This window comes from Haliotis rufescens, unplaced genomic scaffold (assembly GCF_023055435.1).
Source record: "Haliotis rufescens isolate VD_foot unplaced genomic scaffold, xgHalRufe1.0.p SCAF_37, whole genome shotgun sequence".
Lineage (NCBI taxonomy): Eukaryota > Metazoa > Mollusca > Gastropoda > Lepetellida > Haliotidae > Haliotis > Haliotis rufescens.
Genome location: NW_025964079.1, coordinates 3,225,401 through 3,357,662, shown reverse-complemented (window position 1 = coordinate 3,357,662; position 132,262 = coordinate 3,225,401). Strand labels below are relative to the sequence as shown.

Here is a 132,262-nt window from a genome sequence, read left to right as displayed (position 1 = left end):
TCTTTTGATTACACAATGACAAACATTGGTGTGAATCTGTTTTATTTACATCATATTGTAACAAACCAGCCATTACAAGCTTCAAGGACATAACATAAAATTACAAGCTGCAAGGACATAACGGCCATTACAAGCTTCAAGGAAATAACGATCAATCTATCAACGACTGATGGACAAAACGGTGACATGGCTACATTAGCTCGAATGCGACAGACATTTGCATAATCAACAAGTGAAATTGCTTCTTTCGAGAGAAATATTGCCATATGCAAGCAGTATCATACCATTGTGATTCACATCTCACCCCGCTGATTAAAATTGGACGACAATTCTCAAATCTTACGCTTTACCTGTCCACTGATCATGGCCAATAAATGCAGTGAGAACATATTAAGGACATTTCAAAAATTAATTTCAACACCTGATTGATCTGATGATTATAATTTTTTAAAAGCTATAAAAACCTAAAAAACAGAAAACAAACATTAAATATAAACCAAATAAAAATATGGCTTGAAATTCAAGTCAGACACTCCCATGAAAATGCCTACATCTATCAAGCATTTTTGTAACAAAGTTCAGTAACAACAAATTATAGCTGGACCATTCTGCTGCTAATGGGATAATATACTTTAAACAAAGGCAAGCAATTTGTTTAAAATGAATATGTATAAAACTATGACCGACCCTAAAAAATGATTAGAAAAAATCTGTAAAGCTAAAAGGTAAAAAGTGTCCACAGTGTACTATCGTTGTAGTTGGTTTTGGTTTGTTGGTTTGTTGTTTAACGCCGCACTCAGCAATATTCCAGCTATATGACGGCGGTCTGTAAATAATCGAGTCTGGACCAGGCAATCCAGTGATTAATATCATGAGCATCGATCCACGCAATTGGGATTGATGACATGCATCAACCAAGTCAGCGAGCCTGACCACCCGATCCCGTTAGTCGCCTTTTACAACAAGCATAGTCACCTTTTACGGCAAGCATGGGTTGCTGAAGACCTATTCTACCCCGGAATCTTCATGAATCACAAAATTTGGTAACGGTATCGTGTATTCCTCTGTGCGTGTTCCTGCTGACAATTTACTCCTACTAATCTTGATTCAGGGTTGCGATGCATCAACGAATACTACATGTCAGGGGTCCTCGGGCAACCTCCAGTGAAAAATGGGCATTCAACAAGATACCCTAAACATTAGCGCTACGACTATCGTAAGTCTATCCTAAGTGCAGGCGTTACGACAGTTGTGGTGCTATGGTCTCTTTGTGAACCTGGGTCCATGGCTTCCTGTTCAACAAAGCAATCGTGCTGTAATGATTGTTACTCCAACACTTTATCGTAAGACTAACAACAGTCGTGGCCGTACAATTGCTTTGTGAAATGGTGTCCATGTTCTTTCCCTGCTTCGCCGACATTTAAGTATTCCATCTCACCAGGCTCTTAATTTTCAACAAGTGAGTGAGTGAGTGAGTGAGGTTTAACGCCACTTTTAACAGTATTCCAGTTATATCACAGCGTGTCAGCTTAATGTAGGAGGAAAGCCCGAAGTGATGCAGGTCTCGGACGTTTACCACTTCGGTGAAACCAATGAGCACGGGTATGGTGCTAACAAACCTAGAAACATAATTGGGGCGAACTGGGATTCGAACCCACAATCATAGGTTTCTGGCATGCCCAAGGGACGCAACCCTGCACAGGGAATCGCGGCGCCTTAGACGACTGGGCCACCCGTGCCCCCCTAATTTTCATCCAGAATTTCTCACATAATACAAGCTCGATTCAACCTCTTTCAATGCTCCTTCCCCCAAATTTAAGGCCATGAAGTAAACTTTCTCCAAGCCGATTTCTTAATATTGTATGTCTTGATGAAACTACCAACACCTTTGCATTAGCATATATGATGACATGACAAACTTGGGGCCCCTCGGTTCACACTGTTAAGGCATATTTGTCTCTGTCAGTATTTTTTTCAACTAGGAACATACTACTATACATATATATATGGTGAGGTGAAATTTGGTTTAACGTCACGTCCAAGATTATTGCACTTACATAGCGACGTGTATGTAGATGTATGTGTTTGTGTGGCTGCTTGTACTAGTCCGGACTGATGCCGATTTATAGTGCTAGCTCACTGACATACCAGTCCTTGTTTTAGCCCCTTAATGCCGAGCGCCAGACAGGGTAACAACAAGTACCATCTTTTAAAGTCTTTTGGTATGACACGGCCAATTTTTTTTTCCAATGCAGAATCTAATTTCAAGCACTTTCCAAGAGAGACCGCAAAATTAAAGGGCCTCTTAAACCTGTTTGAACCTTGTTATTTACTGAGGTGCTACTCTACCCCGGAATCATCACAGGGTTTACACGCAGGAAGAAAATAGTCTGGAAAAAAACATAAAACATTAGATGATCAGGTCCTGTCAACCTTCATCACGTGAGTGAGAAAAGGGTCATGGTCAAGTCTTTCTGTCAGTGTGAATAAATGCGACAAAAATCTCTTTGAAAATCATAAGAATCTCTGGTCAAAGTAGAGTCCATTGTATTATTCCGACTTTATCATCAGCATGTGTTTATGAATCACTACCGAATAATGATACCAGGTGTTTGTGAAAAGGTTAGGGTATCTGACCCACCGATGGTATCCATCACAAACACATGCAAAGGCAAGTCAATTGTTCACCTGATAAAACACTAGAATATATGGTCAAAATAGACAATTGTAACGGACATCCTTTTTATCCTTTGATGCGTCAAGTTTGGAAATGCCCTCTACTTGTCTACTCTACATCTTACATAAAGAAGAACAGTCACCTAAAGCACACTCAACACAACGACCAACTGGGGCCACAAGAAGCTTATAGGGACAAGGGGAAGTTGAGGTTGGTTTGGTTTTCAGGTTGATGGGTCACGAGTTATCATGCCAACCTCCATGTTTATTTCTGATAGGATTGAGAGTGAGCAAGCTAGGATATTCCACTTTTAGAAACAGTCCAGCCATATCATAAATGGGGCTTCACATAATATACCCATATGGAAATCAAGCCCTTGTCTTCATCATGATGAGGATACCCTACCTCCTCTGTTGAAGACCAGAGGAAGCGCCACATTCTGGTTGAGTGAGCGAGTGAGTGAGTGAGCGGTTGGTTGGTTGGTTGGTTTGTTGTTTTACGCCTCACTCAGCAATATTCCAGCTATATGACGGCGGTCTGTAAATGATCGAGTTTGGACCAGACAATCCAGTGATTGATATCATGAGCATCGATCGTGAGTGAACAGTTTGTAAGCCCTAAGTGACCAGCTTGTCGACTGTTACCATTTCAGCATGGTATGAGGATACCAAAATCTGAATTAGGTCAAATCATGGCACAATAGCCACATCTCAGTGTTTAGGAAAGTTCTAATGGTAAGTTTTTTAACAAAGGACACATTCAAATACTATGAGTGGTTAGTATGGAATGGCATGGAAGAACATTGACACCAAAAGAAAAGAAAACTGCAAAACTCTGTAGCTCACCTTAAGTTTTTCGAATTCTTAACTGTGAATTATAGGCCTTGATCATAATGAAAGAGGGAACAAAAATACGCAATAACCCACATATGTTTTGATATTCAATGTAACAAAAAAGAAAAAAAAAGACGTTTTCAATACGACTGCCATGTTGGCCTGTGTGACATCTGACTGGCTTCTGTGAGCACATTTTAAAGATGCTGGAATTGTCTGAACCTGACATTCAGATGTCAGAAATGTAACAAATACAGCAATTAGATGATTGGGGTATGTGAAGATGAAGTCATAGGGTGGAAAATAATGTAGGAACCATGTTACTCTGCATACCATACTTTTAAAAAAAATGTATAAAATATTTTCATAGTTCTTGTGAAAATGGCTCAGGAGGAGTGTGTGTGTGAGTGAGTATGACTTTACGCCGCTTTTAGCAATATTCCAGCAATATCACAGTGGGGGACACCAGAAATGGGCTTCACACATTGTACCCATGTCGAGAATCGAACCCGGGTCTTCGGCGTGACGAGCGAACGCTTTAACCACTAGGCTACCCGACCGCCCCAGCTCAGGAGGAAGCTCAAATAACACCTTATCATGACTGTCATTTCAGACATGTATAGAACATCCCAGCTCTGTGTGCAGTTATAAGAGACATCCTTGCTTGGATCATCTATAACAACTATCATAGGCTAATGGTTTCAGATATGAAAAAGGGTCGGGTACAGAAGGTAACGGTAATTTTCCTAGTCCTATACAACATGTGAGGTCCATCAAAGTCTCTTTGAAGGACTAAAACAGCAAAACAATCTAGACACCTAGTCTTATGTTCATCAATTCATGTTAGTTTATGGAATGTCTGCTGTGTGGATACATCTTCTTGACTTACTGACATCCCAGTGACTTGCAACCATTCCCTTAGTGTCATCCTTTCTCTAAATTTCAGTGTGTGTGTTTGTTGTTTTATGCCATACTCAGCAATATTCCAGCTATATGACAGCGGTCTGTAAATAATTGAGTCTGAACCAGACAATCCAGTGATTGACAGCATGAGCATCGATCCACGCAACTGGGATCGATGACATCAACAAAGTCAGCAAGCCTGACCACCCGATCCCGTTAGTTGCCTCTTACGACAAGCACAGTCACCTTTCACAGCAAGCATGGGTTGGTGAAGACCTATTCTACCCCGGATCTTCATGTATTTCAGTACACAGTAACACATATTAATTGCATGCAATGTGAGTGAATCATTAACTTGCATTTACTGTCAAAGGGCTCCTCACAGAGGTGATAGGTGAACCAAATTTCACTATTTCATAAACCTCGGATTGATCCATGGCTGATAGATGACATCTGATTCTTGAGAAGGGGGACTGACTGAACAAGAGTTTGATTCTACACCACTTTGGACAGTATTTCAGTTATATCACAGCTTCATGGAAGGAAAGCCTAAAGTTGAAACAGGTCTTGGATGTCACTTTGATGAATCTGTATTTTTAATAACCGATCATCAAATCCTGGTATGACCAAGGGACACAACTTTGGACAACAAGCTCAGGTACCTCAGTGTAACAGAAACAGAGAAATGTTTCTCAGAACATCCCCTTAAATCCTGTGCATCAGTCAATTTTTTTGCCAATAATAATTGTAAAAAAATCAAATTTTCCAAGTCACATGAAACAGACACTTATTTGCTTAATCAACAATTGACACTGTATTAAAGACCCAAGTTCAGTGTGTGACCAGGTGTGTTTGTTTGGCTCTTGGGGTGTGGGGTGGGTTGGGGGGGGGAAGAATATTAAACGTGTTCCTCCCTCATCACTTTTATTTTCGATGAATTTAAAAAAAAAAAATCCTACCTCCCTCCTCACTTTGAGAAAAATGTGCATAGAAACCTTTCTTTTTGTTAATGCAGACTTATACTGCTACACCCCAGGCCTGAGCTGGAGATAGCTACAATTCCATGTGGTTCAGCTTTAGCAACTAAAATAGTTTACAACTTAAGGGCCTTCTTCTTGAACAAACCATATCCAACAATGGATGACACAGTTTACTTTTATCCTCCATGGGTGTGGACAAACCAAGGATAATCATTTGAGAGAATCTGAACAGCAATGACCCCAACTTAGAAGGGCACCCAAGACTGCTGGAACATCCATTTTGTTGTGGACCAAGGAGTGATTGAACCCAAAAAAATTATTCAGATACAATTTAGACTTAGCCTGCTACATTAATACACTGCAAACAGGATCACGTTTGTTTTGATTGTTTAACACCGCACTCAGCTATATTCCAGCTATATGATGGCGGTCTGTAAATTATCTAGTCTGGACCAGACAATCCAGTGATTAATGTCATGAGCATCGATCCACGCAATTGGGATCGATGACATGCATCAACCAAGTCAGCGAGCCTGACCACCCGATCCCGTTAGTCGCCTCTTACGACAAGCACAGTCACCTTTTACAGCAAGCATGGGTTGGTGAAGACCTATTCTACCCCGGATCTTCATGGGTCGAATCTGAAGTGTGATAACTATACCAACCATGATACAAATTGTTTATATTTTGAGAGAGGGATGTCTTATAATGGAATCGACAATTTCGTTTTCCAGTACCAATACTTAAAATTCCTGTTTTCAAATAAAATAGAAAATAAAGAAATCAAAATATATTTGTTTATTTTATTCACTTAATCAACTTAGGCATAATGAACAAGAGATCTCAAAGCAATGGTTCTTGGAATAATCGGCAATTTTAATTTTAAAAACTAATCGAACACAGGCGTACATGACAATGTAATCTGAACTCATGCTTACAAATGCTGTAAATGAGATAGGGCAAATGATTTATCACTGAAAATATATTCATATATATATACTTACATATATATATCTTTAATTTCAACATTATAAACATCAACAATTATACATTATACACATATAACAACTCGTAATAAAACACCCCTGTACACTATAATGCAAACATGTCCCTAAAATATTTCCATGAAACACTGAAATGGTGACTGTTTACCCAACAAACATCCCTACACCACCTGCTCAAGCACATGGTGGATGATGAAAGTCAATCTTCAACTATTAGCCACAATGCATTCATAAGAAGTCACGCTGCTTTGGGCTGCTTCGCAAATAATGAAGACAACAGAACACTAACAGTTCACCCAACATACATCCCTACACCACCTGCTCAAGCACATGGTGGATGATGAAAGTCTTCTACTTCGGACAATTGTCATGCCGTTCTAACACAAAGCAGTAAGTCTGTTAATGTGTGCGGCTTGGTAATCAAACAACTGTCTAACTATATACAAAATTGTCACACAGGGTTAACTGCATTCGAGGCGAGGGAAAAGCTAAATTATGAGAAGCTAATTAATTAAGAGGTGTGATGGGTCTTCTGTCCAAATTGGAATCATTTCATAAATGAGGGGCTAGATATTTAACTATTCCAAGTTGCAAGTTGGATATTCTATGTTACTCTGTCTTTTTTCTGATAAAATGAAGAAAACTGTGTTTCCCAATCATTTGATGAAAAACAAGCTCAGTCAAATCATTCTTGGCACGATGTCCAAGACTCCATCAGTGACGTCATGAACAATGAAGGTAATCTTTAACTATTAGCCACAATGCATTCATAACATTGGTTGGTTGGTTTGTTGTTTAACGCCGCACTCAGCAATATTTCAGCTATATGACGGCTGTCTATAAATAATCGAGTCTAGACCAGACAATCCAGTGATTAATGTCATGAGCATCGATCCACGCAATTGGGATCGATGACATGAATCAACCAAGTCAGCGAGCCTGACCACCCGATCCTGTTAGTCGCCTTTTACGACAAGCATAGTCACCTTTTACGGCAATCATGGGTTGCTGAAGACCTATTCTAACCCGGCATTCATAAGAAGTCACGTTGCTTTGGGCTGCTTCGCAAATAATGAAGACAACAGAACACTAACAGTGATCCGACCAATCAGCATGGAGTCATAATAATAACACCCCTGACTATAATTTCACGGATATTCGACCTCCTAATGGCATATCACTTCATAAAATTGCATGTTAAATTTCTCATTCTAGCATAGGATGATGGCCTGCCAACTGAAGATGCTGCTGTTGGCCGTTAGTCCTGAAATGCATATGCCGAGCATCATACTCTAGATGTTGACATATTCAGTGCCCATACTGCCTGCAAAAGTGTCTTGTTTGGTTCCTAGGGTGTACAGGGGCAGTCAGGTAGCCTAGCGGTTAAAGCGTTGGCTCGTCACGCTGAAGACCCAGGTTCGATTCCCGACATGGGTACAATGTGTGAAGCCCATTTCTGGAGTCCCCCGCCGTGATATTGCTGGAATATTGCTAAAAGCGGCGTAAAACCATACTCACTCACTCACTCACTCCTAGGGTGTACATTACTAAACTGTGCAATGCAGATTTCCTACACCCTTTTTGCTCAGTTGTAGAGCAATGTCAGATTTAATGACCTTGCTGATTTCCAGTCTGAAAATTTATATAAACACTTGGAACATAATGATATAACTATATATTTCCATAAAAAATAACAAGTGTCCTGTATTTATTTCATGATAAAACACATTTAATTTTGTTCACAAAGTGACATCCTCTTATTGAGATATGAAAACCAAAATTGATTACCTTATGACACACAGTCAAATCCCATTGTCTTGGACCCCTTGGAACAAGAGAAATAGTTTGACTTGTCCGGGGGTCAACACGTCTGACCATCAATAAGGTTCAACACCTTATTACCAATCACCTGACCAATCAACATTTTCCTGTTATTGGCATTTCACACCCCATTGTGTTCAGGCCATTAGACTTGATACAAATTCTCACTTGTGAGAAGTTTTTTGGTGTAAATGTTTTTTAAGGGGTAATCATGGGTTAGTTTTAACACATTTTTATATCTTAATACCATAAGTTGAGTTCGATACAACAGGGAATTCAACACATTCAGGTGAAAAAATGTGCTAAATATAGTAAAAGTTTGACACCAAGGATTCGACACATCCGAGTTCAAGACGAGGTTTGACTGTATTCTGTCCCTGTTCCTTGGCAATGATTGAACTATTGGACTGTGGAGAATAGTCCTCTAGAATCTCAGCCATTTCAAATACTGTAGATATTATTTACAGTCTCTTATCTTACTACTTAACCTTCAGTCAGTCCTAACCATTTTTGGCATATTGGTTAAGAAAATCTGCAAAATAAGCAATAAAATATAATTGTCCTGAGTTAATATTCAAAATACATGCTCAAATTGTTACAATGCTTCCAGTCTTGACACTGGGCTGAAGGAACACACTGTTTATCAATGGAAATACAGGGAAAGAGATGAACTTAGCATAACTTAAACTCCGTTCAACTTAAATCACTTTCAAAACAGATATATCATTCAAAGAAATATATCTTATGGCAAAAGCCAAGAAGATAAGTTCAGTACCAAGCGGATGTTTTACAACAAGATCTGTGTACCGGTACTTCTGGAGCTCAGTCATCTTGATTTAATATGTACGCTGTCTTGAAATTATCATATGAATCCTTTTGTGTTTCAGAACAGAATGTTGGTTGGTTGGTTAGTATGTTGGTTGGTTTCATTAGATTCCGTCATCTTTCTTTTCACTTGACATATTTGCAGCAAAACATGAGATAGGTTTTGGTTGGTTTGTTGTTTAAAGACGCACTCAACAATATTCCAGCTATATGACGGCGGTCTGTAAATAATCGAGTCTGGACCAGACAATACAGTAATTGACATCATGAGCATCGATCAACGCAATTGGGATCGATGACATGCATCAACCAAGTCAGCGAGCCTGACCACCCGATCCCGTTAGTCGCCTCTTACGACAAGCATAGTCGCCTTTTACGACAAGCATGGGTTGCTGAGGATGTGTGTGTGTGAATGAGTGTCTATATCAATGTACAATTTGAATAATAAATAATCAAGTCCATAATATTCATACCTCTAAAATCAATCTTACTTTTAATACAACCATTTATTACAACAGCTTCATTTAAAAACTTTGCTTTTGTCTCTAAAAACTGTTTATAAATCTCTTCCTAGTTTGGCGGGACACTACCCTGGCTCCCTTGTCCTATCTGTAACAGGGACTTAGAAATAAAATATCAAATAAACATTTATCTTATGTTGCAGTAGCAATATTTTATTCTTATAAAAATTAATGATTATAAATGATAATACATATTACATATATCTTAATCAGGAAACAGTAAATGCATTCTCATTGTATCTTTGTTTCGAAATCATACTTTTCTTGAAATATACGGTTTCATTCCCAAACATGTCATCTTGCAGGGTACTGAAAAGTGCACAGATGCCTGTCATTTCTTGTAAAATCAGTAGAAGCAGGGATTTTGAAAGAGTCTCTCAGGAAAAACATTTCAATTTGTGAGTGTGAGTGAGTTGGGTTTAACACCGCTTTTAACAGTATTCCAGTTATATCGCGGCGTCAGCTTAATGTGGGAGGAAAGCCCGAAGTGATTCAGGTCTCAGACGTTTACCACTTCGATGAAACCCACGAGCACGGGTATGGTGCTGACAAACCTAGAAACATAATCAGGGCGAACAGGGATTCGAACCCACAATCATAGGTTTCTGGTGTGCCCAAGGGACACAATTCTGCACAGCACCTTAGACGACTGGGCCACCCGTGCCCCCCATTTCAATTTGGTTTTGGTCAATAGGAACTGTATTCCATGCTCACTATTACTGTACAAACCCTGTTTACTGGTAATTCTATAATTTATTTCTGACATGGTTTCAAAATCCCTGGAACTATAAAATATTTTAGAGACAGTTGTTTGTTACATAAGCTCAAGGATGCTCACCAGTGCTCAATTACACGTCCAATCAAACTCCAGCGAATTAGAAGATACGACAATTCAATACTCGTGTCCTATGAGCAAAACAATGTGTTTATATTCAGAATTGTAAGCAGATAAGGCTAAGGGCATCAAGAACTGCCCACGCCTTTGTCATCCATAGAACAAGAACTTATATGAAAATAGGACAACTTACAACACATCTTTTGAGCTTTCTCACATTTGTAAACCATGAAAATATAAAACATCTGTGACTATGTATAAAAGAATCAATGATTGGTGAAGCATTATACGTGTTACATGTACAAGGTGATACCAGGGCGGATTCAACATTAAAAGGATCCGCCTATGGTGATATATGTAAAAAAACAGCATGTCCTTGCATGCCTCTAGTGAAATCAACCACATGATAATGAAATACATTAAAACAGGCCATGAGCAACCGGAATCAATCAATTCAAATTTTAGCAGTATATGTTAAACCTAATGCTGAAGTCTGATATTAACCGCAATCAATCAATTCAAATTTAAGCAGTATATGTTAAACCTAATGCTGAAGTCTGATATTAACCTCAATCAATCAATTCAAATTTTAGCAGTATATGTTAAACCTAATGCTGAAGTCTGATATTAACCGCAATCAATCAATTCAAATTTTAGAAGTATATGTTAAACCTAATGCTGAAGTCTGATATTAACCGCAATCAATCAATTCAAATTTTAGCAGTATATGTTAAACCTAATGCTGAAATCTGATATTAATCAAATTTCTATTGGACATTGGATAATTTTATCTGAACAGTTCATTTCCGAATCAATAATGATAACTTACCAATTTATACAACTCTGAAAAAGTTAACGACCACCTGATTCTTTCATATTACTATAGTTAATCTGTCATGGCACAACAGAATAATTATTGAAATACGAAAGAATCGGGTGAGAAGTAAAGAAGACTAAAGGCAGCTTAACCTTCAAATATTTATTGGAGTTCGCATAATATATGATTGTGATAAACAGTATTATCTAATGAATGGGGTTCCCTGGTTTGGTGTGAACCTGATCAGGATTTTGTTCCACACCTAGAGTACTGTTTCAGTGTGCTGATGTTGTCATTACGAAGTGACCTACAAACTGGGAGATGAGCAACTCTACTGCAAAGTAACCGGAACTCAAATACAAGAATAAAGCTCCATGAGAGCTGAGAATCCCCTGAAATTCACACATACCAAGAATAACATTTCTACATTTTTACCTGGAGCCAGAATATTTTGTTGGTCTATCCTGACATGACCATATGCTGAAAAGGTTCAATGGTACTGACCAGAAATAAATATTCAATCTGTTCAAATATTCATCTTGAGTGAGTGGTTGAATGGGGTTTAATGCCGCTTTGAACAGTATTCCAGTTATATCCCGATGTGTCAGCTTTATGTGGGAGGAAAGCCCAGAGTGATGCAGGTCTGAGACGTTTACCTCTTTGGTGACATCCATGAACGTTGCTGACAAAACCTAGAAACATTATCAGGATGGATGGGAATCGAACCCACGATCATAGGTCTCTGGTGTGCCCAAGGGACGCAACTCTGCACAGCCAATTGCATTGTCTTAGTCTACTGTGCCCCCCGTGCCCCCCGTGCCCCCAATATTCACACTGACAACTTAAGAAAACATGTCTTATTAAATATCAACGGTAATGTCAAAGAGGAACGAGCTCTTGTTCACAAATATCAATCTTAATGTTCAGGGAATATTACCTCAGTACCTGCCTGGTTAGCAGTGGGGTAAGCAGGTAACACCCAACTAAACAACTACCACACTTGATGGTAAACTGTACCCCTGTGTGATGAGTTTTTGGGCGCTTAAGAAACATTTGTAGTTTTCTCTCTAATCACATGAACAACTATAAAACATCTTATTCACTTTTAAAAGACAACTTCCTCTCAAAAACAAGCCATCATTTGAGTATTAACAATGTCTGTGTGTTTCTACTCCCCCAGTTACAGCGCCAGTGATTGCGATAAACATTGCCGTCCAAAAATGTATGACGGACGAAAACCTATGATCCAACGATACATACATGACAGTGAGCAGTCCCCTATTGTATTTACACATATGGATGGTACTTGAAAGATGGTTTGTGACATTAGGTGTACAATAGTGGACACTATTCTGGTTGTATGTGAAACTTGAAGCAGACATGAACCAGCTCCAAAGTGAACAAGGGCTGAAATCTTTAACAAGAGTGAATTGGTTCTGATGTCACTCGGAACATGATTTCATGGCCACTAGTCAGCTATGTGTTGGAGGGAAATGGAGCAGGTTGTCAGAGAAACCCTGGACTGACAGAACAATGATCACAAATGGGGAAGTTGTGTGATTATAACCCATGGTCAGCAGATCCTGGCATGGCCATGAGACACAACTGTGCCTGCGTCTTTGGAACTGGACATGGGACCCATTCCACAAAGCGATCTTAGCGCAAAGGTGATCATAACTTCCATGCTTCAACATTGGCTTATGAAAGTCGTAGTACTGAGATTGCTTTGTGGAACATGGGCCATGACCTATGGTGACAATGCTCAGAATAGCTCTTGAACAAGAATCTCTGGGTGTTCTACAAACAACTTTCATTATCTCAGCTTACATTAAAATACCAGCTTCTGATTGGTTAAAATCGGGCAATTGTTTTCCATGTAGCCCGCTTAGTAATCAATCGGAACACACCTTAGGTAACTTGTTTATCTCACATAAGTATCGTTGAGCTCACATGAACCAGTGTTTGACTGAATGCATAGGGTAAAGGGAAGTAACTGAGTTCGTTTTCGTCATAATGGCTGAATTAAAGCTTTTATTCGTGAAACTTGAGTGAGTGAGTTGGGTTTTACGCCGCTTTTAACAGTATTCCAGTTATATCGCCGCGTGACAGCTTAATGTGGGAGGAAAGCCCGAAGTGATGCAGGTCTCAGACGTTTACCACTTAGGTATGGTGCTGACAAACCTAGAAACATAATCGTGAAACTTGAGACATATATTCCGAGTCTGTAGGAATGAATGTTGGTGAATGTCGTTGCCTACCGATCCCTTGGGTCATATGGTGAGATGTATCCTGTGTGTGTACATCACTGGCTGATGGGTACAGTAACACACAGCCTTCCACTGTGGGTGTTCTTTAATTCGTACCATACATATTAATTACCTCTATTTCAATAACAGTTGTCTGTTGACTCCTATTGTGTATGAAGTCAAGGAAAAGCACTCTCTACAAACAAACATCCCAAGTTTCCTGTTTCCAATCAGAGATCCTCTAACATCACCAGATTGGGCAGTCCACCTGAGTCTTGTTCTGGTGTTGCCTTTCTTTTCTTACATTAGCGAACAGCAAGGGCATCGCATTATTTTTTGGATCAGGAAATTAAGTCATACCTTCTCTGTACATGCAATGTCCACCATCTAATCACATTTGGATTTTGAGTGCACTTCTCAAACAAAAAAGATTTTAAACGATGTGATTTTATATTTCAATGCTTAATGTATACATGTAATGGTATCACTTACAGTAGATTAATCATAGGTAAGAGTGAACAAACACTCCAATAATCTGTATCAATGAGAAAAATATACATGTACAAAAATATATGGTATAATCTTGCAAGGTAACGACAAATTAAACACACCATTGACTGGTTAAAAGAGCAATACACTACCAAGCAATTCTGGTGGGATTTGCATAGACACTTACACCTACAATATTCCAACATGTATCAGAGAAATGCGTAGACGGGCCATTCTTGTTCAGGTGAATACACACTAAGCGACAATGTTTTCCCTGGGCAATCCTTACTTTAAAAAAAGGCTTACAAACACTTAAATAATGAAACTTGGAAAAACAGAAAAGCACTTGAAAAAAATATACCCCCAAATGCAAAGATCTAATTTATCCCCCAAATTGTAAGACTAAAACGAGATTAAAAAACACACAGCACACATGGCAACTTAATCATGTAACTCCTTGAGAGAAGACAAGAGGAATCTGAAATGGTGTTTATTTTTTACCCTTAATTTCATCAACTATCAGTGTCACTACTGTATCGGGATACGACAGGAGTCGTGACAACAAAGGGTGAGGCAATGCATCTTCCCGAGGCAAGAGAGTTAACTGACTTTAAAAGTCCAGTTTCCACCCTTGCCGAACTAGGCTGGAATTCCTGGGCTCAATCATAGCACCACCAGTGGCTGTTACGAGTCATGTCCCTTCTATGCCTCTCCTATGGACCAATCACATTCCACCTCTCGTTTTGCTTGCATTTGCTTCAAACAAAATGGCGGCGCCCAGTAAAGACGATCTGATCGACAATCAAGATCTATATTGAGAGAAAACTGGTCTTACATCGTGAAGTGCATCAAATCACGTGAGCACCTTGATTAAAAACTTGAAAAGATTTGGAAAATATCTGTTGACGAGTTGGCAGTGCACATGCTGTGCAAATCCTGCAATCGACCGAACTCTGCATGAAAGTTTAAGAACCTTATTTCGAATTCGGTGCGCGATTTTGATTGGACCATTCATAGACTTGTTAGTCCAGCGAAAATGTAACTCCTTAATACCAGCCTAGTTCGGTAAGGGTGGAAACTGGACTTTTATAGCAAGTTAACTCTCTTGCCTAGGGAAGATGGAGGCAGTGCTGAATACAATTGTTCTCACAACTGTTCCCTTTTATCCCCATAAAGAACTGCCCTGAGTCCTCTGTAGGTCCTACAGCACGGCCAAATACACGAGTTTCACAACTGCATATCTGTGTATATTGTGAACAGTCCGTGCAAATGGAACTTTTCAATTTCACCCAAACCAATGGCGTCTGTGTATATATCTAAGTACCTGTAGCAAATGTGGCACTGTTGTATAACATGCATTTGTAGGAGTACATTATTGGGTTATAATTGTACTACATGACCCAAATGACAAACACGCCAATCAGATCCTTCAACTGCGCTGTCGTGATACTGACTGCTGCCCACATTCCAATTGTATTGACACACTTAATTAATACTCCTCTTCTTGATAAGTTGAGTTTGCAGGTAAGAAAGACTACTAGAAGGAATACCAATGTGACTGCAGGCGTTTGGTCCATTTCATGGCTGTTTCAGAATTTTGCTGATGTCAGTTTGGGAGCTCCGTCTGAGACGGGTGTCAGACAAGAGATGAGAAAATCAAACAAAGCTGATTCAAACCATGTTCATTTGTGAAGGTGGCTTGAATCATGTACCACCATTAGAACTGACAAATACTGGCAGACTGATGGCAAAACTTCTCTGATGTCACTGTACAGAGCCCATTCCACAAAGTGATCTTAGTGCTAAGATGATCATAGCCCCATTCTTTAACATAGGCTTACAATTGTCGTAGTGCTTAGATGATAATACCTCCTATACTTTAAAATAGGCTTACAGTAGTAGTAGTGCTAAGATGATCATAGCCCCATACTTTAACATAGGCTTACAATAGTTGTAGTGCTTAGATGATCATAACTCCCATACTTTAAAATAGGCTTACAATAGTCGTAGTGCTAAGATGATCATAGCCGCCATACTTTAAAATAGGCTTACAATAGTCGTAGTGCTAAGATGATCATAGCCCATACTTTAACATAGGCTTACAATAGTTGTAGTGCTAAGATTGCTTTGTGGAGTCTGGGCCTTGTTCCACAACACAATCTTAACGCTAAGGTGATCGTAGCTCCTATACTTTAACATAGGCTTACGATGGTCGTAGTGCAAAGATCGCTTCATGTAACGGGGCCCAGTGCTAAGATGGCTTTGTGGAATCGGGACCTTGTTCCACATCGTTATCTTAACGCTGAGGTGATCGTAGCTCCTATACTTTAACATAGGCTTACGATGGTCGTAGTGCTAAGATCGCTTCGTGTAACGGGGCCCTGGGAATCAATCTCACTGTGATACCCTTGACAAAGTAAAGCTTTCAAATGAACTGGAATTTATATATCTAAGTCAAAGACAATGTAAATGCTGCAGATAATATCTCACGTTTTGACTAATAAAGATTGAATATTAAAGCATTGTAGATCAATTTAATGACATACATATTATTTGTGCCTGTTTCAACAAGCATACATCAGCAAGTCCTGCGTCATTAACACACTAGTTTCTCAACCCTACAGTCAGCCCAACTCAAACAGACCACTCTGCATCGACTTTATAAGCGATGAGGCGGTCGCTCAGCGGCCATTCCTTGCAACAAACAGGCTAACTGTTTTACTGCAAATTCATATTCAAATCTATCAGAAAATATTTAAGAAAGAAATACATTCTCCAGTTACGGGTTGACAGTGGAGATAATTGTGCACCATTTACATAAAGATACTCATATATACACAGCGGAGTCTAAAAAACCCAGCTGACTTACCCCTAATGTACATCGTGTCAAGCTAAAATAGGTGTTTCTGATCGATCAAAGGGTACGGGTAAGACGGAATATTTACATGCAATAGCAGGACAATTTACATAATGGACCCTTAATAGTCAGCATCTTGTTGATGAACAACAATCACTTGGTTCTCTCCTTTAAGTCTCATCAGGAACAGAATGCATACACAGAAAATACGAATTTATCTTCAATAGTAACATTTGCACTATGAGAAAATTTAATATCATGAAATGATTTCACAAAAGTGTTAATTTAAATAAAATTTATCAATATTTTGGGAGATTATCAATACTTTATTATTTTAATCTCAAACCCAACTGCCATGTGTTTATTTTCTCGAGTACGAAACTAAATGAGTCGTGACATAAAATCTGAAAATTCCTATCGCAATCAAAACATCATTAAATACATACTTCATAGGGAAGTTAGGAAATACACTGGTGCCTATAGTTGGTTCATACTTAAGGCCGAACAAGCACTCTTAATATAAAACAATACCAAAGTCCTGCTTCATAACTGATAAGGCAAGATTGGAGCTGAGGGTTCTCATATGATAGCAAATGAAATCTCCTGAAAAAACCGAGATGCTTCTAGCTGCCTGTTTGCAAACCATCATTTGAGTTGGCACAGTTGATTGCCGGCTAAAATCTCAGCTCTTCATGTCAAACTTAAACAGTATGCATTATTCTTATAAAGTAAAAATCGGAAAGGGTAAGAGTAATTTGATTTGTTTTGTTTTTCAGCTGGCCATTTATATCAGTGACTCTTATTATTTTCACAGATGAATGAAACAGTACAAAATCACTTGGGCTGCAAAATGTGACAAATCAACTAACAACTACTGATATGAATCAAGGTCTATATTCAACATGAAACAATTAGGAATTGGTTTTGAGGTTTCAATGAATGACTGGTCTTCGACCACATTAAAGCCATATACATGTGGAATAGAATAGCTTATTGTTTCTAAATGTACAGGTTTTGGTTATGAATGACAACATATATCCTGAATGAAGACTTTATACACAAAGCCATGACCCTGTGGAAACGTGGTGTCCCCTGTAAAAAAGCCCTATCTTCTGCAGCTGATGCATGTGTTGTCAAATGATTCTTGTACTCTTTAAAATCACAGACATACAAGACCCAGATACAAGTATCCTAGTGCCTACACTATCCTAGCTTCCAAACAAAACATGTACATACATTCATCGCACTGCCAAAATTGCTCTGCAGAATTGATGCAGGACCTCACAGAAACGAGCAGCTCCTCTCCTCGATAACATGGTCAAAACAAAATGTATTGGTCCGACCAACAGACTATTCATTATCAGTTTTCAATGCTTTTATTTTTTGTGGGTACCTCATATAGAATTTTGCATTTACCGTTTTCACTGTAATAAGCGCTCTGGGTACTTAGAGGGTACTTAGAAAGTTGACAAAGGGGGCACTTGTTAAAACCACAAGTCAAATTTGTTTTGAGAAATTGGGCAGTAGTGACCAAACTTAGTTAAAATGTCAGTGAAACAAATCATGTTAAAAACATAATAGTTACCCATGGGTTTTGTTATGGATTTTAATCGTGAAAAATTACATCAGTAGGTGATTAAAAAACCCATAATCTGGTGTGTCCTTATCAATATTGTAAATTTAAAATCTGACAGTGGCATTTCTCTTTCATTGTTATAGTAAAAATCTTAGATTTGCCGCATAAAATGCCTTGTCATTCTGATATTTTTCTTCGTCTGAATTTTTAATTTTTACGGTTGGTGGTTCTGTAAAGCAAACAAAGTGAAAGTCCTTAACTTTAAAGGGCAAGTAGAGTGAAGAAAATGAATGCAATTATTTTGCGAATATCAATTGTCCTGTATACATTAAGTCAATTTCAAAGGGAATAAAAATTCATAACATTAGTAGAAAGTACTTAAGTGTCCAACTGAAAGTTCTGAAATCACACACTCCGCGATCAGCTTCTTGAAGAACCATATTTGGGGGCGTGGCCTAAAGGTACCCGTGCAGCAGTGTGTGACAAAGGCTTTCCTTGACTGATCTGTGATTCTTAGCAGCTATACAAATACTGTTTCTGCTATTTCAGTTAATCCTACAAAAATAACAACATTGTTTACATTGAACTGTTGAGTGTGGGAAACATCACCTCTGACCTTGATATTGTGAATCAATCAAATAACAATCAACAATCTGTAACCAGCGTTTTATTACTTCTCACTTGTCCAGCAGCTGGCCAGTGGATAATCCCCATCGTGTTCGCTGATGCTAGGGGAGGGGTGTTCGGGGGTGGCGTTATATCAAACACTGTACTGGACTGGCAGATGCTAAATAACGATTTGCGAAGCAAAAATACACAATAGATACGTTTCTCCTTCACATCTCAAATTTACATAATATTCACAGTCCAGCGAACAGCATTGTGTGATCGTTAACTGGTTTCTGGTTGGCGAGAAGTTGTCTCTTCTCCACCTGAAGTCTCGAAACGTCTTTTTGGCGGCATCAAACCAACTGGATTGTGTTCGCAGTACTAGTGAGTGAGTGAGTGAGTGAGTGAGTGAGTATGGTTTTACGCTGCTTTTAGCAATATTCCAGCAATATCACGGTGGGAGCCACCAGAAATGGGCTTCACACATTGTACCCATGTCGGGAATCGAAGCCGGGTCTTTGGCGTGACGAGTGAACGCTTTAACCATCAGGCTACCCGACCGCCCGTTCGCAGTATTAACCTGCTCAACCTGCAGTATCTCAATTACTTGCACATTTGCCACAGTGGGATCCTGTTTCTTATCTGTAATTTCTTTTATAGAATTTTCACTCAGTACAGTGTATGTAGTTCACCAATTAGTTGTTTCCTTATGTTTTGTGAGATATTCACCAATTCATTGTGTCAAATGTGAGATGCCCCCCTCAGTGCCCTCCTGTCTTACCAATTACGGATGAATTTGTACTTATAACAATAGGTGCTGGACAAGCAGGAAGACTCCCATCAACCATGCAGATTGGGCACTGGTCCGACACTGCACAGCGCTTCAAACACCGCTGTTTAACCTCCACCAAGAGGAATCCCCGCAGAGGCAGAATTTTTCATTTTGGAGACGATTTCGCCTGTCGTTTTTTATCATCTGTTTTACTCTATATTTCCATTTTTCAAAATAAATTTTGGTCAAGAATGAGTAATTTAAGTATGCGTAACGTATTAAACGTTAAGTAACTTATTAAAATCTGAAAAGTTGGTATGTCGACTGTACTTGCCCTTTAACTGTGAACACTATCTAGCATACAAAATACTGGTGAAGTGGACACGTATATTTTGACAGTCCTCTAGGGACCATTGTTTGCCAAACCTCTGGATCTTCCAGTTACAGGAATGGGTCGTCAGTGTAGCACAAGTAACTACTGAATCATACTGAATCATACTGAATCATACTGAATAATAAATAGTCTCCACCAATCAGTATCTGCCAATCAAAGAGACGAAAAGCAACCTCCCACAGTGTCTCATTTTGACCAGTGGACACTGAGCACAACACCGGTCCTTATCATGCAAACATGGTTTGGTATTTTATTCAAGCGCTACTTTACTTCTTCAGCAAAATATATTGGAGATAAATAAGTAAAAAGCAACATCCTTTGGATGTAGATGAGACAAAATGACTAATCAAATTATTGTATATTGCTGATGTTGAATAAGCAATGTAGAAGATGACGATGTTGAAGTAGTTCATCTTGATGATGTTGGAGATGTTGGAGATGGTGCTGAAGGTTGATGATGACTAGGCGGGGCATAATGTCAACGTTTCCGCCGACAGACACGTTTGTGTTCTTTGTGCCAATGTTCTTGCTGACACTTCACGCTACAGTAAGATGTGTTCCAGCAGCAATGATACATAGCCTCTTCTTCACAGTTAAAACACTGAAATACAATCATCAAGTACATCAAACAGTCGTAGGAAGAGCTGACAAACGTTCAAATTAATATTTACAACTTACAGTCATGTTTCCACACCATAAATTCTTATAATTCATTGACAAACATGAGCGAGTGTGTGAATATGGTCTTACGCAGATTTTAGCAAAAATACATCAAAATCACGGCTTCACACATTGAACCCACGTGGTTGGCAAACATGAAGTGTCATCTCCAAGTTCAAGAAAATTTCAATAAGAAGTACAAAAGTGCCAACATAATTCAATAGTTTACATTTTTTTATGAACAAGGTTATATTGATAAAGTTTTCTCAAAACAATTTCCAGAATTCTATGGCATCACGCTACTAGTGGCTTCTGTCCAGCTCTACTAGTGGTTACTGCCCCACTACCAAACAAGTGAAGATCCAGGGTAAAATAGGTTTTCCTCAACCCATGCTTGTTGTAAAAGGTGACTATGCTTGTCGTAAGAGGCAACTAGTGAGGTGGTTAGGCCTGTTGACTTGGTTGATGCATGTCATTGTATGATCGATGCTCATGATGTCAATCACTGGGTTGTCTGGTCCAGACTCGATTATTTACAGACTGCCGTCATATAGCTGGAATATTGCCGAGTGCAGCATTAAACAACAAACAAATTTAAGTGTCTACTGCCAAGCTCTATTAGTGCTAGCTGTCCTACCACTAAAGTGCAAATAACCCACTAAAAACACTTCCTAAGTTCTTAAAGAACCAGGGATTTTAGGGATTTGTCAGCACCTACAGGGCCACTCCAACAGTGCCTGCATGTCTTTCTAAATGCCTACAGAACAGCCACTCCAACAGTGCCTGCATGTCTTTCCAAATGCCTACAGAAGAGCCACTCCAACAGTGCCTACAGAACAGCCACTCCAACAGTGCCTGCATGTCTTTCTAAATGCCTGCAGGACAGCCGCTCCCACAGCACATGCATGTCTTTCTAAGTGCCTACAGAACAGCCACTCCAACAGTGCCTGCATGTCTTTCTAAATGCCTACAGAACAGCCACTCCCACAGCACATGCATGTCTTTCTAAATGCCTACAGAACAGCCACTCCAACAGTGCCTGCATGTCTTTCCAAATGCCTACAGAACAGCCACTCCAACAGTGCCTACAGAACAGCCACTCCAACAGTGCCTGCATGTCTTTCTAAATGCCTGCAGGACAGCCGCTCCCACAGCACATGCATGTCTTTCTAAGTGCCTACAGAACAGCCACTCCAACAGTGCCTGCATGTCTTTCTAAATGCCTACAGAACAGCCACTCCCACAGCACATGCATGTCTTTCTAAATGCCTACAGAACAGCCACTCCAACAGTGCCTGCATGTCTTTCTAAATGCCTACAGAACAGCCGCTCCCACAGCACATGCATGTCTTCTAAATGCCTACAGAACAGCCACTCCAACAGTGCCTGCATGTCTTTCTAAATGCCTACAGAACAGCCACTCCAACAGTGCCTACAGAACAGCCACTCCAACAGTGCCTACAGAACAGCCACTCCAACAGTGCCTACAGAACAGCCACTCCCACAGTGCCTGCATGTCTTTCTAAATGCCTACAGAACAGCCACTCCAACAGTGCCTGCATGTCTTTCCAAATGCCTACAGAACAGCCACTCCAACAGTGCCTGCATGTCTTTCCAAATGCCTACAGAACAGCCACTCCAACAGTGCCTGCATGTCTTTCCAAATGCCTACAGAACAGCCACTCCAACAGTGCCTGCATGTCTTTCCAAATGCCTACAGAACAGCCACTCCAACAGTGCCTGCATGTCTTTCTAAATGCCTACAGAACAGCCACTCCCACAGCACATGCATGTCTTTCAAAATGCCTACAGAACAGCCACTCCAACAATGCCTACAGAACCACTCCATTAGTGCCTACAGAACCAATCCATTAGTGCCTGCATGTCTTTCTAAATGCCTACAGAACACCCGCTCCAACAGTGCCTACAGAACCACTCCATTAGTGCATGCAGCCCCACTACTGCCTTCAGACCTATTCCACCAGTGCCTTCAGACCTATTCCACCAGTGCCTTCAGACCTATTCCACCAGTGCCTTCAGACCTATTCCACCAGTGCCTTCAGACCTATTCAACCAGTGCCTTCAGACCTATTCAACCAGTGCCTTCAGACCTGTTCCACCAGTGCCTTCAGACCTATTCAACCAGTGCCTTCAGACCTATTCCACCAGTGCCTTCAGACCTATTCAACCAGTGCCTTCAGACCTATTCAACCAGTGCCTTCAGACCTGTTCCACCAGTGCCTTCAGACCTATTCAACCAGTGCCTTCAGACCTGTTCCACCAGTGCCTTCAGACCTATTCCACCAGTGCCTTCAGACCTGTTCCACCAGTGCCTTCAGACCTATTCCACCAGTGCCTTCAGACCTGTTCCACCAGTGCCTTCAGACCTATTCCACCAGTGCCTTCGGACCACTGCCAGGTGCCTATTGCTCAGTGCCAACTCACCCACTGCTTCTTCTTGGTCTGTGATATGTCCTGCTTGTGTTTCTGGGCCAGCTTCTTCATCTCTTCCATGTACTGCTCTTTACACTTCTCCTCTGCCTGCCGCTTGGCCCGATCAATCTCACGCTGCGTATTGGTCAGAGCTCGCGACACTGCTTGCTGCTTGTCCTCCTCAAAGTCCTTCTTTAACTGAAATAGAACATGCCATCAGGTTGTAAAAATGTTTTACTTCAAACACTTCATACACAAAGTCACAGAATGGTTTGTCAAAACTTTGTCAACATTACCTATGCGACCCAGTGAAGATGCCCAAGTTTTGTTTTTTATTCCAGCTATATGATGGCGGTCTGTAAATAATTAAGTCTGGAGCAGACAATCCAGTGATTGACATTATGAGCATCAATACACGTAATTGGGATACGATGACATGGATCAACCAAGTCAGTGAGCCTGACCACCCGATCCCATTAGTCACCTCTTACGACAAGCAAAGCCACCTTTTACGGCAAGCATGAGTTGCGGAAGACCTATTCTATCGCAGACCTTCCCGGGTCGCCTACATTTTGTAAATTATTCCAAGACAGTGTATTTCATTTTTCTTGATCAGTGTTACCATTTCTTTTTACTAGCCTCTGCATGGGGTGAAACAAACATCTTAAATAGAGGCCATGCTATATCATGTTTATAACACTGGGTGCGCACCATCTGATATAAAAACATTTTTAAAATCGAAGCCAGCCCATCCTCAAGGTTTGAGCTTAGTGATCATGTAAATAATATGGAAATAAAAACCTCCAAAACTTTTTTCTAATATACCTCATAACATTCTTTGGATGTAAAACATGCTGCCATTGTACTACAGAAAAAAACCCAACTAAACTTGCATGGAGTGAGTTATTGAACATGGTCTTATGCTTTTAGAATCACCTAAGCATCATCAAGGCAGGGGACACCAAGAATTGCCAATTTTTGTGTTTTCCTACCGACGAGCATTGACAAATAGGCTTTGTCACCAACACATTTATCAGACTGGCTGATAAAGGGCATGAACTTGAAATATGCCACAATTCAAACAGATTCTGCAAAGCAGTACGGAATGTTTTTTTGGAAACAATCTGCTGAAGAATATGCCATCAGAAATTTTCACAGGAAAAAGCAGATATTATGCATCATTTGACAAAGATGGAAGCTGGCTTACCCTTTCCTCCAGCTTCGAGAGAGCTTGATCCTTCTGTTCTTTGAGCTCTTTCTTCAAAGTCTCAAACTCAATGTTATTTTTGGATGTCTTCTCCTCATTGACACCTCCACTACTTGGGTGAACTGGTGACTTCTTCACTTCATCTGTCTGTATAGAGACGGCATGCACTTTCTGAAATACAAGGCATGAACAGCTGCATATCATGCTGACCTCACCTTATAACCTACAACAGTATCACCGCCGTCATATAGCTGGAATATTGCTGAGTGCGGTGTTAAACAACAATCAACAGTATCTTGAAGGGTGCTTTTGTCAAAGAGTATCTGTTCCTGTCATGAAAATCTTCCTTTATAAATTTTCTCTGGGGGAATTTCTCCTATGGATAAATTTTACTTGGAATTTTTTTCCATGAGCAAGAATTTTGTTCCCCCATATTTCTGTACCGGTAAGTGTTTTAGGTCCAGCATAAATTTCATAGTGAAAATGTTTCCTAACCCTGGTATATAAATGTAATCATCTGGACTTCAAATATGAAAGTCGATTTCTTCGAATCACTGAAAATTTGTTCCACATGCATGTCCTCAATTTGATTTTGTGAGATACATTTATTCTGGCAATACTTGTTCTGGATGGAACTACATGTAATTCAATGTGGAGTGAGTGAGTGAGTATGGTTTTACGTCGCTTTTAGCAATATTCCAGCAATATCACTGCGGGGAACACCAGAAATGGGCTTCACACATTGTACCCATGTCGGGAATCAAACCTGGGTCTTTGGTGTGACGAGCGAACGCTTTAACCACTAGGCTACCCGAACACCCCAATTCCATGTGGAACTGATCATTGTTGAGACCTGCATTGTATCAAATGTACCGAAACTGAGTCCCATGTGACTTGACTGGACTAGGTCTAAATGAAAAAGCTTAGGTCCATTCAAGTTCAAGTCATTCATAACCCACAAGGCATATCAGTTTTGCCATCAATAATACCCTAAATTGTTTCTGCACTAATGAAAATGTTGTGTGTTTGTTTTTTGTAAAAAGCAGCACTCAGCAATATTTCAGTTATATGATGGTGGCAAATAAATAATCGTGTCTGGACCAGAAAATCTGGTAATCTGATAACTGTGAGCAACAATCCATGCAGCTGGAGAATGATGATACCCAACCAAGTGAGTGAGTGAGTTGGGTTTAACGCCGCTTTTAGAGTATTACAGTTATATCACAGCGGGTCAGCTTAATGTAGGAGGAAAGCCCAAAGTGATGCAGGTCTCAGACGTTTATCATTTAGGTGAAACCCACGAGCACAGGTATGGTGCTGACAAACCTAGAAACATAGTCAGGGCGAACCGGGATTCGAACTCACAATCATAGGTTTCTGGCGTGCCCAAGGGACGCTACTCTGCACAGCAAATCGCAGCGCCTGAGACAACTGTGCCACCCATGTCCCCCCATACCCAACCAAGTCAAGAGTTAGTGGATCCAATTCCCTGTTTAAACATGTTTTTAAATGACCAGACATCTGTTACCTAAATCTGAGAACCCAAAGAACATCAGTTCACATCCTGTTTATCATCCATATAGACCCAAAGATGGATATCTAAAATACATCATGACTTTTTCAACAAACAAAGTAAACGTATGTTTGACCTGACAAGCTTAAAACTTGTAAAGCTTACTGGTTTGATTGTTTGCGTCGATGAAGTTGTGGTATATATTATTGGTGGTGGAGGAGGTGTTGACATCTTGGATGGTGATCGTGCTCGGTTGTCTTCACTGGACGTGACTACCAAGGAATCTTCTGGAGATGAGGCCTGGAAGAGAAGGTGTGTATGACGGCAGGTCTAATAGCACTACAAACAACCAGAGTTACAAATTCATGTTTTTCACTAGAATGAAAAGATTACGTAAGTTGCAGTCAACCTGATAGTAAAGGTGTCAGTCCACAAGGAAATGTCACGAGTACTTCCTAAATTTACCAGTGTCTTATGTTAATTTCCAACCCTAATAACAACATGTTTATCAAGATTGTTTGTTTGTTGTTTAACGCCGCACTCAGCAATATTCCAGCCATAAGACAGCAGTCTGTAAATAATCGAGTCTGGACCAGACAATCCAGTGATTGACATTATGAGCATCGATCCACGCAAATGGGATACGATGACATGCATCAACCAAGTCAGCGAGCCTGACCACCCGATCCCTTTAGTCGCTTCTTAACATAAGCATAGTCACCTCTCACGGCAAGCATAGGTTGCTGAAGACCTATTCGACCCCGGATCTAATCAAGCCACAATAGTTTAAGTAGTAGTTCAGGATCTTTCTATCAAACATTTTTCTTACGGTGACAAATGTTCAAAGGAAGAGTAAGTAGTGAGTAGTGGTTTTAGCAATATATATTCCAACAATATCATGTCAGAAGGGCCCCCAGCTTGATAACGGTGTAGGAATCTACATCGAAATATCGCTAAAAGCCAGACATTGCTATCCATAAAGTTGTATGATTTCTTATTGTCCAGTTTATGTGTGCAAAAATGAACATTCATTGCTGGCTTCATACAATAAACATCATTCCAAGGTGTTTTTATCATAAGTTAAAGAAACCAATTTCAAGCATTCCAATATGATTTTAGAAGTGTACTCTACATCAGCAAATTTTGAACCCTGACATGTTGGTACGATGTTTTTTGTAACCTCCATCCCTTTTAATATATTTGGCTTGCATTTCTTTTCAACACATTGAGTCTTTTCAGAAAACACGAAAATCCAACGTTCACCCAATGCTAAAAACAGGCAAATGATATTTCGAATACACTTGAAATTACTCATGAACATTTTCATGAAGGTAGAGCTTTCATAATGTTATTACTGAGAAAAAGATAAGTCACTTATGTCTGATATTGATATGTATCGAGTGAGTGAGTGAGTGAGTGAGTGAGTGAGTGAGTGAGTGAGTGAGTGAGTTGTGTTTTAATGCCACTTTAATCAGTATTCCAGTTATATCATGGCGTGTCAGCTTAATGTGGAAGGAAAGCCCAAAGTGATGCAAGTCTCATGAGCATTGGTGTGGTGCTGACAAACCCAGAAAAATAATTGAGGCGAATGGGGATCTGAACCCACAATAACAGGTTTCCTTTGTGCCTCTGCACAGCAAATTGTAGCACCATAAACGACTGGGCCACCAAGCTCCTGGTATTCATCTAGACATGTTTAGTTCCAGTTCCAGTGTTGAAGTACTTGACATTGTTTTACCAGTGGTCTAACACAACATATCACTTACCGTATTCGACGTAATAAGCGCCCAGGGTGCTCTCAAAATTAAAAATAGGTGGCTCTTATTAGAATATAAGTTTGGTGAGCAAAGAAAAGAGAGTTGAAAAGATCGTAAATTTTGTGGTTTATGCTGACAGCCTGAAATTATACAGAAGAAAAGTCTGTGTGTATTATACACGACAGATATATTTTCCAGAATTAAATTGCCCATAATTAAGGGTGCACATAACACACGAGTGCGTATTATACATGAATAAATACGTCTTGTGTACAATGATCAATTGGAAAGGATGTTCATTGAGATTGTTCACTAGCCAATATATTAGCAAATATCGCCGTGGGTGCTTATTAGGACGGGGCGCTTATTACGTCGAATACGGTAAGTAACTATCTAGTTAACATTCAACAACTTTATCACAAAGTAACTTCACTTCTGTTCAAGTACCAGCAAATTATCAATAATAAATATACTTATCAACATGGCCATAATAAATATACTGATCAATAATAAATATACTCATCATGTGAAAGACTATCTAATTCAACATAAGCAGTACAACATTCATTATGACAAAATCTAACATAAAAGTAACTAAATCGAAATAATCGTAATCTAGCTTAATAAAATCTCAATAATCTACAAATTCTCAAGCATGCATATATTAATGCTAAGGTTAATGCTATTCAGCCACATAGACTACCGGTACTGTAAAGCTAATGCCAATCTCATTAAAATAAGATCTTAGATCTCGCTACCGCTAAACAAAGATCTCAGGACATACCATTACGGGTCACGTCAGACCGACCTTGCGTGAACTTTGACCGACCAATGGAATGACCAATCAGAAGGCAGCTTTCTCGTGCTTTACGGCACAAATTTCAAATTGGCGACTACGCTTCGAAACATATTTTAACAAATTCTCGATTACAAATTTAAAACCTGAAAAAAAAAATATTCTTGAATGGCTAATAGATGGTCTAGATTGTAAGGATTCAGTCGTTAAACCCGTAACTATTGTTCGGTAAACCCCATGTTAAAGTTTTCGAGATTGCATGATTAAAAAACACATTCCGACTGTCCCTTTCATAATCTGGTAAGCGACGCACTGATTGGTCGGATGAAAGGTGGTTCTGACGTGACCCCTAATGGGATGTCTTTAGATCTTTGTTTAGCGGTAGCGAGAACTAAGGTCTGATTTTAATGAGATTGAGCTAATGCAGAATCAAGACTAAATCCAAGTTATTGAAAATTCTTGAACAGCAAAAAGTGCCATATACACCAAACATCTATGTGCTTGATTTTCAGTTTTACAAACTGAGGCAGCAGTTCAAAAGTTCAAAGGTGGATCAAAAACTCCTTAAGCGTGATATGTTTTGATGCATCCTCTCACCAAAAAAACAAAACTTTTTTGAGGAGAGATTCTTTCGCCAACGAGTTCAAGTGCTTGCTACCAGAAGGGCAGGGCATGCTAACCCTTTTAACAAACATCTGATGTTGTCAATGATTTTCAGTGATCCATTTATATCATTTTCACCTCTGTTTGGCCCATATGCCCAATGATATCTGTTTTGGCAGATATTCAAGACTGGATATTCTCTGGCATTGACATTTACTTTCACAATATAAGCTGGTAATGGCACAGAATTCTTGAGTATGCTTTAGTACTCAACTTTTACTTACCGTATTCGACGTAATAAGCGCCCCGCTCTAATAAGCGCCCACTGCGATATTTGCTAATATATTGGCTTGTGAACAATCCCATTTAGCACCCCTTCCGTGATCAGTGTACACAAGACTTATTTATTCGCGTATAATACGCACTCGTGTGTTATATGCATTCTTAATTATGGGCAATTAAATTCTGGAAAAATATATCTGTCGCATATAAACATTTTAGTCTGTCAGCATAAACCACGAAATTTATCTTTCAACTCTGTTTTTCCACCAATATAATAGTCTAATAGGAGCCCCCTATTTCTAATTTTGAGAGCGACCTGGGCGCTTATTACGTCGAATACGGTAGTTCTTTAAGCTGTTTATGTTTAGGGTGAAAATATGAAGATAAGCATGACCAGAGATTTTACTTAACAGGTATACACTGCAAATCTACAGAACAGATATCTAGGATGGAAACTTACAGATCTGTTTACCACTCAAGGTCCAAACTCAAGGAGGTAAAATATAGACATAACATCACACTTTTGAATTGCTTCCGTACTATTTAACAAAAATATGCTTTTGTTTAAAATTAACAGAAACCCCCAAATCCTCACTTTTCCTACATGTCAGTAGGAAGGTATCTTCTTATATGTATTATCTAGTCAATAAATCTAGTGGATACTTATCTTTACCAAAGTGTATTGTTTATCTGACTTATTTGTATTTGTTTGTTGTTTAACTCCACTCAGCAATATTCCAGCTATATGACTGTGGCCTGTAAATAACTGACTCTGGACCAGACCATCCAGTTATTGACATCAAGAACATCAGTCCACACATTTGGCAGACGATGACATGCACCAACAAGTCACCACGCCTGACAATCTGATTCATGTAGTTGCAGCTTACGACAAGCACGGGTTGCTGGGGGACCTTTGATCTTACCCGGTATCCTCACGGGTCATTGTTTATCTGAAGAACTATAGTTGTTTAATTAACTTACTGATCCTTTTGTGATTTGAAGATGAGAAGTTTGCTTAGAGTCATCTACTCCAGTAATTTCAAATCTATAAATCAGTTTTTGCCACCCTAGTCCCATCTTAATGACCATTTATAACAAGCACGAAGCACTAGGCACAAGATGGATGTAGTTCACACAGAGTCCTAGGACTACTAGATCATATAAGTGACGAGAAATTAGGTGAGGTGAAATTGGGTTTAACGTCGCGTCCAAGATTATTGCACTTATATAGCGACGTGCATGCACGTGTATGTGTGTGTGTGGCTGCTTGTACTAGTCCGGACTGATGCCGATTTATAGTGCTAGCTCACTGAGATATCATGCCGCAGTTTAACATGAATACCCCACTCAGACACAGTATACTGACTCCGAGCCGACCAGTCCTTGTTTTAGCCCGTTAATGCCGAGCGCCAGACAGGGTAATAACAAGTACAATATTTTAACGTCTTTTTGTATGACGCGGCTGGGGATTAAACCCCGGACCTTCCGCTTTCCGGGCGGACGCTCTACCACTAGACCACGGAGGCGGTCGACGAGAAATTAGATGGCATTACGTGAAGTTATCAGTCCAAGAATTAAAGAGCACAATGAGACCTCACTTATCTGGACTTCTGACTATCGGAAAGCTTTGGCCCTTCATTCGGAAACCAGGTTTCCACATCCTGCTGTCATATCTACTGACCAATGTGACTAAGCCTACATAAAACTGGTTCACACAAAAAGCCAACAAACTGATATGAAACTTTAGCCACAAGTCCAAAGCCCAAGTCAAGTCAAATTCTGTTTGGTTCAGTAACTCAGCTAATAACAGTCCTCATACTAACACTTAATTCTACTGAAAATGATGCTCAAGCTAGTAGTCTCAAAAGTTATTGGCACAGAATAATACAATGCTTGTCTATGTCAGATCTTGGGATGCAAAAAAGAATTCATCTCGTTAAGGGAAGCTAGTTTTAGGTAAACGCTTAGTATGTGACATTTAGGGCATCTACAGCGACTACTGAAAGTGAAGTTAATTAAAAGATCAAAGTTGATCAGCTACCAAGACATAAATGTTAGGCGTCATGACTTACAGATTCATAGATACATTGCAAAACACACGATGATACGATACATGCCTACCCATGTACCAATTTATGTTTTGGTTCTGTATTCATTCTATAAAAAGTAATATTTACAAAATTTTGCAATAAACTAGCCTGAGTATCTTACAGCTTTAAGTCTCGTTACCAATCTGTAGAGGTATAACCAAACTACACATCATGTTATAATACACAATTGGTCTACCCATATACTGAATCATATGATAATTTTGTAACAATTTCCAAAAAGTAATACCGTAATCAACGTAATAAGCGCCCAGAGTGCTCTCAAAATTAGAAACAGGATGCTCTTATTAGAATATAATTTTGGTGAAAGAGTTGAAAGATCGTAAATTTCGTTGTTTATGCTGACAACCTGAAATGATACCAAAGAAAAGTCTGTGCGTATTATACACGACAGATATATTTTTCCAGAATTTAATTGCCCGTAATTAAGGGTGCATTTTACCCACGATTGCGTATTATACACGAATAAATAAGTCTTGTGTACATTGATCTATCGGAAGGGTGCTAATTAGGATTGTTCACTAGCCAATATATTAGGAAATATCACCGTGGGCGCTTATTAGAGCGGGGCGATTATTACGACGAATATGGTATTTACAGAGTTCTGCAATAATCCAGTCTGATAACAACTACTCAGCTAGATTAACCTCACTACCTATTATGAAACAAAATGCATAAATCGCATTGCATTACACAATTAGAACAAGTCGAATAAATCAGTCATGCAAAATAAACATAGTTTACAGTCTTGTTAGTCGGGGCTGATTTTGCTCATGCTATATATTGTGATTCGCCACATCTATCAAAACATGAAGTAGGCGTAACATGCAAACCTAATAATAAGTGTTCAGATAAACAGGGTTCCACTGTATGTGTTAATAGGATGCAGTGACTATGTGCACAAGGGCTACTGAGTGTGACTAGAGTACAACACTAGGAAGTTAATATTGTTATTGTGCTCTACAGGAAGTCAGTTTGTACATCATACGGTACATTCCTAGCTCAGATGATACAAGCATCAACTCTGTCTTAGGGACCAACCACTTCACGGTCTGGGTGGAACCTGACATGTTTATTTCCTGTGAAAGGTGAGTGAGTGAGTTGGGTTTAACGCCACTTTTAACAGTATTCCAGTTTTATCACGGTGTGTCAGCTTAATGTGGGAGGAAAGCCCGAAGTGATGCAGGTCTCAGACGTTTACCACTTCGGTGAAACCCACAAGCACGGGTATGGTGCTGACAAACCAAGAAACATAATCGGGGTAAACCGGGATTCGAACCCACAATCATAGGTTTCTGGTGTGCCCAAGGGATGCAACTCTGCACAGCTTATGGCTGCGCCTTAGACAACTGGGCCACCCATGCCCCCTCCTCTGAAAGGACTGAGTGAGTGAGTTGGTGTTTATGCCACTTTGGGAAAATTTCAGAAATATCACAGTGGGGGACACCAGTAATTGTACCCATGTTGCTATCAAACCCAGGCCTTCGGCTTGACAAGTGAACACCTTAACCACTAGACTAGCCTACCGCACCACAGAAAGGAGGAACTGAACAAACTCATTTCTTTTTGTTCACAACATGAGCATTTGGGGATAAATGCAATGTTTTTATACTTACCTGACCCTGCACAGCACTGTGTAGTATCAGGTAAGGTAAACACATTTTTTTCAGGACATCCAACATGTCTAATAAACAAACATTCGTGAGTCAAAATTATTTTTTTCCAAGTATTTTCTGAAACAAAGAATTTTTTTCAAAAGATCCTATCCCTCCTCAGAATGTGAAACGACTGGTCCCTCACATGAAAACAAAATTGAAATGAGAGTGTTAGTTTATCCATGTGCTGAAAGGTTAGGTCCTGTATCTCACTGGATACTGGAGACAGATGATTAATTATATACCTTACAAGACATGTGTCGCAGAACATTCTTGTAGGTAATTATATAGAAATTAAACTGCAAAGAAGAATATGCTGTCATAAATAGTGCTGGTTATCATTCTGAACAGTCATATTAATCACTGTTAATAATCAATTGATTTTCAAATAATACTACATGTACTAGATCAATGTGATGAACATAAAGTTAATGGTATTTTACTGATCAAAAGTCTTGGCATATTGATAATCATCTTGAATGCCCTACCCAAAGGGTTAACAGATTATTTGATCTTAATTTAAACAATCCAGCACTACTTAGTAAGTTGTATACACAGCTTGAGATGAAGCGAAATTGAAGCCTATGGATGGAAAACAGAAGACGTTATTCAGCAGAAAACTTACAGATCTCTTTTTGGACTTCTTTGACTGAAATCAAACAGTAGCTTATCATACTTCTATGTGCGATGGGATCCAAACTGAAATTAAAAACCTGACCAGGGCCCCGTTCCACAAAGCGATCTTAGTGCTACGTTGATCGTAAGTCTATGATAAAATTACGACCAACTTTGCATTAAGATCGCTTTGTGGAACGGCTTCCAGGGCCCCGTTCCACAAAGCGATCTTAGCACTACGACTATCATAAGCTTATGTTAAAGTATGGGAGCTACGATCATCTAAGCGCTAAGATCGTTTTGTGTAACAGGGCCCTGGAAGCCGTTCCACAAAGTGATCTTAGTGCTACGTTGATCGTAAGTCTATGATAAAGTATGGCAGTTACGACCAACTTTGCACTAAGATCGCTTTGTGGAACGGCTTCCAGGGCCCTGTTACACAAAACGATCTTAGCGCTTAGATGATCGTAGCTCCCATACTTTAACATAAGCTTATGATAGTCGTAGTGCTAAGGTCGCTTTGTGGAACGGGATTCTGGTAGCATAACAAAGTGATACTGCTGTACCAATACCAGAAGTAAACACTACCACATGCCAGACTGTACATTACTAACAAACAACAAACAAGAACAACAATGCAAACCTTCACATGCTGGTCTGAAATACGTTTCAAAACAACTTTAGCGGCATGTACTTTTGATGGCAGGAGACTTGTTGACGTCACTTGTCGTGTGTCCGTGTCATCCTCCCAGTCCACGTCATCACTGTCGCTGTCCATGCTGGACTCGGTGACTTTCTCCCGTAACAGCTTCTGGTGGAGTTCAAGCTCTGAACATGCTTTTACAAACCCTACAAGAGAAGTCAAGATAATCAGGTGTCATTGTGAGTGAGGTGATGTGAAATTGGGTTTTACGTTGTGTCCAAGATTATTGCACTTATATGGTGACGTGCATGCACGTGTGTGTTTGTGGCTGCTTGTACTAGTCCCGACTGATGCCAATTTATAGTGCTAGCTCACTGAGATACCATGCCGCAGTTTAACATGAATACCCCACTCAGACACAGAATACTGACTCCGAGCGGACCAGTTTTAGCTCCTTAATGCCGAGCGCCAAACAGGGTAACAACAAGTACCATCTTTTAACGACTTTTGGTATGACGCGGACGGGGATCGAAACCCGGACCTTCCACTCTCTGGGCGGACGCTCTACCACTAGACCACGGATGCGTCATCATTGTGAGTGAATGGAGTTTACATTACGAGTTGTGGTATAATGCTTCCTGTGTAAAGCCAGAGACAAGTGGTATAAAACCTAATGAGGGACATACATAACCCCATGTACCCCGAGTGATCCTCCTACAACGAATTTATTTTACTGTTATGTTTTAATATGACACTGTAAAAGAATTAAAACAAAATCAGAATTGATAGAAAACAGCTGTTCGATTAAGCTGAGGTTAACTTGTTCTATGCCATGTGATTTCATTGATATGAAATTCGTGCTGCTTTTTGCTTTGAAACGGGGCATAAGGCATTTATTCTGCCTCTCAGAAATCCATGTGTAGCTTGACTTGCTCGTGGCAGGTATAAGGGATTTATTCACCTACAGAAAAATTTATTTCCTTCCATCGCAGGATACATAATAATTTATCAAGATCACGTGGACCAATCAGATCTGATCATTCAGACATGGAGGTATGACAAAGAAGATAGCTGGCAGTGTAAGCTATGATACAAGCAAACCATCTGAAAATATGTCTTCAAAAAGAATCAGATATGATGTTTGTGTCAGATCTTGGGACCCAACATAAAGAATCTCATTAAGGGAAGCTACAGTATTGACCCCCCAGTCTTACTATAGTTGGGCGATTTATTGCCACCCACCAAGATCAATGTTGAACAGAATAGTGATATTAAAACACTTCAATAATAATTGATCACATAATGCTTTTGTTGAATGGTGGTTTAACAATCAAATTTGATTCATAAACACGAGTACTCAGCTACCATGACATATCCAAGGGTGTCATTATTCACTGACCTATAGATGCAAATTTTTTTAGTCTTTTATTTTAATTCTGGGAAATATTCAGCTTTAGAATTCCCATGGAGTTGATATCATAAATAAACCGTCCAGTTGGAGTTATTTCAGTTGTAGAGCACCATACCTGCAGTCCGCTTCACTGTGAGACTTCTGACATTGGTTGAGATAGGCTTGATCTTTCCTTCAGGGATCACAGCTCTGAAAAGCATCACATCCGAACCAAGTTCAACACAAATACTATCTGTCACTTTATACATTTGCAAGCACTTATGCCCCCCTTTCACTACGACCACGAATATCCCGAATCACCCCGAATCGTAAACTTTCGAAAATCATGATGATTTGGCCAATAATGCAAACTTTCGTGGCTAATCGGGTTGAAAAATATGAAGAATGCCAGGAATGGGTTAAGAAACATGTACGAATTACAAGATTCATGTACGGATCATGTACGATTGTAAGAATCACCTACGACTAAGTTACGAAAATATGCCAAATGTTAATCTTACTTAATTCTTACATGATTCGTAGTTGACTCGGGACATTTGTGGCTGTTTCAGGATGTTTTTGGGTTGAGGACAAGACATTTTAGGAGCCACGAATCGCTAAGAATAGCCAAGAATGCAAAAGAATGGATTTTGAAGCTGTTTTGGAACATAAGAATTAATTACGAATGGATTACGATACAGCCACGAAATTGCAATTCGGGGACCCTTCCACGAAAGTTTTTGACAAACAAATTCTATGAACTCCCGCGAACTGTACTAATGTTTGGGAATCAAATAAGATTCACTTAAGAACTCCAAGAAATGATTGAGATTTATCTATGAACATGAAAATTTACTATTCGGGGTGATTCGGGGTATTTGTGGTCGTAGTATAATGGGGGCTTAACATAGGGTACAAGTTGGCTAAAAGGTAATAAAGGCTTTAAGTTATGTAGCATGTCAACTTCTAACATGTTCTTTTGACATAAAACAATTGTGTTAGTTTTGGATCTATTATAATGACTAAGATATAAAGATTGTATTTACATAATTCAAGGATTTGGTAACCAAAAACTTCCAATTACATTCAGTGAGTGAGTGAGTGAGTGAGTATGGTTTTACGCCGCTTTTAGCAATATTCCAGCAATATCACGGCGGGGGACACCACAAATGGGCTTCACACAATGTACCCATGTCGGGAATCGAACCCGGGTCTTCGGCGTGACGAGCGAACGCCAGTGAGTGAGTGAGTTGGGTGGGTGAGTTGGGTGAGTTGGGTGAGTTGGGTGAGTTGGGTGAGTGAGTTTACGCCGCTTTTAACAGTATTACAGTTATATCACGGCGTGTCAGCTTAATGTGGGAGGAAAGCCCGAAGTGATGCAGTTCTCAGACGTTTACCACTTCGGTGAAACCCACGAGCACGGGTATGGTGCTGACAAACCTAGAAACATAATCGGGGCAAACTGGGATTCGAACCCACAATCATAGGTTTCTGGCGTGCCCAAGGGACGCAACTCTGCACAGCGAATCGCGACGCCTTAGACGACTGGGCCACCTGTGCCCCACATATACAAAGAAATAAATCCTGATTGACAAAGTATTTTGTTGATATCTTTAGATTCTCTGGGTTAATATGTTCTCTATTTCAGCTTCAGAATATATACATGAAGATCCAGGTTAGAAATGGTCGTCACCAGCCCATGCCGGTTGTAAGAAGTGACTATCAGGGTTGGACGGTCAGGCTCGCTGACTTAGTTCATACAGGTCATCGTATCCCAATTGTGTAGATCCATGCTCATGATGTCAGCCACTGGATTCTCAGGTCCAGACTTGATAATCTACAGACCGTCGTCATATAGCTGTACTATTGCTAAGCGCCAAACAACAAACAATTAATCAGAATATATTCCAACCTATTTGATAGTCATCATTACGTCACTTCAACCAGGTATACTATCAATTTTTCTATTGGACATTGTTCTTGTTTTGGATTAAAGATCAACATTATTCCAGCTTTATGACAGAGTCCTGCAAATAATCACGTCTGGACCAGGCTAACCAATGATTGATGTCATGAGCAATGTCCTATGCCGTCTTGTTACGATGACACACATTCAACCAAGTCACCTGATCCATTTTGTCGCTTTGTGCAAGAGATGACAAATCCTCCCGGCGCCAACAATAGCAAAAGGCACCACTTCAGGCCCTGGGTGTCATTGTACAAAACAACCTTAGCACTACGACAGTTGTAAGTCTATGTTAAGGTATGGGAGTTACGATCACCTTAGCGCTAAGATCGCTTTGTACAACGGCATCCAGGTTAAAAAAAGTACCAAGTTTGGATGAAAAATCTTTCACGGTTTTCAAGTTATGCAGGCGGACATATGGATGGACCAGGGGATGACCATATCCCAACCCCACCGCATTATATCCCGGGGGATAAGAAGCATGGTTGCTGGGGACCTTTTCTAACCTGGACTCCCTATGGTGAGTAGCTCTACCATACCTTTGGTGGTATCCTCCAAAGAATCGAACATCATATTTTCCAGCTACAACCTTTATTACTTTTGCTGGCCAGAAGCTGAAACCTTTCTGCTTAGCATACACAAGTTCATGGGCAGGATTCTGAAACATTCATTTGAAAAACTATTCATGCATTCAACCAGGGAACATATTCTATTGTCAGTTCTATCTAGTGAGTGAGTTGGGTTTAACGCCGCTTTTAACAGTATTCCAGTTACATCACGGCGTGTCAGCTTAATGTGGGAGGAAAGCCCAAAGTGATGCAAGTCTAAGACGTTTACCACTTCCGTGAAACCCACAAGCACGGGTATGGTGCTGACAAACCTAGAAACATAATCGGGGTGAACCGGGATTCGAACCCACAATCATAGGTTTCTGGCGTGCCTAAGGGACGCAACTCTGCACAGCGAATTGCGGCGCCTTAGACGACTGGGCCACCCGTGCCCCCTCAGTTCTATCTAGCAAATAATACATTTCTGTAAATAAACTTCCACAAAAAAAATCTGCATTATCTAGAAAACTACATGAGTCGACAACAGGCTTTAGTATACTTATGTAGCATATTGAGATATGAATCTTGGAAATAGTCTGTAAAATTGTATGAAGAGAGGGTATAGCATTTAGCACTTGTATTATATTATATATGTCGGGTCCTGGTACAAACAGTGACCTACATATTTTCACCTTCTCCCCATTCTTAGAAGTGAGTTTAAAGCCACTTTGAATATTTTAGTTCTATCATGGCATATCAGCATCATGTGGCGGGAAAGCCTGAAGTTTGCAGGCCTTAGAGTGAGTGAGTATGGTGTTACGCCGCTTTTAGCAATATTCCAGCAATATCACGGCGAGGAACACCTGAAATGGGCTTCACACATTGTACCCATGTTTGGAATCGAACCCGGGTCTTCGGCGTGACAAGCGAACGCCTTAACCACTAGGCTACCCGACCACCCCTTAGATGTTTACCACTAAGGTGAATCCTATGAGCAAGGGAATGGTGCTGACAAACCTAGAAACGTGATCAAGGTAATTCTGGGAATTGAACCCCCCAACATTTCTGGGATACCTAAGAGATAACTTGAAGAGCTTGAGTTAGTGAGTATGGTTTTACGCCGTTTTTAGCAATATTCCAGCAATATCACGGCGGGGGACACCAGAAATGGGCTTCACACATTGTACCCAAGTAGGAAATCGAACCCATTTTTTTTGGCGTGACAAGCAAACCCTTTAACCACAAGGCTACCCGACCGCACCGGTCAGTCTTGGAAGGTTAGACAGGCACAGTTTACAGAAATCTATATGCGACCAATACTTACACATGGCTGACAAAACCAGTTTGGAGGTTTGGCATTTGATAAATAATAACAATTAGGACATTGCTGAATTTCATCCAACTGAAAAATAAGCAAAACATAATTATAGCAACAACCTTTTTTGTCTAGTTTATCAGCGTAAAATACTAAAGAAATTTTCTAAAAGAAAATGATGAATAAGAGAGGGATATATACAACATAGCTTGAGTGAGTATGGTTTTACGCCGCTTTTAGCACTGTTCCAGCATTATCACGGCGGGGTACACCAGAAATGGGCTTCACACATTGTACCCATGTCGGGAATCGAACCCGGGTCTTCTGCATGACGAGCGAACGCTTTAACCACTAGGCTACCCGACCGCCCCACAAAGCATGATCGCACATGGCCCCATGTACAGAGCACAGGTCAAAAAGGAGATGGTGGAAGGGTACCATGTTTGGCAGCTTGATTCCTGAGTGAGTGAGTGAGTATGGTTTTACGTCTCTTTCAGCAATATTTCAGCGATATAACAGCAGGGGAGACCAGAAATGGGCTTCACACATTGTACCCATGTGGGAATCGAACCCGGGTTTTTCGGCTTGACAAGCAAATGCTTTAACCACAAGGCTACCCCACTGCCCCTTGATTCCAGAGAGTTTCTAAAGCCTTGGTCCTGCCCAATACTGAAGAACATATTATATGTGGCAAGTGACTTTGTTGAACTATGCCTCTGTTCACCTAGCAGTGAATGAGTACCCAGTAGGACAAGATGGTAAAACATTTTACAGGCATCTTGGGTTGTATACTTCTCATGGAACTGAGAATGAAAATTGCGTGCAATATCACCAGTACTCATCACGACTTTTGTGTGATATGGCAAACACAATCAGGAGGTCTTATAGCACAACTTCACTCCCCCCTCTTTTCCAGGTAAAAATCATTCATAACCATGACAACAGTCTTGTGATTCAAGGGCTCACTCAGAGGAAGTCACGATTTTGAAAGGAGACTTGCTATATTTATGCCGAACTTTATTTCATAAGCATGATAAGATGAATCTTGATTAAATGGATTAAAGAGTCTTTATCCTAAGTCAAACTAGTCACAGGGTTTGTAAAGTCTTGAACAAGACAACCTATGCAAATGTTTAGTCACTGATAGCATAGAATCAGTGCAGTATAACCATGAACAACACCGCTTTGAAAATGTTGAACAGTATTTCACATTCATGAGGGAGGAAAGCCCAAAGTGATGCAGGCCTTGGACGTTTACCACTTTTGTGAAACCCACACGTACGGATTTTTGAACTGACAATGCAGGAAACCTAATCAGAGCAAATCTGGCACAGCAACACGGTCATGGGATACCTAAGGGACACAACACTGCACAACAACTGTGATGCTCCAGATGACAGGGCCACCTGTGCCCCTGATAACATAGACATGGTAGAGGTGAAATGGGGTTTAACGTGTCCAAGATTATTGCACTTATATAGCGACATGCATGCACGTGTGTGTCTGCTTGTACTAGTCCAGACTTATGCCGATTTATAGTGCAAGCACACTGAGATACCATGATGCAGTTTAACATGAATACCCCACTCAGACACAGTATACTGACTCCGAGCCGACCAGTCCTTGTTTTAACCCCTTAATGCCGAGCGCCAGACAGGGTAACAACAAGTACCATCTTTTAACGTCTTTTGGTATGCCGGTCCCGGGCATCAAACCCCGGACCTTCCGCTCTCTGCGGGGACGCTCTACCACTAGACCACAGAGGCAGTCTAGACATGGTAGAAGAGTCATATGACCTGAAAATGGTGATGGGCTACTTACATCATATTTACAATCTCTTATCATTATTCTGGCCAGCTCAGCCATTCCACCTTTCTCATCTGTAACAAACAGGAACATTCATACACTGCCTATGCCAATCTGATGCAAAAAGCATTTACACATAGCTTAAAATATCTCTGACATGTTTGGCTAAATTGAAGAAAGAAGAAAAAGGATGCTATCTTTCAAAATAGTTCTTCAAAATGACCAGGCAATTCTTGAAGCCATCTTGCATCGTGTCCAAGGGCTATTGTCCTGGTTAAGTGAGTCATTGACCTTTAAGTGGACAATGGGGATGAACATTTTAGAATATAAATGTATGATCTTGCATAAACATGATAAAAGCTGAAAAAGTATTTTGCTGTTGTAACATTGGTTGGTTGTTTAACGCCGCACTCAGCAATATTCCAGCTATATGACAGCGGTCTGTAAATAATCGAATCTGGACCAGACAATCCAGTGATTGACAGCATGAGCATCGACCCACGCAATCTGGATCGATGACATGTATCAACCTAGTCAGCGAGCCTGACCACCCGATCCCGTGAGTTGCCTTTTAGACAAGCATAGTCTTCTTTTATGGCAAGTATGGGTTGCTGAAGACTCGGAATATTGGTAACCATGGTAACCATAATACAATAATGTCATCGATCCATTGTAGTCTCTGTGCCCTTTTGAATCATCTCTTACAGGGATGTGATTCTGGACATTTCCCACCTCAGAATCTCCATTAGTGAGGGAGCAGGTTGCAGCATTAGAAAATGGAACTAGTCCTATAGTCCTTGCCAAACTAGTAGAAATTTACCCTTAAGTGATTTTGCTACATGTTATCATTATAAGGAGTAGTTGACTAAAACTGTCAGTTTCTATCGCTGTGGTTGTGCTTTAACACAGATTTGAACATCATTTCATTAATATTGTGCCAGCATAATGTGGCAAGAAGCCCGCAATAACCCTTTTTGGATTGGTTGGTTAGTTGGTTGGTTGTTTAATGCCGCACTCAGCAATATTCCAGCTATATGACGGCGGTCTGTAAATATTCGAGTCTGGACCAGACATTCCAGTGATTAATATCATGAGCATCGATCCACGCAATTGGGATCGATGACATGCATCAACCAAGTCAGCGAGCCTGACCACTTTTTGGAAGCTCAGATTGAGTGACTATGGGCTTACACTGCTCTTAGTGATATTCAAGCAATATCATGGCAGAGGAAGATAGATGTGGTCTTCACCACATTGTATCCATGTGGACATTCAAACCCAGGCCTTTGGCATGATGAGTGAACACCTGAACAACAAGGCTATCCATCAGCCCGAGATGTTGTGATTGACCAAGGGTCATATTTGGGTTGAATCTGGGTTCACTGCCAACGGTGGCATCCTAGGCTACAAGGCCTTTCATGCTATCTGCAACACAATGATGGCTTGATCTGTGACTTTTATCCCGTAAACAGACATGTTTTAACTCACCTCCATATAACAGAAAGACATTATGAAGCACATTTTGGGCATCTGCTAGGAACTCCTCAAGGCACTTGTATTTCTTGGCCTGAACCTTTGTTTCCATGGTGTTCAGATCCATGGGCATGTAGAGGAAACGATTAAACTCCTCGGTGTGGCCGATTCGATGTAGTTCTCTGGTCTGAAACAGTCATGTGTACAGTGAACAGTGGACAAAAGCCACACATGCCCAAGGACATTATTGATAGTCACATATAAATTGTTTGATAGGCATTACTTGACGGGTGACAAGGTAGACAAAATTTTATGGATAACAACTTCTTAAATACTGTAAAAAGCGGCGTTTCGGTATAGATCCTTATACCGTTGTCTTGCTAAGGATCTATACCGAAATGTAGCTTTTCAAAGAAATAAAGAAGTTGTTATCCATAAAATTGTGTCCACCTTGTAGTCACATATAGCAGTGTATATTTATCATCCAAAACTGGCTCCCACAGGAGATATCGTTTGGATGCAATCAAGCGATATCTACACTGTATATATCGGCTGCAATGAAATTACATCACACTGCTTTTCAGACCATTGTGACGCCACTGGTTACCATGACGTCACAATCAAATGACATCACTAATGGCTCTGCTACTGAAGTTGTTAGCAGTACTTTTTTACACTGAAGACACTGCTAATTACTGTCAACAAATTGAAAAAGCTGGAAGAATGATGTTGGATGATAAATAAAATCTCACCCTTGTGTCCTTTTGACAAGACAAGCCTCGGAATTTTTCCACTTTTATCAACTCGTGTTGATATACTTGATATCAAGAGACACTTGGGTGAGATTCTCTATATACACACTTAGATGCAGCTGATGTCACAAATTGGATCAAAATGAAGCCTAAAGATTGTTGCACTAAACATGCCAAAATTCACATGACTGTAACTGATCCCAGTGTAAGAGAACATTCCACAGCTGATTTGGTCAAAGACGCTTAAGTCACAATTGAGGATTTTCCAACAATTTGATGTATTTACAAAGTCTGCAGTAGGTTTTCTAGAAAGCCAGTGCATGCAAAATCTTTTGATTAAAGTTTAGACAACATATCTAGGTACAATGTTGTCTTTTCATTGTGAGTTAATGGGGTATCGAGTACAGTGCACACCTATTTCCAACAATAACAACTGTGTAGATTGGTGTGCGCCATGATACCTAACACCAGAATACCATGTCAACCAATCAATAATGAAGTACGCATTTCAATCCTGTTATTACATTAACATTTTATATCTGGACTGTGGGATGGTATCATACATGACGGGGGAACTGATTTGATTTGACACGTGACTGGCCAGAGATATGTTCACGAAATTTTGCATCCTGTCATTGTTCCATTCTCTAGTTATCAGCAGAAATTTTCAACTGCATGGTGACAATGACAGACAACATCGAGCTGATGTGAGGCTTGATAAAGAATTTCCGCTTACCTTCTCTTTGAGACGTAGCACAGTGTAACTCAGTAAAGTGTTGAGCAGTTTCTTTTTGATTTTGTTTCTCTTTTTACCTGCCTGGAAACACAATGACAACATGAACATCTCGCAGACCTCCAATGTGGTCAAGACATAGCAAAACATCTCCTAACAAAGTACCTTACAAACTACTACATAAACACAATGAGTGAGTGAGTGAGTGAGTTGGGTTTATCGCCACTTTTAACATTATTCCAGTTATATCACGGCGTAAACACAATGAGCATTGTCTTATACAATACTTCTCAGCAATCACATATCCCAATATCACTGATAAGGATACCGATCGTGTATTCTTATGTTAACCACACTTTAAACATGTTAAACTTTACATCTTTTGACATTATAGAAATATATAGCCTATTCTAAGCAGGATCTCATTTACCATGCTAAAATATTTACCACCTATGATAATCTTTTTAAAATGATGTTTTTCTGATCTTAAGGATTTGGGTCTGAAAAGATACAGGTATCACCTATGCTTATTTACATAGTTTAATTCCATCTAAGTTCAAATGGCAAACTTTAAACTTGTTAAACCTGATGCAGAATGTGTCGTCATCTGTGAGATATAATAATGCAGTCCCAATGTAAGCGCAAGCAAATCACCAAATATTACCACTTTTACGATAAGCTTGCTAAAGGTCATACCCGGACCTCCCATCATGCATTCATAGTATCATTCAGAACAGATATGTGTAAACATCCACTGCCTACTATAATGTCACCACTGTAAAGTCAAAACATGAAACAGACAAATACAAATAGCTATCTACAACTGGAAGTTCATATACAGATATCATGGCCTTAGATGTTTTTTGCTTGGTTTACATATTCAGAAGAAATAAAAGCAGAATGACAAGGATTTATTTTTACCACCTACAGTTAAGATCACTTTGACCAAAAATAATGACAATGAATTGCCGCTGTCAGATATTAGATTCATAATATAAACAAGTCCCAGAGCTCCAGATAACTTTTTGAGCAATTGAGCTTTTTACTCAAAGGTTTCTATTTTAATTGGGTTATTAGATTTTTCATTGGGCAACCAATATTTTTTCTTTCATCTATTTATCACTCTATTGGGTTTTTCACAAAATGAGGAAGTATTTTGAGATTTTAAAAAAATGAAATAATGTTTTAGATGTATAAAACGGTTCTAAATATAGGCTTGACTCGGAAAGTAAATTAGCTCGTAATTGTGTTTTTGAAATTAGCTCAGCTGTACGCATGCTGAAAAGCTTCATTGGGTGTTTACTAGGGCTGTTTCCAAACAACTGAGTTTTCATTTAATGCATGCGTCTCTGAACGCAAGTGAATTGAAAGTAATTGGGTTTTGAATAGTTTTGGGGGTATTTTACGAAAAAACGCAGCTTTTCTGTAGCTCTGAGACCATGATAAAATTCAACTATCTCCTACAATCCAAATCAACTTTTAAGATGATTAACAAATTCTGTATAATCATTTTTCTAAAAACTTTTTTTAAAAAAAATGATCCAATTTTTCACTATCAAAATATGTAAACAAAAACAAAAAATGTCAGGCCCAATGATAACAAACTACATATGCAAACAGAGGCTCCCAATCCTAGAGACAGAACAATTTCAATACCTATTATCAAGAGGTATATTGCTTACAATACACAGCAAGATCCAGCGAGTACACACCTTCTAACATGTATGCATCTTCCCTAGGCAAGTGAGTTAACGGACTATAAAAGTCCAGTTTCCACCCTTGCCGAACTAGGCTGGCATTATGGAGTTACATTTTAGCTCGACTAACGAGTCTATGCATAGTCCAATCAAAATTGCGCTCCGAAAAGCGAAATCCGGTTCGTAAACTGTCATGCAGATTTCGGTTGATTGCAGGATTTGCAAAGCATGTGCACCACTAACTCGTTGTCAACAGATATTTTCTAAATCTTTTCATGTTTTTAATCAAGGTGCTCACGTAATTTGATGCACTTCGCGATGTAAGACTTGTTTTATCACAATATATAGATCTTGATTATCGATCAGATCGTCTTGACAGGGCGCGGCAGTTTGTTTGAAGCAAATGCAAGTGATATGTGAGGTGGAATCTGATTGGTCCATAGGAGAGATATAGAAGGGGCATAACTCGTAATAGCCACTGGTGGTGCTACGATTGAGCTCTGGAATTCCTGCATAGTTCGGCAAGGGTGGAAACAGGACTTTTAAAGTCAGTTAACTCTCCTGCCTCGGGAATATGACATGCCTGAGGCAGCGAACATTACTCCCATGTTACGAACTACCTCTCCACTATCAATGCAAGTGCAAAAGTGCAGCTATTGGTGATGGTTAGTAAACAGTCAAAATGTAAATAGTATGTTTGTCTTGAAATTTCTCGAAGGACATAAACCAACAATTAATGCAGTGATGTCTCTGAAGAAATACATGGCAACACCATAAAGAGTGTGAATATTGAAAAGTAGTTTCCTTGCAATGAGTGCAATGAGTTGTATAACACCGCACTCAGCAATATTCCAGCTATGTAACGACAGTCTGTAAATAATCGAGCCTGGACCAGACAATCCAGTGACTGACATCATGAGCATTGAGCCACACAATTGGGATACGATGACATGCATCAACCAAATCAGTGAACCTGACCACCCGACCCCGTCAGTCGCCTCTTACGACAAGCATAGTCGCATTTTACGTCAAGCATTGGTTGCTGAAATCCTATTCTAACCAGGATCTTCACGGTCGAAATTCATTGAAACAAATAATATTAAAGTGGTTCTTTCACCACTCAGCCTGTGTGAGCTGTGAGCTGTGAGCTGTTATATCAGCGCCTTCATAGACTTAAAGTTAAAAGTTTGTATCCCAGGAGGGGTTGCTAAAAACCAATTCGAACACTGCAAAATATAATCATGATAATGTGTGTATGTGTATTCAAGAGAGTTTATACATAAAAAGTTAGTACTAAACTTGACAATAATAAATATGTGCAGACCCCAAAACACAACCAGCTGAAACTTCACATGACCAGAATGACAGACAGACAGTGATAGACAAGACTATAGCAAATGGAAACAAGGCATTGCAAATATGTCACATTACCTCGGTCTCCTGTTGCAAGAAAACAAGAGGTGAATAGTTTAGATATAACAAAAACATGCAAAATAATAAGAGTTACATCACAGGTTTGTGGAACATGAGTTCACCTGGACTTTCAAAATAACATTTGAGAGGAGTAAGCATGGTAAGAAACAGGTTAGCTTTTAATGTGGACTTGCTTTTGAATATGATACAATGCAATACATGTATATAGATATATAGAATATTTATACTGGAAATGTAAGTGCCAATGTCCATATCTGGCATACATTAACTTCCAGCTTGACCTTTTATAATTTCATCATAATTTCCAAGGGGCAAGCGAGTATGTTATTTTGTGGTTCTTAGCATGTTTAGCAGTATTCCAACGATTTCAAGGCCAGGGTCACCAAGAACAGGCTTTCCATATTGTAGGGGGACCAAAAATTTCTTTAGCCCAACATGTGAGTGAGTGAGTGAGTGAGTTGGGTTTAACGCCGCTTTTAACAGTATTCCAGTTATATCACGGCGTGTCAGCTTAATGTGGGAGGAAAGCCCCAAGTGATGCAGGTCACAGACGTTTACCACTTCGGTGAAACCCACGAGCACGGGTATGGTGCTGACAAACCTAGAAACATAATCAGGGCGAACCGGGATTCGAACCCACAATCAAGGGACGCAACTCTGCACAGCAAATCGCGGCGCCTTAGACGACTGGGCCACCCGTGGCCCCCTAGCCCAACATGTCCTGCAGGCAGATAGATATTATTTTTGTACATGTTCAGCAATAATTTCACTTACCCTTTTAAAGTTTTAAAAAGTTCTCAATTTTCCCTATTTTGTCTGGCTGCTTGGTTATCTAATATGTACTTTTTAGAGTAAAAATATCATTTATACTTAACCTTACAAATAGTATTGTTTATCTCAACTCATTTCCGAAAGGTAGTGGAAACTTCCTGACTGTGTTACCTGAGAACAGGTAGGGGATGACTGAGTGGGCGCTCATAGCGCAATCTAGGGCGATGTCTGTGACGGAGCTGTTTGTGTGCAGTACCATCGTGGACGCCAACGGCCAAATTTCATGGGGATTGGAAGCTCTAGGTGGATCCAGACCAGCATTGGCGTAAGCCTGAAGAAAGATGGAACGTAACCAAAACGACAGGGTATTCTTTGAGGGCCGTCAATGTGTTTTGCAAATGGACCACATGCTTGGATCCCACGACTCTGGGCATTGGTGTGGTTGAGTAGTGTGTGCATTTCTGAGCAGGCTGAGAAACACTGATTTTCACGGCTGGCTCTCCGGTGAGTCAGAACAGACGTGGGAACCACCAACGTGGATGTCGTCTTTGAGACAACAAGCATTTGTCACAGAGTGACGAAATATCCCCCGCCATATACACCATAGTACCAAATATGAAGACAATCCAGCGATTAGTTCTTGAGATATTGTGGCAACACCGTTTTCCAACTCCAAAAACAGATTTGCCTGCTGTGACCTTGAAAATGGGGTCAAGGTCACCAAATCTGACAGGTGTATGCGGTGTCTGTATATACACTATAGTTCCAAATATGAAGACAATCCAGCGATTAGTTCTTGAGATATCGCGGCAACACCGTTTTCTAACTCCAAAAGCAGATTTGCCTGCTGTGACCTTGAAAATGGGGTCAAGGTCACCAAAACCGACTGGTGTCTGCGGTGTCTGTATATACACCATAGTTCCAAATATGAAGACAATCGAGAGGTTTAGTTCTTGAGATATCGCGGCAACACCGTTTTCCAACTCTAAAAGCAGATTTGTCTGCTGTGACCTTGAAAATGGGGTCAAGGTCACCAAAACCGACTGGTGTCTGCGGTGTCTGTATATACACCATAGTTCCAAATATGAAGACAATCCAGTGTTTAGTTCTTGAGATATCGCGGCAACACCGTTTTCCAACTCTAAAAGCAGATTTGTCTGCTGTGACCTTGAAAATGGGATCAAGGTCACCAAAACCGACTGGTGTCTGCGGAGTCTGTATATACACCATAGTTCCAAATATGAAGACAATCCAGTGTTTAGTTCTTGAGATATCGCGGCAACACCGTTTTCCAACTCTAAAAGCAGATTTGTCTGCTGTGACCTTGAAAATGGGATCAAGGTCACCAAAACCGACTGGTGTCTGCGGAGTCTGTATATACACCATAGTTCCAAATATGAAGACAATCCAGTGTTTAGTTCTTGAGATATCGCGGCAACACTGTTTTCCAACTCCAAAAGCAGATATGCCTGCTGTGACCTTGAAAATGGGATCAAGGTCACCAAAACCGACTGGTGTCTGCGGAGTCTGTATATACACCATAGTTCCAAATATGAAGACAATCCAGTGTTTAGTTCTTGAGATATCGCGGCAACAAACAGGTGGGACGTACGGACGGACGGACGGACGGACGGACGGACGGACGGACGTACGGACGGTCGTGAATACTATATCCCCCGCTTCGCGCTTTCGCGCGGCGGGGGATAACAAAATGTGAACGTGAGTTCAAAGGACTCTGTGAGTGAGTGGATCCCAGCCGGTTGATGTACATAGCGACCAAGACTTTGTCCGTTGCTATCAGGGGGCGAGTTCCCCGCAAGATTGTTCGCTACGTCTGAATGGCCAATAGAACTCCAAACAGTTGATGTGCCAATGGAGAAATGGGGTGGCCACAGTCTCAAACTGAGTTCCCCAAGATGGGGCCCCCTATCCTTCGTTCGATGCATCCACAAATAAGGGATGAGTTGGAAAGAAGTCGGTCAAAGAGACCCTATGATCAGATGCCTGCACCACATGAGGTGTGGAATAAGGAGGTGGCACCTGGAGAGGAGACGGAAGGGTAGGCAGCGCCTGGCGAAATGCTTGAAGATATGCCTGAGGACACACCTGTGTTTGAAAAGTTTGAAAAGTTCAAGAGCAAACAGAAAACAGATATAAGGGGGGAAGATCATCGTAGTACCCGCTGGAAAAGTTCAAGAGCAAACAGATATAAGGGGAGAAGACTGAGGTGGAAGGCGCTCCGCACACATCGTGGGTGTAAGAGGCGACGAACCAGAAGGGGTAACCCCTGAGGATGGACCTACCCAAGGACGTGCCTGTAGGAGGAACTGAGGTGGGAGAGATGCGAGTCACAGGCTTATGAGGGAGTGTGAAGTCGGGCACTGTAGTTGTTGGTGAGACCTTTTGCATTATTTAGCTAGACAAATGTTGAAAAGGTCGGAGGATAGGTGAGCACAATCAGAGCATCGCTGGTCCAAGGAGCAGGGGACCCGGCAATCATGAGCCGATTTCTTCCCATGGCAGTCCACCCAATCTTGAAGAGGGCGTAGAAGGTCATCGAAAAAACAAACACTTCCATTCACCACGGGTGATGAAGGAAAAAGTGATGAGTAGTACAGGAGCCAGATGGGAGCAAGGTGATCGGAGGGTATGTTCCGCTGATTATTGTTTTCACAATGTTCTACACTGTTATATATATAATCAAAGCAAGAAGGAATAGTGCATACTGTTGTGGAGGGATAAGTTAAAACATGTACTTTTGCTATAATTACTGAGAATGTGCGAGAAAACATCTTTTAGGTTCAAAAATATTTTATTGGTGAACTGAGACGATTGAAATATGTACTTGCCCGGTTTGTTAAGTTTGTTAACTTCCTTATTGCCCTGCACATGCTGCCACTCGTCAATATTTATTAGTTACAGATGTGGGCAGACAAAGTGGACACAAATAATTCAGCACTCGCATGCACGATAACAGAGATAACTACGTCTGCCAAGTATGTGTCTGATAATAATAAATGGATCGGAAATACAAGTGAATGCATATTTATTATGGATCGGAAATACATGTGAATGCATATTTATTATGGATCGGAAATACATGTGAATGCATATTTATTATGGATCGGAAATACATGTGAATGCATATTTATTATAAATCGGAAATACATGTGAATGCATATTTATTATGGATCGGAAATACATGTAAATGCATATTTATTATGGATCGGAAATACATGTGAATGCATATTTATTATGGATCGGAAATACAAGTGAATGCATATTTATTATGGATCGGAAATACAAGTGAAAGCTTAAACAACCATTGGAATAAAACAACATGACAGCAGCAGTATTGTTTCAGGTAATTGGCTAAGCAAATTCCAGTGATTGTTCATTGACAAAGGTAATTGTTCAATTACTTGTCTTCATGATCTTAACTGCAGTAAGTTTTCAAAGTTTGTTCTAAAGACACTTCACAACCACGGGTTTTATCATCATTTAATTTCTAAAATATTAATATGTAAGCCTACATCTGTGGCTCCTAAAATTTATAAGAGGCTACTTAAAGTTTGAAATGGCACCAAGAAAAATCTAAGTTGAAAAATCCAGAACAAATGGGTAAGTTATAGTAGCCATATCAACAGATAATCTGGAATGATAAATGGTAACACGCAAGTCACATTTATGGGTTATGAATGATGAATTGCCCCATATTTTAACTTGAGTGATATAGTCTTAAGCAAACTGATCTGATTTGAAATTTTATACACACCGTAAATTGTTTTACATTTCCTATATAACTCTCAACATATAAGATGCTGCAGGGCACGCTGATAGGACATTGACACTTAATCAAATAATCAAGTTGTTCATACATTTAGAGATTTGTTATTGGTACTGAAACCATGGTAACAAATGAGGAACTGTACCAAATAAAAGGTAAAGTTACATAACTGATATACAGTCCAGTATCTATGAGCAAAGTTCAACTTACATTAAAAATTAGTGAAATCTAAATATTTTTTACATTTGTATACTTATCCTGCATTACTCCTTAATGCAACTACTGCTCACCTTACGACAAAGAAGACAGCGCTTCGCGATGGTCCTGGGTGAGAAAAAAGAGTTGTTTCCATCTCACATCTACTTTGTGCAGGACCAATCCCGCTGTCATGTGACAGATCATGACGTCACAACCAATTCACATTCCTGCTTGTCACCCAAACTAACAAAAGAATTTTTCTGAAGCAATAGTGGGGAGGCAAGTCTGCAACGGGTGGGTCCTAAGGCGTTGTAATGCAGGATAAGTATACAAATGTAAAAAAATAACTAGATTTTACAAATATCTTTTACTTATCCTGCATTACTCCTTAATGCATCTGTATCAGACGGTATGGTGGTGGTTATACCTTCAGATGTCAAAAACCTCAATAATTATAAACCCTTCAAACAACAACTTGTCAAGGAAACCGAATGGCGCAAACATAGCACCTGACCGTAGGGCTGGTTCAATCTTATTTACAGAAAGAACATGAGAATTGAGGATAAGTCCAAGTAAACCAATAGTTAGATGGAAGATTAGCGTAAGCTAAACTCTTTACGTACTGTGTTACCAAGCCAAAGGTGAAAAGCTTGGAAAGTCCCCCCATCGGGCATGTCACAGTCGGGACAGGTAAGACTGGCTCCAGACAGGAAGAGTTCATAATCTGCGTCGGGGGTTGGTTACCTGCCAGGCTACTACTAGAGTGCAAAAACTATGAACGCCTTCAACGTCTTCGAGTGTCACATCGCGTAGATAATGGCTGGCGAAAACCATGTTGGTTCTCCAAAAACGTCCTTCTGTGATTGCTGTAATAGAACAGTTGCTATGTAGAGCCATGGTTCAGGCTACCGCTCTGATCTCGTGAGGATTGTTCTTTCCAGGTGGATCAAGGTTGGCGAACTTGAAGCCTGCAAGATGACTGCGTAACCATACAGATATGGTGTTGCAACTCACTTTGACCGGATGAAAACTCAGGGCACAAGAGGAACTCACCCTCATCTTCGACCCCGACAATCGTAGAGATTGGTGGAATGGTGAAGGACCAGTTGGGTTGGCCTGATAGTTTTTTCGCTATGAAATCCCAGCACAACCCGAGGTATACCGCTCCCAGCATACCATGCTCAAAACAGACACGGGTGATGTCAAGTGCATGTAACTCGCTTACCCATGCTGCAGTGGCTAAAGCCAAGAGAAATAGTTTTCTTGGTGATGTCATAAAATGAGGATGCGTTGAGGGACTCAAAGTGGGGCCTGCGCAAAGCTTGAAGTAACAAATTCCAATCCCACGCAGGGGGATGAAATTTGGCCTTCTGATCAAGCCTGAAGGAGCATAGTAGGTGGATGCTCCAGGTAGCGCTCGTTGAACAGGGAGTGATTTATGAATCATCCGCATCTTGTCCGAGTCCTTTTTGGCCACCAGAAAAATGGGAGAGTAAAAGCCTAGTGTTAACGCTGGGGATGTACAATCTCTACAGCTCTTTTTTCTTCAAAAACATGTCAATGTTGGACTTTAGTAGAAGATGTGGCTTCCTTGGAAAAAATCCAAGGTGGAGGAGCTGTGGTCAACGGTGGATCTTCCACTATGTTCATATGGTAGCCATAGTGTAGAATGTTGAGTACGAAAGCGTCCTTCAGTTCAGTTTGGCAAGGACTACAGGACTAGAGCCAATTTCTAACGCTGACTGGGAGTGGGCGCTAGCAGGCTAGCTTGGGTTGTCCAAGACTTAAGCATCGTTGCTGACGCTGGAGGTTGACTGCTGCCACATGGATTGCATGATGTTCTGCATCCAAGTATTTTCCAGGTATGGCACCATAGGCTGCACGTACATAGGTTGCGCTAACGGGTAGGTAGTTGGTTCAGCGTTAAGCGATGACCTGTGACCTGTCTATAAATGGAGAAACTTGGCGGAGAAAGAGGTGAGAAAAAACTACATTTAAAATTTGGAGTGCATACTTGAGTGCAGTCCAAGCAACATGGTTGGGGATCTTTAGAAGATTTCTTGCCATGACAATTAGTGCACCGTGTAAGCATAAGTTACGCAAAACTTGAAGTTGTAGTTGAAGTAGACTTGTACATACTGATGGTGTAATAATCGTTGTGGAGCGCACATCTAGCGTAGCTGGCATCTGGTGTACGGCAGGCGTAAACACGATATGGCAAGCGATGATAAACACAAAGTTTCCAATCGATAAAAATTTACAAGCTTTTAAAGTGTATCAAAATACAAGCGTGAAACGCTATGACGCCAAAGGCTAAAGGTATATAAATATACATGAAATGCTAATACCTAGCTGAGAATTGCAAACAATAATGACTACCTTGCACAGAGGTAAACAATGTAACGCAAATTCAAAATGGTGGAAACGAGCTAGCTGACGGGGAAAGAGACAAGGTTTTTTTTACGTGGAAAATAGCTGCATATTAACACACGTTAAAGTGAACATAATATGAAAAGGAATACATCACTCATCGCAGACGAAACTTTGTGTGGTAGCAGAAAGCTAACCACCAAATTTAGCCAAAGTTTGAGGAGCAAAACGAAGCAGAACTTCCCTGTAGGATGACGAGCAGGAATGTAAATTGGTTGTGACATCACGATCTGTCACATGACAGTGGCGATGGGTCCTGCAAAAAGCATACTTGAGATGGAAACAACACTTTTTTCTCACCCAGGACCATCGCTAAGCAGTCTTTTTTGTCGTAAGGTAGGTAGTAGGTGCATTAAGGAGTAATGCAGGATAAGTAAAACACATACAAACCATGAAGTATCTTATCAAAGATAAGAACATCAATTCAGTTCGACTCAAATTACAATTTTGCAATCAAGAAATACAAAAACTTTGATCACGTTGATACCAGAAATATATAATGATCATTATTATCAACTTGATCAATAAAGCTAAGGAACACTGGGTTATTGTGGAAGACCAATCTACTCCTGTGTGGTTATGGACTGTGAAAAGCAATAAATAACACTTGGTGTGGTCTACAAGACCCTTAATAAAGCCTCCCGTGACATTGCTACACTCACCTTGCAGACTGAGCAGCAGAATTTGGAGCCTGATGCATCCTCCCTTGTACAGATGGGATGGAACACCCTCCAGCAGTCTGTACACATCACCACCTCTCCTGGCTGGTGACACTCAAAGCAGTACCAATCATGATCATTTTCCTGAAACAGTCAATGCAGCTCTCTTTAAGATTTAAAAAGACTTGTCTTCAATAAAAATTTGATAATGAGGCAAAATAAAAAACAAAGCCTTTGTTCTTGACATGTCGTGTAAAATGCCTGACCTTGCAAAATAGTTCAGATTTGAAAAGGTTTTTTCACCATATTGACAGCATGAACTTTTTAAACATGTGAATAAGTTTACATCATGAACATATGGCCCCTAAATCAGCACATCTGTCTGCCCGTCAGTAATCGCTTAATGGTGGGATGAAAAATAACAAAATTAAACATAATAAAATCCCTACTACCAAACTTCATGTGCCTGTATTGCATTGTGCGAAACAAAGGTATTTCTAATGATGGCCTGATTTAAACAGGATAAAAGAATTCATCATATAATGGGTAGGTTTCTCTGCAGGATAAAGCCAAAGGATAAAAACGACATCTGATGGGGTCATATGCAGATAGAGATGCAAATATCAAAGGTCAAGTAGGGACTATTTTCACTGTTTACAAACATGTCATTGCCCTTGTCATTTGGCGATCGAGTCAGAATTAACCATTGCAATCTGGAGAAACTACTGGGATAATTGCAGATAAAAGAACAGACTAATGATACTGAAAATCAGTGTCTATCTGTGACGTAGCTAAGGCATTTTACAAGTTTGGGCAACTTTGGACACATAAATTGTGAAACAATTTTGCTAGGGCACTAGTCCTAGCCACGCGGGATCTGTAGCCATGTCTGTGCTTGTAGACCTCTGCGGCTTGGAACCTTTTCCACAAATCAAAAACGTTGGATTTGGCCAAGGCTTGCTAAATACAATGTTTATTCCTAATACGGGATATTTACCATCCCCAAACACACTCACGTGATAACCTCTATATCCATGAACAACTGTAAAACATCTCATTCACTTATAAACATGATAAAATACAACTTTCTCTCAAAAACAAGACATCATCTGAGTATTCAAAATGTCTGTGTGATGCTTCACTCCCTGTTACAGCGAGTAATCGAGATAAACATGGCTGTTCGAAAACATATGTCTGAAAACCTATGATCCGACGATATATTTCTGGAGAGAACAACCCTGGCTCTAGGGCAATATGTAGCAACACAATATTTGTAAGTGTCAACAGTAACATTAAAACGTTATTTCTTATCTTCAAAATGTTATAAGAAATGAACAAAAACAACTTTTAACCTCTTCTTGGTCATCATCTGTTGGAATTCTAAACCCTTCTTGTTCCAGCCCTGTTTTGGATCCTTTACAACCAACTGCTGTATACGACAGCAAGAGGCCATCTTTGACCACATAGCTGAGTTGCTGAACGGTCTCCCCATACTGCATGTCATTTTCCCTCTGCATGTAGCGAGTTAGACGGTCTATGTTGGGGATCTGTTTCTGTTGGCGAATATATGCCACAGCCGTCAGCAGCTGCTGGGAACATCGCACTGTTGATTGCCGTCTCTTCACCGTGCGGACCATGCTGAATTCGTCATTTAATGAACACAACTGCAAAATTGATATGTAATATATGTGTCAGGAAAGATTCATCTTATTATTACCATGATAACACATAAAAGTTTGTTACATAGTTTTGTTTGTTTGTTTGCCGCTTTATGCCGCACCCAGCAATATTCCAGCTAAATAATTGAGTCTGGATCAGACAATCCAGTGACTGAGATCATGAGCATTGATCATGCTGATCCACGCAATTGGAATACCATGATATGCCCCAACCAAGTCAGTGAACCTGACTACCCGATCCCGTTAGTGGCCTCTGACGACAAGCATAGTCGCCTCTTACGGCAAGCATGGCAAGCGTCTAAACCTGATCTTCTTGGGTCACTTCTATGGTAATATTTCTGAGAAAGTCACACGACCAGTTATCAATGGTTATCTGGGAGGAACAATTATCGCCAACCCCTCCCCCGCCACCCCCACCCCATTATAGAGTGCATGTGATTGCATATCTTTTTACCTTTTTTCGTTTATTTAAGAAGAGAGAAATAATTATCTGAAAATTAAGAACAAAACTGACTCTTGTTTGGAAATATTTAAAAAACGATCATATAAGCACATCGCTCAAATACAATTTTAGCTAAAGATGCGGGTGGTTTCATGTGACTAATTCACATTGATCAAAATTCTAGCACCATGATCATGCACACACAGTTCTGTCATTGGCTTCAATCTGGCTGTCACATCTTCCCAAAAATAAAATTCCAAAACATAAATTAGCAATTTTAAAAAAAATGCATAGCCGGGATATATCGTGTAATCCATAGTAAATAGTGTTATGGATCAGCATGTGCAGTTCATATTTTGGGAATATTGGCTTACATCAGTTGGCAGATGACAAATTGACAAAAGCATTTCTTATTATTAACATAATTGAGTGTGATACCAGAGATAGTAAAAAAGAAACGTAATTTGTAAAACTGAAACGGTGCATGTGATCACATGGCATGTGCTATGGCGATAATTGGTACAGTTAGTCAATGTCGTGTTATAACAGAAATCTACTCAATCGTTTTCCACGGACAGATGTAAGCGTATTTGCTTACAATTTTACAAAAATGAAAGTTATAGGCACAGTCGAACTTTATACACAGAATATAACATGATAAAAATGGTGATAACTGGATGATGGCCAGAATACTTGTGAATAATAAATTGAAAAGGAGAAGATATGTTGGGCTGTATCTGAAAGATCTCTATCTAGGCTCAGTGGCTACACTCTCTCATATTTGCCAGATTTGTAACAAGCCAAGCTACAAAATATTAAATATTTGACTGTTTCTTGAAGTTGAAGTAGTCTGCAGCGGTCTTCTTTTACCCAATCGATCAAATAGTAATACTCAAAGAGTGTTTTAACAATATAATGATTAAACGATAAAATACTGTAAAGTATCATGATATTGACAGATGTGTAACATAAATATAATGAAAAATAGTAAAAATTATGATCAGCGTTCTTCCACAAGTTTGAACTATTTATTTGGCAATTTATTCAAATCTGTGCACTTTACAGACCATAAGATGCAATGACAGTGTACAGCCTCCTTACACACAAAACGACAAAACACAAATCTAATGTCTGTGCAGATGTTTTTCAAAAAAGAACTTAACAAGCGCGCATAATAACGCCCGAACGCTTAATTATACAGATATGCATTTCCAAACAAGCACCTGCGAGCAACAGGCAAGCATTTTGACAGGTGTGTACATGCACAACAGGAGCTTAATTCAAGAACATAATAACCGCATTAATTCGTAATAAAATCGCGATTAAACAATGCTGCATCTTGCACGAAAATAACGGCCTGATTGACATACTTTTAGATTATTATTCCTGTTTTCGGAGTCCCATCCGGCATGAAAACAAGCAACATGGCCGATAACAACTACGTCAAGCACATAAACTGCAACGTCACAAATCGCCCAGTTACAAGCGCAAAGCGTGATGACGAGTTACGCATATCGTCTACATGGGAAGTCGGCCACAGAACTTATATCTGCAGTCAAAATTATTTTCAACATTGGATCGCAGAGGTAGCTGAGGTGAACAACTGGTGCAGGGAATACACAATGCCTAGAATTATCGAGTGTGTGCCGAATTTCTCGGAAGGGAGAAGCAAAGAGGTAGGAAATTCTTTTTTGATGACTAAGTCGTCAATAATCCACCCATCAAAACAAACCAAATTTAACTTTTCTATTTTCACTCCCCCATCCTGCACAAATACCTTAGGCATGCCTGCCTTGTAGTCCTATCTAAAATACATGTGATACTAGTGATAGACTTATGACTCGTTTGATTACCCAAAAATGACATTGTTAGAGGCCCCTACCGCACTGTCAACAAAATATCACTATGGTCACCGATTAGGCTATTGATCTATTCGAATTTGATCGATAAACATAATTTTGTGTTACATCACTCTTATAATTTACAGTTACCCTTTTTTTCTTGTTTTAGTTAAAAATGTCGAAACTGATTGCAACTTGGCAGTTCATGATACAACTTGTTTGCAGTTTCTAAGTTTGTCAGACTGACATATCTAATTCAGAGCTATATCTAGATAAGAAATGATAAGGTGTTGTGAATGCGGTGCATTCTACGGATATTCCAACATGCTTAATATATTCAGAGTGCACTTCCAAGAAACTGTTGCAAATATATTACTCCCTCCAAAACATACATTTTATGGTAATAAATTTACTTTTGAAAACAATAAAAACTTCCTTTTTTTCGAATAATTTATACGTATCCGGAGAAAACAGGTTTCAAACTATTAAATGATTTGTCTGCATTGTTCTTGATTTTCCATTTGCATTAACTATGTATTGTTCTTCAATTTCCAGTATCCACGGTAACCAAATTTCACTTAAGTTCATAACATGCATAATGTCTGCTAATGCTGCCAATTCACATTGGATGTGTAGTTCTGCTTGATGATGGAATTAGCTTACCATTTTCCTACTCAGATATGAGCTTAGTTGTTAATTAGCCTGAAGGCTACTAGTCATGCTAGTAGCTGCTGCTCTAATTGGACCATGTTAATTAATGGATTGTATAGACATGTGTAAGGAAACAATCCGTCTGTATAAACATACCTTTATTGTTGATTTGTGCCATCACACATTTACCATTGTGACTTTGAGGTGTCTGTGAAGTGACCTCATTATCCTGTTTTGTCACTATGCAGTGTTCCTTTTTACCGGTAATTACCATTTTTTTACTGGTAAAATTTGGCTTCGACTGGTAATTCATGGGACTGCCAGTCCCTGTGGCCCTGCAAATAAAGTCCCATTGTCTATTTTCAGTGCTTTTCTTTGAGGTTGAATATCCATTTATTTGTAGCGACTTAGTCTCAAATGAAAGTGAAATATTCCAGGGAAATAAGAGAAAATTGTGACTGAACTTTGTGTGAATGACGTGTAGATCTAACTAAGTTACTTCAGAGATGACATCATTGCATGTTAGCCATGAACATACAGTGCACTGAACATGATGTTGAAAGAATTAAAACCAGGTAATTTTCATGTTATTTTATTTTGTTCAAAGTTGGGACTTACAAAAATTGAGGGGTGACTGTTAATTTTTAGAAGCCAGCAGGAACACTTCTATGGCAGGGATGATCTGTTAAAATTTTTATCAAAGTCATGAGACATCTTAAATATCAATCAGTTGGTTTGGAGTCATCTGGTTTTGACAATGCATATTAGGCGACATTTTTTTCATTACTAGGTTTATGGATGCGCCACTCTTTCAAAGTCCAAATGTTGAAAAAAAATAATAAATAAATCACTCCTTTTTTTATTACCGCTCATCTTTACTTAAAGGGGGCAAGGGTGGCCCAGTCGTCTAAGGCACCGCGATTCACTGTGCAGAGTTGCGTCCCTTGGGCATGCCAGAAACCTATGATTGTGGGTTCGAATCCCGGTTCGTCCCGATTATGTTTCTAGGTTTGTCAGCACCATACCTGTGCTCATGGGTTTCACCGAAGTGGTAAACGTCTGAGACCTGCATCACTTCGGGCTTTCCTCCCACATTAAGCTGACACGCCGTGATATAACTGGAATACTGTTAAAAGCGGCGTTAAACCCAACCCAACTCACTCACTCAGTCTATACTTTAAAAAATGCATAAATAGTTCCCCCAAAAAAGAAAAGATTTCATTTGCTTCGAGAGTGTAAACGAAAGGGAAGTCACTCTGATATTTCTGATACTTCTCGCTGGAATCCATCAAAGCTTGTCAATGCAGTGGTGACCAGTTTAAAACACTGTTGGCCGGTACACCAGCCAAGAAGCCATGAGTAACCAGACACCGCAGCCAGGTAGACCGACCAAGTCACTTCAAAATAGTATATAATTTTATTAACCTACCTGTCGTATCATTCATTTATTAAATCTATCACATTTCGCAATGTCTGGATTCCATTTCAATTTATCATTTTTTATCAATAGATTAAAAGGTTATTCACTATTTCCCCGCAATGTTATTGAAAAACAATTTCTCTGACACACACTTCGACAACAGGTCCTCATCGAACATGTCAAACAGCAAAATAAAGACGTTTCAAGCAAATCTTTTAATATATTATACAAAGTAATAAATAAAACCACCAAAAACATATTTAAAAGTTGCCAAACTGACATCTAAGTTATTATTTCCATCTTTACGTGCGATCGCGTGTCAAATGACATCTCGGCTTTCGTCTCCTCTATTTCTTGGCTCGTACACGATGTTTAATGCCAAAATATATGCATAAGAAATCTTTCTCACAGCTCGTAACCTATCACTTTAGATCCACAAAGTTCCATATTTTTAATATAGATCGCGATTTCCTGCTTAAAAAATTCAGAATAACATGATTTAACCAAAACCTTTCATCAAAATCTTAAAATTATCATACACAAGGACCGTGCCGTACTGTTTGATTGGCTGCCTTAGGTCACATGCTTAAATTTTACCAATCACGAACCTTGTAGCAGATTTCGGCAAGAAAGCATCACTAGAAACCAAGTTTTACATGGAGGGTTACTTCCATATTATCATTATGTCGGTGAAACCATGTAAGTTATTTTATGGAGACTGACATGGCAGCCTTCGACGTACGTATTATTCATAGGAAGCTTCGAAAACGGAGGTATTTCCTCATGTTAGTGAGCAGAAAGCCACTATTATCGGGAAATGGGTGATGACAGATATTATTTGTAATTCTTTTTAAAATAATTTTCCAATCACTTAAAGCTCTGCACGCTAACGTCGAACCCATTCGACAGAGGTGTCCATCCCCGTGCATCTGATGTCGAACCCATTCGACAGGCGAATAGCATAACAACACCCCAAAATAAAACTCGCCATATCTATTTACCAAGAAGGCTTTGCGTAACATTTAAATTACGTATGACATGCATAAATCCTCAGCTTGCTCAATATCAAAACGTTCAGTCATTTATTTACCTCAAAAAGAAAATATTGCGAGTTAAAAATGTTTCGGCCAAACTTCTCGGCACACAACTACCAGAAACGGCCATTGTTGACTTTTGGCACTTCACGTTGAGCGGCATGCAGTCCGATATTTTCTTTATAATTTCATCATTTTTCCTATTCGATCATAATTTTTTGTTGCTGACGAAAGGAAAACACTCATGTTCCTTCATTTCTAAAAATTAGCAACTTTCGGTGTAACTAATTGTAAACAAAAACAATCTGAATCGTAACATCATCGATTGGATGGAACTTGTACGATCATGGCAACGGCGGTAAACAAACAACTCCACATGCATAGTTATCCCTTTAGACTATTACAATCATTTTGTTACATCTAACTTAATTTTCTAGAATTATTGACACGTATGTATAAATCTTTGTAAAAAAAAAATCGGAAAAATCATTTTTAAAGAGTTTGCAAATGATTTCGTTTGATAAACTTTCGGACACATTGACAAGCCGAAAAACGTCAGTGATACGTTTGGGCGTGGCCTAACTCGCGATTTGTTGAGTTGAACAAAGTCAACAAACACTGCGAAAAATGACAAATATTGGATGATACGCAAAATCTGAACTGATATAAATTCTAGGTAAACCATTCAATAGCAAAATAATGCATTTTACGAGAAATAATCAAAATACTTGCAATTTTAGCTATCATTTCTGAAACCGGAAGCACGTACCGCATGTGACACATGGAAGCAAAATATGCAAAAGTTGGTAAGCTATCATAAAGAAATTCCGAAATAGATTCAAATTCAAAAGAAAATACATAATTTACTATTTTTCGTCAACTCTTTACTATTTATTGATCTGGAGAGCAGTCTTTACTCCTATTTGTTTCATAGTTCTTCGTGATTGTCGCCATCAAATGTGTAAGTCTAAATCCGAAACCGTAATGGATTTCACGCTCGATGATTTTAATTTTAAAATATTTTCTAAAAACGAACGCAACGGAGAGCGATACAACGTATTGATATGCCATAATAATAACATAATATTGTTATAGATCTAACATTACAAAAAGAACAATTTAAATATTAAAGATGTTGTTGAAAACTTTCTGAGAACCTCCCGTCCTCTGAACCGATAAAAGTTTGGTACACAACGAGGTAGGCTAGTGTAAATATATATAGATTCTAGGCTCCTATATATGTGATTTTGTACCCAAAACAAATTAAATTGTACCCAAAATACTTTGTGAATTTGTACCTAAGAAAATAAGAAAATAGATCTATAATTATATTTATGTTTTCATGTAGATGAACAGAACACACAATAAAATATTTCATCAAGTTCCAAATATGATTATGACTGTGATCCTTGAAATTGATTGTTTAGTTTTGAGAGAAAATTGACGTCTTGTCACTGAAGGAGAGGCCAGTTAAGTTGGTTAAACCTAAGTTAGAATGAATTGTTTTGATAGGAAAGTGATATGTTAAGTTTAAGACACCAAATTAATGTATATCTTTGAAATAATTCTTGGTAGATCTACAAAATCACATACCCATTTGGGTAACAAATTACTAGAAATTTTGGGTACAAAAGTCACCACTACATTTCAACTGATTTTCGTGAATGAATGGGATAAAAAAATATTGTCTGAATGATTCCTTTTCTCATTTTTTAAGACAAGAATTTGTTTTACATAACAAAACAGGCAGATCTACACGGATCACGTTTAGTCCTAAAAATGTTTAAAATATGGACACCTCAGAAATGAGGGCTTATAAGGTTATAATTCTACCTAACTTGTCACATGGTTTGACTTAGATCTAGGTCTACCTAAGAAAAGTCCTTATGAAAATCTGTTTTTAATTTTTTTATGACACTGACATTTCTGGCACTTAGACAAAGAGTATTCAAGGAAAGACAGATATGTTTTTGAATGAAAATATGACTTTCCTTTATAATTCTTTTTTCATGATGACAGGGGAACTTTTATACACACCAGCTGAGGAAGTTGTGATACTGTGATTGCATACACAGAAAAAACAGGTTGGAAGCAGTACCTGTATGTATAAAATAGACCACATAAGGTGAACAAAAGTAATGGATTGGCTGACTGGAAAAAATACATCTGGCAAGGGTAAACATGTACACAGGCATGTTTCTTTTCATTCCAACCAGAAGACTGAGATAGAATTTTCTAAGAAACCTGTGGCAAACTTACCAGCTCATGTGCCACCATGGTTCTTGTGATTAAACAAACAAAAATGTCATGTACTGTTAAAAGTACTGTTACTGTAATTAAATTAAATTAATTCCTATTAAATTTTATTTCAGAATTGTTTTATTTGGAAACAAACCACATAATGCACAAGATTAATGTCCATATGAGTTTAGTATGTATATGTTAAGGATCTGATTTATTCATTATTCATGGAATACTAAAATTAAAATGATGACATCAGAGAGTTACTTATTCACATAGTTGATTTTCAGAGTGCAAGATAATAATTGTTGAATAAATATGTTTAAACTAAAGATAATAATTGAAGTTTGATCAGTTACACTGTGCTGATGCAAAGACTAATATTTACTGTCCCCACACACCATCATTGTGGGAAAAATAACTATTAAATATAACTTAAAATTTAAAAACCTGTAAACAGCTGTAAATAATTAAACAATTACAAATCTATCATCAATACGCCGTCATGGTGGTCTTCATATTTTTGGAATAAATTTAGAAATCCTTCGTGTAACTGTTCTAAAATCATGCTAGAATCTATGAATGTATTCCCGAAAGGAAAGCTATCCTAAATGTGATGTTGAACTAACACCGAAAATATGTACGTAGCATTTTATTGCTCATATATACCCTATCATATTCAGCACCCGGGGATGTTATTTTGAAACACGTTTTGTCAATCCCATTTTCGCGCACCTGTTGAAGAGGGTGATCTTGCTGATCGACGATATCCATAGACGTATTACGTGGGATACACTTGTTGTAGTGAAACTTATCAGCGTGTACATCGCGGAAATATGAATCATGTCCCATTTATATTCACAACATTGAATGGTGATTCTTAAATATCAACAGAAGTTCAAATGAAAGATACCGAGAAACTTGCATGTGGCGTGTTGATTTATCGTCTACCGTTTCCGGGTCACGGGAGCATGCAAGGTCAAACGGATTAACTAATACGCGAATTATATCATCAAAGTCACATTTTTATTTCATGTTAGTGGCGATTACTGATACTGTGTATCGACTTATGTTTTTGCTGTATGTGATAGGCGAACTATTTCAAAATTTACTGTTATTGTTTTGTTTCGAAAGCTTATCAGCAGACTACCCCTGTCTGTGACATCACATCCGGTGACCTATGCACTTATTGAAATAGTGCTGTCAGAATTCACGATCTTTATTTTCATTTTTCTCTCGTCATATTTATTGGAATAAAGACGAATAAAACATTCTTCGATTGAGAATATCGTCAACTTTCGCCAAGTTATATTTTTAAAGGCAATGTAAACTTTGTTGATATTAAAATAGCAATAAGTTATGCGGAGGTCGAGCGAAGCGCGCCATGTTTGATTTTAGGACGTCTGCTAGCATCATGACACGGGTTGTTTAGTTTTGTATATCGTAAATATTCAACCAAAACGCTTGAAATTAGGATTAGTGAATATTTATAAGTCATTAATTGTTTCCTGCAAATTTTACAACATGACACGTCAGATTAGCCCGAATATTCGTATTTCTGCAATCGACATGATGACCTCGAAAATTAAGTTATTTTTCTGTTTAACGTTTAGATAATAAATTCACTGAAATGGTTCCTAATTTACCATCGCGCTGTTATTTGCTGATAAAAAAACCCCGAATCTTTACTCAATTAAAATTAAGATATCGGAGATATGATTATTGAAATCAATTTGCACAAATGTTACGATATTAAAAGGTTCCTAGCATGAAATGCAAACCACCTTCAATAACGCAATTCAGGTAAGTTCAAGAAAATTTACAAATTTTGTGTTCGCTTTGGTCTTAGCATTGGTATGATTGAACACATCGGGATATTTTTATATAGTACTGTGTAGTTTTCTATCAGGAATAAATGTGCAAAATATTTCTTCAATAGGCCCTTGTTTAATGAGGCACCGACTGTTTGAAATCACCCACCCTCTTTAGAGCGCCTTATGCTAAAATTAATCCAGCAGGCAGGGGTAAGAAGTGTGAAAATAATTCAGCAGGCTAAAGGTTAAGCAATGAAACTAAAAAAGAAATAGGCAAGTGGATTTTTATAAAATCTTATATTTGCCGAAAATCGTTAAATTTTCGCTTCCTTGGTCCTTAACTTGGACCAGAGACCATATACCGGTACATGGTCTCTGTCTGGACATTATGAATGTTAGTTTAACTTATTTTATATTAAAACAAACTTAATTAAGTTGTCAATGAATTATTTAAATAATGTGACACACATAACTTTCATATTTAAAATCAATAAGATTATTTAAACCTTTCAAATAGTGTAGAGCCAAACATGTAGAAGCAAAGATGTTTTACAACCAGATCATTTCCTTGATAAATGTTGGCTTCATCTATCACACAAGAGTCTCTGGGAACTTGGTGTCACAGCAGTAATCTTCTGGTCGGCTGGTGTTGAAAGAGTTAATCATCGCCCATATTGTTCTATTGCCATTTGTGCACAAGCTGAGTGCCAGGGATATAATAAAATGTTCTTGAAAAATTGTGTTATTTTACTTTTGTTACTCCAGAATATTTTTTTTCATACCTACCTAACTTTTTAGGACAAAATTCAAGTAAAAAGATCAGAGAGGCTTTTTTTTTTAAAATTGGCCTACCTCACTTTTGAAATGAGTGTGAAATCCGTAAACCAAGAAATAAAAAAAATGTTGCCTTACAAGAGAAGAGTTTGGACATTTTTGTACACCTTTTCAGTTGTTTAGCAAAATATATGTTGTTTTAAGGGGCAAATTGGTACCGTATATCGCTGTGTATAAGGCGAGTTTTTCGTACCTAAAATGAGGGGGCTAAGAAGGGGGGTCGTCTTATACACGGAGTCGAAGATCTCACATTTTTTCCACTGGCGATGTCAACCGGCATCCAATAGCCAGCCCAGCATTTGACAATAAAACTTCGCATTTCATCCTAAATAACTGTTCCAATAACTATTTCCATACATAAACATGATTTGTATCTCTTTTCCTTGAATAAAGTTTAATAATTTCTGCAAATAAAGTTGAAATGACCCTCGCCTCGGAAGTACCGGTAAGCATTGTGGGACGATTGATTTACAGATGCATCGGTTGATCGTGATTTTTTACTTCTCGATACAAGTATCAATCACAGTCGTACACTAAGTACATTACCTTAAATGTTTGCTTTAATAACTGTTATTCTAAACACTAATTAGTTGTGAAAGTGAGTAGTGAAAAACGTAAATACTTAAATCCGTTGTGTGCCATACTTCAGTCTACCAACTGTAAATCATCAGTGTGCCAGATATTTGGCCATCCTGTCTATGAAAAAGATGGCTTAAAGACCACAGATAAGTGCTCACGCAAGTATCGTGATACGTATTGGATCGTGAGTAAGGTATCGTGATGCATATCGGATCCCACAGTTGGTGTATCGTCCCAGCCCTACAAATTGGAGAGAAATCAGTTAGAGCAATAAGGCTCTGATTTGTCAGTCATCTATCATTCATCTCCAATTAATCAATGATCATGATTTCCATTGACCAGGACAGTTGACATACTAAAGCATGATAATAGACCTCTTGGCCTCGGGATTAGATGGTTTGCAACAAATTTGGCTCAAAATTAATGAATTAATGAATTCATGAATAAAAGCCAAACAAGTTCTGCTGGACATTGAGTAGAGTGTTGGTAGTCGATGGTTTGATGCTGGTTTCATCAGATTCCGTCATCTTTGTTTTCACTTGCACATATTTGCAGCAAAACAGGAGAATGATACAGTGTTTGATTGCCGACTCATTTGACTGGAATCTCATTAAAATTCCTGAAACTACTTAACCTGCTAATCAATTTCATTAAAATCTTATTCACGCTACACATGCTACATCTAAATGAAGATTTGAGGACATCCTATTACAGGTCATGTCAGGGCTACCATTGACACATTTTTTGAGTAGTTGGAATCCAGGTTAATATTAATCCATATGCTAAAAGAAAATATCTAATGTCGTAGATGTCAAAAGAGCTGAATGGGTTAGTATAGTACTAATAGTAGCAGGGTTTTAACAAATGCAAAATAGCTTGTCCCATACTCCCATACATTACGAGTGGACTCATGCAGTATACTGTGAGTCCCTTTGGGAGTGTGTGTGTATGGATGATGGAATGACTCAATTGCAAATTTGATTTATCTCATATATTTGTTCTAAATTGTTTAATTGTAACTCAGCGTTTCATTGAGGCCTGGCGTTTATTCGAGACCCGTATTTGTTCTAGGCCATGGGTAAAGTATGACCCACGAGCACCCCCCCCCCCAACGCACACATCTAAACCCCACGAATTTTTTAAACATACTAAACATGACTTTGAATGATAACAAGAAAAAATTTGGGACAAATTGTATACGTGTATCTGTAGGGGCGGTCGGGTAGCCTAGTAGTTAAAGCATTGGCTCAAGGTGCCAAAGACCCAGGTTCGATTCCCGACATGGGTACAATGTGCGAAGCCCATTTCTGGTGTCCCCCACCATGATATTGCTGGAATATTGCTAAAAGCAGCGTAAAACCATACTCACTCACTCATATATCTGTTCTGATAAGAATCGTTTAATTGAGACTCACCGTTTAATCGAGACCTGACGTTAATTCGAGACCCAGTGTTTGTTCAAGTCCCAGCATTTATTCACGTCCTGGTGTTTAATTGAGGACCCAGTGTTTATCTGAGACCCAGTGTTTATGTTTGAGTCGCAGCGTTTATTTCAGTCTTGCGTTTATTTGAGTCCAAGCGTTTACTGGAGGAAATATGGTAATATCCTCCGCACCATGTTGGTGTTCCAGCATGTATAAACCCCCTGGTCTTCACTGCATCTGTGTCTGTCTATAGAGAGACAGTTTATCTCAAACTCCACAGCTAGTATCTGCAACCAGCTGGAAGTCCTTTGGGAGTTTCAGTACAAATATCTCAAACTTACCACATTATCTATAATTGCAGTTTTGAAACTACTTCTACAGGGCTGAGAGAGCGGTTGGTGGTCATTAGATGACACTCAAGTAACCCATATTTCTTATAATCTTTCTTGGATCAGCAAGGCGGGGATTTATCCAAGATTGTAACCTATCTGCCCCTGGCAGGCAAATTAGCAAAAAAATGTTCTTTGTTCAAAATTAGAATATTTTTTACATTCATATTTTCTTGTATCCAGAGATATTTTAACATTATATTTTGAGATTGCATTTAATGCAATAATGTAAAGCTAAGAATTAAAACCACTTCCTGTATATTTGTCCTGTTATCAGTGAAATACAGAGCCATAAAAGTAGTTATTAACATGAGTTTGGAAAGGGTGTGCAGTATTACCGGTACACCGGTATATTGTGATGCAAATCTTCAGCAATACATATTGCAATACGTTTGTAAATGTAGCAATATATAGGGTAAATATAAATAAGTATATTTATGTGTTCCTAATCAATATGGAGATGGAAAATAGTATCTTTCTGATACAACTTGCCTCTGACGATCTTTTTATCAATTAGCGTGTACACATCGCGACTATCAAGCTCCTCGTAGCGATAACCCGTTCTCGGAGGGAGCTCTCTATACTGAGAGTATATGAAGGTGTCACACGCTGGGAAGGAGCTTGATGGTATCTGACATTAATACAGGGTATAACTCTGATTAACTCATGAAAATGTAAATTGGCAATATATTGCAATACGTATCGGAATACAGGTTAAAGTGTGGCAATCTATTGCTGTGCAATATCCAAGTGAATACACAGCCCTAGAATTTGGTAATTTTTATTGACATTTGTTGCAGACTTTGGACCACATATCGGTTTCATTTAGAGAAAGCCCTGCAAGGGTAATATGTGATAAACTGTTCTGTGATTTAATATCTGTTACCATGAGTCATGAAAAATTCCTGACACTCACGCTGCTTATAAATTCTTTCAGCAATGTTTAAGTAAATATTATTCAATGAGTTACTCAGTCAGTTGTTTGGTGTGCAGGATTGTATTGAGGTTAATGGGCTTGTACACCATGAGACCAAAGTCATGAATAGTTTAGGCTACAGTTTTTTAATGTTATGTCGAAATAAAAATAAATAGCTGTGTCATTTATTTATTTATTTGTTTGTTTGTTTGTTTGTTTGTTTGTTTGTTTGTTTGTTTGTTTATTTATTTAAAAAAAAATTATTTGAAGGTTATCTGCTGTGGAGTTAAAGCTGCAGTTAGCTTCTTGGGTCACTGATAGTGATGTCGACATTGAATTTATATATAAGATTTTATATTGTATGAGAGGGTCTATACTACTAGGGGTAAACATAATATAAATAAATATTTTCATGTTTAATTTTTTTCTGGACCGGCCACTTTTCTGTAGGGGCGGCTGGCCTGTGAAACGAACAATAAAAAATGTTAGGCCTTATTTACAGTGAATTATTTGTGTGCTGTCTGTCACCGCAACCAGACCCCTAGTGTAGTACCTCAAAGTATGAACAGGGTCAATTTTGACATAAGCAAGTGACAGACACAATGATGACATGATGTCGTACAGACTGACAAGCCCATGGTTTTATAAAACTGCAACTGGCCATTCAGATAGCTGGATTTGGATCTTGTGATAATAATTTTATATATGAATTGACAGTAGGGACATGAAATTTATTATTGGGGGATGGATGGGATTGGTTGCACCTAGGACTGCATCATGTTTTGCCTTACCCCATTTTATGGAACATATTTTCGTCCCCCTCCTCATATATTTATCATTTTTTTCATGACACCCCTCCTTATCATAAATTACCAGTCCCTAATAGCATGAACTAGTAATGTTTAGTTCTGATTTGGGAATTTTTCATGACATTTGACCGAATATCGGCCTCTGAACAGGTCTAGATAGATCTCTGATAACTGACTGAAATATTGTTCCTAATCGTATTATCTGTGTCCTCAGTTTTTTAATATGACCTTGTTTTGTAACCTTGGTAACATGTTTTGTATTTTTTTGTAATTATCAATATCAAATATATTCAGGAAAACTCAGACCTCTAAGTTCGTTTTTTTGCGCAGGAGTCAAGCGGCTCCTAACATGATTATTTGAGTTAGTTTTTAGGAGCTAACAGATATCTTAAACAGATATTATCACCAGTTATGTTTACTTTTAGGTAGCCAAGTGGCGAGCAGAAGATGATATTAGGTCGCCAGTCATAGATCTGAGTAGCATCTGGCCACCAAAGTGGTTGCTACTTAGAGGGCTGAAACTACAGACTGAATGCATGCAGTATAACTCAATCCTAACATAATATTAGTTTACAAGATAAATGGTAGGTTTTTGAATGGCATTTAGAAGTGATAGACATAAGAGAGAGCATTTATGGATGTCAACATCTTTATTGTGAGGAACACAACGTTCTAGAGTGTATGCTTCCTCCTTCCTCATCTATCTCATCTTCAGATAGACCCGTGAAGATTCCGGGATAGAATAGGTCTTCAGCAACCCATGCTTGCCATAAAAGGGGACTATGCTTGTCGTAAAAGGTGACTAACGGGATCGGGTGGTCAGGCTCGCTGACTTGGTTGATGCATGTCATCGATCTCAATTGCGTGGATCGATGCTCATGATATCAATCACTGGATTGTCTGGTCCAGACTCGATTATTTACAGACCGCCGTCATATAGCGTGGATATTGCTGAGTGCGGCGTTAAACAACAAACCAACCAACCAAATCATCTTCAGATAATGCTGACGTTATTCAACCAAGTCAGGGAGCCTGACCACCCGATCCCGTTAGTCACCTCTTACGACAAGCATAGTCGCGTTTTATGGCATGCATGGGTTGGTGTAAACCTATTTTAACCCGGATCTTCATGGGTAAAATATGCAAATAAAAGAATCTTTTATGAAATAATAAAACCAAATGATAGACAGGCCTGATGATAGTGATAGATAGTGGGATGGCACTTATTCAGATTCCTTGTCTCCGGAAACCTTTTGGATTATATTCCTTGCCAGAGTAAATGGCCCATTTACCAAGAATCGGGTTTCTATTGTGGAAGGTTATTTATGATTCAACATGGCTCTTTAACCATAACATGGTTCCCCTGTGAACAAGGCACTCAGTATGTGAGGATGTATGTTTAAAGGCCACACCTTGAGACATGTATAGATTCAACTGAACTTACACTCAGACTGTAATGTTCAGCACTCCATGCTTGCTGTAAAAGGCGACTATGCTTGTCGTAAGAGGCGACTAACAGGATCAGGTGGTCAGGCTTGCTGACTTGGTTGATGCATGTCATCATATTCTGATCGATGCTCATTATATCAATCACTGGATTGTCTGGTTCAGACTCGATTATTTACAGACTGCTGTCATATAGCTGGAATATTGCTGAGTGCGCCGTTAAACAACAAACAAACAAAACAAACATTTCCATATTTAGGTCTTCAGCAACCCATGCTTTTGCCCTAAAATGTGAGTTTGCTAGTTGTAAGAGAAGACTAACGGGATCGGGTGGTCAGGGTCGCTGACTTAGTTGATGCATGTCATCATATCCCAATTGAGTCTTAATACTCATGATGTCAATCACTGGATTGTCTGGTCTAGACTCGATTATTTACAAACCGCCATCATATAGCTGGAATATTGCTGAGTGTGGTGTTAAACAACAAACCAACCAACCAACCAATTGCGGGGCTCGATGTTCATGATATTAATCACTGGATTGTCTGGTCCAGACTCGATTATTTACAGACTGCCGTCATGTAGCTGGCATATTGCTGAACGCTGCGTTAAACAAAAAAACAAAAAACAAACAAACATGTGAAAAAATCATGTTCTCTTTAACTTTTTAAAAGTAGTATACATTGTCCGTATTATAGGTTAGTCTGTATCAGCTGGTCATAGGTTGTGGAATAATTGCCAGCTTGAAATCAGTGTTGTCTTATCATGTTGACCTTGAAGTCAAGTGTGTGACACGACATATGGATGCTAATGAACACAAACAAGCCTGGAGTGCTTGATGAAATGGGTCAGCTCTACTTGTCAAAACCTTGGTACACTTAGTGCAAACTCTGGTGTGAGATGCAGATGAAAGGCATCACTGAATTTTGAAAAATAAAATAAAATTTACTTTATTTACTTTTTTCATCAATAGTCAAATTAGAAAATAAGAGAGGTACAACTTTATGGATAACAACTTCTGGTTTATTTCATTTAACAATGTTACTATGTAGATTCTTTCACTGTTATTAAGGGGCGGTTGGGTAGCCTTGTGGTTAAGACGTTCACTCTTAACGCCGAAGACCCAAGTTCTATTCCAGACATGGGTACAATGTGTGAAGCCCATTTCTGGTGTCCCCCACCGTGATATTGCTCGAATATTGCTAAAAGCCGCCTAAAACCATACTCACTCACTCACTCACTCACTCACTCACTCACTCACTCACTCACTCATATATCTGTTCTGATAAGAAGTGTTTAATTGAGACTCAGTGTTTAATCGAGACCTGGCGTTTATTCGAGACCCAGTGTTTGTTCAAGTCCCAGCATTTATTTCTGGTGTCCCACGCTGTGATATTGCTGGAATATTGCTAAAAGCGGCGTAAAATCAAACTCACTCACTCACTCACCGTTATTAAGCTGGACTTGTTATCCATATCCTATTTTTCTATTTACTCACCAACTTCTAGAATGCCACCTAAACAGTTAATAGTTAAACGTTTGACCATATTTATTATGTTTAAGACCAAACTGTATTTGCTCAGGGATGAGAATTGTGTCAAGGGTCACTTTCATTGTGCTAGGACTTGGACAGTTAACTCGGGTACTAGGGTCGGATGGGTCCTGAGTAGGACCCGGATACCCACATGACTACCCGGACCTGTGGTTAGTCACGTGATATATTGTTTAATGACGAAAACTCAGTGGTTACACTACAAGTTGCTAATGTTCCAATTTCTTTGACGATGCACACATTCCTTTTGACTTGTATATGAGTAAAGATAAAGCTTCATTTAACTTTAGTGTATGCATGATCTGATTGTTTGATACATGTATCTAAATAGTTTTGACCAGGGCTGTGGTAAAACGATTCCCAATCAGACATTTTGAGACATCTCCTGAGACCTGCAGCGGGTACCCGGGTAGGGTCAGGTAATAGAGGGTAGGGTACCCGGGTAGTAAATTTGGACTTGTCCCAGCCCTAAATGATACTGCCATTACAATACAGGCCTATATCATATAGTCTCCCAGACCTCCGCTCCATGTGTATTTTAATTACTTTGTTTGTCCTGAACAATATGGTTGAAATTTTCTTCTTAAATCACAAGATATGCCATTGTACATTTATCCTATCTCATTGTTATCATCGGTATTATTTAGAAAATGACAAAGACACAAATCAATCATGTTAATCAAGTGCTACCCCCTTTTAAATAGCAATAATCATGATAATAAAGATAAATTCAAGTAGAGTAACTGTTTTCAAATTCCCGTGTTCCATCTACCCACGTCCTCTGTAATGTCATCTCAGGCTGAGAGTGGCGTGGGGTCAATTGTCAGTTCACAAGTCAGTATAGGGTATGTACAGGGGTAAATTCAACTGCTGGCCTGTGGCCGGTTAAAATAACAAAGGGCTTGCTGAAATATAAATTAGATTGCCTGTCTGGCTATTCAAAGTTTTCCCCCTTCTCTGTGTACCGGTATGTTTAATTTTAAAAATTTGATCACCTTGGTAGAATGACAACCGCTATTTTTTAAATGTTGTGTGAAAAAAACATTTTTATTTGCTCATAAATCACCACGGATTGAGGCAAATGGAAGCCAAGATTTAATCTCAGAGTGCGAAAAATATGTTTTACAGGTGAGGACTTCCAAAATTTTCAGAACCCAGCTAGGTGGCTACACGACCTCAGGTTTCGTCCCCTTCGCGACCTCCACCATTTAGTGGTAGGCCAGTTAGTTTGAAGAAGGGCCAGTAACATTTGAAAGGAGCAAGCCCTGCTGGCTACATACAAATGTGTTGTTAAATCTACCCCTGCTGGAACCATCACCAACCAAGTAGTACACTCTACAACAGAACAAATATAGATATAAATACACTTAAATACACTTAAATACGACATCTGTTGTTCTAAACATTCATTTTATGACAGCTATTGCATGCCACCTGTTAACTATTAAACAATCAGAAGCCAAGAGATTTGCAATACTGTCATAATCAATATTCCAGTTATATGAGGTAGTTTGCATTGTTCATTCACCATGGGGTGTTTTCCCTTTCATAATCATACCGCCATGTCAGAATGATGAGATCTGATTGGTCCACATGATCTTGATAAAATACTGTGTTATCTGTCTTGGAAGGTAATACATTTCTCAGCTGGGGAATGAATCTCTTATACCCTGCCACTAGCAATGCAGGCTGCACATGGATATCTGAGAGGCAGAATAAATCCCTTATACCCCGCTTCAATGCAAAAACTGCATGCTTTTCCCCAGTCTGTGGAAGTCACCTGACCTAGAACAAGTTAAGATCAGCTCAATTGAACAGCTGTTTTCAATCAATTTTGAATTTGTGTTAATTGTTTTACAATGTCACATTAAAACATGTCGGGAAGGTAAATTCATTTTTGCAGGATCACTTGGGGTACATGGGGTTTTATGTGTGTTATGCCTCTAGCTCGTGGTATAAAACCTAACGCGGGATGCATTAAACCCCTTGTGCCTCGAGTGATCCTGCTACAACTTATATTGTCCTGCCTCTCCTCATGTATTTGGGGGCACGGATGGCACATTGGGGGAAATAAACCAAGGGCTTCCTGTTGCAAGGCTACTTGTGCTTAAACAATCTGTCTACCCTATCTCCCCATTCAGTAATAAAATCTGTCATGGATATAACATGCAATCTCATTAAAATCAGATCTTAGTTCTCGCTGCCGCTAAACAAAGATCTGAGGACATCCCATTACCAGACTGACCTTTCGCGAACTCTGACCGACCAATGGAATTACTGACAAGAAGACAAGAAGTCGACATTAGCCAATCAGAAGGCAGCTTTCTCGTGCTTTACGGCACTAATTTCACATTGGCGACTACGCTTCGAAACATATTTTGATAAATTCTCGCTTAAAAATTTGAAACCTGAACAAAAGCACATTCTCGAATGGCTAATATATGGTCTAGGTTGTATAGATTCAGTCGTTAAGCCTGTAACTATCGTTCGGAATACCCCGTTTTAAAGCTTTCGAGGCTGCATGATGAGAAATCACATTCCGACTGTCACTTTCATGATCTGGTATGCGACACTGTCATTTGTCGGATGAAAGGTCATTCTGACGTTACCCCTAATGGGATGTCCTCAGATCTTTGTTTAGCGGTAGCGAGAACTAAGATCTGATTTTAATGAGATTGATATCACATGGAGAGTAATATTTTCAATATTTGTACATGTACATTTTGGTGAATCTCGTGGCTGATCATTAACCAAGCCTCAAAGTAAGCACCATACCCGTGCTCGTGGGTTTCACCGAAGTGGTAAAGGTCTGAGACCTGCATCACTTCGGGCTTTCCTCCCACATTAAGCTGACACCCCGTGATATAACTGGAATACTGTTAAAAGCGGCGTTAAGCCCGACTCGCTCACTCACTCAATGACTTGATTTCTGTAAGATTTGACTATATTGAATCAGATGGTCAGCCAGGTGATACAGTGTTTATTATTGGTCTTGTATTGCAGGTTATTGAAGCCATCGCATCTGCTATTGCCCAGACAGAAGGATGCAGCGTGCTGGATGTCGACCCAGGGATCTCCACCAACCGTACGGTCTACACCTTCGTCGGCAACCCAGTCACTGTGGTCGAGGGAGCTCTCAATGCAGCGCGGGCAGCTTACCATCTCATCGACATGAGGACGCATAATGGTAGCCTGACTTGAAGGCTAATTGGCAGTTCTAGTTTGATTCAAGATTTTTAAACACCATTTTGTTTGTTTACTATCTTAGATTTTATGATTCTGATCAGAACTTACTCATTGCCCTACTTATACAAATGTCTCAATGTCACTCATTTTGTTTCTTTGTTTGTTTAACGCAGCACTCAGCAATATTCCAGCTATATGACAGCGGTCTGTAAATAATCGAGTCTGGAACAGTGATTGATGTCATGAGCATCGATCTACACTATTAAGATACGATGCCATGCTTCAACCAAGTCAGCCAGACTGACCACCCAATCCCGTTAGTCGCCTTTTACGACAAGCATGCAATGTCACTTGTGGATTGTTGTTCATAATATCAATCACTGGGTTGTCTGGTCTAGATTTACCTATTTACAGACTGCCGTCTTGAAGCTGGAATATTGTTGAGTGTGATGTTTAACAAACAAACAAAACAACTAAAACAACCAAATATATAATGTTAGGAGGTTTATATGATTGCAAGATCGAGATTAACATGGAGGTTACCAGTGTATCACCTATTGAAGACTGCCCTGGACATCAATGTTTTGCAAAGTAACAGTGTTAACAAGTTACCGTATTCGACATAATAAGCGCCCACGGCGAAATTTGCTAATATATTGGCTAGTGAACAATCCCAGTTAGCACCCTTTGCGATTGATCAATGTACACAAGACTTATTTATTCGTGTATAATATGCACTCGTTTGTTATATGCACCCTTAACTATGGGCAATTTTATTCTCGAAAATATATCTATCGTGTATAATACACACAGATTCTTCTTTCATATCATTAGGCTGTCAGCATAAACCACAAAATTTACAATCGTTTTTAATCTCACCAAAATTATATTCTAATAAGAGCCCCCTATTTCTAATTTTGAGAGCACCCTGGGCGCTTATTACGTCGAATACGGTAAATGTTTTTCAGTAACAGTGAGATGATCCCACACTTAGCACCACAGTACAATATGGGGACTTCCATAGTATCTGTTGCATGTGTAATTTTCGATACAAAAATACTACCGATTTTGACATATGGTTCCGAGATTTGGGGATTCAAATATAATGATAAAATAGAAAAGGTTCAACAGTGGTATTTTAAAATATTCATAGGTTTATCTTAATATTCTTCCAGCAATGCGGTTTTCAGAGACTGTGGAAGAAATTATATATATGTTGAGTGTTTCACAAAAGTTATTAAATATTGGTGTAAACTTTTAACCTTAGATTGTGGTAGATATCCCAGGGCTTGTTATGCCATGTTGAAATCACATGATGAGTTAGGAAGAGTAAACTGGGTCAGTCACGTTCAGAAACTTTTGTTCAATACAGGTATTTTTTAACTTATCCTGCATTACTCCGTATTGCATTTACTGCTATGTTTGACAGAGAGACGAACTGTGTGAGATCCAGCTGCTGAAGAAAGTTGTCCCAACCAGCCCAGGAGGCAGCGCCCTCTCACAGTCGGCACGTGACCCTGAAGTCATGACATCACACAAAAAGACATAACTGCTTTGTCACCTCCACGGACGGACGTACTTTGTATCCCTTGTGGAAATTAAAGCTTATTATTTGTTTTTTATATTTTGCGTGTTTCTACATTCATTATATGCTGCTACATTGTTACCTGTTATGGGCCGTGACCTTAGGGTCTTCCCATTCGTAAATTGTAACGTTTATCGCTCGTCTGTGGCTCACGTCACAGTAAATTACGGGCGCAATGTTGTTCCCGCCATTTTGTTTTCTTTCCCGCCATTTTGGCCATTCACCACGTGGCCACGTAATGTCGTGATCTGCGTTTTGAATTCTCTCTTTGGCTTGGGTAATACATTACATTTATGTATGTTGTTTTGGTGTGCTTAAAGCCTTGCCTTTTCGCTACCCCTAAGCGTAATTGTTTCTTCTCATAAACTTCAATATAATACGAAGTTTATGAGTTACATTATGTCTCCCGTACTCTGTGGTTTTGCCACATGGTTACGTGTTTGCTTAAGGCTTTGCCTTTTCGCTCCCTTTTAGCGTACTTGTTTATCTCATAAACTTTAATAAAATATACTGTTTTTGAGTTACTTTATGCTTCCCATACTTTGTGATTGGCCACACATTATGCTTCCCGCACTTTGTGGCTTTGCCACATAGTTATGTTTTGCTTAAATTCCAGATTTTCTGCCTCGCTGCACTTGTTGCCGCGGGAACAAATCTGGCCGGGGCCGCCCCTTTCTGCCGTGATTGTACGACGCCCTGTACTTTCACAAGGCAGTGCCGATGTTGCAGTCATTCGTCGCTGTGATCCTTCAGCTCATGCGAGTATCCAGGACACACCTCGCTCAACGTGCTCGTCGACCCCCACCTACGTTGACGGCAGCAGCGCTCAGCGGAGCTTCACGGCGGCTCCCAACGTAGAGTCTGCCTCCCATGGCACGACATACGACCGTTCACGGTCTCCAACACCGTCAACGCTGATGTCTCCGGCGCCCCCGGCGCCTCCGATGTCTCGGCGCCTCTGATGACACGGCGCTCCCGGCGTCTCTGATGACCCGGCGCTCCCGGCGCCCCCGGCGCCTCCGATGTCTCGGCGCCTCTGATGACACGGCGCTCCCGGCGTCTCTGATGACCCGGCGCTCCCGGCGCCCCCGGCGCCTCCGATGTCTCGGCGCCTCTGATGACCCGGCGCTCCCGGCGCTCACGGCGCCTCTGATGACACGGCGCCTCCGGCGCTTCTGATGACGCGGCGCCTCCGATGTCTCGGCGCCTCTGATGACACGGCGCTCCCGGCGTCTCTGATGACCCGGCGCTCCCGGCGCCCCCGGCGCCTCCGATGTCTCGGCGCCTCTGATGACCCGGCGCTCCCGGCGCTCACGGCGCCTCTGATGACACGGCGCCTCCGGCGCTTCTGATGACGCGGCGCCTCTGATGACACGGCGCCTCCGGCGCCTCTGATGACGCGGCGTCTCCGGCGCCTCTGATGACACGGCGCCTCCGGCGCTTCTGATGACGCGGCGCCTCTGGCGCCTCTGATGACACGGCGCCTCCGGCGCCTCTGATGACGCGGCGCCTCCGATGTCTCGGCGCCTCTGATGACACGGTGCCTCCGATGTCACGCCGCCTCCGATGTCTCGGCGCCTCTGATGACACGGTGCCTCCGATGTCTCGGCGCCTCTGATGACTCGGCGCCTCTGATGACACGGCGCCTCCGATGACTCGGCGCTCCCGGCGCCTCCGATGACTCGGCGGCCTCTGATGACTCGGTGCCTCCGGCGCTTCCGATTGAGTTCAAATCGGTGCCTCCGATGTCACGGCGCCTCCGATGTCTCGGCGCCTCTGATGACACGGTGCCTCCGATGTCTCGGCGCCTCTGATGACTCGGCGCCTCTGATGACACGGCGCCTCCGATGACTCGGCGCTCCCGGCGCCTCCGATTGACTCGGCGGCCTCTGATGACTCGGTGCCTCCGGCGCTTCCGATGACTCGGCGCCGCTGATGTCTCGGCGCTCAACAAGCTTCATGACTTGTTCATGACAAGCTGATGACTCGGCGCTCCCGGCGCTTCCGATGACTCGGTGCCACCGGCGCCTCTGATGACTCGGCGCCGCTGATGTCTCGGCGCCTCTGATGTCTTCGCGCTCCGGCGCCTCCGCATCCTCTGATGTCTTCGGCGCTCAACAAGCTTCAGATCAACAAGCTTTATCAAGCTCAGATCAACGAGCCGACCATCCGATCTTCTACTGCGGCTTAAGGGGCACCATCGGCAATCGCCTCCCCGGCGCCACTGCCCTCTTCTCTTGCTGCCGTCTCATAACTCGTCACACGGAGAAGCATGGTGAAACAACTGTCGCCGCTCCTGTCGCTACTCTCCCGTCGGTCTTCGGGATCGTGACTATCGTACTACTTCCTGGGTGGAATCATTTCAACCAATAGACAGTTGGTCTGATTCAACTTGCCCACTGAGACGTTATCCATAATCCCGTCGTTTAAAGCGCTATGATTCCGGAGAGATGACCTGCGGGTTTCCATCGAAACAGAGCGTCATGTGAACAGCGTCTGTATCAGATTCGATGACGACATCCACTTACAAAGAGTTTACTTCGTCGACATCGCAGACATCAACGCTGTTCTACCCTACCCTAGCGCCAGCGTTCCTGAGAGAGACTCTTCCTCGGCGCTCCCCAGGTTTTACACGACGCCCATGGGGTTCCGTGTTTTATCGCAAAACTCGGGTACACCACTTGATCGTCTCTCACACAGTTCATTGAGGATTGTCTGTGTGTGGAGTTTGCACCTCAGTTCCGACTCCAAGGCGGTTTTCTCGGCTACTGCGCAGAGTGATTTACATGTCACGTGTCAAGTACTCGGACTGTCAACAACTCCGACCGGATTTAGGTCAACTTACCATGGCAAGGGGTGCCATGTATTTCTACAGATTGGTTTCCATGTCTACCTGTACGCTTGGTGATACCACTCAACCAGGCGCCTGTCGCAGTCCATCCATGCACGGATGTTGGAAACAATAGACCTCCTCTACCAACACGGCTGTCACGAGGAACCTTGTTTCATCAACCCTTCGCTATAAGAACGATAGCGCCTATAGGCGTTCAAGGGATGGAAAAGATCGCCTTCCTTCGTCCGGTTTGATCTTTTCGACTACGACACCTTCCTATCTTCCGCCTTGACTACCGGACACAGTGTCGATTTGATACTTAAAGTCCCTCGGCCGTCCCACTGACCCCTGTTGCATACCTGCCTCGTATCGTGTTGCTGTCCTCCATCGTCACCTCGATATAAGAACAGGAGTACTTATACGCCGCTTCAGGGATGAAAACGATCTCATTACTTCGTGCAATGGCCATATTGCCTCGACTTCCTACTACCCGGTTACGTCGATGCCCCGGCGGTCGATTGTGAAGCTAGTTTACTTCGTCTACTTGAGGTTGGCTCGCAGGCGATCACACCTTTTTCCGAATCGTACCGACGGTACGCAATCGCAGACCCCTGTTGCTGACTACCTCCCCTGCCACCTTGTCAGTGGCTAGTGGCCCACGCCAGCCCACATTGTGACCACCTGTGATCCAGAGATCAACACCATAGGCACAGCAACAGCCTCGAGATAAATGCTTATCCAGGACGGCACTTGCTGACAGTGCATTCTCGGTCACGCCCTGTTGATCGTGTCCACTGACGACGTCACCGTAGTGTGGTGTTTGCGGACCCAGAGTTCTCGCCCCTCTCCCGGCGCTACAAACTCGACCGGCGCCCCCGAGAATCACCATCTTAGGCGTTCCAGGCGCCTCAAGCTCTCTGACGCCTCACGCTCTCCGGCGCCTCGGGCCAGACTATGTGAAACGGTCGACACCCCAACCCTAGATCTGTTTGCCTCATATCTGAATGTGGCCAGCAGTCGTCTTCCATTCCACCTGTGCCGGATACGACCGCTGTGGCAGTCGAAGCCTTCCATCGTTCCTGAGAAGGATTACGCGCGTACGCTTTTCCGACTCCGGTTCTCCCTCCCACGGTTCTTCAGAGATCCAGGCCACTCGACCCCTGCCATTGACTTTGGTCTCGCCTTATTGGTCAGCCAGAAGTTGGGTTATCGACCTCCGAAACATAGCCAGAGACAACCCCTGGAACTTCCTGTGTGGTCCAACCACACGGTCTGTTGCCACACCCTCATACCCGCATGTTATCGTCTGCACGCCTGACACACATGCAGAAAGCCAAGGGCTATTCGGCTAGAGCGACCAAGGCTATTGCTTCAGCCCACCGTCCATCTACAGGGGGACTGTATGCTGATAAATGATGCTTGTTCCAGGCATTTTGTTCTGACAAACACCAGGATCCGATGACAGCGTCACCGCAGATTCTGGATCAGTTCCTTCTGTACTTGTGTAGCACCCGTCGGTTGAAGGGCTTACCACCCCCACATACCTGGTCGCCATCTACTCCGTTCTGGCCATCCCGGACGATCGGAGAAAGACGAAAATTCCCGACCTACGGGCCTGGCTGCGCTCGTTCAGTCTTGAAGACCTGAATACCAAGTTCGGACCGCCTGCGTTGGATCTGAATGTGGTCTTCAACGCCCTTCGAACCACTCCCCTCGTCTTCCTTCTACGACCTTAAGTAGAAGACGGGTGTTTCTACTGGTTTTGACTACTGCCGCTCGAGTCCATGTACAGCACGCCCTCGACGTCTCCCATACCCGGTTCGAATGCGGTACCCAGGGCGCCGTTCATCATGGACCGTACTGGGACGTCAGCGTAAAGACTCAACTCCCAGGACAGCCTGATAGATCATTCCTTGTCCCCTCCCCCCTCGTCCAGTGTGGGTGCCGAGGATGAGGATGAGCGTCATTATGCCCAGTAAGGGCACTGAAGGTTATTCTACGATCTAAAGACTGCCGCAAGTCTAGGAAACACCTTTTTCTGCCGGTCTCCCCTTCGTCGCTGTCGTTGGTCAGCCGGGAATACTTTTCCCTGTGGCTCCGGGCGGTCATCCTTAAAGCGTATGAGCCGCCGGATTGGACCCTCCCCCCAAAGGCTATTACCTGAAATAAAATGAGATCAGGGCGATCGTATTTACACTGGTTCTTCACGGTATACTGTTCCATCCCGTCGTTCAGGGAAGCCTGTTCGTGGCGATCGGACACCGCCTTCACCAACCACTACTTCAGTGATGTAGCCTTGAAAGTTGTCGCCAGCGTTCACAGTTTTGGTCCCTGGTTGTAGCCCAACAGGTCATCTATCTCCGACGCCACTGATTCTCCGATACCCTGAGCGGGGCCCGTCGACCTCTCTGGTGTTTATCACCCCAGACGAGACGGCTCTCTTGCGTTCCGCATTCGCTCTTAGGTCAGTTTTAGTTTTGGGTTACCCGACTCATTCTATTGCTTTCACCTATCCGGGTTTTACTTTTTGCATCAGCTCTCGTTTCCTGACGACAGGAATGGTAGTAGATGTGGACACCGGCGCCGACGCCAACGCCGCTGCTTCTCTGGTACCTGAGCGGTGCCCGTCGACCTCACCGGTGTTCCTTGCCTCCAGCCTAGAGGGCTCTCCTGCGTTTCGCATTCGCTCTTGGGATTGGTCGTAGATTTTGCCGCCGACGCCGCTGATTCTTCGATTCCCCGAGCGGGGCCCGTCGAACTCTCTGGTGTTTATCACCTCAGATTAGAGGGTTCTACTGCGTTTCGCTTTCGCTCTTCGGTAAGTTATATATTTTGGCTACACGCCTCATTGTATGTCGGTTACCTATTCGGGCGTTTCGTTTTTGCATCGACTCTTGTTTCCTGAAGACAGGAATGGTCGTAGATGTTCCGGTCATCACTTGTATGCGGTGCGGATTCATCGGACCTTGACGAGGGTTTAATATGGTTCACATCTGCAGGTATGCCCACCAGCCAAGCCGTCTGATAAAGATGCAATACGGAGTAATGCAGGATAAGTTAAAAAATTTAGTAAAATCTAAATATTTTTTACATTTGTATACTTATCCTGCATTACGAAGTCTAAGTGCCCTCCCTTTCGCTACGCTACCTCCCCACGAAGTTTCAGATGTTATGTTTAAAGCAGTTATGTCTTTTTGTGTGACGTCATGACTTCCGGGTCACGTGCCGACTGTGAGAGGGCGCTGCCTCCTGGGCTGGTTGGGACAACTTTCTTCAGCAGCTGGATCTCACACAGTTCGTCTCTCTGTCAAACATAGCAGTAAATGCAATACGGAGTAATGCAGGATAAGTATACAAATGTAAAAAATATTTAGATTTTACTAATTTTCATATGTTTGGATTATGCAATAGTATGGGGATGTGGATGCATTTCTGCAGCAGTTCAAACAACGGTGTAAGGATATGGGAATTAAAAATTGGCATAGTAAAGTAGAAAATTCTCATTTTTTAGAAAGTTATTCTATTTTAAAGACACTGTTAACTCCCGAATCCTATATTCTACATTTAGAACACAAGGATTTGATTAGAATTTTGTGTAAATTTAGATGCTCTTCTCACCACTTGAATATTCAAAAATTACGATCCTCAAATGATTTTAATTCCTCAAATGTATTAGAAAGTTTATGTGAAAAATGTGATTTGGCAGTTAAAGTTTTCATAAATTTCCTTCAGAGGATAAGTTTAATTGTTAATGGCAATTAGTGATGTACATGTACTAAAAAGAATTGCTCTGTTCCTTAAGAGAAATTTAATTTCTTTAAAGTTGAAACTGAACAAACAAATCATTGTATGACATTTTGTTCCACGCATGCATGCATGTTGTAATGGATGAAATTTCACATTTGTTCTATAAAATATGAATGGATCTTTTGTACTGTAGGCCATGAGGCCCATTATACAGAAATATACACACTTAAAAAAAGAAGAAGTATTATTCAAGACTACAACCACTGCATTTTGACCCAGTCTTCTGAATGCATGAATTTACCGTACTTTATCCAGTAGATGAGCACCGCTGTACGGTAGCCATAGATGTCTACTTTTAGAAATGTTTCAACTGTTTTACAGAGGGATGTCCCCACACTTAGCACAGTATGGAACTACCGTCACATCTGTAGTTATTCAAGGCTACAAGAGCTGTAGTGACCCAGTCTTCCCAATGTGTGATTTACCGTACTTTATCCTGTAGGTGAGCATCCTCGTATGGGCGCCATGGATGTGTGCCCCTTCATCCCCGTCCAGGACGCCACCATGGAAGACTGCATACAGTGTGCGCAGGAGTTTGCCGAGAGACTCGCAGAGGAGCTGTCTGTACCAGGTAGACACTGTCTACAGGACACATTGTTTTCAGAGTTTACAGATTTTGTTTGAAAAGCTATGGTCTGTAGGTGGAAAAAAATTTCAGATTCTTATTATCAACAATTGACCTAATTTGGACCTAGTTTGGAGCAAATAGTTTTAAAGGTGTCGTTGTTGTGACCTAGTTTGGAGCAATTTTCTAAAAGTGGTCATTATTGTTATCTTCTAGTGACCTAGTTTGGAGAATTTCTTATTGTAGTCATTATTGTTGGTATCTGCTAGTGACCTAGTTTGGAGAATTTCTTATTGTTGTCATTATTGTTGTTATCTGCTAGTGACCTAGTTTGGAGAATTTCTTATTGTGGTCATTATTGTTGTTATCTAATAGTGACCTAGTTTGGAGCAATTTTCTTATAGTGGTCATTATTGTTGTTGTTATCTACTAGTGACCTAGTTTGGATAATTTCTTATTGTGGTTATTATTGTTGGTATACTAGTGACCTAGTGTGGATAATTTCTTATTGTGGTCATTACTGTTGTTATCTACTAGTGACCTAGTTTGGAGACTTTCTTATTGTGGTTATTACTGTTGTTATCTACTTGTGACCTAGTTTGGAGAATTTCTTATTGTGGTTATTACTGTTGTTATCTACTGGTGACCTAGTTTGGAGAATTTCTTATTGTGGTCATTTCTGTTGTTATCTACTAGTGACCTAGTTTGGATAATTTCTTATTGTGGTCATTACTGTTGTTATCTACTAGTGACCTAGTTTGAATAATTTCTTATTGTGGCCATTACTGTTGTTATCTACTAGTAACCTTGTTTGGAGAATTTCTTATTGTGGTCATTACTGTTGTTATCTACTAGTGACCTAGTTTGGAGAATTTCTTTTTGTGGTCATTATTGTTGTTATCTTTTAGTGACCTAGTTTGGAGAATTTCTTTTTGTGGTCATTACTGTTTTTATCTACTTGTGACCTAGTTTGGAGAATTTCTTATTGTGGCCATTGCTGTTGTTATCTACTAGTTTGGAGGCCCTAATTGTTGCCATTACTGTTGTTATCTACTTGTGACCTAGTTTGGAGAATTTCTTATTGTGGTCATTATTGTTGTTATCTACTAGTGACCTAGTTTGGATAATTTCTTATTGTGGTTATTATTGTTGGTATACTAGTGACCTAGTGTGGATAATTTCTTATTGTGGTCATTACTGTTGTTATCTACTAGTGACCTAGTTTGGAGACTTTCTTATTGTGGTTATTACTGTTGTTATCTACTTGTGACCTAGTTTGGAGAATTTCTTATTGTGGTTATTACGGTTGTTATCTACTGGTGACCTAGTTGGAGAATTTCTTATTGTGGTCATTACTGTTGTTATCTACTAGTGACCTAGTTTGGATAATTTCTTATTGCGGTCATTACTGTTGTTATCTACTAGTGACCTAGTTTGAATAATTTCTTATTGTGGCCATTACTGTTGTTATCTACTTATGACCTAGTTTGGAGAATTTCTTATTGTGGCCATTGCTGTTGTTATCTACTAGTTTGGAGGCCCTATTTGTTGCCATTACTGTTGTTATCTACTAGTGACCTAGTTTGGAGAATTTCTTATTGTGGCCGTTGCTGTTGTTATCTACTAGTTTGGAGGCCCTAATTGTGGCCATTACTGTTGTTATCTACTAGTGACCTAGTTTGGAGAATTTCTTATTGTGGTCATTACTGTTGTTATCTATGAGTGACCTAGTTTGGAGAATTTCTTATTGTGGCCATTACTGTTATCTACTAGTGACCTAGTTTGGAGAATTTCTAATTGTTGTCATTACTGTTGTTATCTACTAGTGACCTAGTTTGGAGAATTTCTTATTGTGATCATTACTGTTGTTATCTACTAGTGACCTAGTTTGGAGAATTTCTACTTGTGTCCATTACTGTTATTATCTACTAGTGACCTAGTTTGGAGAAGTGTTAATTGTGGCCGTCACTACTGTCAACACCGATGGCCCATTGTGATGCCTGGTGATTGTTTCAGTCTACCTGTATGGCGAGGCAGCCAGAGATGACAGAAGGAAGAAGCTGCCTGACATAAGATCAGGGGAGTTCGAGGGACTCCTTACAAAGGTAGGCAACACATGTGTCAGACCAACTCCTCCAATCAGTGCCTTGTACTCCAAATCAATTAACTGGTGGACTTTCATCCACAACACCTCACCACCCGTGAAGATTCCGAGGTAGAATAGGTCTTCAGCAACCGTCGTAAAAGGCGACTAACGGGATCAGGTGGTCAGGCTCGCTGACTTGGTTGATGCGCGGTCATCAATCCCAATCGCGTGGATCGATGCTCATGATGTCAATCACTGGATTGTCTGGTCCAGACTCAATTATTTACAGACCGCCGTCATATAGCTGGAATACTGCTGAGTGCGGCGTTAAACAACAAACCAACAACAACAACACAACACCTCACTATCAAACACCCTACATCAACTGATGAAATACTGTAGTCATAGTCTTCCCAAACATTAGTGCTTGATGGGAATCTGTTGACCGTAATGAACACAAATATCTTCATCAGATTGTTGTATGCAATATAATAGCAAAGAATACAAGATACTTCACACTTCATGTTTTGTTATCAATTTGGATGATTGATCCCTTGATCATTTTGTTTCATTAAATTTATATGATAAATAAATGCTTCCAGCATCACATTTTCGATAAATTTGGTTGAAAATCTGAAAACTAACATATCCTTTCTTGTTACCTGCACAGGTGTGCTTGAGACAACTCAGGCCAGAACCTTGAACACCGTCAATGCTACGTATGTTTGAGTATTAAAATCTGAATGACCCGAGTCAACCAAGGTTACCACATTTCTGGCAACCAGAGTTTAGGTTCCACCTGAGTTAAACCAGTGTTAATCAAGGGGAGCTTAAGGCAGTACCCAAAATACAACGCCTAAAATGCAACCTTGGTTATAATAATGGCTGCAGGGAGATGGAGAAACACAACAGCCATTGCTGTACACACAACTGTGAGAGGTTAACAAATGTTTCATGGCTTGACAAAGCTGCCTTTGTACTTTTTCTATATAATACATGTAAAACGACAAATTTCAAAATAATGGTTAGAGATGCAAAGTAGTCATCAAGGTTGCAGTCGAAGGTATTTATATCACCAACATGGTTTATCCCATCAACACTACAACGACTACAATGACATACACAGAGTGTGGCAAATAACAGAGTTGTCTTCATTGGTGGTCTGATGAAGCATATTGTTTCATAAGTGTCACAGTTTAACTCTATAATCCTGTATTCCATGGCCATGTATAGAATAAATTTTCTTACACAAATTCTATTTTTTTCTATGTCTATCATTTTATAGATGATAGGGATGTACTTCTGAGATACGCTGATAAACTGCTATTACTGGCAATTAAAAATAATATCCTTTATTGAAAAAGTACAGGTAATTCTTGAATTTGAACTCTCCATTTGTCCACAGCTTCAGGACCCAGTATGGAAGCCTGATTTTGGTCCTGCAGACTTTGTCCCGTCTTGGGGCGCGACAGCTGTTGGCGCCAGGAAGTTCCTCATTGCATTCAACATCAACCTGCTTGGAACCAAGGAGCAAGCCCACAGGATCGCCCTCAATGTCCGGGAACAGGGCCGGGGAAAAGATCAGGTGAGGGCAGCAGATATGAGCCCCGTTGGGACGGATGATTCAATATTCTTATTGGTGGGGGTTGGAAGTGGCTAAGGATTTAATTGAGATAGAATATTTTTTGGGAACAGATTTATATGTTTAAAAGACCAACATTTTCAATCAGATTATGGGTTTCGTAAAAGCCCAAGACCTGTGTCACTTTAGGCTTTCCTTCCACATCAGCTGATGCACCTTTATGTCCTGGCTATTGAGGTGAATCTCCAGAAACTTGTAGTCTGTGTGATATTGGAGAGTGATGTTGTATTTCAGCCAGGCCGTCTGAGTGATGTCTGGGCTCTTGAGGCGAATCTCCAGAAACTTGTAGTTTGTGTGATATTGGAGAGTGATGTTGTATTTCAGACAGGCCGACTGAGTGATGTCCTGGCTATTGAGGCGAATCTCCAGAAACTTGTAGTCTGTGTGACATTGGAGAGTGATCATGGTGATGTTGTATTTCAGACAGGCCGACTGAGTGATGTTGTATTTCAGACAGGCCGACTGAGTGATGTTGTATTTCAGACAGGCCGTCTGAGTGATGTTGTATTTCAGACAGGCCGTCTGAGTGATGTTGTATTTCAGACAGGCCGACTGAGTGATGTTGTATTTCAGACAGGCCGACTGAGTGATGTCCAGGCTATCGGCTGGTACATGGAGGAAGCCAACATGGCCCAGGTCTCCATGAATCTCACCGACTATGAGAAGACTCCTCTACATGTGGCCTACGAGGAATGTGCTAAAGATGCTGATGTAAGTAGACAGTTCCATAAGGCTTACGATACCCCAAGTCTTACGATGCATTATGTGCCCTGAAACATCACCATATGGCTTACAATACCCCAAGTCTTAGAATAGTGGTAGAGCATCCGCCCAGAGAGCGGAAGGTCCAGATCCCCGGCCGCGTCATATCAAAAGATGTTAAAATATGGTACTTGTTGTTACCCTGTTTGGTGCTCGGCATTAAGGGGCTAAAACAAGGACTGGTCAGCTTGGGGGGAAGTATAATGTGTCTGAGTGGGGTATTCATGTTAAACTGCGGCATGGTATCTCAGTGGGCTAGCACTATAAATCGGCATTAGTCCGGACTAGAACAAGCAGCCCCCCCCCCCCACACACACACACACACACACACGTGTGCATGCACGTCACTATATAAGTGCAATAATCTTGGACACAAGTATGATAAAATTTAATGAACTTTGAATATCAGTCTATAAACTGTGTGACGTAGAGATAACCCCAACATGATGTTGCTGTTCACAGGAGCTTAACTTGGCAGTGGTAGGCTCGCAGATAGTGGGCGTGGTCCCTCTGCAGGCGCTACTGGCGGTGGCTGACTTCTACATGGAGAAGGAGAACCTGTTTATACTGGAGGAGGACCAGAAACTCAGGCTGGTAAGACCATTTATAGCATACAATCCTTATGGGTTTGGTTTGGTTTGGTTTGGTTCGTTTGTTGTTTAATGCCGCACTCAGCAAGATTCCAGCTATATGACCGTTTATGATGGCGGTCTGTAAATAATCGAGTCTGGACCAGACAATCCAGTGATGGACATCATGAACATCGATCCACGCAATTGGCAGTCTTTATTGAGGATTGAGTGTAAAACTTATTGATATTTTTGACCCAGCAGGAGAAGAGGGACCTTGTGGCTGCTAGGATACACTTGTGCTATGCTGTCATAAAGACGTTTGACGTCAACTAACTTCTGTGAAAATAGTCATGTGTGATGTCATGTATCATGTATCTTTTCACCCATAAGGTCCCTTATCTCACGATTGGTAATTTGTGTTTATACATTAAGTGGGTCTCAACGTTTCCTGACTTGTAAGTTCATAGGATCTATTCTTGGTATCTTAAGGGATTGTTAAGGGTTTTATCGAGGTGGTAAACGTCTAAGACCTGCATAACTTTGGGCTTTCTTCCCACATCAAGTTGACACACCGTGATATAACTGGAATACTTTTCAAAGCGGTGTTAAACCCAACTTACACACTCACTCACTATTATTATCTCTCCTTTGTCTAGTTCTCTGACATCCTACGACCTCTGTGACACTTTCATGGGGATAAAATGAGTCTTGTACAATGCTGCTTCAGTGATAGTTAAGTAGTCTACAACTTACTGTATTTGAAGTAATTTGAAGGGCACCCTCAAAATTCGAAATAGGGGGCTCTTATTAGAATATAATTTTGGTGAGAGAAAAACAGAGTTAAAAGTTCATAAATTTTGTGGTTTATGCTGACAGCTTGAAATGATACAAAAGAAAAGTCTGTGCGTATTATACACGACAGGTATATTTTCCAGAATTCAATTGCCCATAATTAAGGGTGCATATAACACACGAGTGTGTATTATACACGAATAAATAAGTCTGGTGTACATTGATCAATCGGAAGGGGTGCTAATTGGGATTGTTCACAAACCAATATATTAGGAAATATCGCCGTGGCGCATCTTAGAGCGGGGTGCTTATTACATTGAATATGGTAAGCCACTAGTTCAAAGCCTAAGTCTGGTAAAATTCTGTCTGGTGTACCAAACTCAGCTCTTAAGAATTCATATAATAATGCTAGATTCTACTGAAACGTATGCTGAGAGCCATGTTCAGGCTAGTAGTCTCAATTTTATTTGGGCACAAAATGGTTCACTGGTTCAGGAGGAATTATCAGAATTGTTAACCCATGAAGATCCGGGGTAGAATAGGTCTTCAGCAACCCATGCTTGTCATAAGAGGCGACTAACAGGATCAGGTGGTCAGACTTGGTTGATACATGTTATCGTATCCCGATTGTGTAGATCGATGCTCATAATTTTCTGGTCCAGACTTGATTATTTACAGACCGCCATCATAAAGCTGGAAAGCAAACAAACTCTTAGAATTGTTAAAGCCATTAAAGAAGAAGAGTTTTGCACCTTTTCATTGAGAACCAGTGACAGACAGTGGGCTGTTGACAAGCAGAATATGCTATTTCATGCTTCTCTAAAGACTAACATCTAGTCTCTGAAATAAACACATTTTATAGAAATAAACAGTTGTTAAATTATAGTTATATAATATAATCAAAAGGAGCCAAGAGATTTTCTTCAGCTTCATCCCAGACTTACCAAATATTATAATTTATAGATTTGCATGGGCTGTATTAGATATATTCGTGTCAGGGTGTGTTTGACAGACTAGCTGCTCTACTCTATGTCTTGTTTCTTGCCCTTATTCAGGTTATTAACAGACTTGGATTGAACTCACTGGGCGCCTTCAGCCCCAAGGAGAGAATCATTGAGTACATGATCAGAGCTGATGAGGATGGGCCGCTTGTCAGCATGGATGTGAAGGATTTCATCATGACAGTCGGCTCCCGGTCACCATCCCCGGGGGGTGGGTCTGTGGCAGCTCTCTGTGCCTCTGTGGTGAGTACATGGATGACACTGGGGCTCAGTTATCTCAGTGAAAGTCGGCTCCCGGTCACCATCCCCAGGGGGCGGGTCTGTGGCAGCTCTCTGTTCCTCTGTGGTGAGTACATGGATGACACTGGGGCTCAGTTATCTCAATGACAGTCGGCTCCCGGTCACCATCCCCGGGGGGTGGGTCTGTGGCAGCTCTCTGTGCCTCTGTGGTGAGTACATAGATGACACTGGGGCCCAGTTATCTCAGTGACAGTTGGCTCCCGGCCACCATCCCCGGGGAAGGGTCTGTGGCAGCACTCTGTACCTCTGTGGTGAGTACTTAGATGACACTGGGGCTCAGTTATCTCAGTGACAGTCGACCCCCGGTCACCATCCCCGGGGGGGCGGTTCTGTGGCGAGTCCGTGGATGACACTGAGGCATAATTATCTCCAAGATCCTGATGCGATCCCCCCCTTTGGTACATTGTATAAAGCCCAGTTCTGATGTCTCCTGTCTTGATATTGGAAGACTATTGCAAAACATGGCATAAAACCTGACTCACTTCAAACTACAACTGACTGACAATTTAAATTGGAATATTGTGTTTGACCCAGGGAGCAGCCCTAGGTGCAATGGTTGGATTCTTGACTTACGGGAACCGGAAGTTTGCTGACCTTGACGCTAAGATGAGGAAGCTGATCCCTCCTGTGTACACCGCCATGAAGGACCTCATCCCCTTCATCGACGCTGATGCGGGAGCGTTTAGTGAATACATGGTCAGTTTTGAAGCATCACTCATGTTGCATGGTGGAGACGCGTAGATTCTGTCATCACTCACATCATAAGAACACCATGTTAGATATACAGTGTTCCCTCGCTATTGGGCTCTTCGATAAAGCGCTACCACGGTTACTACGCGCGGTATCGCATGGCTCCCAAAATTAATGTACACTTTTAATACTGAGAGTTTTACACAGCCGTGATTGTATTGTTGTTCGTTGTGCATTTGCACATAACGCTTCTCATTGCATAATCAACCGTTTATCGCTGAATGGAGTCCTAATAATCTGTTTGAAAACATCCGCGGCAAGTCCCGGAAATACGATTGTTCTACTAGTTAACTTTTCAGACTATACATCCTTTGATCTTAGAAGCGCATGCATGCAATAAAAGAGAACCACAAGCGAAGTTTATTTTCTTAATTAGTGGGCAATCCAATTTGAGGCGACACTGTCAACTCACATGTAGTTGCTGTCACAACACGGCGGTCATTCCTTTTGATTTGGATCAAGTAACCGTATCAAACCAATTAATCTGGCTTGAATGTGTATCTATATTTGCATGAATGTGTATGAATGAGCGTAGTGCTGGTCAAAACTCTCGTTTTCCGTATTTTAAGCAACATGACCAATCAATGCCACTGAATCACTCTGTACTTGTGTAATGAATTGTGATTGGCTCTTCACTCATAGCGTCTGTTACTACCATTATCGATCGATATTTTCATGTAGACTACATTCACATTCAATGTGACAGTTAAGGCTTGTAAATAATAACAAACGGTGAAAACATAATGGATATATATTTTTACACTATGAACCGTAAACAACTTGTATCATTGCAATGTGCGAGACAAGGCAAAGATCGTGAGATTGGCCAAGCGCTCCCCCGCCTTGGCCTCGGTTAAACGGCTCATCGTCTATAACGCCCACCAATTATTTGGACCCCATTGGTAGCGTTGTAGCGAGGGACCACTGTACCATTAAGATTTTTGGACAGTGAATGTTTCAACAGCAACAACAAGTGTGTGTCTGTGTGTATGTGTGTCTGATGGTGAGTCTCTGTCTGTGTGCGTGTGTGTGTGTGTGTCTGTCTGTCTGTCAGTGTCTGTATGTGTGTCTGATGGTGAGTCTGTGTGTGTGTGTGTGTGTGTGTGTGTGTGTGTGTGTGTGTGTGTGTGTGTGTGTGTGTGTCCGTGTCTGTATTTGTGTCTGTCTGTCTGTAGGTGGTTGTGTTTGTTGTTTTTTGCCTCTTTTAGCAACATTCGAGCTATGTGACAGTGGCCTGTAAATAATCTTTAATAATAATAATTGATAACAATAGTCAGGACCAGATAATCCAGTGATTGATATTGTGAGCAACAATCCACACTGTTGCGGTATGGAGACGCACATTTCAACCAAGTCACCGAGTCTGACCAAATCGGTCTATTTGATCTCCTCTCACGGCCAGCACAGGTCACTGGGGGAATACTTGATAGTATTGTGTACCCTCTGCCTGGGTGTATTTGTACAGGCATCTTCCCGAGGCAAGAGAGTTAACTGACTATAAAAGTCCAGTTTCCACCCTTGCTGAACTAGGCTGGTATTATGGAGTTAGATTTTGGCTGGAGTAACGAGTCTATGCATAGTCCAATCAAATTCACGCACCGAAATCGAAATCTGGTTCGTAAACTGTCATGCAGATTTCGGTTGATTGCACGATTTGCACAGCATGTGCACCGCCAGCTCGTTGTCAACAGATATTTTCCAAATCTTTTCATGTTTTTAATCAAGGTGCTCACGTGATTTGAAGCACTTCGCGTTGTAAGACCCGTTTTCTCACAATATAGATCTTGATTATCGAACAGATCGTCTTGACTGGGCGCCACCATTTTGTTTGAAGCTAACGCAAGTGATGCGAGAGGTGGAATCTGATTGGTCCATAGGAGAGGCATAGAAGGGACTTAACTCCTAACAGCCACTGGTGGCGCTATGATCAAGCCCAGGAATTCCAGCCTAGTTCGGCAAGGGTGGAAACTGAACTTTTAAAGTCGGTTAACTCTCTTGCCTCGGGAAGATGGGGTACAGATAGACAGGATAAATAAAAAATATTTGAATTTCACAAGGATTATTTGAAAGGTTTAAATTTGGCCATGTGTTGTTTTCATGTGAAAAGTACTGGAATTATCTTTGAAAATTTCTTGAACTGTGATACAATGTGGCTTTATGTTGGCGATGCAATGAAGGGAGACCACTCTTACTTTGCATGTCATACCATTGTAATTCTTACGAAAATTCTACCTCTATTAAATATCTGCCATATATCCTGGATTTTTACTCCATCACACTTACTAATATTTTCAGATTTTCAACAGACATCCTCTTTCACTTTTCATGTCATACCATTATGTTTGTGGTGTGTACAAGATTTGTGATCATAATCAAACAAGTATTCATCGTTGCATATATTTTGTGAGTTGTCTCTATTTGTCCAAATAGTTCATGAAAGTTGTTTAACTTTGACCACGTTTCCTTACTTTTCTGTTACAGCTGGCTGTTAAACTACCACGTAAGACAGAAGAAGACTCCCAACTGTAAGTCAAACTTTATGAACATTGTTGGGATGAAATGATTATCTTACTAGTAGTACAATATTATCTATGGATATAGCAATACCATTATGATGTTCCTATGATTCATTGAGTCAGCTTCTTACGTAGCTGGAAATTTGTAAAGGATCTTTAATTTTAGACAATTAAAATGACTGACACGAAGGATAAGGCTTAAATAAATAAAAGAAATGGTTCTGAGGCAATGGCTTTTGAAAATATAGTTTGGGAGGGTAAGTGCAGTTTTTTTGTTTATTTTGTTGGGTTTTTTTGGGGGGCGGGGTGTGTGTGTGTGTGTGTTAATCTATAATGTAACAAAAGAAACAGTTGTGTACAATCAACCTGGAAAAGGGCCTCCTTACATAAATGTATTCTTGGTGAGGTATTTGACTACCATTGGACTTAGAATATTTAAGGATTTTGGGGTGGGTGGGGGTGGGGGGGTCAAAATGGGAATATGAGCGAAATGTGGGGTGAACTTTATGATGGTGCTGGCGGTGCCTGAGAACCAAGACTTCTTTTTTGCCTTAAGAATGATGCCCCAATGCCCCAGAAACATTTCCTTTTTTCAGGCTTATTTTTTGCTAAACCTACTCTCACTGACCCATAACCCAAGAGGGCTACAATAGCCAAAGCCAGTTAAAGACGAGAAACAGTCACTCTATGTTTAGTAGTAAAACTTATGTCAAGCTTCTTGTTTTGCAGTCGTGAGATCGCCATGCAGCGTGGCCTGCTGACCGCTGTCCAGGTGCCCATGTGTGTGGCACGGATTGTCAACTCTCTCTGGCCACACCTCACCGAGATCGCCAAGATCGGAAACATCAACTGCAGATCAGACTTGCAGGTATTAATGGAGCCAACAAGCTTTTACAATCCTCACGTCCACTGTTCCATATCCACTCTAGGTCAAGAGACCGCCTCTGTGGTCTAGTGGTAGAGCGTCCGCCTGGAGAGCAGAAGGTCCGGGGTGCGATCCCCACAGCGTCATACCAAAAGACGTTAAAAGATGGTACTTGTTGTTACCCTGTCTGGAGCTCGGCATTAAAGGGCTAAAACAAGGACTGGTCGGCTCGAGTCAGTATACTGTCTGAGTGGGGTATTCATGTTAAACTGCGGCATGGTATCTCAGTGTGCTAGCACTACAAATCGGCATCAGTCCGGACTAGTACAAGCAGCCACACACACACACACACACACACACGTGCATGCACGTCGCTTTATAAGTGCAATAATCTTGGACGTGACGTTAAACCCAATTTCACCTCACCACCTAGGTCGAGACATCATGACTAGTAGTTATTGAGACATTGTCTTTGTGCAGTTAATTGTGTTATTATATTACACATTTATTTACTGCAGTCATCCAGATACTAGTATCTGCTCAAATTTGTTCCCGAACAGCGAATCCGTATGCATTACAGTTACCATTCTCAACTCCCTGGGGAGTATAAAACCCGATCTGCCTGCAGGCACTAGAGGGTTTTTACATCCGCTTCACATTTTGGTACCATTCCCTACTGGGTGAACAGAGGCACATTTGAACCAAGTCACTTACCCAGGGTGACACCACACGTTTTGACACTTGTGTTTCCTGTATATGATCGGATCATTAACTGCTAGATGCGTAGCCATCTTAATATTTGAGATAGCAAAAATATGAATTGGTGAAATGAAGGATGTGTTTGTTCTTAAGCCAATCAGATGTCAGCTTTCTAAAATGATTTCTTTACAACCTTGATTCAGGAATTTAGTTGTAGTGAAATCCTCACAGAACTTAAGTATGCCCCCTGTTGTAGTCCCTTTCAGGTGTAAAGATGTACTATATGTATATAACATCCACAAGAGTATCATAGCACGACCTCAATATTTTTTATTCTGAATTCCCCAATTATGTTCGTTTACAAGGTACAGAAATCAAAATTCTATTCTGAATGGTTTGCTCACTCATGACAAGAACTTTGAAGCCTTGGTGCTGATTGGCTGATTAGAATGCCCCCCCAGACTGGGCACCCTATCTAGTGGTTCTCTGATCTCCATGCCGCGAGTTATCCTATTAGAGTAAAACAAGATGTGTCAAAGCCACATTGGTAGGATTGCCAATTAGCCCGCTATTTAGCTAAAAAAACAATAGTCTTGGTTCTCAGGCACCACCTTAATCATCATAAAGTCTGCCTCACATTTCGTGTTTATTTCCATTTTGCCAAAAATAAAAAAGTCATAACACTTAAAAACAATGCGAGCCAATATAGCACACAGTTACTTCCCTTTACATGCGCTCTGCTTACTAGGCATCTCGTGTTATGGTCATGGCGGCAATAGGAGTTTGTATGCTTGTGTATGTTGGGAGGTCCTTTCACAGTTGATGGCACACATCTGTGTATTTTGTTACATACTAGTTTGAACAAGCAAAAAAAGAACAAAAAACAACCCCCCGCCCACACTATGTTTTCAAAAATCATTGTCGAAAAAACAATTCTTTTATTTTTTTATGCCTTAAGGGCATTTCCTGTTTTGAGGTACAATTGACTGATATTCTACAGTGAAACCAGGTCCAGATGCAACACCATATTTCAAGGTGTACAGGTTTGTAAAAATTTCAGTGCTGCACTCGACTGAATGGTGGATTGTCATATCGACCACTACTCTCTTGTATCATTACGGTTTGCCATAGGCTTGGAACATAATTATCATGTACCACCTTGTATATCTACAAAATACCTCAAAGTTTTGTTTCCAGCAAATTTAGTTTACAAATCATTGCGATATGACATCAGAGATCCAGATAAACCAATCAAATCGTTTCCTCGCTAGTGAATCAAGTCGCATTCAAACTTCGAAGTACGATGCATTTTTGAAACTAGTGAAGTTTTAACCTAAGAGATAACATAAGGGATGAATGTAGAACACTTTCCTTTTTTGCACTTTTAAAGTTTATTGCATTTAACAGAGAAAATGTATCTGAAAGTTTTCTAGCGCTCGTAATACTGCTGCCATTTTGAAATACACCATGGGTTACCTCCCTTGCCTAGTGCTTAAAGGGCAAGTTCACACGGAAATGAACCTATTTTTCTTGTACTTTTTCCACATTAAAAGTGTTAACCTAGAAGTGTCAAGGACAAAAATATAAAAATATCACAATTAATTAACATATTTTTCGCATTAAATCGATTTATATTTTTCACATTAACCAAGTGTTCTATTTCCACAACAAAAACACCATGGCTTATGCCCCTTGCAATATGACGTCATTGGTGCCAATTGATAAACATTATGACGTCATCATGCTTTGTTTAGAGCCGCTTCACGTGGTGTAGGTACAGGTGTGTGATTCTAGCGTCTCAGATGCCAGCCAGCATAGTGTTATGCTGAGTCACCACTGCGCCGGAATGTGTCGTAGGCCATGTTGTTTTACCGCAAACTGGTACTTGATATCTTTTGCGTTGAGAATAGACAGGGACCCAGTTGAATTGGCACCAATTACGTCATAATCTAAGGGGGATAACTCAGGCCTGTTTAGCTCGAAAAACGAAGGCCTCATAACGGCATATCATTTTCTCACTATTGTGAGCTTCCTACTTTCACTGTGAAAAAAATGAGTGTATATTTTCAAATACAGATATTAACTAATTCTAAAATTGCGTTTTGTTTAGAAAAAGATAAAAAGTGATTTTTGCGTGTACACTTCCCCTTTAAAAGGTGTACAGTGATTTGAGTGTACTTTGTAATTTGAAGGCATCACTGCAACCTCAAGGCAATAAAGAATTATGTCCCTTTGAGGAAGAGTTACTGTCTTTTTGCGCATGTCAAATGAACCTCAAAATAGTATCTGAGTTTATGAAAAACGTTTTAAAAAATTAACAATGAAGCAATATTTAACTACCTTATTTTATTGTGAAAGTGCTAACTTTTCCCCCAAAATACAGCTGTTTAGAAGTGGGTGCACATAATACATGCATACAATGAGTTGTTTTTGTTTTTTCCCCCAACACAGTAACACTGGAAATACCAAATCTGTACCGAAGTTTGCAACTTAATCCTGTACCCTGTCTGGTTTCAGAATGTGTTCATTGTGTATCTGGACTAAAGTTTGTAATCTATTTTATTAATTGTATTCAAAATGTCATTCAAAATTGATTACATTAATTGCACCTGAGGAAAGATGAAAATATATTTATTGCACATAATACTTGAAAAATATGTTTTTCCAAAATACTCCCATCCCTGGAGCAGTGTTCGAAAAAGGAAAGCTGCCATTGGGACCCACTGACTTGAGAAGCTGCAGGACCTGACTAAACTCTTCAGGACCTCATTTAAAATAACTGCAGCTTGTTGTGACAAATAAATCGACACCTAAATTTACTGCAGGCTATATGGATTAGCGCTGGGACGAGTCCAAATTTAGTACCCGGGTACCCGCCCCCCTATTACCCTACCCTACCCAGGTACCCACTGTAGGTCTCAGGAGATGTCTCAAACTGTCAGTTTGGTAACTTTTTTTAGCATAGCCCTGCAAAATGTATTTAGATACATGTATTAATAATCTGGTCATGCATACACTGAAATGGACTAAGTTATATCTTTATTCAACCATATCGGACAGAATGGATGCATAGTCAGAATGAAAAGTGAACATTAATGACTTTCAGTGTAACCATAGAGTTCCAGATAATTTAGTCATTTGACAATGTATCACGTGACTAACCACGGGTCCAGGTAGTCCTGTGGGTACCCGGGACCTACTCAGTACCCACCCGACCCGAGTACCCGAGTACCAGAGTTACCCGTCCCAGCCCTAATATGGATCCATACAAATTTGAAACTACAGTCCCAACACGAGATCTATCTGCTATGGGCTTACCGGTAGGCTCTTATGTCGAACACTGCAGTAGAGGGGTGTGTGCATTATGCTTGGGGATGCACTGTACTCCAGAAAATATGGCAATCATGTGATCTGCAATAAAATGCCCTGTTTGTGGTATTCAGGTGGGTGTGCGAGCGCTGGAGACAGGCGTGTGGGGCGCCTACTATAACGTGAAGACTAACCTGAAGGACATCAAGGATGAGACATTCAGAGAAAAGGTACAACAGCAGCTCTTCATTGGAGGGGATTTAGAAGAACATCGTGTCAGAGAATGGTTTGGGGAGGGTGTTTTAGAAGAGGTATTTTCCACTCTCAAGGAAACTGATTGAGAATCTGACTGAGTGTCTTTTGATATCACAATATGAACACGATTTCATCAATGTTAGGACTCTGAGGTTTAGAATTTGCTGAGGCATTTTGAACCTTTTCGTCAAGTGTTGATATGATTCTTAGCTCAGAGCAACAATATTGAAAAACATGTTTTGGGCTATTTATTCAGACAAGTTTTCTTCAACATGTCATGAAGTTTGGTGTATGTTTTGTTAGTAGCAGGTCGTATGACATGTGGGCTGTTTTTCACAATATTTTAAATTTTGACCTTGCTTTGACCTTTCTGTTTTTGACCTACCTCTTAAAATCAAGATGCATATTTGGGTCTTGTTTTCCTGTTATTAGTTTATGGTCATCAGTTTTTATGCAATATTATTTTATCAACATTTGAAAGTGGCGTCTTTGTTGACATTATAAACTGTTGACTACCATATATGACCCTAGATAAGCCGGTCTCTTAGATAAGCTGGTGTCATAGATAAGCTGAGGCATTAACTTGGTCCTTGAAATCTGTATCAAAATGTTATGTGCGGTAGATAAGCGGGACCCCCAACCTAAAACTATGTCTCGTCATAATCTGTCATCGGAAATAGAATAGCAACAAGTCCGTTTTGAATTACGCAAGTTAATCGTGTCCTTACACCATCAGTAATAAAAAGTGTTAAATGGTATATCTGGACTCATGTTTGTAATCTACGTAATCTATATCATTAATTTTTATCAAACTTTCATTCAATAATAATTACATTAATTTGGGTGTCCATCCGGTACTTAGAACTTCCATTTGCCCCGTTCCATAAGGTCCCCAACTCACTGTTATGAAGTCGAAATGGTAGGTCATCATGTCTAGTGATGTTTAATCACAGAAATCTCATTTATTGACAAAGTTTGTTATAGCGTTGTTCATTCACCTGCAGCGATACGATGTAGTTTTTTTACCACCAGAAAAAGAGTTTGATGAAAGTGTAACCCGTACATAAGCTGACCCCCTTTCTACAGAATCTTTTTCTGGTCCTCAAAATTCGGCTTATCTACAGTCATATACGGTACATACCCAGGGAGACCGCCTCCGTGGTCTAGTGGTAGAGCGGCCACCCGGAGAAGGTCCGAGGTTCGATCCCCGGCCGCGTCATACCAAAAGACGTTAAAAGATGGTGCTTGTTGGCACTCGGCATTAAGGGGCTAAAACAAGGACTGGTCGGCTTGGAGACAGTATACTGTGTCTGAGTGGGGTATTCATGTTAAACTGCGGCATGGTATCTCAGTGAGCTAGCACTATAAATCGGCATCAGTCCGGACTAGTACAAGCAGCCACACAAACACACACACGTTCATGCATGTCGCTATATAAGTGCAATAATCTTGGACGCGACGTTAAACCCCATTTCACCTCACCTCACATAACGAGGGATGTGTTGTGGCACTGTTATAAAAAAACAACCTGTTCTATTTTTCAGACTGAGAGTGAAATCAATGAAGCAGTGAAGACAGCACAGACAGGCTGTGCCGACATTCTCAAGATTCTAGAAGAACGAGAATAGGAAAATCAGTCACAGAATAGCCGCACCAAACTTTATGAAATAGCTATGAGTTTCCACAATAGTGATATATTCAGGCAGTATTTCAAACTGTTGGCACTACATGCAGGAAGTCAACAGTATAGGAAGGTTCATCAGTATTAGTAAGACATGACAAGCAGGACTGTAGGGTTACATTGTCATGTCACACATGTAGGACATGATACACGAGAATAGGGGCCCATTCCTCAAAGCGGTGTTTAAACTCCCATGGGGCGGTCGGGTAGCCTAGTGGTTAAAGCGTTCACTCGTCATGCCGAAGACCCGGATTTGATTCCAGACATGGGTACAATGTGTGAAGCCCATTTCTGGTGTCCCCCAACGTGATATTGCTGGAATATTTCTAAAAGCGGCGTATAACCATATCACTCACTCATTTATAACTCCCATACTTTAACATAGGCATACGACTGTCGCACTTCTACAATCGCTTTGTGGCACGCGCCCTAACAACTTTCAACCAAGTCATCTTTGCAGTACTACTGTTTTAAGGGTGTCTGCTGGTCAGTATTAAAAGTGTTTCTTTTTTTTCTAAACTACAGTAAGCTACGGTTATAACAAACTCAAAGGGACCAGTAATTTTAGTTTGTTATGACCATAGTTCGTTATGAGCATTTCGACTGAACTTCCTCACTTATGTCTGCGCATTTTAAAGACAGAATATATCCACTTCAAAGGCTATAGCCTAATCACGTTTTTACTACTGTTAATTGGGGGAGTAAAATGAGGACGAGGTGCCAGTATTGGATCCAGATAATCACTCGCTTTCAAATTGTTTATTGCCGTTTTGAAAAGCCACGTGTGGCCGCGGATATTTTGATAGGCTGCTTAGTGACATGTGAGCAGCTCAGAGATAAACAGTTCATTATAAACATAAACATTGTTGTTGACAGAGTACACGTTGGACCACAATGTTCGCTACATCAGTTATTAACGTTATAACCTTGTTCGTTATATCCATCAATTTTATGTGATAAAATAAGCAGATCTGTCGGTTCATTATAAGCGTGTTCATTATAAACATAGTTTACTGTATTTATTTCTAAAATCTTTATTTTGTATAACTGGCCAAATAAAAAGAGAAGGGTTGGTGTGCTTCTTATTGTGCTAGGTGCAGTGGCAATCTCCATCCAAATTACTCTTCAAATTTTGAATCAAGAACTTTGTCAAAATATTTTTCAAGCATGTCCATTTTGAAACTACGGCCATAAAGTTTGAGAAAGCTGCTTCCTGATTGGCTAATGTTGACTTCCTGTTACACATTACATTGGTCGGTCAAAGTTCGTGAAAGGTAGTTCTAACGAGCAGTAATGGGATGTCCTCACATCTTTGTGTAGCAGAAGCAAGCATGAGGATCAGATTTTAATAAGATTGGGTGAAGTTGTTAGCTACTGTGTCAAATTCACACTTTACAACTGGGGATATGGGAAGTCATTTAATGTTTTAATAGATTCACATTAAAGTAAATAGTATTTGATAGCATTTAAGAATATTTTAACCAAGTGAGATAATTCTCCTATGCTTGAAGTCATACACAATGTGTAAGTGGGAATTAATGCTCTTTCTGTTTAGATAATTGTTTAATGATTTGAATTTTAGTCTACAATTCTTGGCTTCACTGCTTCACATCAGCAATAGATTGACTTACATAATATTAGTGGAACACTCCCGTACACATACCAGCAGATGTCCTTACCAGCAGTGCTTTGATAAGATTTATGTATATATTACTGCAAGAGCCATGACACTGTCTACAAGTCCAATACAACTTTGATGTTGTCTTAGCAGCTGGATCAACAAGGTCACTTTGTATGCAGTTTTACATATCCAGTCTGTCTTATCCTTTAGCAGCTTAAGTCTTAAGTCTTTCCGGTTCGTAGGCTAAACTCTTAATAGACCAAATACAGTATTCGCCGTAATAAGTACCTTTTCCGAAAATTGACAAAGGGCCGCTCTTATTTAAACCATTTACAACAAGTTAAATTTGTTGTCAGAGATTGAGTTGTGGTGAATAAAATTAAACGTGATGAAACTAAACGTTTTTGATAATAGTTATAAGGAAATTATATTCCCTTTCTACACTACTGTGTTCTTTAAATATCTGTAATATACACAAAATGATGACTGTCATGAAAATGTTTGGTCTGAGTAGGAGCTGATTATTAAGTTTATTTGCACTGGGCCAGGGGGCACTTACTTATAGGAGCAGGGCGTTTAATACGGCGAATACTGTAACAAGGTTAAGATCTCGGCTTGAAGACTTCAACATTTTCTGCCCCATATGTCGTATCACCTTTTGTATTGCACTCTAGTGTAGCACTGGGTTTAAATCATCTCTTTGTTGTATACCAAGGAGCTCGTCCAACCTGATCAGATCAGTCTTGTCAATCCTGAAATTCACAAAATATTTTTGAATTTCAAATGTGGAGTGATCAAATTCCACTGTTAATGTACAAATTAGTCTAAAAAGGCGTTATAATGCAGCAGCATGTTTATGAAGAATTGATCGGGCAATACATTCTGAGGTCCTCCCACTTATCAGATGTTTTGGTGTACTGAACTGGATACTCCTTGAACTCAGTGCAACACATCTGTCTGATATGACATGTATATCCTAGTTTGTATAGCATTTATGTCACACCTCCAGATGTTATGTTTATTAGGAGCAATATTACATCTAAAGAATGGTTTGTATTCCACATGGGGATTGCCTCACAAACATCACCACCCTAGTCAATAGTTTCAAGTTTTAAATGTCTGTTATTGTTGAAAATGACTGTTAAGGATAGGTGTGATTTGATTTCATGATTTCGTGATTTCATGTGAGGTTCAGGAGGTGCAGGGAGGAGATGTGACTCTGGTGACATTTATTACACACCTGGAGAATCATGCCTTGTCTCATGGCATTTACTGTTTGTCAAACTCACATGACCTTTGGAAATCATCCATTATCTGTGGTTGGTCCTGGTGAACACTGACTACTCCATTGGATTAAAAAGACAAATCTGGTATGACTGAATGGTTGAAATGGATTCAATTTATTTAAGAGTTTTATAGCAAAAATGAATTTCATCAACTTGTGGCTTGAACTGCTGCAAAAGTATGCTGATTTAATATGCTTTAGTTTGATATCTGTTGAAATCTGTAATTAATCAAAACAATATGCACTTTTGCATTTAATCACATCAGATTAAGATAGAGGATTTTGATCATTATTTCTCTATTTTTCTTACGGCACATCCAAATAGCACATTGTATGGATGGAGCACAAAAGAAATCTTCACTGCTAAGGAGTACTGCATGTGGAAGACCTGTCAAGGTATAGACCATATGATCATAGGGTAATTTCTCACCGGACAAGGCCTTAAGCTGTGCTTGTTATATGTCATCCACTACTCTCATTGAATATGTAAAGAAACATTACTTATTGATGAAACAAATACACCCCAAAAATCAATGTACCGTATTCAGCGTAATAAACGCCCCGCTCTAATAAGAGCCCACGGCGATACTTGCTAATATATTGGCAAGTGAACAATCCCAATTAGCACCCCTTCCGATTGATCAATGTACACAAGACTTATTTATTCGTGTATAATACGCACTCGTGTGTTATATGCACCCTTGATTATGGGCAATTAAATTCTGGAAAAATATATGTGTCGTATATAAAACAGTCAGGCCGTCAGCATAAACCACAAAATTTATCTTTCAACTCTGTTTTTTCCACCAAAATAATATTCTAATAAGAGCCCCCTATTTCTAATTTTGAGAGCGCCCTGGGCGCTTATTACGTCGAATATGGTATTAATATTGATTGTGAGGTAGATCTACTGTTTGGGCATATCATCCTTGCATAGTAATAAGTAAAAATCAGAGCTCCAGGCAAACAGTTATAAATGAAGTTTTAATCAAGGTCAAGTTAATTAAAACAGCTTGTCAAGATTATGGTTTGTATAACCAGGGTATTTTGGAAAAAGGTTTTAATATTAACTTAAAATGTGGTTAATGAAATTCTATAAGGTTCTGGGGTAAGATATGAAATGGACATGAAAGGGGTGATTGTACTGGGTGAAGCCTCGACCTACGAGGTCAAAAGGGTAATTTTTCTTTTTCTCTTAGTGACAACTTCTCACCAGCAAAGGGGAATTAGCAGGATCTGGTCTTGTAATATACGTAATAAGCGTAATAAGCGCCCTGCTCTTATAAGCGCCCACGGCGATATTTGCCAATATATTGGATAGTGAACAATCCCAATTAGATCCCCTTGCGATTGATCAATGTACACAAGTCTTATTTATTCGCGTATAATACGCACTCGAGTGTTATAACACTAACCCTTAATTATGGGCAATTAAATTCTGGAAACTTATATCTGTCGTATATAAACATTTCAGGCTGTCAGCAACGAAATTTATCTTTCAACTCTGTTTTTTTTCACGAAAATAATATTCTTATGACCGTATGTAAACATTTCAGGCTGTCAGCAACGAAATTCATCTTTCAACTCTGTTTTTTTTTCACCAAAATAATAATCTAATAAGAGCCCCCTATTTCTAATTTTGAGAGGGCCCTGGGCGCTTATTACGTCGAATACGGTAAGTGCCAGAGATCAAATGAAAAGATGGAATAGATAATCAGCCTTGAAGTGACTACATATTGTATGAATTATTGCTTGATTTGAATCTGATTAAGGATCTCTTGGTAAACAGAATGACTGAATTTATAATATTTTCTCATTTGTATGATACATATGTGCAGATAATCATTCCAGGAAGCCATTGTTTTTTTTTGTTGGTTTACAAAATGTTTGGCCGAAACTTATGTAGGTGGTACTAAAAATCAGATTTTCAACTTCCAGATTAGTACTGTTACTAATGAATGAAAAACAAACTTGTACGTCACACCATCAGGAAAGTATGTTTGTGAAACGATACAGTGAGGTAATGGATTGGTTGTTTTGTGTCCAAATAAATATATATTTTTTTGTGATATTATTCACCATTTCTTACAAACTGTGGTAAAAAAAACTTGTTATTTTTTTTATTTCCCCTAATTGTAAAACAGTCGACCCATTTCTGGGTCAAACATCATTATATTTGTTTTTTAATTTCAGTTTTTTTATGATTTGGTTTTATAAACCAACTAAAATATAAAAAGGCCTTAGAGTTTGCTCCCCTGAAAACTCTCTTTGTTGTACGTGGAAACAGAAGTCCTGATTCTATCACTGTATCACAAGATCATCTTTTGAAGCCTCCAAGTATCTGTACTTGCAGGACTTTGCATAACAAGTTATGTTACGCTATCAATATTATCGATAAATAATAATATGAAAAATTACTGATAATTTATTCATTTTGTGCCAGAATTACATACAGTGTGTGTGTGTATGATCATTCTTGTTTTCCTGAAGGATGCTGTGTATACATGTGTGAGAGTTTACTTAGACTAGCAACACTGGAATAGTTTAGAATATGCTTAAGGAGTGACACACATGTCTTGTTACAATATTTTCTCCAACAAATTCAGAAATATACTTAAGAGAAAGGACGGTTGAATTTGTTTGACTTATTAATGTTTGTTGGTACAGGGATAGAGATTAACAAAGATAACTCCAAGCTAAAATAGTGACATCTTCCTGGAACAGCCCCTAAAATGTTCAAAGTTCTACCAGCCCTTAGGATTCCTTTAACGGTATTGGAATTGGTTTGAGATAAGGCTTAACAAATGAAAAGAATTGGTTCTCAGGCAATGGCTTTTGAAAATATAGTGCGGGCGGGCGGTGTGTTTTGTTTTTCTCTCTTAGTTGTTCAAACTAGTGTGAAACCAAATAGACAGTTGTATAACCAAATACAATCAACCTGGGAAAGGGCCTTCCTACATAAATCTATTCCTTGATGAGTAAATAACTGGAATACAGTATTTGACTACCGTTGGACTTTGAATATTTAAGGATTTTTTAGGTTGTTTTTGGGGGGGGTGAAAAATGGAAATAATAACGAGACCTGCGGTGAACTTTATGATGATGCAGGCAGTGCCTGAGAACCAAGACTATTATTTTTTTTAGCCGAACTGGATAGTGTTAATTTCTATCCCTGGTCTTAACACCATACTGTGATAGCGGAATCAGTGCGTTGTAGTGTCCTGATACCAGTAGGCATGTTTAGCCCTGTTGTGTTTCCATAGTATTAGCTTGATAGCTTGAGTATTACACTGTAGTAGTCAGGGAAAATGTGCATCTTAAGTCCTGCATAAAGTGTGACTGTTCACCTGTTTTTTATGCTTTAAGAGTGAGTATTTTTCAAAGTGTTTATGCTATAACTACTGTGTTTGATTCATCTTTGTGCTTATGACTGACAATTTAGCATTTAAACATTATGTTGTGTCATATTTTGTCACATGGAATTGAAACTGAAATGTGTCTCCTAGAATATTCTCATTGACAGTGTAGGCTTGGGCAGTCTCTCTAGTAGGGCTGGGACGGGTAACTCGGGTATTTGGGTCGGGTGGGTCCTGAGCTGGACTGGGGTACCCACAGGACCCCCCAGACCCGTGGTTAGTCACGTGATATATTGTTTGAGTAAAGATAAAGCTTCAATCAACTTCAGTGTACACATGATCTGATCATTTGATGCATGTATGTTTATATAATTTTGGCCATGGCTGCGGTAAAACAATTCCCAATCAGACATTTTGTACCCATCTCTTAACACCTACAGTGGGTACCCGGGTAGTTTGGGTAATAGGGGTTCGGGTACCCGGGTAGTAAATTTGGACTCGTCCCAGCCCGACTGTGTAGTTTCATTATGACGTATGGATTAGATATGGAATTACATCAGAGTAAAAACTATCATTCATCAATCTTGGAAGCTTTAATTCATGTTGTCAATGACATTGATATTGTTTCTTATTTATAAAGGTAACCTAATTTCCATGGAGGACTATGAAACATATATTAACACATGAGAAATATGTTCAGATAATCGCACAGTCTGGATGTATTGGTTGAGGAATGTATAGGTTGTAAGTTCATAATATTTCACATAATATATGCTACAAGCAGTCTGTTGAATCATAGGCAGAAATCTCTAAGTGACCAGGTAAATCTACTTATCCAGAATTCTATATGTAATGCAAGCTGTGATCCAAGCTTTTTTTAAAAACATATGATCATATGATCTCATTGATACACAGTTGTCAGGTAAACGTAAGCTCATGAAATAAAGAGGTGTAACTTTATAGAGGAGGGGTGTGTCCATCTGGCAGATAGGACTGTACACAAGTGTTTCAATAATACAAACATGTTTGTTTTATGACATTGGTCCATATATTATTTTAAGGAATGGACAAACATGGACAAACATCCAACGTACCTTCTTTTCCTTAAAGATTTCTTTTCATCAAGAATAAAATAACAAATCACAAGTTATCCTTTTTTCAATGTTATGCCAACAATTTGTAGTTCTACAACTGTATGTTGAATTTGTCTAAATCTAGCAATTCATACAGGTATGTGTTGAAGACCAAGACAGCATCGGCTGTGTTGACTGACATGCCTGGAAGGCAGGGGAACACTTGTCAGTGGTTGAGAAATATTGCTGACATAATAACGGAATGATAGGGATCAATGGAGTACACTATTTGTAGAATTTTATTATTAGTCTCATTGTATAGTATTTTCAGATTGTATGTACACCTTATAACTGATTCTTAGAATTTGAAAACAATTATGATTTATGTTTTGATGTCTTACGTGTGTTTTTTGTGTTTCGTATTATTTGAGGGGTTTCTTAGTTGATGATAAGCCTTCAACAATGAAACAATGTTTTTGTCCAAAACCTGGTGAATTCAGTTCTTCATTTTATTGTGATTGAACTTGACAGTCAAAATTTCATTATATTTTTAAAAATTCCTTGAAATGCTTTCATGTTTCTTTTTATGGCTGCTTTTATGAGAATATAATGTGTATTATAAGATGACAAATGTATGTAGGACATTGGGTTTTATTATGCATAAAGCGCTACGTTTTTTAATGTTTGTTTCTAATATATTATCCTTATTTATAAAGATTAACAACTAAACCATCAGTACCTCAGTGAAATCATTCCATTTATGTTTGGGAGGGATCTAATATGTGAAAGTAAGTAAGACAGTATAGCAATATGAATAACACAACCAAAGATGTCGTGCTGAGTTTTGTTTTAACCCTTAAGATAACCAGTTAATCTGTGCATAGTAAGCAGGCAATAAATCTCATGGTCGATAATTATGTTTTGAATAGCCCATCATGTGGCAATAGTGACTTGTTTATGAAGGAAAATTTGCTTAGAATATATTGATAATTTGTTTGTGTGAAATGTGATAAAATGGCACCACCTTTTGAATTAAGATAAAAGAAAACTTGACATTTATCCAATTTGGTTTGTGAATAGTTTAGGAAACATTTTTTTAAACTCCCGCACTAACCCTAAGAGCAGTGGAGTGGCCTTGTGGTTAAAGTGTTCACTCGTCACGCTGAAGGCCCGGGTTTGATTCCCCACATGGGTACAATGTGTGAAGTCCATATCTGGTGTCTCACACCATGATTTTGATGGAATATTGCTAAAAGTTGCATAAAATCATACTCACTCACTCACAGACTGTGACATTGTTTGATCTCATTTCCCGATATCCTCGAGGCATTTATTCCCATGAATGATTTATGCTGAGTGAAGATAACACTTTATTAATCAAGATATGTTTTTCAAGGTGCTACTTAAGAATATTTATTTTACAATAAACACAGATTTACACAGAATGCAAATCGGTTTTTACGTTTATTACTCCATAAACACAAAATATGTTGAAGTCAGTTCTTACTGAACTACAATGGAACCATCAAATCAAAGAAACAGACATACATAGTTTTTTTCTAGTCATTTGTTCATTTTTATGGATTATTGAATTAAAAGAATCAAGTGTATTATCAAAATAATCATGGATCGGAATATACAATAAGGACCTTAGTAACTTTAAATCATTTTCTATGAAATGTGATACATTTATTTTGATTGTTAGTTTTACTGATTCATCACTGTGTTGGATAGAAGGAAGAATTATTGTCACCTGTTGTAACATATCGTATCGATATATCTGGTCATTGTTTAGATTAGTTTCCTAGGAGAAATGTTTTTTAAAACATAATGAAATGATGAAACAGTCCTAAAATGAGGAATTTATCTAGGATTTATCAAGGATTATCTAGGATTTATCAAGGATTATCTAGGATTTACCAAGGATTATCTAGGATTTATTAAGGATTATCTAGAATTTATCAAGGATTATGTAGGATTTATCTCGGATTCATCTAGGATTTATCAAGGATTATCTAGGATGTATCTGGGATTTATCAGGGATATATCAAGGATTATTTAGGATTTATCAAAGATTATCTAGGATTTATCAAGGATTATCTAGGATTTATAAAGGATTATCTAGGATTTATCAAGGATTATCTAGAATTTATGTAGTTTTTTTTAAGGATTATCTAGAATTTATCTAGGATTTATCAAGGATTATCTAGGATTTATCTAAGATTTTAAACTAAGTGCCCATGCTGGCAAAATTGGGAAAAAACATTTGTTTTTGTCCCAAATTGGGAATATTTTTAAGGTTCTTATATTCTTACACTTAAAGTATTCTAACAATGAATTTATATTAAATCTGAATATTTTTAGAGCGGTGTAAAACCATACTCACTCACTTAATGTCCTAACTATTGATAAAAAGCACTTCTTCATATTATGTTACCACTTTCAATTATATCATAAGTACATGTACTTAATGTTGTTTTCTTATAAAATACTTTGCAGTGTCTAAGAACTGAAAACCTAACAGAGTAGCTTTATTTCAACTATCATTAGTTATTCTCATATAGCTCCATACACCAAATATTATATCTGTGTTGTGTTTAATAAGCATGTGTCAATTGTTTTATTTCCCAGCTTTAATATGTGCATGAGTAACATTGATGTAACAGAGAGACACACCTCTTTGTTGTGTTGTAGAGAAGGCAACTTTTCCATGTGATTCACATCACCAGAGGGCTTTTTATATAAACTAAATCTTTCTCAGTACCCTTCAAATACTGATGCCTGTCCATGATTTGTATATAGTTGCACTCGGTGCCTTCCTATCCGATCTCACGATTTATGTTCTCACCTTATTAGGTAACCGTGCTCTCTCATAATACTATGCTGAACAAAATATGTTAGGGATCGTGAATAATTTTGGAGATATTTTTATGAAATTGCGTGCAACGTCTTCACTACAAAATATTTTCCCCCAACATATGACCCCTGACGTTTTTGTTCAGTATAAAATATGTACATACATGAATATATCTACTGTTATTTCATGCTGGGGCTTGCTTGTTATGTGACTCTCTCAAACATCTCAGTTAGACATTTTGATCCCACAAACACAGGTATTTATCATTTGGACAGTACCAAAAAAATAGTGCATGTATACTGCACAACATTTGGTAAGGATAGTGAGCAATGTCAGACTGTTATAATGACAACTTATCATTGAATTGTGTACTTATGTTTATTTAACTTACTTAGCTTGAATACTACTCACATGTCAACTTATCCAAGCAATCAGTCACATTCAGACTCGATACCTAACTCCTTGTTATGATCGTTAATTATATTCCTGAAACTATTGGTTCTTTCCAAAGACATTTATTGTGAAGAAATAAATCTTATTCCTTTCCACCAGGAAAAGACATATACCCTATTCGACGTAATAAGCGCCCTGCTCTAATAAGCGCCCACTACGATATTTGCTGATATATTGGCCAGTGAACAATCCCAATTAGCACCCCTTCCGATTGATCAATGTACACAAGACTTATTTATTCGTGTATAATATGCCCTCGTGTGTTATATGCATCCTTAATTATGGGCAATTAAATTCTGGAAAAATATATCTGTCGTGTATAATACGCACAGTTTCTTTTGTATCATTTTTTTCTGGGTTTGTTCTTTTTTCACCAAAATTTTATTCTAATAAGAGCCCCCAATTTCTAATTTTGAGAGCTCCTTGGGTGCTTATTACGTTGAATGCGGTACTTGTCTTTCTTTTGTCACAACTGGTGTATCACTTTACCTGCAACCCTAAATGTTTTTTCACTTGTGGTGCAAGTGAAGTAGCAAATCATTAAAACATATTTTATACTATAACAATGCTAATTATTGACCTACCTACCTATATTTACCTAAGGGCATGTAATTTGAATTGTTTTTGGCGAGGAGCTTATAAATTATGTAAAGTGTGGATTTTGAATTTGATTCATTATTTCAAAAGTCCAGTTTATTATCTTTAAGAAAAACATACGGGGTCGTAAGAAAGAATATATTTTAAAAAATAAAATAAAACTCTATTTTTAAGTGATATCAAAATGGTAGGGTCGATATGGTAGAATGAATGAATGAATTAAAATGTACTGTCTGAAATGTTTGTTTGAACGACACATGACACAGTCACCTTCACTCTCATATCAGTAGTCACTGTATTTTAGTTTTATTACAGTAATATGTTGACACTGGATTCATATAACAAAGTCATGCCAGGGGCATCGTAATGTCGTCAAATGCTGACACTAACAAACCAGGCACAAGGTTTTATGTTGTTTGGACCAATGATTGTCATTGTACAGGGTCAGGTGATCTGTCCATCCAATCAAGAGCAAGAATCATTTGACCAATCAAAACAGCTCAATGAATACTGTGATGATAATATATTTCAGGCACCATTTGCCCATTGTTATCTGAATGAAAATTTATTATTGATTTTTGCTGAATTTTATATGATGATGCTTTTTGTTAACAAATAAAGTTACACTATAGTTGCTTTAACTTACCTCTCATGTTTCTTTTGTACTACATGTAAGTGTCCCTCTGGGGATATCCATAGAGGATTGGTTGTTTAAAGACGCACTCAGCAATATTTTAGCTATATGACGGCGGTCTGTAAATAATCGAGTCTGGACCAGACAATCCAGTGATTGAAATCATGAGCATCGATCCACGCAATTGGGATCGATGACATGCATCAACCAAGCCAGCGAGCCTGACCACCCGATCCCATTAGTCGCCTTTTTACGACAAGCATAGTCACCTTTTACGGCAAGCATGGGTTGCTGGAGACCTATTCTACCCCGGAATCTTCACGGGTCTATCCATAGAAGAACTAGGCCCTGTTCCACAAAGTGATCGTAGTGCTACGACCATCGTAAGTCTATGTTAAAGTACGGAAGTTACTACAAGGGTTACGCTATTTTTCAGGGCATTATAATTTGCAAAAGCCCGAGGTCTTCCATAACTGCCCGACCAAGGAGTGCAGTTGAAAAGACCGAGGGTTTCTGCAAATGATAATGCCCTGAAAAATAGAGTTATCGTTATTGTAGCTAAAATGGATAGAATTGGTTATCAAATAAAACTTAACAGCAATATCGGTTTTGAAACATTTACTGCAATCAACACACAAAGAATGTCATTGCCAAACTTTTACAAACATGGAAACGTCATAGAACAAACCAGATGACGTCAAAAGCTGACTCCCTATGACATCACATAACAATGGGCGTGATAATGGCCGGTCGTCAAGCAATATAATGGCATTATCAAGTTACAGTGGCCCGCTACTGATAACATGCGGGCGGTTTAATGATAATTCTATCAATTTTAGCTCTAAATATGGAATACTAAACGAGTTCCCGTGTAACACCAATTTTATGAAACGAGTGAATAGTTCTGGTATTTAGCGAAAGCCAATTATAACTTTTTTTTTAGAATTTCACTGTCGCGTATGAATAGGCAGACACCTACACGATCCACAACGTAGTCCAATTGAGTTTACAGAATAATACTTCAAACACGTAAAACGTTGATACATAATAATTTAATTACATACAACGGCCCACCTTTAGAATTCAGGCGGCGTTCCACAATGTTATCGTAGCTCTAAAGTTATCGTAACTCGCATACTTCAACATAGACTTACGACTGTCGTTGCTCTACAGTACGATCGCCTTGTGGAACGTGGTCCTGCACCACAAAGTTTACAACACGTCAAAATACCCGATGACGTAATTAGTGGAATTTTGTTGCAAGATCCATCGGCGAAACAATGCAGTGTGACGTCAGCCCAGCAGCAAGGTTGCTGGGGTCATCGAGTGTGCATAAGCTCCTCTTAGTGATCTATCATCTCGACACGCAATGTCGTTGAATAAGACTAAGGAGATGCTGAGAGTTTTCAGTGTTTGTTAGTGGGACTTGTTCCCGCAGTACATTATCACGCGCTTTGGTGTTACACAGTGTGTAATACAGCTGTATGTTTATTAAACAGTTGATCTCTTCACGGGCAAGTAATAATATCGTTTAAGCTCTGCGACGGTCACGAGTCTATATTAATGTATGGGCGTTACGATCGTCTCTGCTCTGCGACTGTCGTTAGTCTATGTTACAGTATGGGTGTTACGATCGTCTTTGCTCTGCGACTGTCGTTGGTCTATGTTACAGTATGGGTGTTACGATCGTCTTTGCTCTGCGACTGTCGTTAGTCTATGTTACAGTATGGGTGTTACGATCGTCTTTGCTCTGCGACTGTCGTTAGTCTTTGTTACAGCATGGGTGTAAGGATCGTCTTTGCTCTGCGACTGTCGTTAGTCTATGTTACAGTGTGGGTGTTACGATCGTCTTTGCTCTGCGACTGTCGTTGGTCTATGTTACAGTATGGGTGTTACGATCGTCTTTGCTCTGCGACTGTCGTTAGTCTATGTTACAGTATGGGTGTTACGATCGTCTTTGCTCTGCGACTGTCGTTAGTCTATGTTACAGTATAGGTATTACGATCGTCTTTGCTCTGCGACTGTCGTTAGTCCATGTTACAGTATGGGTGTTACGATCGTCTTTGCTCTGCGACTGTCGTTAGTCTATGTTACAGTATGGGTGTTACGATCGTCTTTGCTCTGCGACTGTCGTTAGTCTATGTTACAGTATGGGTGTTACGATCGTCTTTGCTCTGCGACTGTCGTTAGTCTATGTTACAGTATGGGTGTTACGATCGTCTTTGCTCTGCGACTGTCGTTAGTCTATGTTACAGTATGGGTGTAAGGATCGTCTTTGCTCTGCGACTGTCGTTGGTCTATGTTACAGTATGGGTGTTACGATCGTCTTTGCTCTGCGACTGTCGTTAGTCTATGTTACAGTATGGGTGTTACGATCGTCTTTGCTCTGCGACTGTCGTTAGTCTATGTTACAGTATGGGTGTTACGATCGTCTTTGCTCTGCGACTGTCGTTAGTCTATGTTACAGTATGGGTGTTAAGAACCCCTTAGGAGCGACTGTTGGATTTTCTGGCACTTATTAAAGAAATACGGTATAATGTCTGTGGGCAGCTACAAACAGGGGCGTAAACTCGAATTCAACTGAAGCGACGATGCAATGAATATTCATGCGAGACTGGCTCGAGAAGGATAATATTCTTTACGTCATCCGCGAGCAACTTATATGTTGTTTCTTCGATTGTTGTTTAATATATTCCAGTTATAAGACGACGGTCTGTAAATAATTGAGTCTGGACAAGACAATCCAGTGATTGACATCATGAGCATCGATCTATGCTATTGGAATACAATGACATGCATCAACGAGTCAGCGTCAGCGAGTCTGACCACCCGGTCCCGTTAGTCGCCTCGCAAGCATGGGTTGCTGAAGACCTATTCTACCCCGGAATCTTCACGGGTCGATGTATTTACATGTAGATGTTCCGAAAGGTTACAATAATATCTGCATTCTTACCCTTTAATTAGTCGCCTCTTACGGCAAGCATGGGTTGCTGAAGACCTATGCTCTACCCGGATCTTGACGGGTCACAAATTATATGTTATATAGTCCAGTGGGTTTATAGAATCTCCCTATGATTTTAACCAAGTATATATTCATTATTACAAGTTTAATGTTGCAATTAGGTGGGGATTCGTGTTGGAATTGGTACCCAGCAAACTCAGCTTGTCGGAAGAGGCGACTTAATAGATGGGGTAGTCAGGCTTCGTTGACTGTGCTACCTGGACGGAGTGGGTAGTCGCTCATAATATCTATCATTGGTTTTCCTGGTCTGGACTTGATTATTTACAGGCCGCCGTCAAAAACCTGGAATATTGATAAGTGCAGCGTTAAACAAACAAACAAACAAACAAACAAACACACTAACACAGTAATTACTTCCAGGTTTAATCAAAGTTTACGAAATAATTCAAGCAATGTTCTAAAAATACCATCTTAAATGTAAACAGAGGCAGGTAAGGGATTTCACGTGTCATTTTTATTTGTTGACAGGTGTGTTGTAACAATAGTCAACACAGCATGTGAAGATATTTCATCTCCCCAGCCATCAATCAAACTGTTGATGAGGAAATTAATTTTACTTACATGTACGGAACGCTCAGATGTCAATTTGCGTATTTTTTGCGTTCATTATGACTGCAGGTATGTCATTGCGAAACAACTGCTCTTTCTCATCGTGGATTCATCGTGATTGAAAAGACCGGGATTGCCGTAAATAGATATCATAAAATGAAATCGTGCCGGATTTTGAATCATACTCATTACTTTAATGATCACTAGCTTATTCGCGATCCAACCAAATGCTTTATTTATCAAGCCTTGTTTTTTTTAAACTTAAACCGACCGGTTTAACGCCGCACTCAGCAATATTCCAGCTGTATGACGGCGGTCTGTAAATAATCGAGTCTAGACCAGACAATCCAGTGATTGACATCATGAGCATCGATCTACGCAATTGGGAAACGATGATATACATCAACCAACTCAGCGATCCTGACCACCCGATCCCGTTAGTCGCCTCTTACGACAAGCATAGTCGCCTTTTACAGCAAGCATGGGTTGCTGAAGACCTATTCTACCCCGGATCTTCACGGATCGATGTATGTACATGTAGATGTTCCGAATTGTTACAATAATATATGCATTCTTACCCTTTAATTTCTCTTGTGTTGCTTGGTCATTATACTTAAATGCAGGAGCAATAATAGCAATAAATCAATATCATGGATTATTTCTATCCGTTTAAAACAAAATGAATGTTGAACTAAAGTTAATTATAGCAACCAAATGAAATAGATTTGAATGTTTTTAAAAAGAAAATCTAAATTGGGCAGGCTTATCATAAAACAAAACTGCTGCCTTGACTAACATGATTAATTTCAATTATATCTTATTTTGTGTCAATTACGTAGAGGGGAACGTCTGACTAACTCTCCATTCCTTAAAAATAATGGAGCAGAGGCCCCGCAGGGGCCGAGGCCCATTATTTTTAAGGAATGGAGAGTTAAGAGGATATTCCCCTAATTAAAACTCATTCCTACTTTTACACTTTGACAAAATATTCTGTAGTTGAAAATATTTGACTGCTTCAAGATAATGTACAGTTGACAAGCAACTCTCCATTCCGGAAAAATAATGGAGCGTTCAAACCATAGAATGACGTCACAGATGTGTTTTAATGGCAAGCCAGATTAAGTTGAGTTGTGACCTGACAATTAACCCCCTATGACTATGTATGAGGTCCGCCCACTGGCGCGTACCATTGTGAAGAAAGGGATAGGGGGTGGTCCACAACATGCGTACATCCTCTCTACAGACTGTACCTGTAACAAACCAAATATAAATACTTCTGTGCACCGCCTACTTGCGTCAAAATCATACTGGTACTGAAGAAACGTGTCTTTATACTATATAGTCCATGGTGTCGTTGAACAAAGCGATCTTAGCGCTAAGGTGATCGTAACTCCCATACCTTAACATAGATGTACGACAGTCGTAGCCCTAAGGTTGCTTTGTACAACAGCACCCTGATCTATAAATAATCACATTAAAAATGGAACATAAACCCATGGTCATCGGATCCTGACGCGACAAAGGGACGCGGCCACTCTCAAATGCATCAAAAGCATATTCCTAAGAAAGATCTTTTTATGCTTTAAATTATATTTCATAATATATTTTACAAAATATTAATGTAAAAAATACAACATCCAGATCATAAGGGTGAGGGGGCTCAGGTGGCCCCGTTGTCTAAGGCGCCGCAATTCGCTGTGCAGAGTTGCGTCCCTTGATTGTGGGTTCGAATCCCGGTTTGCCCCGATTATGTTTCTAGGTTTGTCAGCACCATACCCGTGCTCGTTGGTTTCACCCAAGTGGTAAATGTCTCAGACCTGCACCACTTCGGGCTTTCCTCCCACATTAAGCTCACACGCCGTGATGTAACTGAAATATTGTTAAAAGCGGCGTTAAACATAACTCCCTCACTCCCTCATAAGGATGATAAATTAGCATACATTCAGAAGAAGACTATAAAAGGGGGATTTTTTTAGCTTGCGAAACTTTTAGTTTCATCTTGTACTTCGCAACTGCCCACTGTAAAGACGAGGACGCTGTCCCCTCTGTTGCCGCGTAGGGTTACCGAGCTGACTGAAGTCTGTCAAAGGCGAACTGTTCATGGCCCGGATGATTGACGCCTACCGTACATCTGCTTAACGAGACCCTTCGTTACATATTGACCTGCTTTGTGCAACGACTACACGATTATAACAGACCTGTCAAAAAGAACATCGGGTCTCAGAAACCCGTAATAAAAAAAAAGACAGACAAAAAAACAACAACATCGGGTCCAGGAAAACCAGTGACAAGCAGAACATGAACGGGATAAAAACATCAACGCTTGGGCGTTTGCGCGAGGATATTCGGTAAAAGAAAAAGACTTTTCCGCCATATTTACGAGCAGCCTTTCGATTTATCACTGTCAGGCCAAACCCCCTCGTCAGAGCTGAGCTATTGATATCATCGTTGAAAACCCCACCGCTGGCAGAGGTTCAAAAGAAAGAGCAGACGACATTGGATCCGTCATTGTGAATAGTTATCAATCACATGTTTTGACAGTTGCTGAGAAGAGCAATGTCCGATATATAAGGCCGCGAGAATTCTACGTCAGTTTGTTCTCTTGAAAACGAGAGGCCATTAGTGGGGCTGTAGCGGTGGGATTTCAACGTCACCGTCACACTATCAATTCACTTTCGAGACCCCACTGTTGGCTCGCTCCTGGAGATACCAGACTCTCTTCAAGGACTTAATTTCACGTCGGCGAAGAACTGACGCAAACCTAACTGAAAATTTCAGTGGACTTTTCTTGGAAGTTTTGTGATTTTAGAGATGTCGTCTGTTTGGGGAATTCTGCTTCTGTTTGTGACCGTCCTTGCTGATCCGTCGAAACTCTTGGATATTGGAATCAACAAACATGTGGACAGCAGAGTGCGCCTTCCACAACAATGTGCCATTGCAGCAGCGGCATCACGATTCAGCTACAACCCAGTAGCGGATGACGGTGAGTTTGGCGCCTCTTGAGGCAGGAGAAGAGCCTCCTTGGTGGGACTCCGGAATCGGATGAAACCGCGTAGCTTGTCCTCAAACTGATGCCTCGAACCATTTCCATGTTCATAACAAATGTCTCAATCATTGAGGTGAGGTGAAATTGGGTTTAACGTCGCGCCCAAGATGATTGCACTTATATAGCGACGTGTATGCAGGTGTGTGTGTGTGTGTCTGCGTGTACTAGTCCGGACTGATGCCGATTTATAGTGCTAGCTCACTGAGATACCATGCCGCAGTTTAACATAAATACCCCACTGAGACACAGAATACTGACTCCGAGCCGACCAGTCCTTGTTTTAGCCTCTTAATGCCGAGCGCCAGACAGGGTAACAACAAGTACCATCTTTTAACGTCTTTTGGTATGACGACCAGTCCTTGTTTTAGCGCCTTAATGCCGAGCGCCAGACAGGGTAACAACAAGTACCATCTTTTAACGTCTTTTGGTATAACGCGGCCGGGGATCGAACCCCGGACCTTCCCCTCTCCGGGCGGACGCTCTACCACTAGACCACGGAGGCGGTCCCAAATCATTGATTTGATGCTAACCCTTTTCGCCAACAGCTGGTGTCATCACTAATTTTCAATGATCCATTCATATAATTTTCACCTATTTTGCCTTTTTGCCCAAAGGAATCTGTTTTGTCGGATAATGGAGACTGGTTATTCTCTGGTGTTGCCGTTTAAGATGAATGAATAACTACCAAACAGTGACGATACCAGGTGTTCACGAAAAGATGAGCATATCCTGCCCAATTAAAGGAGAATCATATGGTTAAAATGTATGACCCGCTCATGATGTCAATCACTGGATTGTCTGGACCAGAGTCGATTATTTCCAGACCGCCGCAAACAAACAAACAAACAAACACACATAAAATTTATTTAATGATGTAGCTGCAATATTGCTGACTGTGATGTTAAACAAAATTCACTCACCCTTCATATTACAAAACATGTACAGGGATTTTTTTAATCTGTGCAGGTCCTTCCAAATGGACACTTGCGGCTGACTGTTGTGTGGGCGAATGGCAGTCTCCTATTAATATTGAAATCGCCAGCTGTAAATGTAGCCAGTCACACAGGATAAGGTATACCACGGAACCTGTCGGGCCAATACGAGGGAAGCTGTATAACACAGGTAGGTCTTTATAAGCTATATATAAAATAGGTCATTGTAAGCAATATTGCACAGGTAGGTCATTGTAAGATATATATAAAATAGGTAATTGTAAGCAATATTGCACAGGTAGGTCATTGTAAGATATATATAAAATAGGTCATTGTAAGCAATATTGCACAGGTAGGTCATTGTAAGATATATATAAAATAGGTCATTGTAAGCAATATTGCACAGGTAGGTCATTGTAAGATATATATAAAATAGGTCATTGTAAGCAATATTGCACAGGTAGGTCATTGTAAGATATATATAAAATAGGTCATTGTAAGCAATATTGCACAGGTAGGTCATTGTCAGATATATATAAAATAGGTCATTGTAAGCAATATTGCACAGGTAGGTCATTGTAAGATATATATAAAATAGGTCATTGTAAGCAATATTGCACAGGTAGGTCATTGTCAGATATATAACATGTGTAGGTCTTTATAAGCTATATAACACTCTCAGGGCTGTAACTATTGAACAAATGTAATTGACTCGTCCAAATACAGTTGCAACATCACTAGTTAACAGCCATACATGACAAACGGTCAACATTCAAGATAGACGTATAAAGCACGTGGTGTGAAGAGGAACCCTTCTTTTGCAAAATATGTGATTAGCAGGTGCCTATGGTAAAGCAGGACATGCGAACACCTGGTGTCATCGGCCCGTGAAGATCCGGGGTAGAATAGGTCTTCAGCAACCCATGCTTGCCGTAAAGGCGACTTTGCTTGTCGTAAAAGGCGACTAACGGGATCGGGTGGTCAGACTCGCTGACTTGGTTGATGCATGTTATCGATGCCAATTGCGTGGATCGATGCTCATGATGTCAATCACTGGATTGTCTGGTCCAGACTCGATTACTTACAGACCGCCGTCATATAGCTGGAATATAGGTGAGTGCGGCGTTAAATAACAAACAAACAAACAAACAAACCTGGTGTCATCCCTGGTTTTCAGTGATCCATTCATATAATTTCCATCTCTATTTTCCGTTTTACGACTAAGGGAATCTGTCTCGGCAGAAAAGGGAGACTGATTATTATTGACCAAGTTGATTTTCTGGTATCGCTAAATTCAGCATAAACGTTTGGAACAGAATCTTATCATACCTCCATTGGAGAATGATGGGATCTGATTGGTCCACGTGATCTTGATAAAATACTGTGTAACCCACATTGGAAGGTAATACATTTCTCAGTGGGGGAATTAGTCTCTTATACCCCACAACGAGCAATACAGACTGCACGTGGATTTCTGAGAGGCAGAATAAATCCCTTATACCCCGCTTCAAACCAAAAATCCGCACGCTTTTTCCGAGTCAATGGAAGTCACGTGACATAGCAGGAGTAAACCTCAACTCAAATGAACAGCTGTTTTCTATCAATTTTGAGTTTGTGTTAATTCTTTTTCAATGTCACATTACAACATGTCGGCGAGATAAATTCGGATCCGGCTCGTGGGATAAAACCTAACGCGGGACGCATCACACCCCATGTAACCCGAGTGATCCTGCTACAACTTATAGTATTGTATCAAGAGAAGCCTTAATAATTTTCAAATAAATATTTCAAGATTGACGTTACCATTTCAACATTTCAAGAAAGCCGGGAAGAACATTTGTCTTATAGTGCCGTTTCTCATTGACCGAGAAACTTTTGATACTGCAGACACAGTTATAAAAACCTCACTGCAACTAGAAAATACAATGTTATGAAACAAACTTGATATGGACAAAGGGTCTTGTGACATGGCTACACGTACAACCAGCACATGTTTTACAGTCACTTCTCTCTTCTCATTACAGGGTATGCGGTGTCTATAGACTTTAGCAACAGTGTATCCCCGGCACTGCTGGGAGTTCCCTATTGGGAGAGTTCAGAGTATGTCCTGGCGCAGCTGCACTTTCACGCGGGTAACCGCACAGGACATGGCTCAGAGCACGAGGTGGACAGCGTGGGCTACGACGGAGAGGTAGGTGATGCAGCTTATGTCACACCTTATTATGTCCTGATTTATAGATTTTAATAGCCAGGCACTGGTTTAATTTATTTATTTTTTTCATGTCGACCAGGAGGTTTTCCGCCCGACCCACTCAGTTTATCAAGCTTTTCGTTTTGGTCAATGGAAATATAGAAAGATTGCCGATTGTTAAGCACAGAAACTTGCAAATGATGTGAGTTCTCTCAACAGCCGCTTCAGACAAAGCTGAATTCTACACAAACTTTAATGCCTTAAGATGTTCAATACTTTGATATTTGGTTATGGAGCTACGTAATTCCATATAAAGCAGAACAAATAATCTCGGAAAGCCTTTATAGGATTGATAGAAGATGACATATTAAAACATGACCTCTATACAGTTTACTTGTGTCTCCTGTAGCTTCACTTGGTCCATTACAAGAGGGAGTACGGTAGCGTGTCGGAGGCCGTCAAGCGACATGATGGCCTCGCTGTTGTTGGAATTTTCCTTCAGGTATGTGAGAGTTGATTGATATTTCTGAGCCTCGCGTAAAAAGACTTGATCTAAATTCTTTAAACTGATTTATCTTTCAATATAGACCCTTTCCATATTGGTACACTGTTGTCAACGATATTGGAAGGATTGTATTCCAGTTTAGAGTGAGTTTGGTTTAACGCCGCTTTTAACAGTTTTCCAGTTGTATCACGGCGTGTCAGCTTAATGTGGGAGGAAAGTGATGCAGGTCTCAGACGTTTACCACTTCGGTGAAACCCACGAGCACGGGTATGGTGCTGACAAACCTAGAAACATAATCGGGGCGAACCGGGATTCGAACCCACAATCATAGGTTTCTGGCGTGCCCATCGGACGCAACTCTGCACAGCGAATCGCGGCGCCTTAGACGACTGGGCCACCCGTGCCACCTCCAGTTTAGAAGATGTCCTTCTCTTGGCTGTCCAAAATGTTCTCCACAGCAGCTATGACGTCATCGGTCGAGTCAAAATGGGTTCAGGAAAGAGCTTTCTTTATGTCTGGGAACGTATGGAAGTCTGACGGAGCCAGATCAGGAGAATATGGCGATTCCTGAAGGAGCTGAAGCCACACTCATGGATTGTCGCCATGGTTATGTGTTGTGCAGTAGCACGTTGTCATGATGGAAGAGCACAGCTTTTCTCAGCTCCCCGTCTCTTCGCCTTCATTTCCTCCCGTAATTGCCTCAAAGGTACAGCATCTATGCTCCGTTTATTGTCTGGCCCTTTGTAAGATCGTTCACAACGATGACACCCGCGGCATCCCAGAACTCGGAGTCCACATCCCTTCCAGCTGATAGACAGTCTTTGCCTTCTTTGGTGGTGGTGACGTCAAACGTTCTGACTGTTTTGATTGTTGTTTGGATTCAGCACCATTCATAATCTCAAATCGTTGCAAGAACCTTTCTGGATCAAATTCAAACAGAGCTAGATTATCGAGAGATCAAATGTCACAGCTTTGGAGCCCAACGAGCTGATATTTTCAACACTGCAAAAGTTTCTGTGGAATGTATTACATCATGTAATGTTCACAGCTACAAAAATAACCATTAAATAATTCCTTCTGTGTGAGGCTCGGGGCGGTCGGGTAGCTTTGTGGTTAAAGCGTTCGCTCGTCACGCCGAACACCCGGGTTCGATTCCCGACATGGGTACAATGTGTGAAGCCCATTTCTGGTGTCCCCCGCCGTGAAATTGCTGGACTATTGCTAAAAGCGGCGTAAAACCATACTCATTCACTCACTGTGTGAGGCTCCGCCAATCTACCAATTTATTATCCACTAGTCTTCCCATGGGTGTGCCTTCTTCAATGTTTTGTTCAGCGGTCCTGCTAAAGCTATGTTCTTTGTCAAGTTACTGTTAACACCTTTATGTGGCAATATCAAACCGTATCGCCAAAGTACCAAAAACATTCTGTGTTAGAGAGTTTTGCAGCATTTCCAGAATAGACAGAGAGCCGTCTAAGGGCTGTGTCCCTTTGGGTGCGCCAGAAACCTATGACAGTAGGTTCGAATCCCGGTTCGCCCCGATAATGTTTCTAGGTTTGACAAGTCCACACCCAAGCACGTGGTTTTCACCAAAGTGGTAAACGTCTGAGACCTGCATCATTTCGGGCTTTCCTCGCACATTAAACCGACACGCCTTGATATAAGTGAGTGAGTATGGTTTTACGCCGCTTTTAGCAATATTCCAGCAATATCACGGCGGGAGACACCAGAAATGGGCTTCACACATTGTACCCAGCCTTGATATAAAATAGTTGAAAGTGGCGTTCTCACTCGCTGACTTATTTTTCTCACAGTTGTCCCACGTGTCCCCAAATGCTGAAATGAACCGTCTCATACGGGTTTGCGGGCTGGCTGGAGGTAAAGGTAAGTGTACAATGTTATTTAATGCTTTTTCCACCTGTATCACGGCTTTCTGTAAATAACTCGGGTCTGGACTATGCAAACCAAGTACGGAAAAGTATAGAGAAAACCCAGTCAACGATACACGTTCATTTACGTATTAGTTTTGTTTATTGAGGAGACCGCCTCCGTGCTCTAGTGGTAGAGCGTCCGCCCGGAGAGCGAAGGTCCGGGGTTCCATCCCCGGCCGCGTCAAAAAGACGTTAAAAAGATGGTACTTGTTGTTGCCCTGTCTGGCGCTCGGCACTAAGTCCGACGACTCGATCACATCTTGTCTCCTCATACAACAAAGACCCGTGAAGACCCGGGGTAGAATAGGTCTTCAGCAACCAATTCTTGCTGTAACAGGCGACATTGCTTGTCGTAAGAGGCGACTAACGGGATCGGGCGGTCAGGCTCGCTGACGTGGTTGATGCATGTCATCGTATCCCAATTGCATGGATCGATGCTCATAATGTCAATCACTGGATTTTCTGGTCCAGTCTTGATTATTGACAGACCGCCATCATTTAGCTGGAATATTGCTGAGTGCGGCGCACAGGCACAGTTGGGAAATTCTTTAGCGGAAACCATTAAATGAATATGATATGACGTTTCATAGCAAATAGTTTGAACAAGACAAGAGTATATTCCATTCTAGGAGACATAAAGTACATAATGAATATATACTACAGGGAACTACGGTTATAACGAATTCAAAGTGACCACTAATTTTAATTCGTGATAACCCTAGTTCGCTAATACGGAATATATACAGCAAATGGACAGGACCAAGAAATAGTTCGTTATATCCGTCAGTTCGTTATAAGCGTGTTCGTTATAAACGTAGTTTACTGTAGTAGCAAAAGTTCAAGAACATCAGATTTGTTCATATGACTATAGTACATCTGTCATGCCAAGGTGTTCTTGAACCTCTTTGGAGTAGTACCTATAGCTGACCCCTGTTTTGTGACTTTCAGGCAACAAGATACCCTTCTCAGTGGATGTTCGTCAGCTGTTTCCATGGCAGAAGGACTTCTATGCATACCACGGGTCACTGACCACGCCTCCGTGTTCTGAGTCTGTGCGCTGGATGGTGATGAAGGACCCAGTATTTATCAGCCGTGACAAGGTAATGACACCTTATAGATATCATCCATGAGTGAGTGAGTCAGTCCAGGAATATATCACGGATATATCAGTCTCATCAGGCCATGACTGATATATATTGATATGTCAGTTTAATGTGGGAGGAAAGCCCGAAGATATCAGACGTTTACCACTTTGGTAAGAGCACGGGTATGGTGCTGACAAACCTAGAAACATATCTGGGCCAACCGGGATTCGAACCCACAATCATAGTTTTCTGATCTGCCCAAGGGACGCCACTCTGCACGGCGAATTGCGACGCCTTATGCGACTTGGCCACACGTATATCACCCATGACAAGGTACATCCGCTTGATCACTTTGAAATACATACGTAATAAAAACGGTATCTCCAAACCGTTTATATTAATATAGGTTAGGGGCGGTCGGGTAGCCTAGTGGTTAAAGCTTTCGCTCGTCATGCCGAAGACCCGGGTTCGAATCCCGACATGGGTACAATGTGTGAAGCCCATTTCTGGTGTCCCCCGCCGTGGTATTGCTGGAATACTGCTAAAAGCGGCGTAAAACCAAACTCACTCACTCACTAATATAGGTTTATAATGTATCTTTATAAAAAAAAAAAAATAAAATAAAAACACACTTAAAAACAACAACAAAAAACAAAACAACTAACACTAAGGGTAATACCTGTTTTCAGCTTCTGATACTGCAGAGTTCCCGGATGTCTGACGGCAGTTACCTGGGGCAACACAGCAATGTCCGACCGGTGGTGCCACGGGCCGGACGCCAGGTGGAGGCTAACTTCCATTGCTGACGAAGAACGTCGGACATTGTGGAGAAGTTCTTCATCACACAACAACAGGAGAAGGATCGTGGACACATTACACAATAGTACAATAGGTCATAACAGAAGGACACTGAAGATCAGTTCTAACCCGGATCTTTGCAGGAGACATTTATGTATGTTCAGTCTTGTAATCTATGTTTAGACGTGTCTGCACCCCCGTCCATCTTCCCGACAACCCAACAGATTAATCTGTCAGAACAGGGTGATGTACAAAAGTAAACGATGTTGGTGAATGTTTGTGCATATCGATATTTTCAGTTACTAAATTACTTAGATGAACCTTAAAATGCAATCTTTGATTGTGTATTATAACTATATGCACATTAATAACCTTATCGATGATGTGATTGGCAACAAGATAAAATAAGTTCCATATTTATTGAATAAAGTTGAATTAACGATCCCTGAGTTACTTAAATCTAGCCACCGTGTACTTATTCCAAGCGTTGAACATCGCTGGGGTTACTACCGTAAATCCTAAAAAGAAGTTATAACACTGGTGTAATGTGCAGAAAGGGAATTCGACGAATTTGGATCACGTGTTACTTTAGGTCCTCGCGCCTTTTGGAATCGCTCGATGTAATCCTTGATTACATGCCCAGGGATTTAACGTTTCAGCTCGTTTAAATACGTATCAGTGGTTCATGGAACAGAAGTAGAAATGCGAACATAGTATCTGAAGTATCTACAACGATATGGTAATGGATTACGTAGAAATATTAGTGCCTTTAGTGAACACTGTTAGGTACCATTGTTAGGTTATTTGATGACTGTTAAAAGACCAGATAAAAACCAAAAATGAGTTACTAAATCTGTACTTTATGGGGTTTTTCAAACAACCTACTTCATGACAACGTCATGTATGTTGATGGTTGACAATTAATTAATCTATTTAAAATCTCCCATCAATCACAAAAGTAGGACGAGCCCCCTGGTGATTTTCCAAGCATAACGTTACTTGAAAGAATGCACACGAGGTATACACAATAGATATAAACAGATAACTGTTTTGTTAAAGAAGTTTGGTTTCATTATCTTTAGAATCCACAATTTCACCTTTTACCGTGATTTACCACACCTTTATAACTGATACCAAATTATAAGTACGAAGGAACGGTTCCTGGTCTTTCCATAACCTTTTCATTTCAACATTTGCAGGGTTCTGAATTGTTGCTCGAGAGCATTCTTGAAATTTGTATTTTTATGCTATACAGGTATTTGCTAACAAACTGTCACTGATATCTTGTCCAGTTATCTAGGGTGCGTTCAGTTATTATCACGTTTGTTGAAGGATCCTAGCGTTTTAATTAATATTTTATTGATGATTTTGACCAGAATTGTTGGTTCCAATGCCATATTCATACTGATTATGACACTTGATTTCTCAGCACTATATTCGTGGGTTTCAACGAAGTGGTATACCTGAGTTGCTGTTTAAATCTGCGTTATAAATAAAGTGCGGAAATAACAAAATGGAATAAGACATTGTAAATGAAACACGACAACAAATAAGTAGTTGCCTTCAGCTTATCCAAAAAAGGGATTTCAAGACACCCGACCGTTTATTCATCTTGGGATTCTGAATAAAAAAGACCAAAATGACCTCCACATCCCTCACAAAAAAAGTTGTATTTCAGGAATGGATCGGTGATCACGCCAATCAACTGCTTTGGGGTGGTATATTTGACCTAGGATGAATTCGTTTTACGCTGATGCGGGATGCCATGAATCATCTTCTTACCTCAATATTATGGTAAATGTTGGTCATTTTAAATGATTGTTGAATAAAATGGTTTTGCTTGTTATAAGCTACCTTTCTTTTTACGTGTAATCTAGAATGCCGTGTGAATATTATCTTTATTGTTATATAATGATCATCAACAGGGTGAAAGGGTTCTAGAGCTGTGACGGAAAAGTTCAGAACCAAACTATGTTGGACGGAGTTAGTTGCTGAGTGTTTTTCAACATAATCTCCTCCGAGGTCCACATATATTGGCGATTAAGTAGGATTCCTTTCTGATTGGTGAGTGAGTATGGTTTTACGCCGCTTTTAGCAATATTCCAGCAATATCACGGCGGGGGACAGCGGAAATGGGCTACACACAGTGTACCCATGTCGGGAATCGAACCCGGGTCTTCGGGGTGAAGAGCAAACGCTTAAACCACTAGGCTACCCGACCGCCCTTCTTTCTGTTGGATGAGACTTTGCCTTCTTCAGAGAAGGACACGTTAGATGTTTCCAGTAGAGTCTCTGGGTGATAGTCGTGAAAACAACACTCCGTCATTGTTACAAATCGCTCATCAAAGTCAGATGGCTCTGCTTCAAAATGACGCACATTCGCACTTCAGACGACCTGGAGTGTTTCTTATCAGGAGTCAGCAGCCTTTTAACCCAGCTTGCTAAAACCTGTGTCGTGCCAAGTTCATTGCCTAGAGTGTTCTCAACTTTCTCGTAAGATATTCCTACGATATTGGTTATGACTCGTCAATCATACATAATCATATCCTATATTGTATCAATATTTTGCTCAGAGATGGCAGTTGAAGGCGTCACAGATCTTTGAACATAAGGCTGTCTCTTCTCCTCTTGAACCCCACTGATCACCTCTGGACAGC

At 40.1% G+C, this 132,262-nt stretch overlaps 3 protein-coding genes across 7 annotated transcripts; 2 read left to right on the top strand and 1 right to left on the bottom strand.

Annotated features, from left to right (window-relative positions):
- Positions 1-16,471: 16,471 nt before the first annotated feature.
- LOC124144312 (zinc finger MYND domain-containing protein 11-like) lies at positions 16,472-58,969 on the bottom strand. Of its 5 annotated transcripts, none has more exons than XM_046513654.2 (16): positions 58,885-58,969; positions 56,746-57,057; positions 55,397-55,537; positions 47,546-47,554; positions 44,421-44,501; positions 42,948-43,119; positions 41,475-41,533; positions 39,663-39,740; positions 38,330-38,448; positions 35,961-36,034; positions 34,435-34,640; positions 33,802-33,825; positions 26,138-26,272; positions 24,460-24,630; positions 23,265-23,450; positions 16,472-20,760 (listed from the first exon to the last, which is right to left on the bottom strand). In XM_046513654.2, exons 2-16 carry the CDS (start codon positions 57,028-57,030, stop codon positions 20,638-20,640), a joined length of 1,863 nt encoding a protein of 620 aa, XP_046369610.1. In that variant the 5' UTR covers positions 57,031-57,057; positions 58,885-58,969; the 3' UTR covers positions 16,472-20,637. The 5 variants fall into 5 exon arrangements, with proteins under 5 accessions (XP_046369610.1, XP_046369613.1, XP_046369612.1 ...); XM_046513657.2 differs by having other exon boundaries at positions 34,486-34,640; XM_046513656.2 differs by lacking the exon at positions 33,802-33,825.
- Positions 58,970-59,018: 49 nt separating this feature from the next.
- On the top strand, positions 59,019-103,884 carry LOC124144311 (formimidoyltransferase-cyclodeaminase-like). The gene is made up of 13 exons (XM_046513653.2): positions 59,019-59,190; positions 77,468-77,651; positions 86,318-86,446; positions 88,457-88,545; positions 89,932-90,111; positions 90,742-90,879; positions 91,393-91,524; positions 93,350-93,538; positions 94,130-94,291; positions 96,827-96,870; positions 97,591-97,729; positions 101,869-101,964; positions 103,534-103,884. Exons 1-13 carry the CDS (start codon positions 59,137-59,139, stop codon positions 103,615-103,617), a joined length of 1,620 nt encoding a protein of 539 aa, XP_046369609.2. The 5' UTR covers positions 59,019-59,136; the 3' UTR covers positions 103,618-103,884.
- A 17,746-nt stretch (positions 103,885-121,630) lies between these two features.
- Positions 121,631-131,454, top strand: LOC124144363 (carbonic anhydrase 2-like). The gene is made up of 7 exons (XM_046513730.2): positions 121,631-122,100; positions 123,130-123,285; positions 125,120-125,286; positions 125,696-125,788; positions 127,606-127,675; positions 128,671-128,822; positions 129,497-131,454. Exons 1-7 carry the CDS (start codon positions 121,929-121,931, stop codon positions 129,611-129,613), a joined length of 927 nt encoding a protein of 308 aa, XP_046369686.2. The 5' UTR covers positions 121,631-121,928; the 3' UTR covers positions 129,614-131,454.
- The last annotated feature ends 808 nt before the right edge of the window (positions 131,455-132,262 follow it).

What these genes read in the sequence shown, in the direction of transcription:
- LOC124144312 (XM_046513654.2), bottom strand. Translation starts at nt 57,030, where the DNA reads ATGGTCCGCACGGTGAAGAGACGGCAATCAACAGTGCGATGTTCCCAG. An exon ending in TGTCTTTCTGTTATATGGAG is followed by an intron (nt 41,534 to 42,947) that starts GTGAGTTAAAAC and finishes TGTTTGTTACAG; the next exon opens with ATGAGAAAGGTGGAATGGCT. An exon ending in TAAGAGATTGTAAATATGAT is followed by an intron (nt 39,741 to 41,474) that starts GTAAGTAGCCCA and finishes CTTATTTTTCAG; the next exon opens with TTGGATGAAATTCAGCAATG.
- LOC124144363 (XM_046513730.2), top strand. Translation starts at nt 121,929, where the DNA reads ATGTCGTCTGTTTGGGGAATTCTGCTTCTGTTTGTGACCGTCCTTGCT. An exon ending in CGGGCTGGCTGGAGGTAAAG is followed by an intron (nt 127,676 to 128,670) that starts GTAAGTGTACAA and finishes TGTGACTTTCAG; the next exon opens with GCAACAAGATACCCTTCTCA. An exon ending in TATTTATCAGCCGTGACAAG is followed by an intron (nt 128,823 to 129,496) that starts GTAATGACACCT and finishes ACCTGTTTTCAG; the next exon opens with CTTCTGATACTGCAGAGTTC.
- LOC124144311 (XM_046513653.2), top strand. Translation starts at nt 59,137, where the DNA reads ATGCCTAGAATTATCGAGTGTGTGCCGAATTTCTCGGAAGGGAGAAGC. An exon ending in CAGCTCTCTGTGCCTCTGTG is followed by an intron (nt 93,539 to 94,129) that starts GTGAGTACATGG and finishes TGTTTGACCCAG; the next exon opens with GGAGCAGCCCTAGGTGCAAT. An exon ending in ATGAGACATTCAGAGAAAAG is followed by an intron (nt 101,965 to 103,533) that starts GTACAACAGCAG and finishes TCTATTTTTCAG; the next exon opens with ACTGAGAGTGAAATCAATGA.